The sequence below is a fragment of the Adiantum capillus-veneris genome, chromosome 6 (genome assembly GCF_014529385.1).
Source record: "Adiantum capillus-veneris isolate H3 chromosome 6, ASM1452938v2, whole genome shotgun sequence".
In the NCBI taxonomy this organism is placed as follows: Eukaryota; Viridiplantae; Streptophyta; class Polypodiopsida; order Polypodiales; family Pteridaceae; genus Adiantum; species Adiantum capillus-veneris.
Genome location: NC_140936.1, coordinates 18274819 through 18418997, shown reverse-complemented (window position 1 = coordinate 18418997; position 144179 = coordinate 18274819). Strand labels below are relative to the sequence as shown.

At 43.2% G+C, this 144179-nt stretch overlaps 1 protein-coding gene, 1 long non-coding RNA gene and 1 pseudogene across 10 annotated transcripts; all 3 read left to right on the top strand.

Moving 5' to 3' along the window:
- Positions 1-30425: 30425 nt before the first annotated feature.
- On the top strand, positions 30426-125782 carry FAAH (fatty acid amide hydrolase). 9 transcript variants are annotated; one of them, XM_086514040.1, is made up of 23 exons: positions 30427-30617; positions 56688-56749; positions 62131-62197; positions 63457-63566; positions 64132-64195; positions 64722-64829; positions 91816-91988; positions 92064-92193; positions 92272-92349; positions 100886-101033; positions 101144-101256; positions 101344-101419; positions 120269-120340; positions 121322-121373; positions 122781-122876; positions 122968-123051; positions 123186-123289; positions 123404-123496; positions 123575-123643; positions 123721-123785; positions 123886-123947; positions 125048-125143; positions 125246-125782. In XM_086514040.1, the coding sequence occupies exons 3-23, from the start codon at positions 62137-62139 to the stop codon at positions 125306-125308; spliced, it is 1917 nt and encodes a 638-aa protein (XP_086370166.1). In that variant the 5' UTR covers positions 30427-30617; positions 56688-56749; positions 62131-62136; the 3' UTR covers positions 125309-125782. The 9 variants fall into 9 exon arrangements, with proteins under 9 accessions (XP_086370165.1, XP_086370166.1, XP_086370164.1 ...); XM_086514038.1 differs by having other exon boundaries at positions 62093-62197; XM_086514036.1 differs by having other exon boundaries at positions 62084-62197.
- Positions 86749-88290, top strand: LOC147455209 (uncharacterized; annotated as a pseudogene).
- Positions 125783-138640: 12858 nt separating the features above from the next.
- On the top strand, positions 138641-140332 carry LOC147455207 (uncharacterized). Its single transcript, XR_015188478.1, has 2 exons — positions 138641-139976; positions 140092-140332. It is a non-coding gene; the product is annotated as an uncharacterized LOC147455207 (long non-coding RNA).
- Positions 140333-144179: the final 3847 nt, after the last annotated feature.

Genomic DNA, 144179 nt, shown 5'->3' with positions numbered 1-144179 from the left:
CCTACCCTCATTCCCTACTAGCTCTTGGTTGAGTGTGTGTGGGTGAGTATAACCCCTAAGCAACCCCCTTACTTGCTTGGGTCGACCCCCCCTTGTAGCTCATGCTTGAAGCTCATTGAACCTCTCCAGGCCTAGCCAATCACAAAACAAGCAGGAGGCATTACAAGCAGCAAGGGTAGCCTTGAGACAAGTGTCCCCCTTTCCCCTTTGAGGGAGAGGGCTAGATAAATGCTAAATCATTTAAATAAATATCCTAAATTATTATTGGACCCCTTGGGTGGCCAACCAATAGGCTTCAGGCACACCATGAGGGCAACATGAGGAGGAACTTGACAAGTGTCTCTTTTGCTTTCTTTGTACCATGCATGCCTTGTGTGAGTGTGTGGGTGTTCTCTCTCATCCCCCCTCATGTAGGGCTCGCCCCCTCCTTGTAGGGATTGAATCTTTGACTTTTTGACACCTCAAGCCCTCATGCATAGGCCCAGTTCCCACCACAATCTTGGCTCATAAGCACTTTAAGCTTGGGCTGGGTTCTCACCTCAAGTGCAACCCTAGCATCTCAAGCATGTCAAGCATCTCAATTATTAAGCACCTCAAGCATCTCAATCACCTCAATCATCAAGCACCTTAGTCATCAAGCATGACAAGCAGGACAAGCACCTCGAGCTGGGTCAGGTTCCCACGCCTCAAGCTCAGCCCTAGCTTACCTAAGGTCAAAGGCCTTTTACACACATTATTGGAGGTCTTCAATGAAGCTAAACCTAAGGTCTTATGCTCCATTTGTTAGCCTTGCTCTTTGATAGACCATCTCTTATTTGGGCCCCTTTACTATTGGCCCCGTGTTGAGATAGATCTATAAGCACATGTCTATATCTTAACACTTGTTCCCGTTTATTCTCCCACATTAAGTGATCAATTTAATATGAGAAAATAATTTGGGTTGGTTAGATATTAGATATTAGATTTTATGACCTGCATTTGGTAGGGATCCAATCAAGTATACCTAAAACACTATGGATGAGTGCACCAATCCATTATTGTTGGGTGGATCATGGACAGGATGTGCTCCATAGTTCATTATCTTGGAGTATCTAGGAGGGGAAATTTACTAAGGTTGTTATATAAGCAATCCCTTTCCTCCATTGTATACACATTCAACTATTCATTGCCAATGTTGATTGGTTCAAGAGACTCCCTCTCTCTCTCTCTCTCTCTCTCTCTCCTTGGTCTCTACACTTATGCATCGTCGACTTTGACAACGAGTCTTTTGGAGCAAGTAAGGCTCATGATCTTAACCCTACCACTCATGCGGAGGCCCGATGTGCCAAGTTTATGATAGAACTCACAAAGAAAGGCCAGGATTGGGCTATTATGGCTAAGTATATAATGGAAAACTCTAGAATATGTTCGCAAGGCGGTCAATGGAAAGGGCTCAAGGTGAACGACAATCTATTGGTCCCTCGATGTGTCGTCCTAAAACTTGGGGGTACGGCGAGCTCACTAAAAAATGCAAGAGAAAAACAATTTCCTTGAAATGGGGAGATCTGTCAAGGTACTTCCACAATCCTATAACTCATTGGTCCCCTTAGATATCCAAGGCTGGAGGCATCCTTTTGACCCCCTTTTGGAGGGAAGTTGCTAGAAAGGTTAATAACAAGGGTATTAGACAAATAGGCCAATTTTGGGACTATAACAAAAGCTACTGGAAAGGAACAAATCATTTGGCTTCTCAATTTAACCTCAATGGGACATAAATTTTATTGATCAGTGGAGCCCTAGAAGGGCTTAAAGGGTGGTATATGCCGAACTATGAAACCAAGTTTGAGGGGAAAGCTTGGATGTGGCCTTGGGATAGACATTCCTTGAAACCACAAACTAAGAATGCGTACCTCACCTTATGGAAAAGGAATTTCTCTCCCCGCTTAACAAGTGGTCAGTGTCAAGATGGGAGACAATTGTGAAGAACATATGGAGCCCTAAATGGTCACATAGGATGAAGGTTTTGTTATGGAAGGTGCTATGGGGAGCCATGCCAACTTGAGTGAAGGTGCTTCCCAAGGGAATTGTTCCTAAAAGATTCTTGCAATGCAAAACGGCTTGTGAAGACCTCTCTCACCTTTACAAGGAGTGCCCGATGATCTACGGTCTTGCAGGGAAGATTTGCAAATGGGTCCAAAAGACCTGGAAAATAGGATTCTTCAAGAATGTTCTCTTTTTGGGAGGGAAGGTGTTCAAGATTCATGCATTGTTCGTCGCACTCGGGGGGTTCACTATGTGTAAAACTACCATATCACGTGCGTTCAAGACATGTTTGTAAAACCCCTTATCTGTGAATTTTGTTAAGAATATAATGTAACCTTTTCTTTTAAAATCTGTAAGTTTTTTTTTAATTTGAAAAATAATGCCCTTCTGTATATATATTTCTGTAAGTTTCAAGAACTTTAAATACCCTTATGTTGAACTCACGTGATAGTTTACATTTTTATTAGGTGACCTCCCTGGGTCGTCGCAACACAAATCATGAGGTATTGCTACTCAAACACATTTCAAAAACAAGAAACTATCGAATCTTTGAGAACTCCATGGAAGTTTTTACGTTCATGGAGATAGTCGAAGAAAGCAGGGTAACGACCATCACCATTGGAAAACAAAGGAACTCTGAGGAGTGGAACGGGACCATGGGTGCTGCTAGGACATACTTGCATAGGTGAAAGTGTGGGCTCATCGGTTTTTGTGGGGTGGTTCCCCCCTTCGATCAATGTATCTATGATCCGTTGAAGATATCATGGCTCGACATGAGCATGGCAAGAATCTGTAATTTGTTGGATTTATCAATATAATCTACTCACCATTGTGAGTTTTACACACAAAAAAAGACCCCTCACAATCTTTTATCACAAGTCTCATTTGACCATTTTTGGCCTGCTAAAGACCTTTGTGCACTATGGGTGAAGGTCATTCAATTTTCATTAGCTTGACAGGTGTCTCAAGGGGCCTTAGAAGTCTTGTGAATAGAAAGAAATCGTAGTCTTTTAAATGCTATTTTCCAAAGTTGCATTCACCTTTTTAATTTAAAAAGCATATTCATAGGAGTTTGATTCCATGGTATGAGGTATTGATAAAAGATCCTTTTATTTAAAAACTTCATAAAAATTCATTTCACTAACTTGTTTTATTAATTTCTATGTTTATTAAATTTATATTTTCTTATGAAAAAAGCACTAAAATATTTTTTGTGTTTTACATTTAGATTATATTGTTTTTATTTTAATTCTTTCTCATTTTACAGAATGTTGATATGCAATGTATACCTTTCACATTATTTAAGTGGGGCTCTTTGTAATATATAAACCACTTGTGACTATATATGTATTATAATCCAATGCAACCCTACCAATCACTACCAAAGGAATATTAGCTGTTGTGAAGGGAATCATTGATGGTGTCGCTGGGGTTAGCATTGTAGCTAAAAATTGTTAGGAATCTATGGAAAGACCTCAACTTGGGATTACAAACATAGTGGTAAGGATGTCCAATAGGACCATTGTTAAACCTATTGGGATGCTAGAAGATCTCAAGATCAAGGTTCTTGGACACAAGGTAAGGCACACCTTCATTGTTATGGATTTTCCAAGCACACTATGTCATCTGAGATGATCTTAGGACGTCCTTTCATGAGAGAAGCAAAGATGGTCCATGACGACTGGTCCAAAAGCCATGTCTAATTACAATTCCAAGACTCTGCCATTCGAGTTGATCTTGTGATTGGTTGAGCACATCCTCTAGGGAACATATATATAATTGACCATCCATCTGACACCACAATTTACTCGACCCCATTGCAGTATTGTTAAAAAGGACAATGATGTTGGGGAAGATTCCCCTTATATGGATGTACTACGTGGAATGGCTGAGCCTGACAACGTAGATTGGGTCCACCAGCTAGCGGCAACCATAGACTTGGGTAACACATGAGGGGGACAAAGTGCCACAATTCGTACCTTTAAATATGATAGGAGCAATGCATATAGCTTCTGATGACCTACCAGATGATTGACTAAGATTGGAACCAGTATCATCTCAGAAGACTATAGCCCACACGATTCAAAGTTGGAATCATCAGTTGAAATTGACTCTCGAGATGAAGAATCTAAGTTAAATATTGGTGTAAATGTGGGGACAAACCATTCAAGGCTCACTGGTACCCTATATGACAATCTATGGTGGAGAGGAGAAGACACAAGTAGCGATTCATCTAGCAACTCTGCACTAGAGACCAGCAATAATAAAAAATTAGACAAGAGGAGTAGGCGATATAAGAGGCGACAATATCGAGCCAATGTACGTGCTAGGATACATGAAAAGAAATCTACCGCATAATGGCTTAGCTATATAAGTGCATGTGATGTTCATTGGAAGTTGGTAGATAAATGGGGTGAATACCTTGAAAGCGTCATGTGGTGCAATCCACAAGCCATTGACATTGCACAATTAGAACCCACAGAAACGCCAAAGTTGAGACATATTGTAAGGAGACGCCAAAACCGAGAGTTAGCTCAACAACTAAGGAAAGTGGAAGCAAAATCACAGTCCACAACACAACAAGATTCCACTTACACCTTGCACCTGATCATTTCAAATCCTACACCATGGAGGAGCATAAAGTTGTGTATACAAAGGCCCAAAGAACACCTACTAATGGAAGTAATGGAGTCTATAAAAATAGAGTTAACGGACCCAAGTGAGGAGTCCAAACTTGTTTTCATTTCCCAAGACGTGACAGAGACTCAAGAATATGTACTTACGGAGCTCCTCAAGGAATTCAAGGATAAATTTGCTTGGACATATCATGACATGAGGGGTGTTCCACCTTCCATAGTGCAACATAAAAGTCCAATTAGTAGCACTTCTAAACCAGTCCAACAAAGACCCTCGGCCAATGAATCCTAAGTATGCAAAGATTATCCAAGAAGAACTCAAAAACCTTATCAAAAATGTGGATTCATATACCCAATTGAGCAATCAGAATGGGTGTCTCTGATCGTTATTGTGCGAAAAAAGAATGGGCAATACATGGGTGGATCTCAAGTAGGTTAATGCTATTGGAATTAGGGTTGTAGGAAAACACACACAGCTTGGAGAAGATGAAGGAAGCTCAAGGCACACAATAGAGAGTGTATCACTTAGTGTGCAATGGAAAGATAGATAGCCCTAGAATGATGGCGTATATACAATGCATGGGGGGAAAACCTCCTAGTGAGGCAAAGAATGCCCCGGCGGTCCTAACTGTATTCACACACATCACTACCACATGAATATGGTAACAAATTCCCCTTGGAGTGATGCGATGAACAAGAGTTGCCACATAGATTAACTGGAAGTTCCATGCCCTGAGGACATGATTAGTCCACAAAGGGGAGTAAGCCCAAAGATTTGTGGAAAGCTTGAAACTTCTCATAAGACACTGCCTTTGTGAAAAAATCTGCAAGGTTGTCATATGTTGGCACATAAGCCAAGCTGACCTTTCCTGTTGAGAGCCTCTCCCTGACATAGTGGTAATGCACCTCAATGTGCTTTGTGAGAGCATGAAAAATTGGGTTCCTCTCAACTGCCAATGCGCTCTAACTGTCAGTGTAGATAGTGTTGACAGTGTCCTGTCCAACACCCAAATCAGCCATAAGGCATCTGAGCCATACACACTCAACCGTAGCTGTGAAGATTTCCATGTACTGAGCCTCACAACTAGAATTGGCCACAGTAGGTTTCTTTTGCTCAACCATGATACACATGAACTGCCAAGCATGAAACAAAAACCACTTGTGGACACTCGTGTGTCAAAACAACCTACCCAATATGAGTCCAAAAGAGCATGTAAGTCTGGCGGCAATGATCTCCCCTTGGGATAAAACAAGCCAAGATGTAAAGTGTCACTCAAGTAGTGGAAAATCCTCTTGACACCTTGCCAATGCTTAGACCCGAAGCTATGCATAAATCTACTGACCTGTGAGACTACAAATTGAATATCTGGCCTCGTGTTGTAGACATAAATGAGACATCCGGCCAACAGAAGTTTGGTAAAGAGTGACATCTACAGGATCACCAGCATCATGATGACTCAAATTCAAACCTGTTTCCATGGGAGTGGTAATAGGTTTGCAATCCTCAAGTCCAAACTTACACAACAATGTTTCTATGTAACTTTTCTAACACAAGGCAATACTGTTGGAATTAGGGTTGCAGAGAAACACACACAGCTTGGAGAAGACGAAGGAAGCTCAAGGCACACAATAGAGAGTGTATTCCTTAGTGTGCAATGGAAAGATAGATAGCCCTAGAGTGATGGGCGTATATACAATGCACGGGGGAAAAAACCTCCTAAAGAGGGAAAAAATGCCCCGGCGGTCCTAGTGTGTTCACACACATCACTACCACATGTATATGGTAACAAATCCCCCCTGGAGTGATGCGGTGAACGAGAGCTGGCACATGAGTAAAGGGAAGTGCCATGCCCTGAGGACAGGATCAGTCCACAAAGGGGAGTAAGCCCAAAGCTTTGCGGAAAGCTTCAAGCTTCTCACGAGACAATGCCTTTGTGAAAAGATCTGCAAGGTTGTCCTGTGTTGGCACATAAGCCAAGCTGATCTCTCCTGCTGAGAGCCTCTCCCTGACATAGTGGTAATGCACCTCAATGTGCTTTGTGCGAGCATGAAAAACTGGGTTCCTCGCAACTGCCAATGCGCTCTGACTGTCAGTGTAGATAGTGTTGGCAGTGTCCTGTCCAACACCCAAGTCAGCCATAAGGCGTCTGAGCCATACACACTCAACCGTAGCTGTGAAGACTGCCCTGTACTCAGCCTCACAACTCGAAGTGGCCACAGTAGGTTGCTTCTTGCTCAACCATGATATACATGAACTGCCAAGCATGAAACAAAAACCACTTGTGGACACTCGCGTGTCAAAACAACCAGCCCAATCTGAGTCCGAAAAAGCATGTAAGTCTGGCGGCAATGATCCCCCCTTGGGATAAAACAAGCCAAGATGTAAAGTGCCACTAAGGTAGCGGAAAATCCTCTTGACAGCCTGCCAATGCTTAGACCCTGGGCTATGCATAAATCTGCTGACCTGCGAGACTGCAAACTGAATATCTGGCCTCGTGTTGCATACATAAATGAGGCAGCCAACAGCAGTTTGGTAAAGAGTGACATCAGCAGGATCGCCAGCATCATGTAGACTCAACTTCAAACCTGTTTCCATGGGAGTGGCAATAGGTTTGCAATCCTCAAGTCCAAACTTACATAGCAATGTCTCTATGTAACTTTTCTGACACAAGGCAATACCACCATCACACTGCTTAAACTGTATACCCAAGTAATGATGCAACAGCCCCAAATCTTTCATCTTGAAAGTAGCATTCAAATCAGCCTTAAATTCAGCAATATGTCTCTCATTTGGTCCAGTGATCAGCAAATCATCAACATAAAGAACCACAATGAGAAATACATCATCCTCACGCTTTACATACAATGTGCTTTCTGTTGGACTGTTACGAAAGCCTCGTTTAACCAAATGAGTGTCAGCTTTCTCATACCAAGCACGAGGAGATTGCTTCAACCCATACAAAGCCTTCTTACATTTGCACACTTTGTCCTCTTGTCCTTTTATGACAAAACCGCGAGGCTGCGTTACATAAACTTCCTCAAATATGTCACCATTCAAGAAAGCAGTAACAATGTCTGATTGATGTACATCCCAACCAAAATGAGCTGCCAATGCACATAGAAAATGCACAGTAGTCATACGACAAGTGGGAGCAAAAGTCTCTTCATAATCTATGCCTTTTTGTTGTGCATAACCCTTTGCAACAAGTCGAGCCTTATGGCGATCGATCTCACCATCCGGCTTGCGTTTCAACTTGTAAACCCACTTCGTACCAATGGCCTTTTTGCCAGGAGGCAATTCACATAAAGTCCATGTGTCATTCTCTATAAGTGCATCATATTCTGATTTCATGGCAGCAATCCAATTTTCTGAATTCTGTGCTTCATCAAAAGACAGAGGCTCCTCAACATCATGTAAACTAGACACAGCCAAAGCATAACAATCTGATGCATAAGATGCATGGCGAGAGCCTGAACGAGTATGACTAGATAAAGGTGCATCCAATTTACTGTCACGCAAAGTGTGCACCAGCCATTTTGGCATACCTCTAGCCTGCTCATTTTCAGCCCTTTCCTCATCAAGTACATCATGTACATCTGCATCAGTAATAGGCTGTTCTAAAACATTTTCAGAAACCCCCATAGGCTGTACATTTACCTCATTGGAACTTACATTCGTATTTCCACCACTGAAAAGAGGCAACAAAGTGTCATAAATGTCCTGTGAGCTTACATTACTGTCTCTAGTACATGACAGCAAGGGTTGAACAGAATCTTCCACAAACACTACATTCCGTGAAACCAAAATACGTTTTGTTTGCGGGTGATACAACCTGTAACCTTTGCTTTCAGCACTATAACCGACAAAAATACATTTGACAGCCTTATCATCCAATTTTCTGCGCTGCACTTGTGGCACCAAAGCATATGCCAAACAGCCAAAAACACGCATGTGCTCAATAGAAGGTTTTCTATCATGCCATGCTTCATATGGAGTAATAGACTGCAAAGCTTTCGTAGGACACCTGTTAAGTACATAAGTGGCACACATGATGGCCTCAAGCCAAAAAGAATGCGGTAAAGCTTGACTTTTGACCATACATCGTGCCATTTCCGTTAGTGACCTGTTTTTCCTCTCAGCAACACCATTTTGCTGAGGTGTATAAGGCACTGTACATTGGTGTTTTATCCCACGACTAGCCAGAAATGCATTAAATTCATGAGACATATACTCCCCCCCTCGATCGGAACGGAGGGTGCCCATAGTACATTTTGAGACATTTTCAGCCATAGCCAAAAATTGTTTGAAGCACATAAAAACTTCGGACTTTGCTTTAAGCGGAAATACCCATGCATGCCTGGAGTAATCATCAATGAAAGTCACGAAGTACAGGTAATTGCCCAAGGACGGAGTTTGCATGGGCCCACAAACGTCACTATGCACAAGCTGCAACCTGCATGTGGCCCTAACTGAACCATCCTTTGGAAACTTAGAACGCTGCATTTTACCCAGAATACAGCCTTCACAAACATGTTTGATAGGTGCTTCAAGAGGCGGCAAAGAAGCAACCATATCAGATTTCTGCAAACGCAGCAAACTGGCAAAATTCAGATGACCAAAACGTGCATGCCAAAGTTTTGCATCTGAAATAGCCCTTGAATCTGCAACAGCATTTGCAAAATTTTGTCCACACTTGTCATACAAAGTGAGCTTATACAGCCCACGGCACAAAAGCCCAGATGCAACAATTTCATCACCAAAACTGAGATCATGAACTGTACATCTGTCATCCACAAATTTGACTACAAGTCCAAGTCTAGCAAGTGCGGATACAGACAAGAGATTCTTCTTGATCCCAGGTACATAAAGTGCATCAACAAGTGTGAAGGAACTGCCATTAGCAGCAGTGAGCACAATCTTTCCAACTCCCTGAACTGGATAAGAGGCGTTGTTGGCACAAGTGACTGAATTCCCATGAGGGACAGACTCGAGAGAGGTAAACAATTCACGATGTGAGGTAATGTGCTTTGTAGCACCACTGTCGAAATACCACACATGTGAATCTGCAGCAACTGACAAGCATGCATCATGGACAGCAGGATTGTAAGTGCACTCTGCGCTAAAAGCCCATTCTGCATCAACATCAGCATCACAATCTCCTTTCACAGAAGACTCAACAATGGCTGCATTTGTAGTGGAACCAGCATTTGCAGTGGAACCACCCTCTTTCTTCTTAGCCTCTTTGGCCTTCAACTTAGGACACGACTTGATCAAGTGATCATTGGCTTTACAATAATGGCAACGCATCTTCTTTTTGCCCTTATCACCAGAATTGCCAGACGAAGTGCTGCCAGCAGAAGCATTAGGAACAGAAATTTTGCCACTCGCAGCAGAACCATAAGAAGTGGCTGCATTACTGTTACCACCCTTTCTTTGAGAAGCAATAAAAGCCTGTTCAACTGCACGCTGCCTAGTCCTGTTTTTTCTAGAAAGTGACTCTTGCAACAGCAATGTGCATAATGCATCAAACTTGACAACTTCAGGATTTCCTTGGGTCATCAGTCTCCAAGTACTAGCAAAAGTCTGGTAGGAATCTGGTAAGGCATCAAGAACAGTCTGCACAAGGGAACTGTCAGAAATGACTTCACCTGCAGAAATGAGTTGCTCATTGATATCCTTGACACTAGCAAGGAAAGTGTCCATATCATCTTCCTCATGCATAATCTTCGACTCTAGCTCTTTACGCAGCAAAGCAATTTTAGCCTCATTGCGGCTTGCATAAAGACCTGCTAGAATATCCCAAGCCTGTTTTGCAGATTTTGCTGAACGGATGTGAGGAATAATGGTGCACTTCACAGACAACGCAATCAATGCATGAGCCTGCGCATCCTTAACATCCCAACGAGCTTGTTCTGCTGTAGGCAAAACAACTCTAACAGCTGCAATCCTTGCAGCAAGACCTGCAACATCCTCAATATCGCCTACATCTTTAGAACCAGGACGTACATCAATGCCCTGCACAATGTTCCAGACACCTTTTGACACAAGAACGTGTTGCATCATATAAGCCCACATAGGGTAGTTGTCCCCATCCAACCTGTCCTCAGCAGCAAACATCTTGAACACATCTGTGTTGTTGTTGTCAGCCATGGTAAATGCTGCACCTGATGTGAAAACTGCCCGAAAATAGGAGAAATGGAGCGGGAACAACTTGTGCTATATAGCACAAACCGTAGAAGACTATAAGGCACCTGTTATGCAGAAAACGGCACTGACAGAAAATCTGCACAAAATGACGAAATAACCTGTGCAGTACTGCCCGTAGTGAAAACAGAGGCCGAAATGAGCCCAAATCAAAATTCTGAGCAGACCGAGCTCTTCAAGCTCGCCCAAAATATTTGTCGACCTGCGAACGCTTGCCAAAGCTCACTGAAATCGGAGAAAGTGAGCAGGCGTGTGCTGGAGCAGCTGGTGACTAAGCCCGGGAGGACGTGACCTGCTCTGATACCAATTGTTGGAATTAGGGTTGCAGAGAAACACACACAGCTTGGAGAAGACGAAGGAAGCTCAAGGCACACAATAGAGAGTGTATTCCTTAGTGTGCAATGGAAAGATAGATAGCCCTAGAGTGATGGGCGTATATACAATGCACGGGGGAAAAAACCTCCTAAAGAGGGAAAAAATGCCCCGGCGGTCCTAGTGTGTTCACACACATCACTACCACATGTATATGGTAACAAATACCACCAACACACTTCTTAAATTGTATACCCAAGTAATGATGCAACAACCCCAAATCTCTCATCTTGAAAGTAGAATTCAAATTAGCTTTAAATTCAGCAATATGTCTCTCATGTGGTCCAGTGATCATCAAATCATACACATAAAGAACCACAATGAGAAGTAAATCACCCTCACACTTTACATACAATGTGCTTCCTATTGGACTATTACAAAAGCCTCATTTTACCAAATGAGTGTCAGCCTTCTTATACCAAGCATGACGAGATTTCTTTAACCCATACAAATCTTTCTTACATCTGTACACTTTATCCTCTTGTCCTTTCTTGACAAACCCATGAGGCTGCGTTACATAAACTTCCTCAAATATGTCACCATTTAATAAACCAGTAACAATGTCGGATTGATGTACATCCCAACAAAAATGAGCTACCAATGCACAGAGAAAATGCACAGTAGTCATGCGACAAGTGGGAGCAAGTCTCTTCATAATCTATGCCTTTTTGTTGTGCATAACCTTTTGCAACAAGTTGAGCCTTATGGTGATCAATCTCACCATCCGGCTTATGTTTCAACTTGTAAACCCACTTTTACCAATGGCCTTTTTGCTAGGATGCAAATCACATAAAGTCCATGTGTCATTTTCTATAAGTGTATCATATTCTGATTGCATGGCAACCATCCAATTTTTTGAATTTTGTGCTTCATCAAAAGACAGAGGTTCCTCAACATCATGAAAGCTAGACACAGCTAAAGCATAACAATCTGATGCATAAGATGCATGGAGAGAACCTGAACGAGTGCGACTAGACAAAGGTGCATCCAATTTATTGTCACGTGAAGTATGCACCAGCCATGGGCAGCCATTTAGGCATTTTCTAGCCTATTCTCAACCCTTTCCTCATCAAGTACAGTATGTACATTTGCATCAATAATAGGCTGATCTGTAACACTTTCAAAAACCCCCATAGGCTGTACAATTTCCTCATTGGAATTTACATTCAAACTTCAACCACTGAAAAGAGGCAACAAAGTGTCATAAACGTCCTGTAAGCTTACATTATTATCTCTAGTACATGACAACAAGGGTTGAACAAAATCTTCCACAAACACAACATCTTGTGAGACCAAGATGTTCTGAGAACAAGATACCTTTTTTTGCAGACGATACAACTTGTAACCTTTGCTTTCAGCACTATAACCAACAAAAGTACATTTGACAGCCTTATCATCCAAATTTCTAAAATGTGTTTGTGGCACCAAAGCATATGCTAAACAGCCAAAAACACGCATTTGCTCAATAGAAGGCTTTCTATGATGCCATATTTATATAGAGTAAAGACTACAAAGCTTTCGTAGGACACCTATTAAGTACATAAGTGGCACACATGATGGCCTCAAGCCAAAATGAATGTAGCAAAGCTTGACTTTTGACCATACATCATGCCATTTTTGTAAGTGGCCTATTTTTCCTCTCAGCAAAACCATTTTGTTGAGGCGTAAAAGGCACTATACATTAGTGTTTTTTCCCACGACTAACCATATGTGCATTAAATTCATGAGACATATACTCCCCCCCTCGATCGGAACGGAGGGTGTCCATAGTATATTTCAAGCCATTAGTGAGAAATTGTTTGAAGCACATAAATACTTTGGACTTCGCTTTAAGAAAAAATACCCATAGTAATCATCAATGAAAGTCACGAAGTAAAGGGAATAGCCCAAGGACGAAGTTTGCATGGGCCCACAAACATCACTATGCACAAGCTGCAAACTGCATGTGGCCCTAACTGAACCATCCTTTGGAAACTTTGAACATAGTATCTTACCCAAAATATAGCCTTCACAAAAATGTTTGATAGGTGATTCAAGAGGCGGCGAAGAAGAAACCATATCATAGTTTTGCAAACACAACAAACTGGCAAAATTCAGATGCCCAAAACATGCATGCCAAAGTTTTGCATCTAAAATACCCTTAGAATCTACAATTGCATTTGCAATATTTTGCCTACATTTTTCATACAAAGTGAGCTTATACAACCCACAGTATAAAATGCTAGATGCAACAATTTTATCACCAAAACTGAGATCATGTACTGTACATCTGTCATCCACAAATTTGACTACAAGACCAAGTTTAGCAAGTGCAGATACGGACAAAAGATTCTTCTTGATTTGAGGTACATAAAGTGCATCAACAAGTGTGAAAGAACTGCCATTTGCAGTGGTAAGCACAATCTTTCCAACTTCCTAAACCGGATAAGAGGCATTGTTGGCACAAGTAATTGAATTCCCATGAGGGACAAACTCAAGAGCACTGAACAAATCACGATGTGAGGTAATGTGCTTTGTAGCACCACTGTCAAAATACCACACATGTGAATCTGCATCAACTGACATGCACTCATCATGGACAATAGGATTATAGTAACACTTTGCACTAAAAGCCCATTCTGCATCAATATCAACATCACCATCTCCTTTCACAAAAGACTCAGCAATAGCTGCATTTGTAGTGGAACCAACATTTACAGTGGAACCACCCTCTTTCTTCTTAGCCTCTTTGGACTTCAACTTAGAACACTGCTTGATCAAGTGATCATTAGATTTACAATAATGGCAACGCATCTTCTTTGTACCCTTATCACCAGAATTCCTAGATGAATTGCTGCCAGCACAAGCATTTGGAACAGGTGATTTACCACTCACACAAGATCCATGAGAAGTGGCTACATAACTATTATCACCAGAATTCCTAGAAGAATTGCTGCCAGCACAAGCATTTGGAACAGGTGATTTACCACTCACACAAGATCCATGAGAAGTGGCTACATAACTATTACCAACTTTTCTTTGAGCAACAAAACAAAGGCATGTTCTACTACACATTGTCTAGTCCTCTTCTTTTTACCCTTATCACCAGAATTCCTAGACGAATTGCTGCCAACACAAGCATTTGGAACAGGTGATTTACCACTCACACAAGATCCATGAGAAGTGGATACATAACTATTACCAACTTTTCTTTGAGCAACAAAATAAAGGCATGTTCTACTACACATTGTCTAGTCCTGTTTTTTCTGGAAAGTGACACTTGCAATAGCAATGTGCACAATGCATCAAACTTGACAACTTTGAGATTTCCTTGGGTCATAAGTCTCCAAGTACTAGCAAAAATATGGTAAGAATATGGCAAGGCATCAAGAACAGTCTGCACAAGGGAACTATCTAAAATGACTTCACCTGTACAAATAAGTTGCTCATTGATATCCTTGACACCAGCAAGGAGAGTGTCCATATCATCTTCCTCATGCATAATCTTCGACTCTAGCTCTTTATGCAGCAGTGCAATTTTAGCCTCATTGCGACTTGCATAAAGACCATCCAAAATATCCCAAGCCTGTTTTAAAAATTTTATCGAATGAATGTGAGGATTAATAATGCGCTTCACAAACAACACAATCAATGCATGAGCCTCCGCATCTTTTACATCGCAACGAGCTTGTTCAGTCGTAGGCAAAACAACTCAAACAGCAGCAACATCCTCAACATCGTCTGTATCCTCAGAACCACGAGGTACATCAATGCCCTGCACAATGTTCTAAATGCCCTTTGACATAATAACATGTTGTATCATATAAGCCCACATAGGGTAATTGTCCCCATCCAATTTGTCCTCAGTAGCAAACATCTTGAACACATCTGTGTTGTTGTCAGCGCCATGGTATATGTTGCACCTGATGTGAAAACTGCCCAAAAAGAGGAGAAGGAATGCGGGAACAACACGTGCTATATAGAACAAAACGTAGAAGACCGTAAGGGTCTAGTTATGCAAAAAATGGCATTGATAAAAAATTGCACAAAATGACAAAATAGCCTGTGCAGTACTACCTGTAGTGGAAACAAAGGCCGAAATGAGTCCGAATCAAAAATCTGAGCAAGTGACCAGGCGCGTGCTGGAGCTCCTGGCAACTAAGCCTGAGAGGATGCAACTTGCTCTGATACCAATTGTTGGAATTAGGGTTGCAGAAAAACACACACAGCTTGGAAAAGATGAAGGAAGCTCAAGGCACACAACAGCCCTAGAATGATAGGCGTATATACAATGCACAGGGGAAAAAACCTCCTAGTGAGGGGAAAAATGCCCCGACGGTCCTAAGTGTTTTCACACACATCACTACCACAGTATATGGTAACAAATGCAGCCATTAGGAGAGATAACTATCCATTTCTATATTTAGAACATATGTTTGAGCAAGTTGTAGAAAAGAAATCTTATAGTTTTTTAGATGGGTACTCTCTTTACAATCAAATCACGGTTGCGCTAGAGGACCAAGCTAAAATCGCTTTTATAACTAAATTCAGAGTGTTCGCATTTTGTATTATGGCTTTTGGCTTTACCAATGTCCCTGCTACATTTCAAACATTTCAAACATTGCTTTTAGGGAATATTTAAGTGAGTTTTGTGAAGCTTTTATAAACGACCTTTGTGTTTATTCTTTGTGGAAAGAACATCTATCATGTTTACAAAAAGTGTTAGAAAGGTGAAAATTGTATCGCATCTCATTAAATCCTTTCAAAGGACAATTTTGGGTTAGACATGGAGTCATTTTAGGACATATAGTGTCCACGAATGGGATCTCCACAAATGAGAGAAAAATGAAAACTATTTCCAATTTGCCACCACCTAAAAACTATAAAGGAGCTCAAAGGTTCATAATCCATGTTGGTTATTATTAACGGTTTATTTTAAACTTTGCCAAGATAGCCCGCCCATTGTACAAGCTTCTTATTGAGTTTCATTGGACCGCAGAGTGTGACCATGCTTATGAGTTATTAAAAAGAGCCTTGACAAGTGTCTCAATCCTATGAGTGCCCGATTGGAATGTAATTTTTCATGTGCATATCGATGCATCAAAATTTGCTATTGGGTGTGTTTTAGCTCAACCAAGAGAACAGAAATTGGACTACCCCATTAGCTTTCCAAGTCACCAACTAAATGATGTTGAGAGGAACTACACCACTACAGAGCAGGAAAGTTTAACTAGGATTTATGCAGTAAAGAAATTTTGCTATTACCTTCTTGCCAACAAGTTTGTTTTTTATTGTGGATCATCAAGCGTTGTTGTATCTAGTAAACAAACCATGTTCCATGGGAACAATTACATGATGGTTATTAATTCTTCTTGAGTGTGATTTTACCGTCATGGTGAGACCCAGTAAAGGTCATGTCATGGATGATCATTTGTCTCACATACCCAATGGTGAAGCCCCTAATGGAATTGATGATGAATTGCCCAATATTTTCCTATTCCTAGTCGAGACCATGCCTGAATCGCTTGAGAAGATTGTAAACTATTTAGTTAATGGTTTTTCACCCAAGGAGCTTTGTAAGGATATAGATCAAAAGCCACTAAAGGAATGTGAACCTTATTCTCTAATTGCAGCTACTCTCTACAAGCTAGGGAAGAACAATATTCTTAGACGATGTGCTCATGAGAATGAGTATTTGTACATACTACAAGAAGCAGACAATGGGAATAGCCGGAGGACATTTTTCAAGAGAACTAATAATTGTTAGGAAGGTGTTGCAATCAAGCTATTGGTGGCCCACCTTATTTAAGGATGCATCAGTTTTTGCAAAAGGATGTGATGAATGCCAACATTACAAGACCACACAACAAAAGGATCGGATGCCCTTACATCCTATTAAAGTGTTTTAACCATTTGAATAATGGGGTTTAGACTTTGTAGGCCCAATTAGGCCGATAGCCTGTAACATCCAATCCTGATATATTATTTTTGTGACTGACTATGTGACAAAGTGGGCAGAAGCTAAGGAAACACGCAAGACTGGTGCAAGGTCAACCGCTAAGCTTCTCTTTGAGAACATTATTACGCGATTTGGTTGTCCCTTTGAAATTGTAAGTGATAATGACACTCATTTTATAAATGAAGTGATAAAGGAACTCACAACAAGCTTCTTGATATCCCACCATAAGTTGACACCTTATCATCCACAAGCAAATGGCCAAGCTAAGAGTACTAACAAGAATTTAATTTCTATCTTGACCAAGACGGTAGAGGCTCATCGTACAGATTGCGATTTGAAACTAACATCAGTTTTATGGGCTTTTTGTATTGTGTACAAAGCGACTATTGTCTTCAATTCAAGCATACAATTGGTGGGGTGTGTGTGTGTGTGTGTGTGTGAGAGAGAGAGAGAGAGAGAGAGAGAGAGAGAGAGAGAGAGATTTATGTGTCAAGAGGTTTCGATATGCATCACTTTAAAAAATGCAATAGACTAGGGACAATAATGGACCGGGGTCCAAAACAAGGCACCTTAACATTAAATGAAAAATATCACCAAAATGTATGGGAACCATGATTGGGATAGCATTGGGAATGGAAGAGTTTGATATGTTTATCTTTTGTATCAATTTTATTGAAAATTGTCAATCCTATCATTTAATCTAGATCTTTCAAATTGGATGTCCCTCTATTGACCCCCATGTTTTAAGTGACCCTATATTGGCTCCTTATACTATATACATGTAGGAAGAGAGTTTTGATAGTGTTCCACATGGAAGAGAAGATAGCCCTATGAGAATAGAGGTAATGTTTCTTTGGCCGCAACAACTCGTGGATCACATACTAGTAGCATAAGATTTGTATACCTAGAAAAAAAGGACATACAAACATATTAAGCCTTTTTATTGGGAAGGCAACAATTTTTTATTTCCATGGAGACAAAAAGTACAATTGGACCATTATGCAAGTAGAATACAAACCTTTCCTTTAGCAAGGATTTCCTTTCAAAAGAGATACGTAGTGGCATTCAAGTGGCATGACACAAACACAGAACTAATTGAGTGGGCAAAAGTATATGATTGGGATACTCTGTGAGCTTAAGTTTGCACATGACCATGAATTTCTTGTAGATACATAGCCACAAAATCCATACATATGGCATTCAAAGAATTTGATTCATGCACATCAACCTCATTGTAAATAGAAAGTGTTGGGTCAACAAAATCACCTATTGCTAGCCCATGGTCAAAGACTAAGTTGAGCAATATGCAATTACCTTAGGTACCTTGTTGATGTTGGAATTTCGGATGACACCACGAAGGATTCTCCAGGTTGGCCAAAAGCACATTCTACCACCATACGCGTAGAAGAGAGTCTTCTATTCTACACCTTTTGTATTAGCAATGAAAGATTTTGATAGGGTATATTCAACCATGGCAATTCATAGGAGCCTCCATCTCCAATTATGTACTCCCTTATGTTATAGCCACACGCCGTGAAACTGTGACCATTCAAAATTTTACAAGCTTGAGCTAAGTGAAAGAAGGCTGAGTTTTGCAAAACCCTCTTGTCATTTGCAGCCCCAAGAAATTCAACATATATATCATGAAAATGCATGGTGCTATCCACAATTCATTGAAGAGTCATGGAGTAGTGACCCTTTCTATCATACCAATCACTACTTAACTCATTAGCAGGGGCCTCCATTTGAATGTGCGTTCAATTGATTTCACCACAACAATTAGGAAAGCCTTGAGTTTTTTCTATCCCGACTTTGAATGCTTGCATTTGGCAATGGTAAATTGATTCATGTGTTGAAGAAGAGAATTGACAAAAGTATCCACTATCTTGCTAATCACCACTGATATTCCACATCCAAAATGCTTGGATATTTCTCTATGAGAGCCCCTGTACCAAGCTGCATCAATGCAATGGCAATTTTGCGATCAACATTGAAGGTTCATTAGCGTACATGCAACAATGGTGCCACGATATCACCTTGCACTAACAAACCATGGAAAATCTCTTCAAGTTGATCAAACAAGGATTGGGGTAATTAAAAGAATGCCCAAAATCATTTGTTTTCCTCCACACACCACAATTCATAATTTGGCCACCAATGCAATGATCATGGCTTGACATACCATATACCGTGTGTAAGATCCCACCAATTCACATTTGGAGAGTTTAATAAGCCTATCATTCATAATGAAAAAGGTGCCACTAAAAATTGCAAAAGCTAGGAAACTAGACATGGTCCTTAGTCAATTCAAAAAAGTTGTAGCTTGCACTTGCAATAGAAGAAGCATCAAAAATAAAATGAAAAAAAAACTTTCAACACCTGTGAGTCAGACATGGTAGTACAAATCTTTAATTGGAGTGAAAATGTTGTGGCTTGGGAGCTCTTAGTTGAGAGAGAGAGAGAGAGAGAGAGAGAGAGAGAGAGAGAAAGAGAGAGAGAGAGAGAGAGAGACTCCACCTCCTCACGCCCAAAAAGCTAGTCTTGTGATATGCTAATGGTTCCAATGCCAGTCAAATCTTCATCCTGTAGGTCATCAGAAGCTATATGCATTGCTTCTAGCATATATAAGGGTACGAGTGGTGGCATTTCGTCCCCCTCAGGTGTTACCCAGGTCATCCCCCTATTTCCCCAAGTGTCTATGGTTGCTGCTAAGTGGATCCAATCCACATTGTCCGACTCAATCATCCCAGTTAGTACATCCATATAAGGATAATCTTCCCCAACATCAGTGTCCATTTTACATGGGCAATAATACTGCAATGGGACCGAGTGAACTGTGTTGTCAGATCTATGATCAATTATAAACATGTTTCCTAGAGGATGTGCCCGACCAATTACAAGATCCACTCGAATGACAGAATCTTGGAACTACAAGTAGACATGGTTTTTAGACCAGTTATGCACCATTTTTGCTTCCCTCATGAAAGGACGTCCTAAGATCATCTTAGATTCCACAATGTGCTTGGAAAGATCCATAACAATGAAGGTATTTCTTATTTTATGTCCAAAGACCTTGATCTTGAGATCTTCTAGCATCCATTTAGGTTTAACAATAGACCCATTGGCCATATTTACTACTATGGTTGTGGTCCCATGGTGAGGTCTTCCCATACTTTCCCAAAAAAATTAGTCACCATGCTAACCCCAGTGCCACCATCAAGGATTCCATTCACAGTTAATTCCTTAGTAGTGATTGGTTGCATTGGATTCATCGCCCTTAAAGTATTGTCCCAACTTGTTAACAAGTATTTCTACAACAAGGTTCTCATCTAGGTTGGGTTGTGGATCTAAGTGTTTCTCCTCTATTGGCATCTCCCTAGCTCCATCCATCTGTGTAAATTGTGGTAGCCAGACCTTCAATTCTACATTGAGGAAAGCTCAAAGAGCTAAAAATAGTTCAGGGTCTCCATATAGTTTGGACACGATGGTGGTTCTAACTTCTGAAGCCATGAAATCTATCAATTTGGCAATGTTTAACGGCATCTTTTGGGCTTCAATCCCTTGACATGGGGAAGATGGGATCTCCATTTCTTTGATAGGGTCAGGTAGTCCCTCTGTAAACATTCTTTCCAACAAGAAGTGAGTACGCCCACTTTTCCATGACTTTAAGTCACTTTCTTCTTGGATGACACTAGGTATGGCTAAGGGTCTATGGACTTGCTGAGGTTGTTTTTGTGTAGGGAACAATGTGTCTGTAATCTAGATTTGCTTAGGTGTTGGTTCTAGATCCCTTTGGGTCTCTTCTACCAAACTCATTAATTGCTTGACCCGCTCAATCTCCTCTATAGGGCTTGGATAAGTTCCTATCTTCTTCTTGGATCCTGGCCATTGTGGCTCATGACGATCTTCCTTGTTGGTTTCTATGTTAGTGGTTGTTTTGATCTCCATGGTTTCACCTAAATCAGAATCCTCTTCAATGTCGCTCATATATACGGGGTCGTCACTAGTCCCTATGTTGGTCTTTGAACTGGGGTCTGACTTTGCTGCTTTTTGTGATCTCTTCCTTAGTGTTTTTCTTCTTCTGAGATTGGGCAATTGATGCCGTGTCTCTTTCTTTGAGAATATAATTTTGTTTTTGGAGCATCGATCGTGTGAGTACATTTACTAGTACCACAGTTGTACTTTGTGATGGCTCCTTGGTAATCTCAATCAAGTTTAATAGCGTGATCTTCGGTGCATTTGGATTATTCGGACATTGGGCAATCAAATGATCTATGCCACATTGATTACACATGAGTATCGGCATTGTAGACGTGCTCGCTTGATTGTTTTGCATTAGTGTGGAGTTCTTTTGTAGCCGAATAGGACACTCGGCCACACGATGTGGACCTCCACACTCGTAGCATTGAAGAGGTGGTCTCTTGGCAGTGTAATTGATATTTTGGACTCTTGCAGCAAGAGCAGCTACTTGATAGACAGGTTTGACTTGTTCCCAATAGTCCTCCATGTAGTATTGTGGACTTTCTTCAAGCGCATCAATCTCGTAGGCAATATTAGGGTCTATATCTTCCTCACAGACTTCCAAACAAGCAATAGATGATTCACAACCCACTTGATTCACAGACGTGATTCTCGGATGTGGTGGTTGTGGTCCTAGCAATGGAGGTGGTAAGGGTGTTGCTTGAACAAGATTTTGGGCCCTAGGGACCGTGTGTTGTGATGTTTGTTCAAGAGTGGGGCCGGCATTAATGCAGGCACTCAAGGTGTGTCTGTCCATGGTAAGGTTGGTCTATTGGCCATCGCGCACTTAAATACTATGCAATCCTTAGCTTGATGACCATACCTCCCATAGGCATTGCAATTCCCAATGAATTTCACTCTAAAAGTAGGGCATTCACTGGCACTATGCGGACCATAGCATAATGAGCACCATTGTTGCTCCCTTCTTGGATACATATGATTGTTTTGTGGAGCACGATTGTCTCTAAGCCTCTCTTGAATGGACTTGGTGAGATCTGCTAAAGTCATCTCAGATGTCTTTGGCTCCTTAGCAATCGGCTTTAGGGTCATTGGCTGATGCCTCGATGCTTGCAAGCTAATAGATTTAGGCTCAACAGACATTGTTTCTCCTTGAATCATTAAATTATCCTCCAATTGGATTGCATTAGTGGTGACTGCTTCCCAAGTGGTGATACCTTTAATGAATAGGCCATTGTAGATATCCTCATGTCGTAATCCCCTAATGAACTATCAAGCAATTGATTATTATTGAAGCGCTCATTTGGATAACAATAAGAATTCAAATGCTTCAAGCGACTAATAAATTCTCTCACCGACTCTCCTTCCTCTCGTTGGGCTTTCTGGATTTGAGAGGCTACACCCCAAAGCAATCCCTCTCGTATGTATTCTTTCAAGAACAGTCTCCTAAGAGTAGGGTTAATCGTTTTTTCTTCCACCCTTAGGGTTCTATACCAATTGTTGACAGGCACATCAGTATGACAATTTAGTGGTCAGTCAGATCTGTTTTGCTAGTCAGTCGGATTCTGGTCAGTCAGATGTTGGTCAATCGGATTCTGGTCAGTGTTGCTGCGTCGGATTCTGGATTACTGCTGAATCAGATACTGTTGAGTCTGATATTATCTGAAGTCGGATTTATACTGAGTCGGATTTCTTCTGAGTCGGATTTCTGCTTAGTCAAATATTTGGCCAAGAACTTCTTTTGGGCAGTTACAACTGTTTCGTGTTGGATAATTCATGGGCTTAGAGGATGACTTGGGGAGATGATCTCTCGAGCTATAAGCCTTTCTTGAAGATGAATACGAGTTATGAGTTTGCCCTAATCTCTCCTCCTTGCTCTGTCTGATCTTGTCTGTGTGTTATTCTGCTGAGTGTGATTCTTGTATTAAGCCTTATGAGGACTGTTTAGCTTGTTTTTCTTCATGTGTTGTCGAACCCCAACATACACAACATACATGATATGCAAGTCATTACTCTTATGCAAGTCATTGTGTTCTCCTAGAGAATTTCATATTTGTTCAAACACTTCAATATGCTTTCTCACATCCCCGTATGCAATTAATTTTTTTGTGAGCTTGGCTAATTTTGTACTGCCTTACTGCCGTATATTCTCAGCAATAAATCGACCGATAGCTTGAGCAAATATGCCAAGTCACCTAAGTGAGCAGGCACCGTGGGTGAAGACGCTCCAGAGACTACATGTGGAGTAGGTATTGGCATTGGGATTGGCACATAGGAATCCCTTGGGTTCCAAGTTTGGGACGGTGTTTTGTGCCATGTGGTGGCCCAAAGTTCATATGTGTGGCCCTAGTCATAGCAGACATCGGATGTGACATGCTAATAATAGCCGGTATGGTCCCATTGAAATAACAACTTGGGTGTTGTGGTTGTGGAACATAGGTTGTTGAAACAATGGGAGGGGTAGGAACTACATGAGTACTAGGACTTATAGGTGTATACGATTGGTACACACTTGTAGGTACTGTTGCAGGCATTGAGCTACCATGTAGCGGTGCTTTACTAACAAATGAGGTCCATGGCGTGTTTCTTTGCATGCCCATCATTGGGGTAGGCATGGTAGGCGTGGTGTCATCAAGGGAAAGATGAGCTAGACCTGGAAAGGTAAAGCTATCACTTGTAGGCTCAAATTGCACTGAGACCCCTGGTGAAATAACATATGGAGGATCCATCGGACTTATCGAGGGAGACTCTATTTGCGATAAGGTTGGTTGGTTAGCCTTCCCTGTATCCAAGAATATCATGAGACCCATTGAAGGCATGTGGATTCACTTGTTACGTCTCTCTAGCTCAATAACCCTATGGATGACCTCACAAACTCTTTGTTGTTGATCCTCTATACTAGTGGCACCCGTTGTGGATTGTAGGACATCTAATCAACCCACGTGATAGGTGTGACATGTGTATAGGTCGGTTAGAGTTTTCGTTTGTAGTTCGTACTCCCAGTTCTCATTTAGGAACGCTCCATCTAGGATTGAGGTGCTAGGGGTGTCTTTTGAACTAGATGCAATGTGGCTCTCTATGGGTTGACCCTTAGTCGTCTCTAATTCAGGAGCACTCGATTGCTCTCCTAGCAAGGATATTGACATAGGGGCTTTCGCTTTTAACTCTCTTCGTTGCTCCGTCTTGCGTAAGCTCTCGATTTCCTTTTCCCTAGCCGCAAGGATATACCGCTCAACCTCTTGCACTTCGACAAGGCTTCTACCATCAGGTAATATAACCTCGAAGGGGAATAGCTCTGAAGAGTCAGGGGGTGCAGTGAATGGAGTATTCACCTGCACACTCTCCAAGAGCATGGGGTCTAATTGGTCATGAATGGCGAATTTACTTCCCCACCCCCCTCATTTAATCGTTAGCTCCATGTTTGGAACGAGTGGCTCTACTAAAGGTTTCCTTCAAGCGGCTAAGCATGCTTGACCCGGACCGTGGGCCCATGGCATGCATGTCTTGGCTTGAGCTATCATGATTAAGCATTAGGTAATTCTCCATGATGTCGTAGTCAAAGGAAGAGTCATTAGATGCAATATGCGGGTTGTGAGTGGTACTACCTTGGGTCCCCGCCAAGGGCCCGGAACCTAAGGTAGGTGGGTATTGAGAACTCGCGTAAGTCGAAATGCTCGGTAGTTGCTCGACCTCTAGCACACGACCAGAGCACAGATGCATGTGCCTTTGGCACCCTACAAGCGTCGACGAATACCCTTGAAGGTTAACCGCTTGATTTTTTGGGCGTTTTGCACTCCGTTTTCACTCGTTTTTTGATGTTTTTTAATGTCTTTTTAACACAGTAATACAACAACTAATTAACTAACTGATCTACTTACTGTATCTTATACATCTAGCATTATAGATCTAATACCTTAAAACCGACACCTCATGAACAGAAAACACAATACATTGCAACACCTTATTAACAAAAACAGTACACTATAGCAAAAACAAAGGTCACAAATCCTTCTCAACAAGCCACACGCCTTCTTTCTCTACCTTTCCTACATTTCATAATGCACCACAAAGCAGCATAGAGTGCTATTTGAGCTTAATGCAGGGCATTTCCCCGACAACGGCGCCAAAAATATGCATGTCTATCGCACGTGTCAAAGCAAGGGACTTGCCGTACACTGTGTGCGAACCACAAATGGTTGCAAGCACATAACTAGACTAATCTAGCAAGCTCAAGAGAGCAAGGGTGTGTCACTCACCGCCCTATGCTCGCCTTCGTGGAGGATTCCTCGCCGCCGCGAAAAAGAGGGAGCTACCGCCGTGCCGTTCTCAACCGCCTCGCCGCCGTTGTGCCGTTGCAATGCTCGATCACACACACGCTCTCTCTCTCTCTCTCTCACGCATACACACACACACAAGGAGATGAAGAAGGAGATGGAGATGGAGCAAGAGCACTCTTCAATTGCACAAATGAGAGAGTGAGTTATTTTTAGGTTTTTATGAGCTCGCCCATTCACACTTGGGCGCCCATACTTAGCCAACTAACCCTTGAATGTTCCAATTAGAGCGTGCCTCTCATCGGCGAGATCACTCTTACCCTTTTCCTAGGACCGACAAGCCCGGCCCATGACTACTAGAAGTGGACGCTGGTGGTTAACAGAGGACGATTGTTGCACTACATGATATCGAAATCACTCCATGTCCGACTCAATGCTGCAATTCATGTTAGCAAATGAAGCGCTAGAAGCTGAGTAACCTTTCACCTCCTCACCTTGCAAGTAAACATTGGGTTCGTGGGCTGAAGAGTTGATCATGACTTGGCATCGTACCTTCACCTCACCTTAAAAAAAAGCTTCTTATAACCCCCCATCTTTATGATAGACAAATCATTTGCGCATTTGTTGTTCGCGGGTAAGAAGGTAAGGTCCTGCTAGGATCACACTCTCTCTCTCTCTATGCTTGAGTTGATTCAATTAGCAACAGTTACTTACGTAGTAAAAGATGCAAATTAGGGCATGCACTAAGGATTAGCTCATAAATTACACTCAGAATCATCATCCTCTCCCAAATTCCCATTGCCTAGCATATATTGCAGTATTGTTTAAGCCTTGGCCCCAAGCAATGTGCCACATAGTCCTCTTTTGAAAACAAATGCACCCGATCTCCTGTTAGGTAGCCCTATACATAGACATTCCTGATCAAAGCAACGTGCACATGTGCCGCTACACTCTTATCTATTTTGAATACATTGGTGAGCAACACATGCTCAAACAATTTGTCTATCATCAAGATTCGGCATGCCTTGGTCGTTTTCCCTTGCCTATCATCTCTTTAAAACCCCTCTATTTCTCTCACTATTTTTTACCATATTAAGAATCAGGTTTGCATTCATGCCACTGTGCGGCACGGGATAATAATGTATACATCCCAATGGATTGTCAATTTTTCTACACTCTCGAGCTTCACATCACATTGAAAATGAGGACATCCAAGCCCACTCTTCAATAACATTTGATGGTAAAAAGTTAATATAATACGCACTTGACTGTATAACCAATATTGAATACAACGTATTGTGGTAGCTATAAAGAAGCTTGGATGAGATGATGGATCTTCGTGTGTCGGGCTGTGGAAATACATGCAGAGGATGTAACCATTGAGGATTTCATTGGAGAGAATGTGATTCAAGGAAGCTGGGTACGGGAGAGCAAAGGAAAAGAGGACACAAATGGTAGGAACTTTTTGAACTTATCAGTGAGGATGAGGAATCATGATTAGTTATGGTGGTGGAGATTCTGGTCAAATATAGCACAAAGAGGATGGATATTTAGAGTGACATTGTGAGAGAAAATGTTAAGGAGGATTGGTTGCAAGAATAGAGGAAGTGCTGGAGCTAGAGTGCAATACTAAGTAGGGTTTCTGTCAGCTGGATGTATGGAAGGCAGGTTTTTTGTCAACTGGATGTATGCAAGGTGGGTTTGAGAGAGAGAGAGAGAGAGAGAGAGAGAGAGAGAGAGAGAGAGAGAGAGAGAGAGAGAGAGAGAGAGAGAGAGATCTGCACCAAAGAGAGAGAGGCAAAGATAAGGCTTTCAATTTCAAGCCGCCCGTCACCACGTGCTTTGCCTAAGCAGGCTTCAAAATCGAAGTGATGAGTAGGTTGTCTCTGCGCGCGCGCGCGTGTGTGTGTGTGTGTGTGTGTCACACACACACACACACACACACACACACACACACACAGAGAGAGAGAGAGAGAGAGAGAGAGAGAGAGAGAGAGAGAGAGAGAGAGAGAGAGAGAGAGAGAGAGAGAGAGAGAGAGAGAGAGAGAGAGAGAGAGAGAGAGAGAGAGAGAGAGAGAGGTGCTCTTGCAAGAAGGCAGAGGATGCTGTTGCTTTGCGATTGGGACATACACGACCCAAAAAGATGCTCATCAGTGTTCACCAAAAACTTTTTATGGAACGAATTAAAAAAAAGGAGAGCATTGAAAATCTATCGATTTTTAGAGAAAATTTTAGGGTTTTTATCGGTTTTAATGCTAAAATCTTTCAATTTCAATTTTCAACTAGTTTCCTTCAAGGCAACCCTAAAAACTAGCCGTGGTTTTTCAAATTTTGTCCTATGAAAATACACTAAAGGCCGGTTTTTTGTGAGCATTGATGCTCATTGAAAGAGTTGGGGGAGAGAGAGAGAGAGAGAGAGAGAGAGAGAGAGAGAGAGAGAGAGAGAGAGAGAGAGAGAGAGAGAGAGAGAGAGAGAGAGAATGCACTCATCACAAAATGCCAAGCGTGTGTGTCTTTTTGATGCATGGCATCAAAAATCTACATCTATACTATCTATAATGGGGGAAGGGCTTTCGACTCCCTCACCTGACACGTGTCGCAATTGCCTTCATACGATAGTCTCCTGCAACTCCAACAACTAAGCGGGAGTAGCTAGAGAGAGACAGAGAGAGACAAATGTCTCGGGAGGAGGAGAGAAAGAGAGAGGTAGCCTTCGACCGCCGGCCATACTAGTCTGTGTTAACATGGGCAACCATCAATCATGGGCCAAAGACAATTTTAACTCTTCTTTGATGTCTCCACATGGTGTTGGGAGAGTTCATTAAGCCACCCTCCCTAAGAGATTCTCCCCATCACCGCTGATGGAACATATGGAGGGCCATCGTGAAGCAAAGTTGCAACTTGATATTGCTTTTCATAGTTTGTAAGTGAATGTGTTGAAAGATTTGGGTGCCTTCCTTGCATTTTCGATGGGGACTGCTTCAAGCACCCCTAGCTCATACTATTGCTTTTTCATCGATCGTAACACGTTTCGAATATGCAAAACCATGTTACTTCAACAAGGAAACAAGGTAATTTACAGCCTGTTTGAAAGTCCAAATTCTGATGACTTGCGAGAATGGGGCTTGCGCTTCAAATCGGGAGGGTTCTAACTTCTCCACCTACAAGGATGTAAATTGATGCCTCTAGTGCTTGTTGAACACAGTAATTTTAGGGCGGCTTCACAAACGGGCGTGGACATTCTCGGATGATTGCATCCTTCCAATAGAAGGGCGCCACTTCATTGGACATTCTTCAAACAGCTTCACAAACAGAGCGGATGGCCGTTAGGTGGTAGCTGACTTGGCGGACAAGCTCTGGCAATTCTCGGGCGGCACCTCCCCCGTCGCCCATCCTGTGCAGCCTGCGGACATCCGTAAAGCCTTCAGCACGCGAAACTCAAACTCTGACAGCTACGTTATTAGGCTTTTGCTGAGCCAATATTGTGAAGACACGATGTCGATTACGCTTCAAAAAAGGCTGTTAAATTTTTTAGGGTCCGCGGCCCTTTTGTGAAAGGTGTGGCGGACGTCCGCTTAAGATCTTGTAAATTTGAGCGGACGAGTGCTTTGGGAATCACAAACGTCCACGGAAGTTTGTGAAGGACCCTTAATAGGCTCCAATGTTAAGGGGTGCCTCTAGTGTGTTTGTTGAAGATTATAATTTTAATAACTAAAATTGAAAAATTTTGGCTAGATTTCGAACTTGCCTTGAAGAAAATTTTAAAGGTGAAGAACTTGCCTTTTCTCCGTGGTTAGAAACAAGGTGAAAAGTCACAATGGCCTACACGACAAAATGGAAAAGATTGTGCATGACCGTCTTCGCCTTCGAGAGTCTTAAGTGTATCCTTTTTCTCTATGTTTATTTTTATAGCAGAACGCACTTTCCCGTGTACATCGATACAATGGGTGTCCATGAGCACTACCAGGGTTGCTTGGTCGCATGCAGACCCACGACCAAGGTAATGGAGGACGAATGCTCGACCAACCAAGCTGGCTCCTTTGGATGTCCTCTCTCTCTAAGTGAAAACAAGAAAAGATTCCGCCTAGAATCTGAGCTGACCTTGAAGAAAACCTAATTTGTTTTGCAAGTTTTGGTGTAAATATTGGCAAATGCTTCAAATTTGGCCTAAATATGGAAGAATTATAAGTGTGCCCTTATTTCCTTCGGAGAGGAAAACTGTTTTCAGCAAGCCCTTATCCAGCCGCAGCATTGGACTGCCTCCACCTATGGTGGTTGGGTGTGTGTGTTGTAATTTCAAAGTTGTGGGTAGCTCCTAAAGAAAAAAAGCTTTTTCCAACGGTCCTCAATTGCTGCATGTTTTTGTGAGCCTTAAAGTCTCCTTTTTTATTTCTTCCACGACCATGTGCCTGAGGGATCTATGGTGGGATGAATGAGCAGCTAGGTTTTCTAGCAAAGTAATCTCGGGTACTTGAGATTGCATCGCTCTCTTATAACTAAACCACCCCCGCGCCACTCACCCCCCTCTCCCCCCACAACACCATCCAAAAAAAAGAGAGGATTGAACCCACAACTGTGGCATTGCAGATACATGTGCCCTAACCACGTCGCATTTGCATGTCTTCATGAAATGTATGCGTCCATGCCAATTTTTGACGTGTGAAAGTGTTGTGAGACAAAAATAATCTCGGGTAACTAACAATACGCAAAATTAAATTTTTTAAAAGTACCCGATGATACCAAGGTCCAAAGCTACTTTCATTTAAAAGTAACCGGTATTACAAAAATCTATGGTTGCCTGATTTAAATGGATGGGGACCCTTGAATCAGGGCCTTGATCCCATCTCCCCATGCCCGCGTGAATCAAAGCTGAGGCTCAAGGAGCAAGGTTTCAGCGTGTGATCCTATGTTACCTTGGACATGGAAAATCAACATTGGGAAAGGAAAGGAGACTTTGTACATGGGACTTTCAGCCAGTTGTTATTTATGACAACAAACTTCGCGACATTTTAGCGCCTGGTTTCTCTCGCTCTCCACTACTCCAGACGCCAGTCTCTCTCTCTCTCTCTCTCTCTCTCTCTCTCTCTCTACGGTCCACCTACACACGTACACAGCCGAGCGCCACCACTCACGCAGACTGCATTTCCAAGCCCAGCAAGTTCTATAGCTGAAGCAAATCCGAAGCTGTACAGGTAATTAGTATCTATTGCTTGGCAGTTTTGGTTGTGTCGGATTAGGCTGGTGCCGACTGCTAATGGGTGTACTTGATCAGCGTTTCAAGTCCGATAAGCATTTGCATCTTTGTGCATCAGATTTTTCTTGAATGTTCAGCTCATGACGTGCGTGTAGCAGAGGTCCATACTTTGTGTATAAACTCATTCCTTCATTTTCTGTGCATGCTATCTCATTAATGCGTGTACACATGGATTACGCACACCAGCTGGTACGCTTCCTTTCTGGCGTTGCAATCTCATCCACATGATTTGATAGTTTTATTCTTAGTCCAGATCAAGTAGCATGTCATGCTTGCAATGAGATGGAGAAATCAACACCAATTTTCACAGAAACAATGTTTGCGCACTTCCAGCTAGGGCATGCATTTCAGAGGCCTTGGAAATGGGGGGAGACGCTGTTTGAACCGAGGGATTTTCCCCATTAAAAATCAAGGCTGTCAGGTCCTTTAAAAAACACCATCTGAAATGCGGACCTGTGCATAATATTATAGAGATCAGACCAAGTAGAGAGCAAACTAAGAGCAAGTGATTCTCTACGTGAGCATGATCTAGACTAAGGGACTATTTAAGCTTAAAAGGGCACTTACAAGTTTCGCCTGCAGCATGCAACTCAAGAAGGGAAGGAGCTCGTCCTCCTGCATCAATGTTGACGGGCAAAAAGCTTTTGAATTAGAGTCTTACAAACTCTTACATAGCTTGTACCATCTTGTTGAGTAGCTAGTGTCGCATCCACTAATTGATCATACGCTTGCCTAACCTGCATTGGGTATACCCGTTGTCTTCCCTAGTAAGAGATATTGCGGTTTCAACGTGAGTGGTGCAGGTTTCTGTTTCCGTTACGTGCAATTCAGCCTCCATGGGGCTATTCTCACAATTTGTTACCGGGCTGTATGGACTGCAATGCTCTACAGGCCGTACACTATTTTAAGTGTAGGGGGTTTTGATCACCTCGAGCATTGGTGGTCACCTCATGCCAAATGGTGTAGAACAGCACTTATCTACAGAAATAAGTTTACATGATACTAGCAAAGGAAATTTGTTCTCCTAGCTTCAGCAGGTAGATTGTTTGCCATCACTAGATGTACTGCTTTCCTCCTTGTTGGATGCATTGGTTTGGTTGAGGCTATTCGATCAAAGGATGAGCTAGTATGTACCAACTGTTTGTCTCAGTGTTATGAGGGCATGGTTTTGATGGCTGAACACTCTCCTCTCTCATTAGTTGGTTGAGCCCTATGGACAAATTGGAACTTGGGAATATTCCTGTTGGAGCCCCTTCCCCCTCCATTTGTGATGTACTTGTTTGTGGACAGACTGAATGGGATTGTATGCGCCTATGGTACAATGATGTAATGTTATGACTGAGGCTATACTATTGTAATGAGGAATCGATGGAGAATTTTTTTTGCAACATGATGACTCACCAAGTTGTAGGACCAACCGCTCAGTGGCGTGTCACTCTTCTTTCCAAGGAAAAGGGCATGTCTCTTCATTGAAGGATTGCTATGAGAATGTACAAAAAAAGCTATGGTTTGTGAGGTTAATGAAGACTGAATCTCTATTTCTGCCCGCCCTGCCACGATACTGAAAAGTATAGAAGTCTCGCCCCAGTATCTGAGAAAAGCAAAGCGACTCTCCTTGAAAGGAAGCAGTCGGTAGAGTCCCATTAGCTGTGGGAAAGCTAACCAGATCCAACCGAATGGAGGTGAGTGTGTTGATCGTGGATGAAGGCTGGTAGCAGCAATGGGCCTTCCAACTGCACCATAGGGTAATGCTGGAGATAGTCGAGAAATAGGCGGAAGGACGTATGCTCCAATGCAGAAGAATCTACTTAAAACCATAATCACCCACTTGGTTCCCATGAAACCTGAATCAATGGTCTTTCCTTCTCAAATCAGAATCGGGACACCTGCTGATCCTGGCGCATAGGATGGTCGCTGTTGCCTTCCTTGGGACCTCACAACGCAGATATCTATGGGCAATGGCATCCAAGAAGGACTGCTGTGAAAAACCCATAAGTAATTTCCATCTGTCAGAATATAAAAAGCATGGAGCAATAGCAGGCCAGAACATTTCAGCCTGCCCATCAAAGTGTCACCAAGCCAGTAGCTAGGCTCAATTATCTGCAGCGCAAAAATGGAGCCAAATTGACCACGCGGGAGGGATGGGAACAATCAAACTCAATGACAATGCTCATACATGCCAGGGTTGACGTCACGTGCAATATCAACTTTCTGAGCAATAAAGTATGCATTCAAGCATCAGCATATGGTCCATTGTAGCATAGATAAAGCAAACCATTATCCCACCGAACCTAATCAATTTGTGACCGCAGGTCAAGCTGCCTGTCCTGAGGATCCAAAACATAACTTTTTGAAGCAAAGGTTGATGCTCAGTCTCCCATAGCAACAAGCTCATTGAAAGGGAATGAAACAGAATGAAAGGAGCTTCCTTGAAAAGTTAGTGGGAAGAGGTCTACTAGTTCCATTCCCATGGCAAGGCCAGCATTCAGTAGCAGCAGTGTGCAATAAAGCATTCCAAGTCTGATCCCCTTGGAAAATGCCACGGACTATGAGCTTGAAAAGCAAGGCTCTGCTCTGCATCTCCAGCTTGATAATGCCTGATCCTCCCTGCAATTGAGGAATGAGAGCGGTATGCCAAGAGAAACACGAGCTCCATTATCATGAGTACCATCACCATTTGAACTGTCCCATTCCACACCAAACTCTGCAAAATGAGGTGAAATTCAGGAATGCAACACCCATCACAATGCAGTGTACGGGAGGTGGCCAATAACAGCTACTTCTACAACAGGAGCTATCCCAGAAAAATATAAAATCCGAAGCTGAACAATGACATGTTTTACCGAATGGCATCTAAGTAAAATTGTATGAAATTCCCTTCCCCAAGATCCCCATGAGCAATGCTTCTTAACAACAAAGAAGTAGTCAAATGACTTATGCCAATTGATGTGAACACCACGGTACAAAAGCTGCTTGTATAGCATCAAGGTGTCATAGTCGACGAAGCGGAAGCGTAGAGCAATGGGGAGAATACACGAGAGAGAGAGAGAGAGAGAGAGAGAGAGAGAGAGAGAGAGAGAGAGAGCTGAACCAACCTTGGCAATGAATTGATGATAATAAATGGGGGCAAGGGGTCACATTATACATATATACCCACCTCAGTAAATTGCCCTACCCAGACTTTGATAAATAAGTAAAATAAATACCTAAAAGCAAAAATAAATAATGGGATCACTTTGGGCAGTTCACTTGAGATGCCGAAACTCAACACCCTCTCTGCTGCTCATAGTGGACATAAATTGTCATATGCACACTTCACTTGCGCCATGTGGACATGCTTCAGCCATAGTCTAGCGTGAGTCTTAGCATAGGACCTAGCCTGGCACCATTATGAGCCTCTAATAGGACGTGCATGTCTAGGCCGGTCATAATTGCATACCCTCTCTTGCACAGTACAATGCATTTCAGCATGAGCATTTTCCAAAGCATAGAACCCTTTTTGCCAAAGTACACATTTTTCACTTATTTATTAATAAGTGACTTTTGTTGGAAAAGTAGGTAGGGCAAATTGCTAAGAAACTATAAAAGAAACACATTGCGCACTCAGTACAGGTAGAGGAGGCAACAGAAGGTGTTGCACCAAGTGTTGCACCTGGCCGGTGGTCTTTCTCTCAGCAGTACCCCAACAACACTAGTGTTTTTGGAGCAGATTTTAGCCATCAGCGTTTTTGCAACAGTACCATCCCTTTGGCCTCGTCGCATCCCCGATTCCATTTCTGGCAACAGATCCTCGCCGAAAAGCCATCCATCATGACAGATTTCAGTTTTCAGCCTTAACGTTTTTCAGCCTCGACGTCGTCGTCGTCGACATCGTCATCGTCATCGCAGGTCCCGGACTTCACAACGAATTATCGTTGTAATCGTCATAGTCGCATCGTCGTCATCATCATCGCCACGACATAGTATCACATTTTCAGCCCTTACATCAGTGTCAATTCTCAGCCTTACAGATCAGCCAATGTTTTTAGTTTTCAGCCCTTAGAACAACAGTCGTCGTCGACATCGTCGTCATCGTGCTCGTCGTCGGCTCAGTACCCAATTGCAGCAGATTCCTAGCGATCTCAGTTTTCAGCCCTAGCGTTTTCAGATTTCAGCCCTAGCCTCGCATCATCGTCATCGTCACGACGACACCATCGTGTCTGTGTGACGGTCGCCGTCATTGTCAGCATCGTGGTCATCGTCGACATCATCGTCTTCGACATAGACCAGCAGTAGCCGTCGTTGACATCATCGTCTTCGACATAGACCAGCAGTACCTGTCGTCGACATCATTGTCGTCGACATAGACCATCAGCACCTCGTCGTCGACATCATCTGTCATGTGACACATCCAACCCTATGTGTCTGTGGACAAGCTACAACATGACCAGGGTTCAGTTCAGTCAAGTCAGTCTAGAATAGGAAGTGATCTGGCACTTTGGTGAGTCTGTTCGCAGACCGTGCATGTCCAGACACTTAGATTCGATGCATATCCTCTGGTTGCACACAGCATGATCATTAGATTACAGTCAGAACCCATCAGAAGCATTTTTACAGTGCATAGACCTATTTTTCCTATTTTTGACATTTTTTACTTATTATTTTTAAGTAACTTTTGTTGGAAACTGGGTAGGGCAAATTCACTAAGCAAGTATATATAGAAACTTAGCGCTAGCACTTTCTGGCAAAAGAGGCAGCAGGAACTTCGGTTGAACAGGCACCTTCTTAGCAGGACCCCCAAGACCTAGCGTTTTCAGTCATCTGCAAAGCTAGCGTTTCTGGACAAGACCAATCCCTATCGTTTTCAGCATTGCACATACTTCAGTGTTTGCATTGCAGATCAGCCTCCGTGATAGCAGTACAACAGATCAGCCCTAGCGTTAGCAGATTCTCCCTGCATGACACCAAATTAGCCTACCGTTTTTGGAGCAGCATAACAGCCAGGGTTTTTGCAGTTCCATCGTGACAAGATCCACAGGTAGGACCAACGTTTTCAGTTTTCAGCAGTCAGACATCGCAGAAGAAGTCCCGAACCTCGCAGATCTCACCTTTCTGTAGAGCAGATCCTCGCTGTACGGTCAAATCTCGCGGAGTTTGCAGTTTCAGCCCGGAAAACACAGATTTCAGCATCTGCATTTATAGCGTGTTGTGTTGGGTGTGCAAGCCCGGATTCCATAATGTCTACGCCCGTGAAAACAAGTCTCAAGGCATGCAGGCCACTTACAGTTTGCATGGCATATTTTTACTTTATAAGGCTTTACAATCAATCAAAAACATATAGCGTTATTTCTTTAGGCCTAGTGTCGAATCTCCGCTCTCTCTCTCTCTCTCTCCCTCTCGCTCTCTCGCCTTCTGCTGCTCTCCCTCCAAGCCATGGATTGCCTCTGGCATCACCTGCCCTAGCTCAGGTTACAACAACTGGTATCAGAGCGCGGTAGCTCCTCGGCAGTTCGGTGCTCTTGAGACGCTGCAGAGCCCAAGGGAGGTGGCAAGTTGTGGCGGTTTCGTGGTGGTTGTTATTAGGCGCCCACAAGCAAGGCGAGCAACAGGCGGTGCTTCTCCAGACGCTCCAATTACTGCAAGTGTGTGGCGGCTGCATCTTGGAACGTTGCCTGCATGCGGGCCTGTAACGCGTTCCCAATACTGTAACCTTTTGAAACGTTGCAGGTGCTGGTGCAAGCCCAAGTGGCGAAGCTTCAAGGCACAGATAGAGCAGTTCAGAAGCTCGCTGCAAGCACCCTTTTCCATTGATGCCGCTGCCGAGTTCGACTGCTACAGAACTTGGTTTATTTTTTTTAAAAATTTTCTACCTTATTGAGTCATTAGGCCTCTAATCAAGAGGTCATTCTCACCCAAAAGCTCTGGCAATACCAATAATCGACCATGGATCAACCACATGTACCAACTTCCTACGACTCGACTTTTATTTTGCAATTTTACAGAGATGTCCAGGTATCCAGTCACCATCTTTGCAATTACATGTATTATTTCAAGCGTGTTTTTGGCATTTTTATGCGACAAAGCGGAGTTGAGACTACATATGAAATGGGTATCCAAATTCAATTTTTTGAGGTTATACTGGTCTTGTGCACATTTATCTTGGTACGTATGCAAATATTTATCATGTTCAAGGATTATGACATGTTTGAACACATCAACAATTGCAAGAACGAAGAAGAATCTGCTTCGAGCAAATCTACATCGACATCATCTCTGTTTTGTCTTATTTCTATGACAATTGTTTTTCAATTAGTTGTTGTCTTGTCACACTCAATAAAATTCTTGTACGGGTTCAGACACTGCCACACAGATAAGTGGTAAGACCTCCCAAACACATTTGTTCTCAGCCCATTTTTGTTATCACTTATCATGAGGTTACTGGGTACACCTTAAACCCAAGGTTTGGCAGTGAACCAAAAACTCCATTTTTGGTAGCTAAATATTTTGGCCTACACCCTATTTGTTCAAGGGGGGGTTACTGATCTAGCACCAGGTTATGGATACACCAGAAATCCTTGGTTGTGAGAGAACCTAAAACTCACGGTGGACGAGTACACCAAAAACTCAAGGTATCATGAGTTGCTTATCCAGTTCGGGCTTGAGGGGGGGATTGTTGGGTGTGCAAGCCCGGATTCCATAATGTCTACGCCCGTGAGAACAAGTCTCAAGGATGTAGGCCACTTACAGTTTGCATGGCATATTTTTACTTTATAAGGCTTTACAATCAATCAAAAACATATAGCGTTATTTCTTTCTGCCTGGTGTCGAATCTTCGCTCTCTCTCTCTCTCTCTCTCTCTCTCTCTCTCTCTCTCTCTCGCCTTCTGCTGCTCTCCCTCCAAGCCATGGATTGCCTCCGGCATCACCCGCCCTAGCTCAGGTTACAACACGTTTTCGTCGCATCGTCATCATTGACACAGAGTCAGAATTCAGCAGATAAAGATTTGCAGATTTCAGCCATTAGCATTTTTAGATTTCAGTCCGTCTCGTCGTCGTCGACATCGTCGGCAAGACCAAAGCATTGTAGAGAGCTGTGCAATCATAAGTAGACCGCTCTCACCATAGAGAGTGGGGCCTTCGAAGGCGGGTTTGACAACATTCTGGTGTCGTATTCTTCTCTGTCTATCTCTCAGTTTCATGCACCTTCATTCACAATGTCATTCACTTTGTTTGTGATCATTTGCACTCTCTCACTAAAGGAAAGGAAGGCTCTTCCTTTCGTAAGTAAAAGGAACCCTTGAGCACAGTTCGAGCACTCATTGTCAGGTGCACATCTAATTGTATATGTACGTGGACAAGCTACTTCATGATATGGGTTCAGTTCAGTTCAGTCAGTCTAGAATAGGAAGTGATCCGGCACTTTTGTGAGTCTATTCGCAGACCGTGTATGTCCAGGCACTTAGAGTAGATGCAGATCCTCTGGTTGCACACAGCATGATCATCAGAATCCATCAGGAGCATTTTCCAGTGCATCAAACCTATTTTCCCTATTTTTGACATTTTTCACTTATTATATTAAGTGACTTTTGTTGGAAATTGGGTAGGGCAATTTTGCTAATGAAATATATAAGCAAACCAGAGCTAGCACTCTAGGAGAGTAGCAGGCACCCAGTGCAGCAGACCCTCTGGAGAACCTTCTCAGCAAGACAACCCCCCCCTTCATGCTGGTGTTTTCAGCCTGGCTTTTTCAGCAAGGAAAATCAGCCACTTCAGCCTGCCCTTGGCGAAATTCAGTAGCGGTTTCCTTCAACAATTCAGCCCTGCACTAGGCACTTCCCTTAGCAAAGTTATGCAGCAGCGTTTTTGGTATTTCTGCCAGCATTTTACATGCACCAATTCCAGCATTTTTCAGCAGGGTATTTCAGCCAGCAAGGGGACATCAGAGAAGCATTTCGGCAGCGACAAAAAAGAACAGCCACTCAGCGTTTCTAAACAACAGCAAAACAGGGACAAAACTGCCAGCAGATCAGCGTTTTCCTGCAACAGCCATTAGCGTTTTTGGATCTAGCCAGTCGTCAAGATTTTCCGCCTTCAAAGCCACAACAACAGATAGAAGTTCGTCGTTTCGTCACCGTCATTTTCGAAGCATTCAGTTCAGCCATAGTCTTGTCATCTTCGGCACCACCGTCGGCCTCGACATAGCACCACTTAGATTTGCATGAGCATCTTGTACCAGATTGTGCAATCAATAGTAGACCACTCTTGCCATCGAGAGTGGGGTTTTACAACGTCTTTGGTGTCGTATTTCTCTTCTCTCTCTATCTCTCAGTCTCATGTACCTTCATTCAAAGTGTTCATCCACTTTGTTTGTGATCACTTGCACTCTCTCATCAAAGCAAGGAAGGCTCTCCCTTCCCTAAGAAAAAGGAACCTTGAGCACAGTTCGGAGCACTCATCTTGAGCAAAGTTCAACATTCATTCCACTGCACCTTACACTCATTTTGAGCAAAGTTCAACATCACTTCCGCTGCACCTTATATTGGTATTAGAGCTTTGGCAGTGTTCTGTATCACTCAAGGAAAGAACCACAGAATCTTTTTTGCTTGTTGCGGTTGCACGTAACCCAAGACCTCTTGGGCGTGTCGATTGCTAATAGTGTTTTTGAAGAGTGACAGGAGCCAAGAAAGAAGGGCTTGTCAAGCCTCCCCTTGTTTCTCTTTTCACTCATTGAGAGCGGACCGTGCACTTAACGGCCGACCAATCGACGTGAGGTGGGAAAAACAAACCTTGGTGTCAACGCAAGGTCGCCAAGGGGTGCGCCCGCGGAAAAAGAAGAGCTCGGGTGAAGGGAAGATCCTTCTCTAACACAAATTGCAAGCTAAAGAAGAACCTCAAGACCCTCAAGAAGCCAAGAACTACAAGAATCCAAGTTCCACGTGAACTTAAGAACCCAAGACTTCAGTGGATGGTCATCGTTCGAAGCAGAATGGATACTTCGCATGAAGGTGGTGAGCATGGGAGTGGCGAAGAAGAGTTGTCCCCACCAGGAGGTTTTTCCGACCCTCCCCCTTCCCCATATACACAAAGGATTGCACTAACTCCTATGGAGGCTCTCGACAAGATGATGATGGACGCGAAGTTAGAGCGCGAAGCAAGGAAGTTAGAACGCGAAGCATGAACAGCAGAAAGAATGACAGAAATTGATCATAAGTACCAAGAAAGAATGGCAGCCATAGCGCGTGAGAGCGAGCAAGCACGCTTGGAAGCCAAAGAAAGACAAGCCGAATTGGATCGTGAGGGCAAAGTAAGAGAAGCAGCATTTGATCGCGAGAACAAAGCAACAAAAGCAATGAACGACCGACACATGAAAGAGATGTTGCGACTATTTTCTCAAGTGCAAGCACAGATGCAAGAGATTCGGGAAAATAAGACTCTCTCCGTCTCTTCTTCTCCCAAGCATGACACACATGATTTGCATGCTTATCATTTGCATGATTATGATAAGCATGATGATTTGAATGACAATGATAAGCATGATAAATTGCATGATAATGACAAGCATGATGATTTGCATGATCAAGATGTGATTTCTCACAAGCATGATGATTTGCAGGAAAATGATGTGATTGTTCACAAGGATGATGGTTTAGTTGATACTTTTTCTAGTGAACCTAACCTCATTGCAGATTCGATCAATCCCGAAGAACCGATCTTGGCTTTCGAGTCGAGGTCCACAAAAACCCCATAGGAAGATTCGATCAATGAGAAAGAACCGATCTTGGCTCTCGAGTCGAGGTCCAAAGAACCATCTTAGGAAGTATTATGTGTGTGCATGATTAGTCAACACGCATTCTTCGAGTGTTTCATTCGTGATGCTTTCCTGTATTTTAGTCAGCGTTTTTATGTGATCCCTTTTCATAGGCATGCCATATTGTACTTGAACACGATTCACTCATGGATGAGCACGGATGTATGCGGCTTTCTTATGAATAGCTGAAAAGTATGCATTCAAGGAAGTCACATTCCATGTCTCTTCCTTGGCATGACACAGTTTCCGAAAGAGCACAAGAAGGATTGAGCATCAAGCATCGGCATTTCCATTGTGATTTGCCACAGTTGATTGATTTAGATATGAAACACAAGCTTCGATCTCATTGTTTGCGTGTGTGTGGTGAACGGGTTGGCACTCCGTCTATTTGTTCATCTACATTGCATGCATATTCTTTAGAGAAGACGAGATTTTTTCTAGTCACTTTACATGGAATGGGTATGTTCATGTTTTTTTGTTGGAAGTGGTTTCAAGAATTTTTAGCCGCGGAGATTCTTGAAGAAGGTAGGTTCATGACTAGACGAAGTGAAAGCATTGAAGATGACTTCGTGTCGCTTTCAGCGCGGCCCAGAGAAGAAGGCATTGCAGACCTTTATGAAGTTCAAGTATCGCACGATCCACACATCAGAGTGGGCCGACAAAGAGTCCTTTCCAGGATTCTAGACGCTGTTGGCCATCTGCCTCGACGCCATACAGTTCGGGACCAGTACCTCACTTTGAAAAGGAGGGGTTGTCACGTGACACATCCAACCCTATGTAACCGTGGACAAGCTACAGCATGATGAGGGTTCAGTTCAATCAAGTCAGTTTAGAATAGGAAGTGATCTGGCACTTTTGTGAGTCTGTTCGTAGACCGTGCCTGTCCAGACACGTAGATTAGATGCATATCCTCTGGTTGCACACAACATGATCATCAGATTACAGTTAGAACCCATCAGGAGCATTTTTACAGTGCATAGACCTATTTTTTCTATTTTTGACATTTTTCACTTATTATTTTTAAGTGACTTTTGTTGGAAACTGGGTAGGGCAAATTCACTAAGCAAGTATATATAGAAACCTAGCGTTAGCACTTTCTGGCAGAAGAGGCAGCAGGAACTTCGGTTCAACAGGCACCATCTCAGCAGGACTCCCAAGACCTAGCGTTTTCAGCCATCTACAAAGCTACCGTTTTTGGACAAGACCAGCCCCTCGCGTATTCAACATTGTAGATACTTCGGCGTTTGCATTGCAGATCAGCCTCGGCGACAGCAGTACAACAGATCAGCCCTAGCGTTAGCAGATTCTCCCTGCATGACACCAAATCAGCCTAGCGTTTTTGGAGCAGCATAACAACCAGCGGTTTTGTAGTCCCATCGCGACAAGATCCACAGGTAGGACCAGCGTTTTCAGTTTTCAGCAGTCAGACATCGTAGAAGAACTCCCGAACCTCGTAGATCTTACGTTTCTGTAGCAGATCCTCGTCGCACGGTCAGATCTCGCGGAGTTTGCAGTTTCAGCCCGGAAAACGCAGATTTCAGCATCTGTGTTTTTAGCGCGTTGTCGTCGTATCGTCGTCATCGATATTGTCATCGACATAGAGTCAGAATTCAACAGATAAAGATTTTGCAGATTTCAGCCCGTCTCGTCGTCGTCGTCCTCATCGTCGTCGACATCATCGGCAAGACCAAAGCATTGTAGAGATTTGTGCGATCATAAGTAGAGATTTGTGCCATAGAGAGTGGGGCCTTCGGAGGAGTGTTTGACAACATTCTGGTGTCTTATTCTTCTCTCTCTATCTCTCAGTCTCATGCACCTTCATTCACAGTGTCATTCACTTTGTTTGTGATCATTTGCACTCTCTCACTAAAGGAACGGAATCCTCTCCCTTTCGTAAGTAAAAGGAACTTTTGAGCACAATTTTAAGCACTCATCTTGAGCAAAGCTCAACATCACTTCCGCTACAGGCTACATTGGTATTAGAGCTTTGGCAGTGTTCTGTATCACTCAAGGAAAGAACCACATAAATTTTTTTGCTTGTTGTGGTCGCACGTAACTCGAGTCGAGGTCCACGGAACCCCCACAGGAAGATTCGATCAATCGGGAAGAACCGATCTTGGCTCTCAAGTCGAGGTCCAAAGAACCCTCTCAGGAAGTATTATGTGTGCGTATGATTAGTCAGTACGCATTCTTCGAGTTTTTCATTCGTGATGCTTTCTTGTATTTTAATCAGCGTTTTTATGTGATCCCTTTTCATAGGCATACCATATTGTACGTCGAGCACGATTCACTCATGAATGAGCACGGATGTATGCGGCTTTCTCATGAAAAGCTGAAAAGTATGCATTCAAGGAAGTCACATTCCATGCCTCTTCCTTGGTATGACACAGTTTCCGAAAGAGCACAAGAAGGATTGAGCATCAAGCATCGGCATTTCCATTGTGATATGCTACAGTTGATTGATTTAGATCAGAAACACAAGCTTCGATCTCATTGTTTGCATGTATGTGGTGAACGGGCTGGCACTCCGTCTATTTGTTCATCTACATTGCATGCATAGTCTTTAGAGAAGACGAGATTTTTCCCAGTCACTTTACATGGAACGGGTATGTTCATGTTTTTGTGTTGGAAGTGGTTTCAAGGATTTTCAGTCTCGGAGATTCTTGAAGAAGGTAAACGCATGACTATAGACGAAGTAGAAGCATTGAAGATGACTTTGTGTTGCTTTCGGCGCGGCCACAGAGAAGAAGGCATTGCAGACCTTTATGAAGTTCAAGTATTGCACGACCCACACATCAGAATGGGCCGACGAAGAGTCCTTTCCAGGATTCCAGACGCTGTTGGCGATCTCCCTCGACGCCATACAGTTCGGTACCAGTACCTCACTTTGAAAAAGGGGATGTCACATGAGACATCCAACCCTATGTGTCCGTGGACAAGCTACAACATGACCAGGGTTCAGTCCAGTCAAGTCAGTCTAGAATAGGAAGTGATCTGGCACTTTTGTGAGTGTTCGCAGACGGTTCGTGTCCAGACACTTAGATTAGATGCATATCCTCTGGTTGCACACAGCATGATCATCAGATTACAGTCAGAACCCATCAGGAGCATTTTTACAGTGCATAGACCTATTTTTTCTATTTTTGACATTTTTCTACCTATTATTTTTAAGTGACTTTTGTTGGAAATTGGGTAGGGCAAATTCACTAAGCAAGTATATATAGAAACCTAGCGCTAGCACTTTCTGGCAGAAGAGGCAGCAGGAACTTTGGTTCAACAGGCACCTTCTCAGCAGGACTCCCAAGACCTAGCATTTTTAGCCATCTGCAAAGCTAGTGTTTTTGGACATGACAAGCCCGTGGCGTTTTCAGCATTGCAGATACTTCAGTGTTTGCATTGCAGATCAGCCTCGGCGATAGCAGTATAGAAGATGAGCCCTAGCGTTGTATATTCTCCCCCCATGACATCAAATCAGCTTAGCGTTTTTGGAGCAGCATAAGAGCCATCGTTTTTGCAGTTCCGTCGTGACAAGATCCACAGTAGGACCAGCGTTTTCAGTTTTCAGCAGTTAGACATCGTAGAAGAAGTCCTGAACCTCGCAGATCTCACCTTCCTGCAGCAGATCCTCGTCGCACGGTCAGATCTCGCGGAGTTTGCAGTTTCAGCCCGAAAAGCAGATAAAGATTTTCAGATTTCAGCCATTAGCATTTTCAGATTTCAGCCCGTCTCGTCGTCATCCTCATCGTCGTCGACATCGTCGGCAAGACCAAAGCATTGTAGAGATTTGTGCAATCATAAGTAGACCGCTCTCACCATAGAGAGTGGGGCCTTTGGAGGAGGGTTTGACAACATTCTAGTGTCGTATTCTTCTCTCTATCTCTTAGTCTCATGCACCTTCATTCATAGGGTCATTCACTTTTTTTTAATCATTTGCACCCTCTCACTAAAGGAACGGAAGGCTCTCCCTTCCGCAAGTAAAAGGAACCCTTGAGCACAATTTGGAGCACTCATCTTGAGCAAAGTTCAACATCACTTCCGCTGCACCTTACATCATCGTCTTGGACATAGAACCTCAGTACCCCTTCAGTACCTCAGTACCTAGTACCCAGAATGAGTAGCATCAATATCCATTAGCAGGAGCATCTCAGCACTTGGTCATTGTAGTAGCATTTGTGCAAGAATAAAGAAAGTGGGCCCTTGAGGGTTGGGACGGGACATTCCTGTGTCGTCTCTTTTCTCTCTCGTCTCTCTCTTTTTTTCAGTTCAGTTCAATTCTTTCAAGTGAAGTAAAGTGTCCCTTGTGTTTGTGTGCGGAGTACTAGATTCAAGCAAAATCCTTATTCTCTTCCGTTGCACCTTATATAAAATAGTGAGACCAAGTCGATGAAGAAGCTACCATGGGCACCCCAAAAGCGGCCGACTACTGGATACACCTCAGTTATGCTACCCTCAACTTTTTACCTTAGAAGAATGCCATCTTGAGCATCTGTTGTCTTTATAGATAATTGAACTGCAGACCACACTACATCCAAGAATCCCCATTCGTGAACTGTGAACAAATCCTGTCCAAATACTCCTAGATAATGAACTTTGAAACACATCTTGTCCATAATCCAACCAACAATAATGGTTTGGTGTACTCATCCATGGTGTTTTAGATACGTTTGATTGGTTCCTTGCCAGATGATGCATGTGCATTGAACTCCGACCCATGGGTTCAAATACCGATAACTTGAACTCCAACACAAGAGTCCAAATTAATTATATGGAGCACTTCTTGCCTCTCTCTACCACTCACAAGTCTCTCTCTGGTTGAAGCTAGTGGTGGTAACTGACTTTTGACTAGAAATCTAGTGTCGTGGCCACTATGGTCGCCACCACATGTGCCATGCCGATCTCCTTTGTCAAATCTTTATTACTGTTATCCTTGTCCAACTTGCCTTTTTCTTTGTCTTCCTGTGAGTTCCTGCTTTTGTCTTTGGCTTCAAACTCCCGAGTCAAACAAAGCGTCGTGTCTCCTTCATAACATTGGTTTTTGGACCTCATGGGTACCGAGGCAGCTAACCGAGTACTGAGTACTGGTACTGCCGTCCTTGTCAAGCTTGCCTTTGCCTTTGAGCTCTAGCGAACTCGTCCATTTGCTTTTGGCTTCATAATCTTGAGCCAAACACAACAATGGTTTCCTTGAGAATTTTTCCCATGCATAGGCCGCTAGCTGGATGGTGGTCTATGAACTTTCCATAGCCGATGATTGGTCTTGGTCATTGGTACTCGAGCAAGGGTGGGCCATATCACAAGTACAAGCCATAGCAAGCCGGGTTTGATCCTCAACAAGCCTGCACTTCTGCCTCGCACTCCAAAGGCCTCCAATGGTCGTCCTAAAGCTGCTCCAAAAACTCCTTCCGAGGACCTTGAGCACCTCGATCCCCACTTCCAAAGACTCTAAGCTGCTGGCATTTCAAAACGCTACCTCTTGCAAGCCGTTGGACCTTTGCTTTGCAGTGATAGCTTATCAAAACGCTGCCCCTTGGAGGCCGTCAGACCCTTCCCTTGCAGTGTAGCTTCTCAAAACGCTGCCAAAATCTACAGGCTGTTGACTCCTATGCCCAACATTTCAAAACGCTTAAGCAATGGTGCCTACTGGGTCCGGCACCATCTGACTAGCATATCAAAACGCCCTCCAAAAATGCAAGTTTCTTACTACTTGGATGTCACCACTAGCGCCTCTACTGGGAGCATATCAAATTGATGTTGTCCATTGCTGTCAATGCCCAATGTCGCCAAGAGAGCCTAAAGTGGCTGCGGTCAAAAACTCCACAAAAAACGCTGCCTCTTGAAATGCCACAAACAATGCCAGCGTTTTTGAAGACAATTCACTCCTGGCCTGCTTCTCCATAAGCTTCTCTTCTTCGCGCTGATTCCCTCCCATGATCAAGGAGCACGAGGTTCTGATACCATGTCAAAGTCGACGATGCGGAAGCGTAGAGCAACGGGGAGAATACATGAGAAAATGAAATGAAATGTTATATTAACGTCTTCAAAATGCCAGAGTGACCTATGAGACCAAACTGATACAAAAGTGGTGAATCTGGTACAATGTCTGAAAAGTGTGAAAGTGTGAAAATAAATGCGAAAAACTAAATACAAAGTATTATATAAACTTCTTAGGAGCATTCTGGGTGTCTGGCTAGAATGCTTCTAATCCTTTGTTGTAGTCTCCTCCGGTGAAGTGTGCTTCTGCCTCTCGGTTGTGGTCGTCTCGATTTCCTAAGCTCAATCGCCCTGTCAATGAGGGTGCCTTTGGTATGAATGTGGGTACTCCTTTGTGCTCGCTGCTGGCCTCTTGCTTCTCCTTCCATTCCTGCTTCTCTCGATCCGAAGAAATCTGTGATCTGCCTCTAAGGCTGTAGTGCTCTTTGTCTTCTCATTAGATTATCCCTATGCCGATGTAGTTCCAGTAGGTACAGGCCTAAGCACCTTTGATCTTGGTATTGCATGACTCTATCTAGAGGTCCAAAGCCTTCTTTAAATGAGAGAGAGAGAGAGAGAGAGAGAGAGAGAGAGAGAGAGAGAGATGAAATGAAATGATTTAACGTCTTCAAAAGGCCAAAATAACCTATGAGACTATCAGATAAAAAGTGGTGAATCTAATACAATGTCTGAAGTACAAGTACAAAAAGTATTGAATGTTAAATGTGAAAAATGAAGTGTGAAATGTGAAATGTAGAATAGGCCCTCAATGACACTCTGGGTGTCGTGCTACAATGCCTCTGATCCTCTGCTGGAGTCTCCGTCGATGGAGTGTGCTTCTGTGTCTCGGTCGTGGTTGTCTCGATCTCCCGAGCTCAGTTGCCCTGTCAATGAGGGTGCCTCTGGTATGAATGTGGGTACAACTCTGTGCTGGTGGTTGGTCTCCTGGCTCCCTCAATCCAAAGAAATCTGTGATCTGTCTCTGTGACTGTCGTACTCCATGTCTCCTCAACAAACTATCTCTATGTCGATGTAGCTCAAGTAGATATAAGCCAAGGCATCTCTGATCCTTATACCTCATGACTCTATCTAGGGGTCCAAAACCCTTCCTGAATAAGCAGTGGAAGCGCCCTCGTATCTCATAATACACAGTGCAGTGGCATATGTAGTGTAGCTCTGTCTCTGGCTCTCTATCGCATAGTTGGCATATCCTATACTCCGGTGGTATCCCTCTGAATCTACCCATTTCAATCTCCAACTGATGTGAGGATGTGCGAATCTGACCAATAGCACATCGCAGACCATGAGACAAATGAGTGTCCATGTAGCTCGGACGAATCAAAAACCCATCTCCCGAAAGTTGGAGAAGATGCTCTTTGTAGAAAGCCATCTTCGTGCCCAACTCCTGCATCGACTCTACCCATGTCCTCCTGGTGTCCAACTGTATAAGATCCTGACGAATGAGTCTAGTGATCTCCGTCCGTGTGACTGGCAGTGAGGGTGCATCCAGGGAATACTGAAAAGGAGGCAGTCTATCCATGCTGAAACCATGCCTCTGAAACCATGAGGTCATCTGCAGATACCAACATGATGCGTCTCCCTGCATCGCTAACTGTCTAGAGGACTCAAGAGCCAATCTAGTATATCTGCCTCTATGTGTATCCCATAGACTGTGCATAAAGGACACTGATCTGTTAAGAGCCTCAATCTCTATAGGAGGGGACTCTGCTCGAATAATCGCATGTGGTACAGAGGCCTTGGCTCTAATCATCCGGGATATCATAAATACCAAGGGTCTCTCCATGCTCCTCCAACTGTCATGATTCACAGATGGTCCCCAAACCTGGACCCCATACAGCATAGCTGAAGCAACCAAGGTATCAAAGAGCCATAGCTTTGTTTGTGGTTCTTGAAACTGAACCTGCGACGAACACATCCTCTCTAGCCCTCCCAATGCCGCATAGGCTCTGGAGAGTCTAGTCTCTGCTGCTCTCCTCAAAGTAAACCTCGGTCCCGTGAATACCACCCCCAGATATGTATATGCATCTGTGTACTCCACAGTGTCCTGACCATATACGAGTGTAGGTGCCGATCTTTTGACCCACTGTGGTGTGGTGTTAAACACCATAACCTTGGTTTTACCAAGGTTCACAGACAATCCACTATCCTCTGCAAAGCTGTGCAATGCATCCAACTGTCTCTGCATGCCCTTTGGTGACTCTGATATCAACACAATATCATCAGCATATAATAACAAAGGGATTCATGTCCTGCTAGCTGAGCGCCTTTGTCGCCCTCTCTGTCAATGTAGTCAGAAACCTCATCTACATACATACCAAATAGTGTAGGGGACAAAGGACACCCCTGTTTCACTCCAATAGTGGAATGAACAATGTCAGAAATCCCCTCAAGAGTGCGTACATGGCCAGTCACACTGAGCCGTATAAAGCCATGATCCCCCATATGATCTCTGTGGGTACTCCCAACTTCAGTAGCCTGCACATCAATCTGGCCCTCGGCACTGTGTCAAATGCTTTGCGAAAGTCCACAAATCAACAATACATTCGTCTCCCATGTGCCCGACCCTCCTCAATAATGGCTCCGAGTGTAAGTATATGGTCTAAAGTGGAGAAACCCCTCCTGAATCCAGCCTATCCTGCTGCTCGTATGCCCTCATTTTCTGCCCATTTACTCGGTTGCTGTTCAAAAATGGATGCATACAACCGTGCCAATGTGTGTCCTATCATAATAGTACGGTAGTTCCCTGGCACCGTGGGGTCCCATGCCTTGAAGAGAGGTACAATAGTAGATAATCTCCAAGACTCGGGTAGTCCCTCACAGATGACACGGTTAAACAACCGCGCAAGAACCTCTGACAGTAAATCTCTAGCATGTATCAAGTGCTCTACCACCAAACCATCATGATCATATGCTCTCCTAGTCCTCATCCTGTCAATGGCGTTCTTCACCATCTCAGTGGTAAAGAAGGTACTAGTGGCTGGACATGGCTCTAGAGGGTCTGGTAATGGTGGCTGCCCAAGTACTGTATATAATGATGCTGCATACTGACCCCAAATCTCGGGAGAAGTAATCACTGGAGGACGTGAGTGCTCATGGAAGAGATGCCAGGACTCACCTGAATCTCGACTCAAAAAGAGCTGATACAAATCACGTTCCATCTGGGCTAAAAAGGCCCGCTTCTTCCGTTGCACTAAACGCCGAAGGGCAATCCGAGACTGTCTATATGTAATGACTCCAAGTATAAGCTCGCTCTGAATTTGAACTCTCATCTCTCTGCACTCCTCATCATACCAACTATTCTGAGGCATGTTCCCAGAACATCTTCTCTGATCTGGTTGAGTGTGTGGGTATGCCTCTGGTGCTGCCCCATGCAAGATCTCCGTCAATAGAGTGGTGATCTCCTCCAAGGTATGTACAGGCTCGGCTGCCCACATCCGACTGTAAATCTCCTCCACATAAACTGAGTCCGTCTCTGGTGTAAAAGTATACCGTGTGTGTGCAATCGTCCGTGGTGTCTGAGGGGCAATGTACTGGAAAGAGACTGAAAAAGTCAAGAGAGCATGGTCCATTGCTACTCCAATAGGTCTAGGTCCCACACTGAGATCTTGAATACTAGAGATGAAGCTCGGTGAAGTCATGACATAGTCCACTGTGCTGGCCCCATGTCTGTGTGGAAAGCATGTGAATCCCCCAGACGAAGGAAAAATCTCTAAACCATTAAGTATGGCCAAACCATGCGTAGTCGTCATCTCCATGAGATATCTCCCATACTTTGTGTGCTCTCTATCCTGTGAGTGTCTGTCAAGCCCCATCTCCGATATATCCATCTCTCTAAGCATCTCCTCCGAGGTATCATAAAATACTGTTTGGGAGTTGGCCGTCCTGGCATTAAAGTCTCCCAAGAGGATGATATCTCCATCTCTAGAGAACTCCGATATGTCATCATCAAGTATAGACCAAGGGGACTTCCCTCTAGGTGAGGTATAGACTGATGTGCTAGGGGGAAAGTAACATATAGCAATGTATAAGAATCTGCCTGTCTCAGCTCTCAGTCTCACCCCCATGTATCTCGCCTGGTCATCTCTCCGGACAATCTGTAATAGCGGCTGCAACTCCTCTCTGAATAAGACTGCTATCCCTCCTGAACCTCAACTCCCATGCTGGGATCTAGTGTCTGGCCGACAGGCTGTCTCCCATGAATAACCAATCACACGTAGCATCAACTGTCCATATTTTTGATGTGTCTCTGAGTAAAAGACAATGTCTCTATCTCTGAAGCTATCCTCAAAGGCACCCACATCCAGCCTATATGATCCATTACAATTCCATGCCGCCATCCGGAGTGTGGTCCCATATGTCTCGCACCGTCATGCTGTGCGTCTTTCCAAAACCACTACTTTCCCTCCTCTATAAAAGGCAATTTTTCCCTTCTCCCTTGCTGCCTTGATCTCTGGCATCAACTCTTGCATATGTGCTATTTGTGCTAAAATAAGGTCATCCCCCATAAATATCCCAGTTTTCTTAAGTGTTGGTCTCTTCTTCAGGAATTCCTTCCTTGTTTCCAAAGTCGGGAAACGCAAAATAAGTGCTCTCTCTTTGACGTTTCCCTTCTCATCCACTCCCTTCTTTCCTATTCTCCAAGCACCTGTGTGCATAGGTTCCGGGATGCCCATGCGCCGCAAGAGTTCCTTCACTTCTTCTTCTACATTTTCGGTGTCTTTGATACCTGTAATACGCACATGGAGAGAGAGAGAGAGAGAGAGAGAGAGAGAGAGAGAGAGAGAGAGAGAGAGAGAGAGTGCTGAATCAACCAACCTTGGCAATGAATTGATGTCAATACAATGGGGGCAAGGGGTCACATATATACCCACCTCAATAAATTGCCCTACCCAGACTTTGACAAATAAGTAAAATAAATACCTAAAAGCAAAAATAAATAATGGGATCACTTTGGATAGTTCATTTGAGATGTCGAAACTCTTAACACAAGGACCGCGGCTAAAATTGATGCATGAATTAAAGTTATCATCTGTGAAAGTGCAGTGGAAGATGCATTGGGATGACACAAACCTGGGGCAACATGGTGCCACACCTCTTTCATGAACTGGACAGCTTGCCTTCCTCTTCCAACAAGCACATACATAGGGCAGTGGAAGATGCATTGGGATGACACAAACCTGGGGCAACATGGTGCCACACCTTTTTCATGAACTGGACAGCCTGCCTTCCTCTTCCAACAAGCACATACATAGGGCCATCCCTAGTGATGGACAGCCACACCTGATCACACAAAAGATAACCTCTCTTTCGTGGGAGGGTTTTGGAGGGTCATGTCCTGGGTTTATGTCTAGATCTAGGGAGTAAGGGTTTCTTTGTGGTTGTGCCTAGCCTTGTGAGGCTAATCTCTCTTGTTAGGATGTAGGGAATGTTCGTAGATTATGTCCCGTTTTGGTATAGTATCATGGGTGTCCAACTTTTGGTCCGGTGGCTTCATAATTCCACTTTATGGGGGCATAGGTGGCTTTTGGGGAGTTGAGGAGCCAGGTTCCTATATATAGGGGTTTTGGTTCTCCCTCAAGAGTACCAATTCAGATCACTCGGCCTAGGTACAGCTCAGGTCAGGTTCACTCGTACCATTATCTCGGTTGCATAGAGTTTCCCATTAATGCTTGTCCACTTTCTCGCTCTTCCTGTCTTCCATTCCCCTCATCCATCATCCCCCCCCCCCCCCCCCCCCCCCCCCCCCCCCCCCCCACCCAACACACACACACACACACACACCCGAGGGACACATACTACATAGGCCACACACTAGCCAAGATTTAAGCTTCCGTGCTTGATATGAGCAGAGGTGTTTGGCAATGTCCAAGCACGGGTACATGGCGGATTAGGAAGAGGATTCTCTACACTTGATGATATATTTATTCTTCGAGCTATCATTGAGGAGGGTCGAGCACATGGATCTATTTCTGTGTACTGGCTCTACACTAGCAACAATCAATGGACAGAACTAAAAACTTTAACACTTGAACTTCAAAAACTCACAGTAGTCGTGACATGAACTGGTGGGGTTCCACTCTCAGATGCACTAGCCGCAAAGTATGGCACCCCTTTTGGTACTTTTTTTATATTAAATTTTCCACAGAGCACAATTGGCGGGAAGGCGCTCTCCCGATGTGCAACCATTTGTGACCAACAACGCATCCAATTACAAGGGTGCAGGCTTGGTCATTCAAGAGAAGTATCCTGTGTGTAAGGTGCAGTGGAAGTGAATGTTGAACTTTGCTCAAGATGAGTGCTCCAAACTGTGCTCAAGGGTTCCTTTTACTTATAAAAGGGAGAGCCTTTTGTTCCTTTAGTGAGAGAGTGCAATGGACACAAACAAAGTGATGAACACTGTGAAAGAAGGTGCTGAGACTGAGAGATAGAGAGAGAAGAATACGATACCAGAATGTTGTCAAACCCTCCTCCGAAGGCCCCACTCTCTATGGCGAGAGCGGTCTACTATTGGTTGCACAAATCTCTACAATGCTATGGACTTGCCGACGATGTCGACGACGACGAGACGGGCTGAAATCTGAAAACGCTAAGGCAGTAATGTGTAAATCTTTATCTGCTGAATTTTGACTCTATGTCGGTGACGACAATGCAACGACGACGCGCTGAAAACGCAGATGCTGAAATCTATGTTTTCCGGGCTGAATCTGCAAACTACGTTGGATCTGACCATGCGGCGAGGATCTGCTGCGGAAAGGTGAGATCTGCGAGGTTTGGGGGTTGCGGTGTCTATCTGCTGAAATTGCAAAACGCTGATACAAAGGCCGTCTTTGTCGCGATTAATTTGCAAAACGTTGGGAGTCCTGCTGATCCAAAAACGCTAGGCTGATTTGGGGTCCTACGGGGAGAATCTGCTAACGCTAGGGCTGGTCTGCTGTACTGCTATCGCCAGGGATGATTTGCAATGCAAAAACATTGGAGGCTTTGCAATGCTGAAAAACGCTAGGCTTGGTCCTTGGCTGAAAACGCTAGGTTTACCGCCGGTGGGGGGTCTTGCTGAGAAGGTGCTTGTTGAACGCGAAGTTCCTGCTGCCTCTTCTGCCAGAAAGTGCTAGCGCTAGGTTTCTTTATGTACTTGCTTCCTAAAATTGCACTACCTAGTTCCCAACAAAAGTCACTTAAAACTAATAAGTGAAAATTGTTAAAAATAGGGAAAATAGGTCTATGCTCTATAAAAATGCTATTGATGGGTTCTGATGGAAATCTGATGATCATGCTGTGTGCAACCAGAGGATATGCATCTAATTTAAGTGTCTGGACATGCACGGTCTGCGAACAGACTAACAAAAGTGCTAGATCACTTCCTATTCAATATTGACTGAATTGAACTGAACCCATGTCATGAAGTAACTTGTCCACGCACACATAGGTTAGATGTGCACGTAACATTGGACTAGCGTGGGTACCGTATGCGGTCCATACATTGAATCTACTCTCTAAAGATGTTGGAAAAATGTCATTCGTAAAGTAGGTTTTGCTAGATGCCAATCATGTGGTGAAATTTATCAAGGAGCATCATGTCACGTGACACATCCAACCCTATGTGCCCGTGGACAAGCTACAGCATGACAAGGGTTCAGTCGGTCCAGTCAGTCTAGCTTAGGAAGTGTTCTGGCACTTTTGTGAGTCTGTTCGCAGACCGTGCATGCCCAGGCACTTAGAGTAGATGCATATCCTCTGGTTGCACACAGCATGATCATCAGCATTACCATCAGAATCCAGCAGAATCCATCAGAAGCATTTTCCAGTGCATTAAACCTATTTTCCCTATTTTTGACATTTTTCACTTATTATTTTAAGTGACTTTTGTTGGGAACTGAGTAGGGCAATTTGGGTAAGATAATATATAAGCAAACCTAGGCTAGCACTATTTGGCAGAAGAAACCAAGAGAGCACAAGGCAATCCTGCACAGCAGGCTCTCAAGGTGCAGCAGGTCCTCAATGTGACTCCTCAACAAGAACCCCAGCGTTTTATTCAACCAAAAACGCCAACACACCATCAATGTTTTTCAGCCTAGCCTAGTGTTTTTCATCATCGTTTTCAGCCAAGGACTGCAGTGACAAAGACTCAGCAGATAGCGCTTGGATTTCCCCCCTGCTGCCTAGCGTTTTTGAGGCACCTAAACCAGCGTTTTGAGCTGCAGTTTTCAGCCTTTAAGGAGCAGCAGATTGCAGCCTTATAGCGTTTTTGGACAGCACCAGCTAAAGGAAGCAGACGTACCTACCGATTCAAGTTGGATTTTAAATGATTCAGTAGGTGTGATTCCTGTTTTAAAGTTCTTGAATTCTTCAAGAATCCTTAAGGAGAAATCTTCTTCTTTATGTCTCCAAACTTTTGACTTTACAACGCTATACACGAAGCTAAATTTGGAGGACCTTAAATTTAGAGTCAAGTCTCTTATTTCAAAAGTTTTTGCGTACAAGCTTGAGAAGGATAGGTACAAGGCATTGCTAGTAGAAAAGTCAGCCTTGAACTTTGACTTCTTATGGCTGAAAAATAAGAATGTAGATGTAGACAAAGGAAGAAAGAGATTTACCAGGATTGTAGATGACATTGACATCATATCTTGGTTAGATTTTCTTTTGGACAATTTATATATAACCATCGGCGACTCTCTTTTCAAGCAAACAATTGGTATCCCTATAGGCATCAATTGTGCTGTGTTTTCTTGCTAATTTCTATCTTTTCACCTATGAGTTTGATTTTATGGAGCGTCTTGTCCTTGCTAACACTTGCCCAATATTTTTGCACAAGTTATGCAATGTAAGACGCTTTGTAGATGATCTTTTTGTCCCTGGCGTTCCTTCTTTTCAAGATTTTATGTACTTGAATTCGAGTTTCGTAGGTGGAGGAATTTATCCCAAGGAGTTTTGTGAACTTAAATGTACCACAAATAGTGATTGTTGTGCTTTTTTAGACCTTAAGATTTTTCAGACTCCCTTGGGATTAGAAGTAGATATCTATGATAAGCGCCTTGAACCAAAATATGCCAATCTAAAAATCATCCGTATGCCTCACATTTCTTCGAACATTTCTCTTTTAGCTAAGTACGGTGTCATTTTCTCTCAACTATTTAGATTTTCTCGTCTTTGTTCTAGTAAATCTACTTTTGTTGTTCAATCTTGCCATTTTATTTCTTTACTAGTTGAAAAAGGATACTCATTCAAAAGAATCATGAAAAACGTTCGTTCATTTTTGCATCGTAGTAAGTTTATTTTTAATGTTTCTTCCTTTGGAATGTTCAAGATAATAAGTAGTGAATTCAATAGAAGTGGGGAGCTAAAAAGCCCACTTATTGTTTGACTTATTAACACCTTATGTTGTTGTTTTGATCTTTAGCGCTTCTAGTATTTTTACTATAGCTTGACAAATGCTAGCTTTTATCATGGCTAAGTATGCCCATTACCTCTAGAGGGTGATAGAAACTCAGCTCGTTGGTTTTGTAGAGTACGTTCAAAGCATGAATGACTTCTATATAAACTTGTATCTACTCTTGGGCACTGACGACGTGAGTAGGGATGTCATAGCTGTTGTCCAAGCTATGCATGATAAAGGTGATAATCTTATTCTTCCTGTTTGGACAAGCAGCGAAGTTGAGATCACATATTGTCAAGTTTGGTTCTTTGCTCTTCGTAGGTTTGTAGTAGTATTCATTTTTCAATTTCGTATTCAACTTACCTGAGGACTTAAGAATGTGTTTCGTTAGAAGTTGTTGTGTGAAGTTTGGTTTCTAGGATTAAGTTTTTAAAATGTCTTATCCTTTTTTTGCTTAAAGTTGAGTACTTGTTTTAAGCCAAGTAAGTTGCGTCATCTTATTTTACACATGCCTTCTCTAAAAACATTTTTTAAGTTAATAATGTTTTGTTTTATCTAGTTTTGTTTCGTAGCAAACAAAGTGATTTAGTTTGTTTGTTTGTTGTTTTTTGTTTTTGTTTTTCTTTTCTTGTGTCCCTTGCTTTTATAGTTTTATGAGTGCTTTATTCCCACTTATAATTCGTGAGTTCAGACTATTCTGAACTTATGAAGGTCTATGTGATTGCTATGTCTTGGGACTACCATCACTGCCACAGAACACTGTCTGCCGAGGCTTGTATTGACTACTTAAGCGCTTATAGACCATGTTGGACTCGGCTACGACCTTATGACAAAAATCTAACCCTAATTTTGGTGCAGGTTTCAAAATGGAAAGCTAGTCATCTTTTCAAGCTCGACTATTGTCGAGACTGCTTTTTAAGGTTAAATTTTATTTGAGAACTTGCTTGGTGGTCCTGTTTGGAATTTGTTTGAAATGGATGGTATCTGTTTTAAACCTGTCTTGGTGCCGATTTGAATAGTTTGACTTCTGTTTCAATATTGGTTTCATTGATTGGTGATTTTACTCCTGTGTGGAGTAGTGAGAAATGCTATTTTGGTATTGTTTGAACCTCAGAACGACGCAGACGGGATGTCTGGGGAGCGTTCTGTTGTATGGTGGAAAACCTCGAAATGATGCAGACGAGATGTCTGGGGAGCGTTTGGTTGTATGCTTGAACCTTCAAATGACGTAGATTGCGTTCTGCGGGGCGTTTGGTCGTAAAAGGCCTCTATATCTCCCAGCCCGGACCTTTTTAGGTTATACGGGAGGAGTGATGAGAGAGTCGTTGAATAGCTCATGGCCCAGACCTGGATGGTTATTTACGGGGGGAGTGTTCATCGACGACTTTATGTGGATAGTCTTGTAACATGCATATGTGAGCATTTGTGTTGCATTGTGATGTGCCAACCACTGAATATTCCTTATTGGATGAGATCTTTTTGGAAAGCCAACGACTAGGATATCAAGAGCTCCAATCTGGAATGAGACTCCTTATTGGATGAGATTCTTATGAGAAGCCAACGACCCAGGAAATGAAGAGCTCCAATTTGAAATGAGACTCCTTATCGAATGAGATTCTTCTGGGAGCTCCGATTTGGAATGAGAACTGATTCTCCCACGGAATGTCCCTTGAAATGACCCTCGAATTTTTGTTTGAGCTAGCTTGAGTTTTTTTGCAGATATGCTGTAATCGTGGACGATTACTTCAAGCCACTGAAGAACAGAGCCAGCCTGCAGATCCCGACCGAGGGGCCTAAACCCTAAGGAGAAGTAGATGAAGTCGAAGCAGCAGAAGAAGTTTTACCGACTTACAAAGTCGTGCAGAGTGGTCTATTTTAATAGAAGAGTTCCCACCAACTTATGGGACCTTTTTCGATGGAGCCCAAGTGACATAAAGGCATTAAAATAAAGCAAGCCCACACACACACACACAGACACATGGAAAACTGATGATGTGGTAGCTGTACGGATTCTCGAAATTCGCGCTGACATGATGACTTGGCAGTTGTACGCATTTCCGTAATTCGTACTGACATGATGATGTGGCAGGTGTACGGATTTCCGTGATTTATGCTGGCTGATTTTCAGCGCGAGCTTTTGGGCCATATGATTTTGAGTTTAAAGCTTTTCATGTAACTACTCTCCATAGACCAAGGTCCTTTTAAATATGTGCAAAGGGCTCAGTCTCTGGCACTCTTCCGGGTGAATGAAAGGGGCTAAGGTTTGGGACGAGTGCTCTCTCGGGGTGGAACTCTACCACTCCCTGTCTCGTGTCGTGCATCTCTTTCCGTTCAGTTGTTATGTAAAGTGCTTAAAGTTGTTCAATTTGTTCTTTTCCTTTGGCACGTGGTGCCCATTGCATGACAACAATTGTCCACCTAACTGAGACACACGGTTAGCATACGATATCATGAGTTTTCCTTGTTGAGACAAAGCCCAAAAATCCTCTTTCAATTGCTTCAGGTACGGTGGAGGTAAGAAGCAAGTCTTTAGATCCTCCTCGATCTTTCTCAACTAAGCTCGAGAGAGGGAACGAGGACAGACTCGGAGTGGGTAGCCTTGTGGGCTTCCTCCTTTGTCTCCATCCACTCATCCTTCCAAGTGATGGCATTACCCGTGAGATGCATGTAAGCCAAGAGAACCTTGTTATTATCAGACTTTTTAACAACCGCAAAATACGATGTAGATTGAAATTTGATGCAACCAAGAATAAATGACAATAGCATCCATCTTACTGTCATACTTACCTGAACGTGATCTTCTCGAGAATTGGTTCATTGGTCGTCTGTGTAACCTTGGTTGCCTCTGAGATTTTCTTGGCAAGCTTTTCATTATCAGAATCCAAAGAAGGGGTATCGGATTGCATCACCAAGGTGGAGATGAGATCATGCATGGTTTCCCTTTCTTGCCCATGCGCCTCGGGGTCTCTCTTGCGGTCCTGTCTACGAGCCTTGGTTTCGGCCGCAAATCGATGTTCTTCTCGCTCCGCCGCTTCCACACACTCTTGTCGGCGTAACTCCTCTTGCTGCATCATCATCTCCATCATCATCAGCATCATAGAATCCATGGGATTTGGTGGCAAAGAGGGAGGGGTAGGAGGAGGGCTCATGGGAGGATCCGTAGGTGGAACTTGCTTGCCTTCTTGATTGGTGGAGGTCTCCATACCCCTATGAGTCTTGAACATGCAAGGATTTCCGCTTTTGGTTGAAGGAAGATTGCAGACTAATCTTCGGGAGATATCTACCTCCTCATTGGTGTACCTCGCATGCAACACCCATATACAATTGGTTGCTATTTCTGACGCTCAAGGTGTACGGTCCTACATGCAATAGTAGGCCTGCTGTTCCAAGAGAGGGAGGAGTATACACCGAAGGGCTGCCAACACAACCAAAAACATGAGAGATTTTATTTTTTTTGGAGACTAGCAGATTGGTTCAAAATTTTTAAAAGCTCTGATACCAATGTAGGTGCAGTGGAATTGAAATGGTGACGATCTACGATTTACATTGCCACAAATCCTTTTCTTTCTTTCCTTGCGTTAGTGATTCCTTTTAGCTTGAATGATGCTTCCTTTTACCTTTCCCTGAAGAGAGGGAGTGAGAGAGTGTGGTAGAGATGCGTAGAGGGAGAGAGAAAGAGAGAGAAGAGGAGAGTGACACCCGATGGGATCCCAACCAACCCTCTCGAGGGCCCCCCACACCGTTGTGAATGTGATGTAGTGTAAGACTTTGGGGAACAACACATGCAACTCTCCGCCCAACCTTGCTATATATAACCTCGTAACCATCTAAATATAGCACCCCTTGACCGCATATGAGTTCTTGCCCTTGGCCCTGGCCCTTGGCTTGACATTACTCCTCCCTTGGAGAAGCGTTTTCGTGCTGAAAAACACAAGTGGTGATATCTTTGTAAGAACACTAATGTTTTCCACAGTGGCATCCTTCATGGATCCAGTTGTGCATTTGACCGGAAATGGTTCAATGAAGGTTCAATGAAATCAAGAAGAGCATCTAGATTTTCATATTGTTGTCCCTTTGCAACCGTCTTGTGTAACCAACCCATATCCAACATAGCGTATAGACTCCATTTAGACTCACTTGAGTATGCTTAATGAGTTATCACAACTAAGAGGTGTAAAACAATATCTCTTCTCACTTTCCATGAAAGTAACTGGTTGACGTGATTCTTCAATAAAGGATAAGTCCTTGACTTGTTATCATTCTTTCATCACCAGACAACCCCACCATAACTGTTGATCGAGGTTGAGAGCCTGATTTAAACATGGAGGGACTAAACTTAGTTGCAACATGATTTGCCTCAGGTTCAACAAACTCCAACTAGAGAGATAAGCTTGTGCTATTTGCTTGTGGTTGTGTAAATGGAATGTTTACACATGCAATACCACAAGTGCAGACTCTACTGACTTGAATGATGACCATCGTCACGATAACTCCTCCAGGGCTGATTTGATGCACCTTTGAATCCTTCTCAATGTGGGATTGCGGATGGACACCAAGGGGAAAATCTGGGGCTGAATTGCGCTCCCAATGTGAAAGGAATGAAGGGCTGAAAGCTGCTACAAAAAACACAGATCTGCGACATAAAACACAATTTTCAATTGGCCGCAACCCTGCTGTGAGCGATAATCCATGGCCTATCCGCTTTAAGCCGCCCAAGTTTTCCAAGAGATTATGTGCATCTTTGCGATCCCTTATAGTTGGGATTAAGACCAACTCCAGGCGTTGCTTGTACGTAGACACCCACTGGCGATAATTAGCGTCTTCATCCTCGGGGCACGTAGTTTAGAAACTCGAGTATATATTTCACCAATGCATATGTATCTTGTGATTTGGTGAAAACTGGTGGGTTTGTAGATATGCATTCAAGTGCAATTCACCAGTATCGCCTTGTCCAATCCTCACATGTGGACGGCAACAAATTTGGCAAAGTTGGAAAATCCTTTTCAGTGGGATAGAGAGTAGCTTGCCTCCAATCGCACAAGCCCACATAGATGCCATGCTATCCAACATGAAGCATGATATTACTTCCATGGAAGTCATTATGGGTGCAATTGTGTGCATGCAAAAGGGTGATGGTGTGCAACAATCAAGCATCTACCGCCAGTACCCCTCAGAACCTACCGCAAAACTCATTAGCATCTGAGTATCTAGGATCATTGTAACAACATTTGTACAAGAAATAGAGCAAGTACTTGCTTTGGCAATAAAGCAAGGGGGCCCTTGAGGGTGGTTCGGATCCGACATGCCGTGTTGCCTCTATTTTCTCTCTTTGTCTCTCTCATTCATTGTGTTGCGTTCAGTTTCTCTTTTTAAGTGAAGTAAAGTAAGCTTGTGTTTGTGCGGAGTACTAGATCCGAGCTAAATCCTTAAACACTTCCGCTGCACCTGACAATAACTATTCACGAATGGACATGAATTTGCTTGTAAAATTTTGCCTCTTATTGAAGGAAGCCTTGTGTGACACATTGACCCCTCCATTCAACCAATCTTGTATGAGTTTTAAGTAATGTCACGTGCACCTTGGAACAAAGCACTAGTAGCTTGGTCCGAGAAAGCATACGATACCATGTCACTCGATATATTGAGAGGAAATCTTGTGCAAAAACACAAGAAACACAACAATCAGCCCGCTTGCATTCTTTAGAAACAAATCTTTATCTGAGCTTTGAGTACCATTGTGTTGTGCCTTAGTGTTATTCTTTATTTCATGGTTATCTGGACAGTTGTTTATGTAACTCTTTGAGAGTGAGACTTCCTGTGCAGTGCACTGAGAGGTCCCCACAAAGAGCACACAACACGTCACACTTTCCTCCTCCATTTTCACTGCACTCACAAGAGTAAAAGTGTATATTGTAGTTTATGCAAGCTAGTTGAAGGGGCTTATATGTATAGTACTGAGAAAGAAGTTATAATTCTGGGGTGTTACATCATACAACAAGGCCTTTCACGTTCTCTCAAGGTTTTGATAGAATATAATTAGGTATCTGTGGATGCAATAAGTTTGATTGCAGTAAACTTTGAGATCATCTTTAATACACTCCCAAAGCCCAAGTCAAAGTATTAGAGTCTATGTTTCAAGTAGTTTAGTCTAATTTGATTTCTCCTTTAGCTGTCGACTCTTTATTATGACTGATGATTTTATATCTTTGATTTTGCTCGGGTTAAACTGATGGGAAAGTTAAATTGTCTAAAAGTTGTTTCAGTCTACGCAAATAAATTGGTTTCCTGCGAAATGGGGCAGAAATCCATGCTTCCTGTGGAGGATGTGATCATGGATGCTGTCAAATACCAACGTCAAAAGATAGAAGGTGAGTCTCGATGTGGAAGTTATGAAAACAATGATTCGGTAAGTTGAAGGGACCCTATTGAGTAGATTGAGAGATGCATGCAGCATTCTTTATCAAACCATCTAGTCACACTATTTAGCAATCTATTAATTCAGTGTCATCTGTTTCTTGATTCAATTTCATTATTGATGGTTATTGGTTTAGAAGCTTGTCTTTTCCATGGCACCTTTTTGTTGTATTGAGGATTGCTTGGTTGATGTATCGAGAGAGAAGGTTCTTAAATACAATACTTGAGCTGACTATAACTTTAGTATGCAAATTAGTAGGGTGTCCAATTTGGGGTGAATAGTGTACAAGCTCAGACAGAACAAGCCCCAATGGATAAAGAAGACGTGAAAGTTATTGTCAAAGAATAGAAGAGATGCAAAAGTTTGGACTAACTATTTGGAGTTCCTGACCAATCATAGCAGTATGGTAGCTATCGGCGATCATGCAATCGTCTCACTTTGTAAGGTCCTTGGTATTGGTACTTCAAAGAATCCCACACAAAAATGAGGTCAAACCTTCTGTTTTACGAGCTTTTAAGACTGTGAGTTTTGTGCTGCACATTAGAGAGCTAATTGATGATTCGATATGACACCGGAAATGCTAGTCGTGCTTATCCCAGACTACGTGATCGTTTCTGACTGCATTTGATGCCGATAAAAGTTTTACAATGCCCAACCATGCTCTTTACATCCTTTATTGAAAATATGGAATTTCTGATGTGGGAAACTGACCTAATGGATGTGCCTGGGCATGCAAGTTTTGCAAACAGGCTCACAAGGGTGCCAGACAAGAATTTCCCAGGCTCCCCTAATTACCTTGGCTCTTGAATTAGGTTTGGAGTTTCCACACGGCACACCGAGCCAGCTTGCATGGGACACGTAGGTGTCAATGAAATCTGGATTTCTTTCTCTGCTACGTGTTTGGAAGCAAGTAAATCAGCCTGAGCCATGTGCTTTCTTCAGCCGTCTACTGCCGTGCTTAGTGGAGCCACAGAGTGCACCCTTGACCTTAGCCATTTTTGTTTTAGCTTAGGAAGACTCCGGCCCAGTTTAAAAGGTGGTTGCACAGATAGCCCAAGTTGTTGGCTCAATGGCCCTAGTATGTGCTTGGTCATTGTATGTGTTGTTTGAAATGTCTTTTTCATACTGAAAAACAGGAGTTTTTTCAGCCAATATCAGACAGGTAGCTGTAATGCGACTTTAGAAAATAATATTTTATGTGGTTGTGTGTAGCTCCACACCTTACTGGCTACAGTCTCAAGCTCTCTACTTGGTTGCTGGAAAGTTATCTTCTCAGTGGCCCAATTATTGCATACACATTACGTGCAAATAAGTACACAGAGGTCTGTTTTTGTAAGATCCTTTCAGTAGCATCAAGAATTTCGCTGTTATCTATGTCTAAATTCTTCACATACAGTCTTTACAAAAAAAACCATGCCATAATTGTTATACCATCTGTATACAATAATCTATTTTGCAAGAATAACAAGATTTTTTTTCATGAAGTTTCTGACAGTTCTTCTTGTTTTCAGAATTTAAGAACCCTACAAGTCATTCAACAATTGAGCCTTACATTTTGAGTGTATAATGTTCTAAAGAAGGACCTTATCTTTTATATGCACAAATATTCTAAACTAAAGGCACATCATATGGGAGTTGTTCAACCTAGTTACAAATGAGTTCTTTGATTCTGAATATCGTTATAATGTCAAGATAGGTTAGGAACTCAGATGCCAATTCTTAGAGAGGTCTTGTTGGTGTATGAGTGGACACTATAATCGGTACACAATAATATTTATTATAACTATTGAATATTCTATGCTATAAGATTTGTTATAAGTATTGAAACTTTTATGTTTGAACTGCACAGGGTTGTTTTCTTGAATGTTGTTTTTCTGCTACTTACAGAAACTATCTCAAACAGTGATACCAGATGCACCATTGTTTGCACCTCAATTTCCGGAACAAGCTGGTAATTTTTGAATTAGATGGCATAAATGACTAGTTTTTAAAAGCTTATTTTTTTCATAGTTCAGCTTTATGTTTAAGCCAATCAAATGTGTTGTAGCTCATGTTCTTTTGTAAACGGTTGTGGTAGTTTGTAAATGAGAAGCACATTTTGGACAATCAAGGGCATTTAATCAAGTAGTCATTTTCTCTCAACTATTTAGATTTTCTCGTCTTTGTTCTAGTAAATCTGCTTTTGTTGTTCAATCAAAGGATACCCATTCAAAAGAATCATGAAAAACGTTCATTCATTTTTGCATGGTAGTATTTTAAACGTTTCTTCCTTTGGAATGTTCAAGATAATCAATAGTAGATTTAATAAAAGTGGGGAGCTTAAAAGCCCATTGATTTTTTGACTTAGTAACGCACTATTTTGTTGTTTTGATCTCTAGCGCTTTTTACTCTAGCCTGATAAATGCTAGCCTTTATTATGGCTGAGTATGCCCATCACCTCCGGAGGGTGATAGAAACTCAGCTCGTTGGTTTTGTAGAGTACGTTCAAAGCATGAATGACCTCTATACAAACCTGCACCTACTCTTGAGCACTAACGGCGTGAGTAGGGATGTCATAGCTGTTGTCCAAGCTATGCATGATAAAGGTGATAATCTTATTCTTCCTGTTTAGAAAAGTAGCGAAGTTGAGGTCACATATTGTCAAGTTTGGATCTTTGTACTTCTCTGGTTATTTGTAGCCTCTTCGTTGTAGGTTTGTAGTAGTATTCATTTTTCAATTTCATATTTAGCTTACATTTGGACTTAAGAATTTGTTTCTTTAGAAGTCTTGTGTGAAGTTTGATTTCTAGGATTAAGTTTTTAACATATCTTATCCTTTTTCATTTAAAGTTGAGTACTTGTTTTAAGTTTTAGCGAAGTAAGCTATGTCAACTTACTTATTTTGCGCATGCCTTTTCTAAAAACATTTTTAAGTTCATAATGTTTTGTTTTATCTAGTTTTGTTTCGTAGCAAATAAAATGATTTAGCCTTGTTTTTTTCTTGCTTTTTTAGTTTTATGAGTGCTTATTCCCTATTATAATTCGTGAGTTTAGACTATTCTTAACTTATGAAGGTATATTTAATCAAGTACGAGTCAAGCGTATTACTCTTTCTTGCCTCTCAATCCTCAAAGCAACTTGAAACCTACCATCTATTGATCAACTGAAAAACTTGTTCCATGTGCACAGTGCCTTGGCAAGAGAGCCTGTAATAACGGGAGGGCACCACGTGCCAATGGAAAAGAACAGAGTGAACAACTTTTAGAACTACAATTAACATTGAACTGAAAGAGATGCACAAGACACGAGACGAGGAGTGGCGGAGTTCCACCCCAAGAGAGTAGTGGCCCAAACGATGGTGCCCCTTTCGGTATTTCTTTATATTGCTTCAACAGGTACAAGCCGGTACTCCGTTGCTTTGCACTCTACTCAGGGAATTGTGCGAGAGAATGAGCCCATTACTATATTTAAAGGCCCTTGGCCTTGGAAAAGCAGTACATGAAAAGCATCTGGTTTTAAAAGCACTGGCTCCCAAAAGCTAGCACGAATATATAGGGATATCCGCACTTTCTGCCATGTCATCAGCTGCTAGTGCATTTTGCAAAAGTTCGTACAGCCAGCCACGTCATCAACGTTAATCACGGGTGTCTGTATAGCTACCATTTCATCACGTTTTTCACGCAAGGTTGTTGTTGTGTATGTGTTGTGTTTATTGGTCCTATTTTATTTTATCGTCTTGAGTCGTGACAAAACTCTTCCAAGCCCAGAGCCTCCAATGTCCAGTCTCAAGATCTAGTAAACTGCAATCAATCTCCCAGGGTGCAGGCAAGACCCTCTTCCATCATGGGACCCCATGAGACATGGGGTCTACTGCCAACCATGTGACCTCGTTGTGTACCGACCAAAGGGTTCCATGTAAGAGGTTGTCTCAAGCGCTCCTCAATGCATGCGGGCTAGTGGTGCTCCCAAGACCGAAGTAAGCTCAAGTCCCTCCCTCAGCTGCTCCCAAGACCGAAGTAAGCTCAATGAGAAATGGTCCTCTCATCTCTCGCTCAGGCCCATTCTGTGCATCTCTGTGAAAATCCAACGAGTACAGGTCTCCAAGGGACTCCTGTCTATGGAACTCTGCCTCTTAATCTATGTAACAAGAGCTCTTTCCAGGGCTCCTCCCTTGGAAGAAGGCCCCTGACAATGAGCTTCTGAAGGAGGGCTCTACTCTCTCGTGATGGATCGATGATACCCAGTCCCCCCTGAGAGCAAGTTAAGGTGATGACCTACCAGGAGATTTAGGCGCGAGCCCACTATGTGTCTCTCCTTGTCCACAAAAATATCATGATCAAGCTCTCTAGCTGGTTGATACAAGAACTCGAGAAGATCCAAGAAGATGCGATGTACCACTTGGTAGCCAAAAGCACTTGGTTGGCCACAACCACCCTGCTAGCAAGACGCGGCGCTCCAATGTAACAGCTTCCTCTTGATGGCTAGGAGGGGGGCAGTCTTCTGCTCCGGTGACAAGTCCAAGCCAACCTGGCAGTTCAAGTAAGGAACGGGCATCCCTGGAGGGATCCAACAAAATCCTTCTCTACGCATCCAGTCAGGTGTGGGAGCATCACAAACCCAAAAAGCAGATTTCTTTTGCTAGTTGGTCAATGCTCCCAATGCACAACAAAATACCTCTAGAGCCTGCTTACACCTATTAAAATTGGCCTCACAACCCTCCAAAAACATGCATGAGTCATCAACAAGTTCAACGTCCAAAAGCTCCTCTCCCCGGATGGGTAACTGTAGGCAACACAAACCAACCTCCTGTGAGGCCAGAAATCTGCTCATCGCTTCTGCTTAGAAATGAAATAAGGAGGGGGCAAGAGGGCAGCCCTGTAGTATTGAGCGTGTAAGCATGAAGCCTTCCCTTTGACCTCCTGCTTGCAAAACCTGACTGTGAGCACACTTGTAGAGAGGTCTCACCCCTCTGATCCATGGATATGAAGAACCTATCCTGCACAAAGTGCCCTTCAAGAAGTCCGAGTCAACTTTGTCATAGGCCTTCTCAAAGTAGAGAAGGAGCACCACAAGGTCTTCTCCTCGCAAGCCCGCGGGGGCAGTTGCCTCCCAAAAGGTGAAGATGTGTCAGGGATACTATGCTCCTTGACAAAGCCCGTCTGAGTCTAATTTATGATGCTCTCAAGTAGTGGCTTAGTTCTCAAACTCAAATCCTTCGCCAGAATTTTGTAGGCCGAGTTGAGAATGGTGATGGGCTGCCACTGTCGAATCTCATGTGGGGAACCCTCGTCCTTGGGGATGAGTTAGATCAAACCCTCGCTCATGCTATCAGGCATCTCCCCAGTGCGCAAAATGTGCCTGTATGCACTACATAGGTCCTGTCCAAGCACCTCCCAATACTCCAAGAAAAAGCTGGGAGTCAGACCATCCTCTCCTGAGAAATTACTACGAGAGAGTGGCCTGAGAGCCTCCTGAAGCTCCTCTGGCAGGAAAGGCCTCTCAAGCATCTGCTGCATCTCCTCTGTGACGAGGCAATGCATATGTGCCCACACCTTCTCTCTACATGCATCCTTGGGCTTTGACTGCGGCTCAGCGAGAGCATCTCTCGTAAGAAGTCAGTAGCTACTGCGTGTATGTCCTCAAGCTCTGTGGAAACCATCCCATCCTGTCTCCTGAACTGGCAAACACTGGTTTGTGCATGGCGAGGACCCACCATCTCAAAAAACTCTCCAATAACTCTGTCGGACGCTTGGGTCCAATGAGATGCCTATTGGTGGTAGGCAAACTCATGGCGCTGCTCCTTGATGGTGATCAGCTTCTGTTGAGCCTGCTGCATCTGGTCCTCCATCCAGGGACTACCTGGGTGCCGCTCTTGTATCCTCTTCAAGGAGGCAATGCCCCGACCTAGTCACTTCTCCTCCTCTCAGAGTTGTGCTGTCAACTCTTGGAGAAAGAAACGACTAAGCTCCTTGAGGCCATTGGCCACTCTAACAACTACATTCCCCTGTGTATCCAAACTCTCAGTCGAGAACATAACCACCTGCTATCTGAGCTCTGTATCTAGCAAAATCCTCTTAGGGATGCATAACATGACACTGCCACTCTTGCGCCTATTAGCTAGAGTAAGGATCATTGGCGCATGATCAGAGAAGGTAGTCCCTACCAAAATGCAAACTGAACCACCCAAGTCACAAAAGTGCTCACTAGCATAGAAGCGATCTATACTGGATAGATTCACTCCGCCTACTTTGTGGTCGGATCTAGAAAAAAAGAGGTTGTCTAAGGGCCAAGCAAAGCCAGCATGCTGCCAAACATCCGCAATCCTCAAGGTCATGCATAGATGTTCCCAAGTAGCCAACTCAGCTCCATGTACAGTAGCATGACTGCCCCCAAGCTTGTCTGAGGGGTCCTCAAGCATGTTGAAATCCCCTCCAATGCCCCACTACTGTGCATGGGGTAGGGACTTCACCAAATGTGGCCAAAACTCAGCCTGTGCACTCTCATGGTTGGGTGCATAAATGATCAGAAAACCCACAAGGTAGTTATGTATGCGCATAGTGACCTGGTGGGCCCTGCTTGGCACAATGATGCCTCTGCCCACAATGGCCTACTGCCATGAATCCGCAATAGTCATACATACCCCTCTTTGAATGCCACCAAGTCCAAAAGCAGCTGACCAAAAGGTCTCAAATCGACCATGAAAAATCTATCCACAGCGCCTTATACGGATCTCACACAAGTGATGCGCGCGGAGCATAAGCATATCAATCTCTCCACCCACAAGGCATCTCGGAAGCTCCTGTCTAAGTCGACCTCTATGGCGTACAAACTGAGGTTCACCTAGCCTCTGCACATTCCATTAGAATATCCTCATGAGGTGACTGAGAGAAGGACGATGCTGCCATTGTAGCCAGTCTCATAATCTTTGATGTAGGCTTGGATGGGGAGTAATCCGCATCCGAGCGACCTCAAGAAAGTCGTGTTTGGAGTGTTTTCCGGACCTGTACCCAGGCTAGGTTTGCAGTTCGTAGTGCTACATCCTCTATCTAGGAGTTCTCATGAACATATACATAGCAGGGTGCACTCTGCGCTTCGGCAAAAAGTGTACCACAATGTGCCTGATGGTGTCACAAAGAACTTGCTGTATCTGATGGTCTCACAGAGAACTTGGCCAACGGCCACAGAGTCTGTATAAAATTTGTCATCCCTTAGTCTCCCGTGTGATGAGAGAACTCAGGAGCCTGAACCTGAAGCCAATCCATCGTTGTATCCATAGTCCATTCAGTCTGATCACTGCTAGACAGTGGGAAGGAGAAACCAACCATTGTGTCCAGGGCCTCTTCTCCTCTAGCTGCTAGAAACAATACATGGACTCTGAACCAAGCCGCATCAAGGTCGGGTGAGAGTCGACGAGGAATTCGTGTGAAGTTGTAGTCGAAGAGCTCCCAACGGCAAGGGATGTCAAAACTGGTTAGCCCACAAGGGACTGCCGCAAAATGCGACGCATGTGCCAACAAGGACGTCCACAGGTATGGTTGTTCCTCTCGCGCAAAGCAGCTCGCGGCAAATGCACTACCAAGAGACCTCCGAGCTACTGAAAGACTTGTCTCTTGGGCCAACAACGGGGTGTGGATGGGAGCAGACGGCGGAGTGGAGGGACTAGCAGGAGGGATGGGGGGAGGTGGTGGTGATGGCGGCAAAGGGGTGGGGGCGGTAGGTAGAGGGGGAGGAGGGGCTGTCGGTGGTGAAGTTGAGGTGGAAGGGGTATCCGCTGGCTCATCCTGCTGTAGAGGGTCGAAACAGTTCCGTGTAGAAACCCACTGATGCTGGCATGGTGCGGGCTGACCACCAGAGGCGTCGAACTGGCATGGTGGTCCCTGGCGGTGTCGTCCACGAACCTACTACCAACCCTTCTATGTACCCTTCTCTGTTTGGGCACGTGTTTTAGAGGAGATACCTCCTTATGCTCCTTGTGTCTCTACCTTCTGAGCCTAGCCAGCCTTAGTAGGCTGGGGCTGTGTCGTAGGTCGGGACCTCCTCCGTGGACAGGCCTTCGCAAGATGGCCCATCTGTCTACAAATGAAGCCCTGATTCGGGAGCCCCGAATGCTCCACGTTCTGATGAAGCCAACCACCACTCACCCGAGGTAGTAAAATGACTAGAAAAATGACCTTCGGGAGGGTGTGGGTGTTTTGAACCAGAACACGTACTGAAGGTATGTTTGCTACCTTGGCAGCAACGAAAGCTGCCGTGCAGAGTATCTCCAAGACACTCCCAATCTCGGAACCTATCTTGGAAAGTAGAGGGAGATACTCTCTCCTCAGGCTAGGGATCAAACCGAAATGGGCAGGCCTGCCTCCTCGACAAGAGCATCAATAGCCGGATCAAAGCCATGGCGGTCTCAAACTCTATCTGATAGTAGAGCGAGATACTCTCTCCTCAGGCTAGGGATCAGATCGAAATGGGTAGGTCTGTCTCCTCGAGACAAGAGCATCAGTCGCCGGATCAAAGCCATGGCGGTCTCAAACTCTATCTGATAGTAGCCGCGCCCAAGAAGCTGAACGTTGATGATCTTTCCCACCTCTGCTAAAAGGCGGACCAGGAGGAGGTCATGCACCTTCCCTCTGCTAAGTCGGGTGTCGATGATCTTGTAGATAGCAGAGGTGGCCTGAAGGCGCGTCACCTCTATCTCTAAGCTCGCTTGGTCTGTCGGCGAAAGAGCAAGTTGGATGGTGTGTTATACGGAGTCGGACGAGGGGACTTTAGTCGAGTCCCTCTCTGGCAGAGCAGAATCCTCCATTTGTGTGTACTGTTGTGACGACGAACAAGGACGGGAAGAAAGCAAAGGATGTTGGAATTAGGGTTGCAAGAAAACACAGCTTGGAGAAGACGAAGGAAGCTTAAGGCACACAAGAGAGAGTGAATTACTTATTGTGAAATGGAAAGAGAAGATAGCCCTAGAGTGATGGGGGTATATACAATGCATGGGAGAAAAATCCTCCTAGTGAGGGAAAAAATGCCCCGGTGGTCCGAAGTGTGTTCACACATATCACTACCACATGTATATGGTAAGAAACCCCCCCTGGAAGTGATTCGCTGAACGAGAGCTAGCACATAGAGTATAGGGAAGTGCCATTCCCTGAGAACATGATTAGTCCACAAAGGGAAGTAATCCCAAAGCTTTGCGGAAAGCTTCGAACTTCTCACGATACAATGCTTTTGTGAAAAGATCTGCAAGGTTGTCGTGTGTTGGCACATAAGCCAAGATGATCTCTCCTGCTGAGAGCCTCTCCGTGACATAGTGGTAATACACCTCAATGTGCTTTGTGTGAGAATAAAAAAGTGGGTTTCTCGCAACTGCCAATGCGCTCTGACTGTCAGTGTAGATAGTGTTGGCAGTGTCTTGTCCAACACTCAAATCAGCCATAAGGCGTCTAAGCCATACACACTCAACCGTAGCTATGAAGAGTGCCCTGTACTCAGCCTCACAACTGGAAGTGGCCATAGTAGGTTGCTTCTTGCTCAACCATGATATGCATGGATTGCCGAGCATGAACAAAAACCACTTGTGGACACTTGTGTGTCATAACACCCAACCCAATCTGAGTCCGAAAAAGCATGAAAATCTGGCGGCAATGATTCTCCTTGGGATAAAACAAGCCAAGATGTAAAGTGCCACTCAAGTAGCGAAAACTCCGTTGCTATTATATGCTGATGATATTGTGTTGATCTCAGATTCTCTAGAGGGGATGCAGCGTCATTTGGATGCATTGCATGTATTTGCACGGGACAGTGGATTGTCTGTGAACCTTGGTAAGACCAAGGTAATGGTGTTTAACACCACGGCGCAGTGGGTAAGGAGGTACCCCCCCCCCACTTTTACATATGGTCGAGAGACTGTAGAGTATGCAGATACATACACTTATCTTGGGGCGGTTTTCAGTGCGATTGACCAGAGCCTATGCAGCATTGGGGAGACTTGAGAGGATACGTTCGTAGGTTCAGTTCTAGGAACCTCGGACAAAGCTTTGGCTCTTTGACACTTTGGTCACTTCAGCCATGCTGTACGCAGTGGACATATGGGGCTCCTCACTTGATCATCATAGCAAAGCTGGTAGTACTGAGGGATGGAGATGTATGGAGAAGCCCTTGGTGTCTATGATTTTTTGGATGATTAGAGCCAAGGCCTCAGTACCACATGATATTGTTAGGGCGGAGCTCGCTGCTCCTCTGTCGGTAGTGGAGGCACTCACTCAATCAATTTCATTTATGCATAGAACTTGGGCTCTCCCTAGAGACAGATATGCTCGATTAGCACTAGAGTCTTCGTGACAGTTGGCATTGCAGGGAGATAGATTATGTTGGTGTATAGAGATGGCATCTTGGTTTCGATTACATGGCTTTAGTATGGATCAGCTACCCCCATTTCAGTACTCTCAGGATGCACCCTCCATCTCCCTCACCAGGGCAGAGATTACCAGGCTCATCAGACAGGACTTGACTCAGTTGGATATGAAGAGGACATGGATACAACCTACACATGAGCTAGGTACGAAGGTGACTTTCTATAGAGAGCATCTTCTCCAACTCACGGAGGATGGTTTTGTGATCAGACCAGGATACATAGATACTCATCTATCCCACGGGATACGATGTGCTATTGGTCAGATACGCACATCCTCACATCAGCTAGAGATTGAGACACACATATTTAGAGGAGTACCCGCTGAGTCCAGGATTTGTCAGGTGTGCCAGATAGAGCCAGAGACAGAGCTACATTACATATGTCACTGCCCAGTATACTATGAGATACGAGGCCGCTTCACTGTCTATTCAGAGAGGGTTTTGGGCCACTTTCTAGAGTCATGAGATACCTGGATCAGAGATGCCTCGGATTATACTTGAGATTCGCAAACACGGAGAGGACCACTTGAAGAGGGGCACAATGAGAGAGATCCAGCGACAGCGGAAGATTACAGATTTCTTTCAGTCACAGACAAAGGAGTTCCAATAGTCCCCACAGCATAACAACACCAGAGGCACCAGAGGCATACTGCTTGATCGGGCGACAGATTTGGGGCGGTCCCGTCACCCATGGATGAGGGGGCCCTCTCGACATTGACGCAGATTGCGACAGAGGATCCATACCATACTGGCGAGACATAGGAGCCGTCCCGACAGAGTGCCTACCTTGGAGGACATTGAATCTCTATAGCCTTTTGGATATTGATGTATATGTATATGACGCCTCCACTGTTAGAGAGGTCCATTGTATCAGCTCACCCTTTGTATTCCCTTTGTATCAGATTTCATCCCACCCCTACCCACTATTTTCTTTTTAGCTCTTTGTACTTTTTGTACCTAGACCTGGTATTAGATTCACCACATGTAACCTTTTGGTCTCATAGGTCATTTTGTCCTTTTGAAGACGTTAATATTACATTTCATTTCATTACATTTCTCTCTCTCTCTCTCTCTCTCTCTCTCCTGTTGTTTTTATGGTTTTGCATTTTTTTTCCTGTTTTCAGGGTTTCGAAAATGTTTTTTGGCTATTTTTTAGGGTTTCGTCATTGTTTTTTGCTGTTTTAAAGGGTTTCGAAACTGGTTTTTGCTGTTTTTTAGGGTTTTGAAACTGTTTTGTAGGGTTTCATAACTGTTTTCTGCTGTTTTTTTAGGGTTTTAAATATGTGTTTTTCTGTTTTTTAAAGGTTCGAAGTTGATTTTCTCTGTTTTTAAGGATTTCACAAGCGTTTCTTGCTATTTTTTAGAGTTTCAGCATTTTTTTGGTTATTTTACTCTCTCTCTCTCTCTCATGGTCTCCCTCCATTGGACTACCCATTGACCCTCTTTCACATGGCATCTCCAGTGGCTATAGCCTGCCTCCCTCTCAACATGAAGTTCTCGATTACCAACAAGCGGATATCAACACTTGAAGTTGAAGTGAAGGAGTGGAGGAAAGAGATGGAGGCAACCTTTCTTCAAAAGATGGAAGAATGGAAAGAGGAAAAGAAAACCTATGCGAAAGGATTTCTCGTGTCGAAGAGCAAGCGGCTTCACAAGAAGCCACAATTTGAACTGTCCAAGTTGAACTTCTTGCAGCAAAAAGTGGGCGGCTCAAAGAAGGCGAAATTCATCCATCCATGATGGAAGAATTGAATACCATGAGAGAAGAAATACGGGTTATCAAGGAAGATGAGGAGAAGAAGTCATGGGCCGCGGTTATCTCCGCAACACAAAAGAAAGTAGAAGAGGCCGAAAAATGGATTGAGGTCACCAAGAAAGGGAAAGGTAGGGAAGCTCCTTGTACACCCACTCTTATAAACATGACCCTCGAAGAGGAACAAAGGAGGAGGATGCGGGCTCTACATGTGAGGGTAACCGGCCTCAAGGACATAAACAATGTGGAAAAAGAGGTCACAATCCTCACATCCATGGTGGGGATGGACAAGCCTTCACACACAAAGGCATGGAGAGTGGGCAAGAAGAGTGGTGGCTCGGGAGAATCTTCAAAAGAGAGAGCTCTCATACTACGCTTCCCCTCCTTGGAAGAGAAGAAGAAATTTTTGAAAAAGAGGCCTACTCTCAAGAAGACAGGTATTTTCCTTGGTGATGATCTCACTCTCTCACAGCTTGCGCATATGAGAGAGGTAATGCCAGAGATTACGACGGCAAGGGAGAAGGGAAAGACGGCCTTTTACAGACATGGTCGGGTGGTGATTGTAGAGCGGCACTCTACATGACGGTGTGAGACCTATGGGACCACATTGAACATGGCTACTTGGAATTGTAATGGATCTATGAGGTTGGATGTTGGTGCCTTTGAGGACAGTTTCAGAGAGAGGAACATTGTTTTCTTCTCAGAGACTCATCAGGCCCCTGGACAGCTTATGCCACATGTGGTGGGATACTAATGAGAGACGGCCCACAGAACAGTCGCGAGATCTGAGCATGGGAGTAGAGCTTCAGGAGGAGTAGCAGTGCTATTTAGGGAGGAGTTACAGCCACTACTACATATTATACGCAGAGATGATCATGCTAGATACATGTGGGTGAGGTTGGGAGCTGACACATGCCGATTTCTATACATTGTCATATGTTACTTCCCCCCTAGTACGTCAGTATATGCTGCACCCAGAGGACAATCGCCTTTCTCTATACTAGATGATGATATATGGGAGTTTTCTAGGGATGGTGCTATCATCCTCCTAGGGGACTTCAATGCCCGAACGCGCAACTCTCAGACAGTCTTCTACGATACTTCAGATGAGATGCTTAGAGAGCTGGATGTGGATGACTTGGGGCTTGACAGATGCTAACATGATAGAGAGCAGACGGAGTATGGGAGATACCTCACGGAGATGACAACCACACATGGGTTAGCCATACTTAATGTCTTACAGCGATTTCCTGGAGCAGCCGGCTTCACATGCTTTCAACACAGGCACAGAGCTAGTATAGTGGACTATGTTATGGCAGAGCCAAGCTTTATTCCTTGTATTCAGGATTTCATAGTGGGAGCCAGACTAGTGGGTGTAGCAGTGGATCATGCTCTTTTGACATTGTCCGTTTCATTTCATTATAGTACAGCCCAGACCTCAGGAGGCAGGTCACATACCCGTTATACATTTACACTAGAGACTGACTCGGTTTATACAAAGGAGATCTATAGCCGTCTATGCACAGCTAGTCCTGGTCTCTCAGTAGAGGAGTGCACCACTTTATTGACTGAGACACTGCATGGTGCAGCATCAGAGGCATACCCACACACTCAGCTAGATCGGAGGCAACATTCTGGGAGCATGCCCCAGAATAATTGGTATGATGAGGAGTGCAGAGAGATGAGAGCCCAGCTCCAGAGAGATCTTCTTTTAGGTTATAGACAGTCTCGGATTGCTTCCGGATACTTGTGCGACGGAAGAAACGAGCTTATTTGGCCCAGATGGAGCGAGACTTGTATCAGCTGTTCTTGAGTAGAGACTCAGGAGAGGCATGGCGATTCTTTCATGAGCACTCCCCTCCCCCAGTGATTACTTCTCCTGATGTGTGGGGCGAGTATGCGACATCGTTATATACAGTTCCTGGATAGGACCCCCTTCCAGATCCTACAGAGCTATGCCCACCTACCAGCACCTTCTTTACCACTGAGATGGTAAAGACAACCATTGACAAGATGAGGACTAGCAAGGCATATGATCATGATGGTCTAGTAGCAGAGCACTTTATACATGCTAGAGATATGCTCGTAGAAGTTCTTGCAGTGTTGTTCAATCGTTCCATGTGTGAGGGGTTACCTGAGACTTGGAGGTTGTCTACTATTGTGCCTATCTTCAAGGCAGGTGATCCTACAGAGCCTCGGAATTACCGCACTATTATGGTTGGGCACACATTGGCACGGTTGTATGCATCCATTCTTGAGCAGCTGTTGAGTAATTGGGCAGAGGGTGAGCGTGTACGAGCAAAGGGCCAGGCCGGTTTTAGGAGGGGTTTCTCCACTCTTGATCATATTCTGACACTGAGAGCCATCATTGAGAGGGGTAGGTCACATGGGAGACGGATTTATTGTACCTTTGTGGATTTCCCCAAAGCATTTGACATGGTACCGAGAGCTCGATTGATGCGCAGACTGCAAGAGATGGGGGTGCCCATAGTGTTTATTTGGGGGATTATGGCTCTATATAGATCAGTGATGGGACATGTACACACCCCGGAGGGGATATCTGATTTAGTTCACTCCACCATTGGGGTGAAACAGGGTTGCCCATTGTCTCCTACTCTATTTGGTATGTATGTTGATGAGGTGTCTGATTACATTGACAGAGAGGGTGATAGAGGTGCCTAACTGGCAGGGGCGTGGATCCCATTGTTGTTATATGCTGATGATATTGTGTTGATCTCTGACTCATCAGAGGGTATGCAGCGACAATTGGATGCATTACACAGTTTTGCAAAGGATAGTGGATTGTCTATAAACCTTGGTTTTAAGGTTATGTTGTTTAACACCACACCACAGTGGATCAAGAGATCAGCACTGACTTTCACATATGGTCAGGAGATTGTAGAGTATACAGATGCATACACTTACCTTGGGGTTGTCTTCACGGGGCCAAGGTTTTCTTTGGGGAGAATAGCAGAGACTAGACTGACTAGAGCTTATACGGCCTTGGGAGGCTTGGAGAGGATGTGTTCGCAGGTTCAGTTCCAGGAACCTCAGACAAAGTTATGGCTCTTTGATACTTTAGTAGCCTCAGCGATGTTGTATGCGGTGCAGATATGGGGACCTTCTCTAGGCCAAGATGGTTGGAGACGTATGGAGAGGCCCTTGATATCTATGATCTCTCGACTAATCAAAGCCAAGGCCTCCGTACCCCACGCTATCATTCGAGCAGAGCTAGCTGCCCCTCCTATGGAGATTGAGGCGCTTACCAGATCTGTCTCCTTTGTGCACAGCTTGTGGGACACTACTAGAGACAGATATGCTAGACTGGCCCTTGAGTCTTCTCGACAGTTAGCTCTTTAGGGGGACACTTCATGCTGGTATGCACAGATGACATCATGGTTTCAGACGCATGGTTTCACCATGGACAGGCTGCCCCCTTTCCAGTACTCTCTTCAGGCACCCTCGATGTCTCTTAGACGGTGGAGATTACCAGACTCATTCGTCAAGACCTGATCCAGTTGAATACCGGGAGGACATGGACACCTCACAGGAGATGGGTTTGTGATTCGACCCCAGCTACATGGATACACATATGTCTCATGGTTTGCGGTGTGCCATTGGTTAGATACGCACATCCTCACATCAGCTGGAGATTGAGACTAGTAGATTCAGAGGGATACCAGCAGACAACAGGTTATGCCGTTTATGCCAGCTAGAGCCAGAGACAGAGCTACATTACATATGTCATTGCACAATATACTATGAGATTCGGGGCCGTTTCCACTGCTTATTCAGAGAGGGTTTTGGTCCTTTCTCTAGGGTCATGAGTTATGAGGATCAGAGATGTCTTGGGCTATATCTACTTGAGTTACACAGATATAGAGACACTTTAATGGGGAGAGCTAGAGAAAGACAGTCCCAGAGACGGATTACAGATTTCTTTTCACTAGATATGGGACAGTCAGAGGAGCAGCCATCACTGCAGAGCTCCGCCCACACTCATTCGACCACTACTGGCACTCTCATCGACTGAGCACTGGAGCTACCGAGATCCAGACGGCCACGATTGAGGAGAGGGGCTACACAGCATCGATAGAGACTACAGCAGAGGATTCGAGCCATACTCTCTCGACATCTAGAGTGCAGATGAGGATGGATTCTAGTAGTAGTAGTAGTATTTTTGTTCTAGTCTTTTGTATCCAGACATGGTATCAGATTCACAATTTTGTAACAGTTTGGTCTCATAGGTCATTTTGGCCTTTTGAAGACATTCATATAACATTTCATTTCATCTCTCTCTCTCTCTCTCTCTAGATATACTAACTGTCCCTCGAATCCTCTCGACAATTAGCAATGAAAGGGGATACATCATGCTGGTATGCGCAACTGTCCTCGTGGTTTCAGAGACACGGGTTCAGTATGGAAAGATTACCCCCCTTCCAATACTCTCTTGAGGCTCCATCACTGGCAATTACACGAACGGAGATTAATAAAATCATCCGTCAAGATCTTATACAGTTGGATACTAAGAGGACATGGGTAGACCCTACACAAGAATTGGGCACGAAGATGGCCGACTACAAAGAAAACTTCCTACAATTATCTGAAGATGGATTTGTGATTCGCCCGAGCTACATGGATACCCACCTGTCTCATGGTTTGAGATGTGCTATTGGTCAGATTCGTACATCCTCACACCACCTGGAAATTGAATTTGGCAGATTTAGGGGAATCCCACCTGAGAGCAGAATTTGCAAGTTATGCGGAATGGAGCCAGAGACAGAATTACACTATATTTGCCATTGCACCGTATACTATGAGATACGTGGGCGTTTCCATTGCCTATTTAAAGAAGGCTTTGGACGTCTAGATAGAGTCATGCAATACCAAGATCAAAGATGCTTAGGCTTGTACCTAGTGGAACTACATCGGCACAGGGATAATCTAATGAGAAGACAAAGAGCACTACAGCCTCAGAGGCAGATCACAGATTTCTTTGGATCGAGAAAAGTAGGAGTGGAAGGAGAAGCAAGAGGCCAGCAGCCAGCACAAAGGAGTACCCACATTCATACCAAAGGCACCCTCATTGATAGGGCGATTGAGCTTAGGAAATCGAGACGACCACGACCGAGATGCAGAAGCACACTTCACCGGAGAAGACTACAACAAAGGATTAGAAGCATTCTAGCCAGACACCCAGAATGCTGCTAAGAAGTTTATTTAATACTTTGTATTTAGTTTTTCACATTTATTTTCACACTTTCACACTTTTCACACTTAGTACTTTAGTACTAAGGTACCTAGACATTGTAACAGATTCACCACTTTTGGATCAATTTGTTCTCATAGGTCATTCTGGCCTTTTGAAGACTAGCAGGGGGAGAGGGGAGCGACTTGGCAGGTACTCCGGTCCACATCATGTTATATGCTGATGATATTGTGTTGATTTCAGAGTCACCCGAGGGCTTGCAACGCCATCTTGAGGCCTTGGACGAATTCAGCACACACAGGGGGTTGACTGTGAACCTTGGCAAAACCGAGGTTATGATCTTTCACACATCCAGTGCAGTGAGGAGCGCTGCCACCTTCACAGCAGCAGGAGGACAAGTTGATGTAGTCACCTCCTATGTCTACCTTGGCATCACATTACCAGGACCCTTCCCTATGAGACAGGCTACTGCTGACAGGCTCACCCGAGGATATGCAGCTCTGACCATGCTAGAGCGGAGATGCCACCAGGCACACTTTCAGGAGCCTCGCACGAAGAGGTGGCTTTTCGACACCTTAGTCACCCCGGCCTTGATGTACTCGGCGGCAGTATGGGCACCAGGATTGACAGCTGACCAGTGGACACAGCTTGAGAGGCCACAGGTATGTATGATCTCACGCTTGCTCCGCAGCAAGAAGACAGTGCCACATGACATTATTAGAGCCGAGCTCGCCACACCACCTATGGTTGTAGAGGCACTATTCCAGACAGTCTGCTTCATCCAGAGGATGAGAGAGCTACCTCCTGACAGACTTACTCGTAGAGCATTTGAGGCAGCTATACAGCTATCAGAGAGTGGGCATGAGAGAGCATGGTACTCACAGGTCAGAGCATGGTTTGAGGGACACGGTCTTGACATGGAGAGCCTACCACCATTCCAGTACGACCCCCACTCACCATATGTTCACCGCTCTCGCAGTGAGAGGAACTTGGTATTGAGACAGGATCTGTGGCAGCTTTACACTAGGAGAGTTTGGGAGTCACCTGGCTTGGGGACGAGGATGTCAGATTATAGAGACCAGTTTCTCACCATATTGTCTGGGGGGTTCATACAGAGACCACGCTATATGGACACATACATGCCACATAGCTCACGGGTGGCGATTGGTCAGCTGAGAGTGGCTTCACACAGGTTAGAGATTGAGATCGGGAGACATACTGGTGTTCCCAGGGAGGAGCGAGTCTGCAGAGCCTGCACAGAGGAGGTGGAGAGTGAGGAGCACTTTGTATGTAGATGCAGAGCATACACTGAGATCAGAGGCAGGTATGAGGCCTTATTCAGAGGACAGCCCACTCTCCGAGAGATCATGGACTCTCGAGATCAGAGACAGCTCGGACGTTTCTTACTAGGGATACAGAGCCATCGGGACACACTACTACAGCCACACACAGCTACACAGACAGAGGGGAGACAGTCGCAGCTCACAGACTTCTTTCAGAGGATTGCCGCCCCTCCCTCACCAGACACTCAGAGGGGAGTGACACTCCCACAGGTGGAGGTAGCCGAGCTAGACGACGACCACGAGTCACAGGCTACAGGGGCGCGAGCTCCCACCACCGACAGATCGAGGAGATCCGAGCCCGGGAGCGCTGTGCCACTGAGGAGCGAGTGGCTCAGATGAGGGCCGACCCGACAGCTTTCATCCGGGTAGCCTTGGCACCAGACCCGCCCATGTACCACATCTTACATCCCCCCATTAGTACAGGATGGAGCTAGATAGCTTGATGCATTCTCATGATTGTACTACCTTGAGCATATAGACATGCATATACCCCTAGAGATAGAGCTCCATCCCTCCTCAGATACTCCACTACCTACATTCAGTTCAGTTTTGTATCAGTTTTGTTTCATTTGTCTTTCCGATAGACGGATGACATACACACCATGTACATTTGATTTGTCTCATAGGCCGATTTCGGCCTGACATATACGTTAAAAATCTTTCTTTCTTTCTTTCTCTCTCTCTCTCTCTCTCTCTCGATGAACTGATTCTCTCTCTCTCTCTCTCATCACGCCATCTCTCTCTCTCTTTACCATGCTTTCGTTTAGGGTTTGCTGCTGTATTTTAGGGTTCGCGACCTGTTTTTAGGGCTCGCGACCTGTATTTTAGGGTTCGCGATTTTTTTTTATTTTTTTATATTTTTTTTGGGGTTGTTGGACAGATCTTCGTTTTAGGGTTTGCTGCATTTTCTGCACTTTAGAAACATCAATCCTCTCTTCTCTCTCTCTCTCTCTCTCTCTCTCTCATGTCATCCCCGACCTCACCTATGGCAACAAGCAAACTCAAATATATGCTTCACTCCAAACGAATTTCCATCATTGAATTGGAAATGAAAGCATGGAGAAAAGAGATGGAAGATTGGAGGAACGCGAAGACCGTTTTCCTCCGAGAAAATGAAGAAAAGGAGAAGAGGTGGAAGGATGAGAAGGATCATCTTCTCAACAAGATCGCCACGTTGGAGAATAGCATTTTGGACCTCCACAAAGAAGTGTTGGAAACACGGTCAAAAAATGGGCTTGAAGAGGGGGAATTTCAGCCCTCTTTGAGGGAAGAAATTGACAACATCAATGAGGAGAAGAAGTCATGGGCCGCGGTCATATCCGAAACGCAAAAGAAAGTAGAGGAGGCCGAAAAATGGATTGAGGTTGCCAAGAAAGGGAAAGGTAAGGAAGCTCCTTGTACACCCACTCTTATCAACATGACCCTTGAAGAGGAACAAAGGAGGAGGGTGATGGCTCTACATGTGAGGGTAACCGGCCTCAAGGACATAAACAATGTGGAAAAAGAGGTCACAAGCCTCACATCAATGATGGGGGTGAAGAAGCCTTCACACACAAAGGCATGGAGAGTGGGCAAGAAGAGTGAGGGCCCCGGAGAATCTTCAAAGGAAAGAGCTCTCATACTACGCTTCCCTTCATTGGAAGAGAAGAAGGAATTCTTGAGGAAGAGACCTACTCTCAAGAAGACAGGTATTTTCTTAGGCGATGACCTCACTCTCTCACAACTTGCGCATATGAGAGAAGTAATGCCCGAGATTCAAGCGGCAAGGGAGAAGGGGAAGATGGCCTTTTACAGAGATGGTCGGGTGGTGATTGTAGAGCGGCGCTCTACATGACGGTGCGAGACCTATGGGACCACATTGAGGATGGCGACTTGGAATTGTAATGGGTCTATGAGGTTGGATGTTGGTGCCTTTGAGGACAGTTTCAGAGACAAGGACATTGTTTTCTTTTCAGAGACTCACCAGGCCCCTGGCCAACTGTTGCCACATGTGGTGGGATACAAATGGGAGACAGCCCACAGAACAGTCACGAGATCTGAGCATGGGAGTAGAGGTTCAGGAGGAGTAGCGGTGTTGTTTAGGGAGGAGCTACAGCCACTACTACATATTGTACGGAGAGATGATCAGGCTAGATACATGTGGGTGAGGCTGAGAGCTGACACAGGTCGATTTCTATATATTGCTATATGTTACTTCCCCCCCAGTACGTCAGTATATGCTATATCCAGAGGGCAGTCGCCTTTCTCAATTCTAGATGATGATATATGGGAGTTTTCTAGGGATGGTGATATCATCCTCCTAGGAGACTTCAATGCTCGAACGGGCAACTGTCAGACAGTCTTCTACGACACCTCAGATGAGATGCTTAGAGAGTTGGATGTGGGTGAGCTGGGGTTTGACAGATGCTCACATGACAGAGAGCAGACTGAGTATGGGAGATACCTCACGGAGATGACGAATATACATGGGCTAGCCATACTTAATGGCTTACAGCGGTTTCCTGGAGCAGCAGGCTTCACATGCTTTCCACACAGACATGGGGCCAGTACAGTGGACTATGTTATGACACAGCCGAGCTTTATTCCTTGTATTCAGGATTTCACAGTGGGAGCCAGACCAGTGGGCGTAGCAGTGGATCATGCTCTCTTGACACTGTCCGTATCTTTTCAGTTTAGTACAACCCAGAAATCAGGAGGCAGGTCACACACCCGTTATACATTTACACCAGAGACTGACTCGGTTTATACAGAGGCGATCTGGGATCGTCTATGCACAGTTGCTCCAGGCCTCTCAGTAGAGGAGTGCACTACTTTATTGACTGAGACACTACATGATGCAGCATCAGAGGCATACCCACACACTCAACCGGATCGGAGGCGACATTCTGGGAGCATGCCCCAGAATAGTTGGTATGATGAGGAGTGCAGAGAGATGAGAGCCCAGCTTCAGAGGGATCTTCATTTAGGAGTCATCACCTACAGACAGTCGCGGATTGCTTTCCGGCGCCTTGTGCGAAAGAAGAAACGAGCTTACCTGGCCCAGATGGAGCGAGACTTGTATCAGTTGTTCTTGAGTAGAGACTCAGGCGAGGCATGGCGACTCTTCCATGAGCACTCCCCTCCCCCAGTGATTACTTCTCCTGATGTGTGGGGCCAGTATGCGACATCGTTATATACGGTTCCTGGGCAGGATCCCCTTCCAGATCCTACAGAGCCATGTCCACCTACGAGCACCTTCTTTACCACTGAGATGGTAAAGAGAGCCATTGACAGGATGAGGACCAGGAGGGCTTACGATCATGACGGTCTAGTAGCGGAGCACTTTATACATGCTAGGGATATGCTGATGGAGGTTCTTGCAGTGTTGTTCAATCGTGCCATGTGTGAGGGATTACCTGAGACTTGGAGGTTGTCTACTATTGTGCCTATATTCAAGGCAGGTGATCCTACAGAGCCTGGAAATTACCGCACTATTATGGTTGGACACACACTGGCACGATTGTATGCATCCATTATTCAGCAGCAGTTGAGTAACTGGGCAGAGGGTGAGGGTGTACGGGCAAAGGGACAGGCAGGTTTCAGGAGGGGTTTCTCCACTCTTGACCATATTCTGACACTCAGAGCTATCATTGAGGAGGGCAGGTCACATGGGAGACGGATTTATTGTAGCTTTGTGGATTTCCGCAAAGCATTTGACATGGTACCGAGAGCTCGACTGATGCGCAGACTGCAGGAGATGGGGGTGCCCACAGTGTTGATTTGGGGGATTATGGCTTTATACAGATCAGTGATGGGACATGTACGCACCCCAGAGGGGATATCTGACTTAGTTCACTCCACTATCGGGGTGAAACAGGGTTGCCCATTGTCTCCTACTCTATTTGGTATGTATGTTGATGAGGTGTCTGATTACATTGACAGAGAGGGTGATAGAGGTGCCCAGCTGGCAGGGACGTGGATCCCATTGTTGTTATATGCTGATGATATTGTCTTGATCTCTGACTCACCAGAGGGTATGCAGCGACAATTGGATGCATTACACAGTTTTGCAGAGGATAGTGGATTGTCTGTAAACCTTGGTAAAACCAAGGTCATGGTGTTTAACACCACACTGCAGTGGATCAGGAGATCGGCACCGACCTTCACGTATGGTCAAGAGATTGTGGAGTATACAAATGCATACACTTACCTTGGGATAGTCTTCACTGGGCCGAGGTTTTCTTTGGGGAGAGCAGCAAAGACTAGACTGACCAGAGCTTATGCGGCCTTGGGAGGCTTGGAGAGGATGTGTTCGCAGGTTCAGTTCCAGGAACCTCGGACAAAGTTATGGCTCTTTGATACTTTAGTAGCCTCAGCTATGATGTATGGGGTACAGGTATGGGGACCTTCTGTAGGCCAGGATGGTTGGAGACGTATGGAGAGGCCCTTGGTATCTATGATCTCCCGATTGATTAGAGCCAAGGCCTCCGTACCTCACGCGATCATTCGAGCAGAGCTAGCTGCCCCCCCCATGGAGATTGAGGCGCTTACCAGATCAGTGTCCTTTGTGCATAGCCTATGGGATACTACTAGAGACAGATATGCTAGATTGGCCCTTGAGTCTTCCAGACAGTTAGCTCTACAGGGGGACACTTCATGCTGGTATGCACAGATGACTTCATGGTTTCAGACGCATGGCTTCACCATGGACAGGTTGCCCCCTTTCCAGTATTCTCTTCAGGCACCCTCGCTGTCTCTTACACGGGTGGAGATCACTAGACTCATTCGTCAGGACCTGATCCAGCTCGACACCAGGAGGACATGGATAGAGCCGCCTCAGGAGTTGAGCACGAAGATGGCTTTCTATAGAGAGCATCTTCTCCACCTCACAAGAGATGGGTTTGTGATTCGACCCAGCTACATGGACACACTTATGTCTCATGGTTTGCGTTGTGCCATTGGTCAGATACGCACATCCTCACATCAGCTCGAGATTGAGACTGGTAGATTCAGAGGGATACCAGCAGACAACAGGATATGCCGATTATGCCAGAGAGAGCCAGAGACAGAGTTGCACTACATATGTCATTGCACAGTGTTCTATGAGATACGGGGGCGTTTCCACTGCTTATTCAGAGAGGGTTTTGGTCCTCTATCTAGGGTCATGAGTTATGAGGATCAGAGATGTCTTGGACTATATCTACTTTAGTTACACAGGTATAGAGACACTTTACTGGGGAGAGCTAGAGAGAGGCAGTCCCAGAGACACATTACAGATTTCTTTTCACTAGATATGGGACAGCCAGAGGAGCAGCCACCACTGCAGAGCTCGTCCCACACTCATTCGACCACTACTGGCACTCTCATTGACCGTGCATTGGAGCTACAGAGATACAGACGACCGCGACTGAGGAGAGGAGCTACACAGCATCGACGGAGACTACAACAGAAGATTCGAGCCATACTCTCTCGACATCCAGAGTGCAGATGAGGATGGATCCTCACCATTTCTTCCATCTTTGTTTCACACACTGTTACATCCAGTTTACCGGGTACCTATTGTATCAGCTACTACACCCACGTAGTTTTAGATTGTAGTAGTAGTAGTAGTATTTTGTTCCACTTCTAGTTCTTTTCTAGTTCTTTTGTACCCAGACATGGTATTAGATTCACTATTTTGTAACTGATTGGTCTCATAGGTCATTTTGGCCTTTTGAAGACGTTAATATAACATTTCATTTCATTTCATTTCTCTATCTCTCTCCTCCCCTGGTCCTGCTTGCGCACCTCTCTCTCCTACGCGCTTGCGCGCCTCCTCCCGCTTTCAGCCCAGGGTACTTCAGCCTGCTGGTTTTCAGGCCACGGCAGTAGGGCAGCTCCCCTGAGGGGGGGAGAGGGGACCCACGTAGGGGGCCACCCCCATGACAGCCTCCCCTTTCTCCAGACAGCAGCCGAAGAAGACGATGGAGAAGAAGAAGACATTCGCCGTAGCCTTAACGCAATCAATACCATCAGCCAAGCCATCGGCATGGGAGTCGTATCTCCTGCAAGAGTTGGACAAACTTCAAGCAGAAATGGCAGACATGAAGAAGGAAATTATCAAGAAGGATGAACATATCAATGAGCTGCAAACACAAACATTGACCATGAAGACACACCAACAGGAGCAGGAGAAGCCCCCATGACAGAGACATTACAAAGAGATAACAAATCATGTGATAAAGGTAAATTCATCAGACTGAGCATATTGGTCATGTTGACAATCAAAGAAAAGGAAAGGGTCGAGGGCATACAAAATCAAATCAGAATAGGTGGGCTCTTCTTAGGCTGGGATAGGGAAAACATTGCCCAAGAGCTTGAAGATGATTAAGTATTAGAAACAGATCTTCTTAAAGCACAGCTGAGGAAAGTCGCACCTTTCATGGACTTAGGGGAACCCACTTTCATTCTAGTCAAAGGCACACAGGCAAAGGTCTCATATTGGGACAAATCTGAGAAAATAGCAGTCATGAAGCAGACAAGGTCCCTCCAAGGGACAAAGGTGTGCACAGCTGATGTACTAACCTCACTGCAGCTTAAGAATATGCTAGCCGAGTTGGCCAAAGTCAGAGAAGCAAGGAAGAATGGAAAATGGGCAGTATACAGAGCTGGGAAACCAATCATCAGAGACTTCCATACCCCAGTCCCGAAATAGGTGAATCCACATCCTACTTAGATTTATAACTATTTTTACCCCCATGTAATGAATCCCATTGTAATGTAAACTCTTATGATTCATAAGAGTCTCAAAGAAGATACTCCCACCGCCCTCTTTTGATTTTTGATTTTTTTTTAATCGACAACTGAAGTGGAATGTAATGAAATAGTTTTGTCCCATAAATCGAGTTCGGCCTCCCGTGGACGTTAATAAGGTGCCCAGCTGGTAGGGACGTGGATCTCATTGTTGTTATATGCTGATGATATTGTGTTGATCTCTAACTCACCAGAGGGTATGCAGCGACAGTTGGATGCATTACATAGTTTTGCAGAGGATAGTGGATTGTCTGTAAACCTTGGTAAAACCAAGGTTATGGTGTTTAACACCACACCACAGTGGGTCAGGAGATCAACACCGACTTTCACATATGGTAGGAGATTGTAGAGTATACACATGCATACACTTACCCCTTGGGGTTGTCGTCATTGGGCCGAGGTTTTCTTTGAGGCCTTGGGAGGCTTGTAGAGGATGTGTTCGCAGGTTCAGTTCCAGGAACCTCGGACAAAGTTATGGCTCTTTGATACTTTAGTAGCCTCAGCTATGTTGTATGCGGTGCAGATATGGGGACCTTTTTTGTAGGTCAGAATGGTTGGAGACGTATGGAGAGGCCCTTGGTATCTATGATCTCTTGACTGATTAGAGCCAAGGCCTCCGTATGCCACGCTATCATTGGAGCATAGCTAGCTGTCCCTCCTATGGAGATTGAGGCGCTTACCAGATCAGTATCCTTTGTGCACAGCTTGTGGGATACTACTAGAGACAGATATGCTAGACTGCCCCTTGAGTCTTCTAGACACTTAGCTCGTCAAGGGGACACTTCATGCTGGTATGCACAGATGACATCATGGTTTCAGATGCATGGCTTCACCATGAGCAGGGTGCCCCCTTTCCAGTACTCTCTTCAGACACAGTCGATGTTTCTTACACGGGTGGAGATTAGTAGACTCATTCGTCAGGACCTGATCCAACTGGATACCAGGAGGACATGGATAGAGCCGCCACAGGATTTGGGCACGAAGATGGCTTTCTATAGAGAGCATCTTCTCCACCTCACACGAGATGGGTTAGTGATTTGACCCAGCTACATGGATACACACATGTCTCATGGTTTGCGGTGTGCCATTGGTCAGATACGCACATCCTCACATCAGCTGGAGATTGAGACCGGTAGATTCAGAGGGATACCAGCAGACAACAGGATATGCCGCTTATGCCAGCTAGAGCCAGAGATAGAGCTACATTACATATGTCATTGCATAGTGTACTATGAGATTCGGGGCCGTTTCCGTTGCTTTTTTAGAGAGGGTTTTGGTCCTTTCTCTAGGGTCATGCGTTATGAGGATCAGAGATGTCTTGGGCTATATCTATTTGAGTTACACAGATATAGAGATAGTTTACTGGGGAGAGCTAGAGAGAGACAGTCCCAAAGACGGATTACAGATTTCTTTTCACTAGATATGGGACAGCCAAAGGAGCAGCCATCACTGCAGAGCTCGGACTACACTCATTCAACCACTACGGGCACTGTCATCGACTGAGCATTGGAGTCTGGAGCTATGGAGATCGAGACGGCCACGATTGAGGAGAGGGGCTACACAGCATCGACGGAGACTACAGTAGAGGATTCGAGCCATACTCTCTCAACATCCAAAGTGCAGATGAGGATGGATTCTAGTACTAGTAGTATTTTTGTTCTAGTCTTTTTATACCCAGACATGGTATCAAGTTCACAATTTTGATTTTACTCCTCCCCATATGTTTTGAGGTGATGTATTGTGATGAGGATGTTGATGATGAGGATGTAGGCTAAGCTTGCATACCTACCCATTCTAGGCACCCTCATTTATTTTTATCTTTATGTTCCCTTGACACTGTACTAGAGTCACACATGGATGTAACCTTTTGGTCTCATAGGTTATTTTGGCCTTTTGAAGATGTTAATAGAACATTTCATCTCCCCCCCCCCCCCACCCCCCATAAAACAATCTCATGGCTCATGGACTGCCGCCCTACAACATGGCTAAAATTCCCAGCTATCAACACTGGCTCTATCAAATCAAAATCTTGACCTTAATTCTAAAAGGAGGTTCCCACTTAAGCCATGACCCCTAGCTCAATTGTGTATGTCTCCATGTGCCCATACTCTAGGATATATCACATTCCTTCCCTTTTTTTAAAAAAATTCTTCCTCGAATTTTCATTGGTAGGAATAGTCCTAAAGTAGAAAATCTTTTGTGAATAATGTTTACATGTTCCCATGTAGAATCTTCAAAAGAATCTTTCCACTTGACCAAACACTCTTTGTATATTGCATGTTTGGTTCTCTTTCTTAGAATGTTGAGTATTTTTTAAGCCTATGACTATGAGACCGAGTGTCATTAAGTTCTAAATGTGATCATCTTGGACCAAATTATCGGAATCTCCGAGTCTTTTCTTAAGCCTATTAACATGATAAACTCACTTGTTTCTGGTAGTTGGAGTTTGTAAGCTTTATCTCCTACCTTATTTAGGAGCATAATACCTAAGAGATAAATAACTTTGGACATAGTCCACTTTTCATAGTCTTTGATTTTGTAGGCACCTTGAGATAACTTCTTCTCTTTTATCAAAGGTAAGAGGGCTCCTGTGAGGATCAGCATAGGCTCTAGCTCTAGATTGATCTTTCCTAATGTTGTTTTGAGAAAGTTTAAGCATTTGTTTTGTATGCTCTAAGAACTCTTTTGTTGCTTGAATTTTCTTCTTTTGCAATCCTATTGCACAGGGAGCTCTTGATTGAAATCCATACATTAGCATGAATGGACCATATCTCGTATAGTACTTGGCACTATTACATGGAAACTTTGCTATAGGTAAGACTTAAGTACTCTTTCCAATTGTTTGCTTTTTATTTGAGATATGCTCTTAGCATACCTTCTAGGATTGGTTAACCCTTTAGTCTGACCATCTATTCGTGGATGATCAGTTATACTCATGCTAAACCAAGGTATTGCTCATACTTGACTATAGCTAGGCTCCAATCACCATGTGATTTTTGTCAACATTGGCCACCACATACGAGAATCCACGGGAACAAGTAAAGAAAAAATGTGCCATGCTCTCCAACCACTAGCTTGTATGTGTTCCCTCTTTTTGCTTCTCTTGCTAGTAGCAATCCATACCACTCACCCTGGTCAGAAATGGAGGAGACACAACTCATCATGGTTCCATGAGCTCCCTAGTGGTTTTGTGCATGTCTCCGTGCAGCATGTAAGAGAGCAAGTTAATGCTCTCATAACAATGTCAATGCTCCCCTAGGACTAGTCCCTCATGAACACATTTTGTGACAATCCAAACACTCACAAACACCGAAATTCTGTGTATCCATGGCTTCTTGTGTGCTGCGTTTTAGTCACACGAAATATTTATTTTAGGCCTCAGAAACACATTTTCTTGTTTCAACATTCCATGCATCACCATAGTTAGATCTCAGTTTCCTACTCAGTTTCTAACAAGAGTGGCTGTTTCCAAGCGTTTTAACTTATTTGCATGTTTTAAGGATATTGCCCTCAAGCTATCTGAAAAGCGACCCGTGTCTGGTATAAACTAAATGTCATACTGACGGAATGCTAACCAGCTGCTAAATTAGTTGGCCTATGTTGAAACACATCCAGCTTGTATTTATCAAATGCATAGCATTGGTGTTTTGGGCTCATTACTTTATCAATGAGCTTTCCTCTATATCACTAGGGATAGGAGAGTAAATATTTTTGTGATTGCTCGTCTACTTGTTGGACTTTTATGCTCAAACGGGTGCTCATTAGTAACTTTCTTACTGACTCACATCTTAATTAACCTCCAGCTGGCTGTAATCTCGAAAAATCTGATTGCCTCTATATTAGTGATTTAGTTTAACTTCTTGTGCCTGTTATCAACTTAGTAAAAATGCTTATCTTCATGCAAGTATTACAACAAGCTTTACGAAGTTTTTTATGTAGCCAGGCTCTTAGTTACAAGATTTTATGAAAAGACTAGAACATTTACTGTGGAAAAATCCATTTTGTAAACATGCAAGTGTTTCTCATTTCCTTCAATAAGTGGACCTTTCATTGAAGGTGCTCTATATGTTGTACTATTTTCCACCAAAAGTCTGAATTGTTTTCTAGAACAGATCTTGAAAGTGCCGTTGAAGTGTGTGAAGAGACAACTTCTCCCCAAGAACGAGTTGAAGTTGCTCTGAAATGCCTCCCCTCTAGCTTCAGTAGTTCTGATGTACCTTTTCAATATTGGCGCATCCGAGATTATGCTCGTGCATATCGCACTGGATCTACCACGCCCTCAGATGTACTCTTTCAAGCTTCCCTGCCATTGTTTAAAATGTCAAAGTATTGGAATGAGTTCAGTTTGTTTGTGTTTCAGGTTGCAGGTCGTCTCATTGAAGCCATAGAAGATTCCCAAGCAAGAGATCCTCCTTTGGGTTTGTTTATATCCTACGATTCCAAAGACATTCGAAAGCAAGCTGCTGAATCTACTCGCCGCTTCTCAGAGGGTTTGTAAGCTAACGTAATTAGTTCTGAACATTCATTATACTACTTCAAAATTAATGTCTGACCTTTTTGGTTAACAGGGACTCCTCTTTCTATCTTGGATGGCATTTTTATGGCAGTTAAAGATGAGGTTGATTGTCTTCCATATTCCACACGAGGTTTCCTCCTACCATGTTTATAGATTGAAAGAGAGAGGCTTATTTGAATGGGATTACCTTGTTTGGGTCTTGCTTAGTCCTAATGGACTTTGGCATTTACGTAGTATGCTAACTCAGAGCCACAAGGCATCCCCGCCCCACACACACACACACCCCGGCCTGCGCCCTGTCACAGCCCCCACCTTCCCTATGCCTAAAAAGACATTTTTGTTTCGCTCCCAAGGAGTCCACCTTAAAATATGTTAAGTGTAACCAAAGGGGTTTTTTATATTTCAAAGAGTTACAAAATTACATGTACAAGAGGGGTTAAAAGATGAAAATTGGAAAAATTTATAGGTTTATGAGGAAGAAGGGGTCTTTTAATTTTGGTCCAATGTGTGTCTATAGGGGTTCTAGAAATACCTCTCGAACGCACATGCTATAGGTGTTTTTGAAAGGTGGAGTCCTTGGGCCTCTGCTTCAGCCCACTTAAATCTGATAATCTATGGCTACAATGATATATTGATCTTATCTCTTGATGAGCATGTGTTTCAAAAGAACAAAATTTGAGAACTGAACTGATGATGTGCTGGAGAAGTTTGTTGTAAACTTGTAGTCAACCATATATGCACAAGCGAAGGTTTTTATGTGTGTGTACCCTTTCCAATATGGGGCTAGACATGGCAATGTGGCAGATTTGCTGATATAGCAGTTAAATTTTCTGACATGGCAAATAAGGTGACTTGGCTGCACCTGCATCCCCAGGCAAAGTAGACTGCACTTCCCTTCCCAATGTACAGTTTTTATCGAGTATTACTGAAATCACAGATGCTGTTGCAATAGTTGTTTTTCAATAGCTATGAAAGAGAGCCCTGTACTCGATTGTAAACACGCAAAATTTGTAGTCGAATCTCTCTCATCTGAGAGAGTTGGAAACTATTGAAGTTTCATTATAAAGATACAATGCCTCCTTAGGGATAAGTCCTCTCTAGAAAGGAATTCCGTCCTTCATGCAGGTGATTATGTCTCTTTGCTTTTCTTTTTCACAAAATAGATCCTTCCGTTGGTTAATAAAATGCTGATAGGCTACATCTCCCAACAAGAGAGGGTCTATGTAGAACAAGGGGAGACTCTTTCAAAATAAACCAGCATATATACAATGGCTATATCATCAAATGGCCTTTAGGGGGGGCGGGGGTTGTTTTTGTGTGTGTGGGCAGCCCCGGGGGGGGGGGGGGGGGGGGGGGGGGGGGGCAAACAATTCAAGGAAGTACATTTGGGGGGATTGGCAAATTTGAGAATTGGTAATTAGGGAAATTGAAAGACTTTTTTCTTTTGTCCACATAAAAAATCCAATCCTTCTCTTAGTTTTTAAATCTGCCCAGGAGCTACATCTCCCCCATCAAGCGGGGACATTGTACGAAGGAAAAAGGAGCTTCTCTCATCAGCAGGTGTAGAATGCCTAAGTCATAAAATGGAAGGGGGGGAAGAGCCACGCAGGTGGCCTGTCATGCCAGTGAATGCCAAAGTCCATGATGAAGTAGGGTCCAGGCTGCCACGTTTGAATAAATGACTGGCATCATCTTTCAGCCTTTAATGTCCGAGCTGGCTCAAGTCCTATCATGGTTGAGGCTACTAGTGACTCGCTCTTGTAATCACTTTGGTATCCAAATTGTTGCTGAGAAATCAGGCACCATGCATTGCACAACCATCTTTGTTGAAGCCGGTGCCCTACTTTGTGTTGTAGCCTTGTGCTTGCCTTCAGCAAACTGACCATCCTCCAGCCTCCCGCGAGTACCTTATGCATGAGAGAATGGATGCCATCACATGAAAGTTTGGTATCCATATTTGTTGTACTGGACATTTGGATCATATGACAATGATGTAGTTTTCAGGTCTTTTTGGCCTTTTGGAGACAGAGATATACATTTCATTTCTACGATTGCACGCGCACACTTCTTTTTTTGTTGTAATGTCCGATTGAATTACCAATGGGAAACCTCAAAACGAGGAAAACCCATAGAAAATATTAAAAACAGTAAATAAAAAACAGTCAAAGTAGAGCTCGTAATAGGAGCTCATCCAAGTCATAGGCAACTTGAAGAGACTGTAGAAGAGATATCTTGAAGAAGGAAACATACTCCACTTGAATTTGCTGAAACATGAGGGAATTCCGTGCTCTCCCCATTGTCCATAGCACCTAGAATCTAATCCAGCCGAAAAAGTATGCATACGGACGAAGTAATGGCAAAAGCACTCCAAAGATCCAAAAAAACCTTCCAAAATGTATGCCAGGGAAACGCGTGCGAAGAGCTATAGAGATGCAATTCACAAATTGTTGCGTACGAGAACAAGAACACAGTAAATGTGGAATATTCTCAATGGATGCACCACAACGAACACATCGCGAAGAGGCCAATCTTTTGGAGCGTAGAAATTTTCCAGTCGGGAGAACCCCAACAATGCATCTCCTCATAAACAATCGCTCCTTCAGAGGTAGCTTACCATGTGCCACTTTCATAACTTTACTCCGCCGCCATGCAACACTCTTATTCATATTCCATACCTTATTATAGTGTTCTTGGATCTAGGACGATGACCGCAAATGAAATTTTCCTGGATCTTTGGAGTGTTTCCGCCTTTGCTTGGGTCGTATGTATACTTTTTCGGCTGGGTTAGATTCTGGGTGCTATGGACAGTGTGGAGAGCACGTAATTCTCTCATGTTTCAACAGATTCAAGTGGAGTATGTTTCTTTCTTCAAGATATCTCTTAGACAGTCTCTTCAAGTTGCCTATGACCAGGACAAGCTCTCTGTTACCCATTACCAGCTCTACTTTGACTGTTTCTAAGTTACAGTTTGTAATACTTTCTATGGGTTTCCCTCGCCTTGAGGTTTCCCATTTGTAATTCAATCTGTGTGAGAGAGAACTTTGCAGCCGAACGTGTCTGTTGCCTTGCATGCCCAGCAGCCCCTTCACGATTTGTTGCCTTGCACGTGTGGCTACCTTGCCCCTGTGACTGTGCGGCCAGCTTGCTCACGACACCAGCTATTGCCCCAGTCACGTCTTACGAGTGAGTCAGGCTGTCAACCACTTCTGGCCATCTTTGTGTATGCATGTGGGAGTGTGTATGTGTGTGTGTGTGTGTGTGTGTGTGTGATGCCACTATCTTGGAAAGAAGGTTTACTTAAATTGTTGCCTAAGCAAGCACGTTGCGAGAAATTCTCTCATTGGTGCCTGATTACATTGATGGCGGTGATTTACAAGATATTGGCTAAGATGCTGGTACACCGCATTAAGGACCATCTTTTTGCAGGACTCCATCAGGCTCAATATGGTTTCATTCCGCGTCGCCAGATTATGGACAATTTGGCTAATGTTATGATTGGGATAGAGTATGCTAAGTACACTCATCAGGGTGCTGGTTATGCAACTTGACACTGTACAGTGGGATCTCATTGCTACCACGATGAGGTGCCTAGGGTTTGGTCCTAAATTCGCAAATGTGGTTTATTTCTTGTATGCATGTAGCACGTCTTCGGGGATCTTGGAAGGTGAATTGACAGAATCCTGCCTCTTGGTTGTTCGGTCAGGCAGGGTTGCCCCCTTAGTGCTCTGCTGTATGCTATAGCCACTCACCTGTTGTTGACTTATCTTGATTACTTGACTTTTGTTGAGCATCTTCATGGTTTGCGGTTACCTTCGGGTCGTACCTTTGTTGGCCAGGCATACGCAGATGATTCGCTGTTTATGCTTCGTAATCAGAAGGCTGATGTCGAAGTGATCATAGAAGCTTTGGAACTTTTTGGCATTGCGGCTAGGCTTAAAGTCAACTTTTGTAAATCGAAGCTTCTGCCTCTTTGTTCTTGATTGGCACAGTCTGTTGTGGCCAGGTGAGATTGTTTCTCCGAATATGATTACTAGGCACTTGGGTTATCCAATTGGATGGAATGTCTCACATTCTCAGAAAGTAGATTGGGTTATCCAGCGTTTGAATGTCAAGCTACAATACTGGAAGTTATCCACGTGGCCATTACATGTTCGTCTGAGAATTATTCAGAGTATTGCTTATGTTCAGTTCTTTTTGCCGTTGATGCATTGGCCTCGTTGTTGTCTTGATTCTCTTATGTCGGACATCATGTCCCATGTGTGGCGGACTCATGCTAAGAAGAAAGGCTTGCGTTTGATGTCTATGGAGAAGCTTTGCACTCCTAAACGCATGGGTGGCCTTAACATTTTGGATTTGCGCAGGCATGTTCTTGCTCGGAAAGCTATGTTGTTGCCGACACTTGCACAACAAATTCAGTCTTGGACTCTTATGTTTGCGCACCTTGGTCAGCATGTTGTTACTTCCTCTTTTGGCCATTGGCAACCATCTATCTGGGAGGTGGTTTTCGGCAAGATGGAAGGGTACATTCCTGGATGCCCTCTTGCTTCCACTTTAGTGTCTGCCTGGAAAGAGGTTACGATTCATCTTTCATGGAATCCTCCGCGGGAAGGTGATTCAATTCGTTTGGAGAGCCTCCACTGGAGTCGTACATTTTCTCTTACTTTGGTCAATCGCTCCCCTCGCTAGGCTTACTTTCTCTCTGGCCGTGGTGTTCGTGTGGTTGAGGATGTAGTCGATGAGGCTGGATATACTTTTGAGTTGCCCCTCGCCACTCGCCGTTTTGGATTGGGTACGCATTACCGTCAGTTTTGGAGAGAACTTCAATGTATGCTGCTTGACTTTTTAATAGTTTCGCCCTTACCTAATGTGATCTCATGTCTGATTGGGATGTTCGGGAAACGCCTTTTCGAGATATTTTTGCAGGTTGCATTTATGCTCTCCTTCTACCACAATCATGGCTTGCTGATCATTGTAACGATCTTTGGCGCATGCATAAAACTGATCTCTGGTGGAGGAAGCTTCTCTCTGCCTTGTGGAAAAGCCATTTGCCGTTGAAAGAGCGACTGTTTCTTTGGCTCTATTTGCTTGGAGTGCTTCCTGTTGGCACTTTTCTTAGGGCACGTCATATTCGCCTTTCCTCTTGCGTCCGTTGCTCCAATGCAGAAGAGGATATTTGCCACTTGTTGTGGGATTGCTGCACTACTAGAGATTTCCTTCGCCGTGTATCGGCCTGTATGCGGCTCTGCTTTCCTGGGGTTGTTTTTCACAAACGGTTCTGGGTATTTGGCATTTTCTCATCGACACTACAACGGTTTGCGCTCTTCTTTATGTGGGTCAGATACTCAGCTTATTGGACCCTGTGGAGTCAGCGTAATGCCTGCATGTTTCGTCATACTCATGCAGACCCGTTCCCACTCTTCAAGCTTTCCCTGAGGCAATCGTTACAATTTGCTTTGGAAGTTGGTGATATCACTGCAGAGATACATTGGCTTTCCTATGACTATTTCTAGCTACTCTGTATAGCTGAGTAGTTCTGTGTTCTTCTCATTGTATATTACCCTTTTGGTGGGTTTTCCTCGCTTTGAGGTTTCTCACTGGTAAATTAATCAAATAGATTTACAAAAAAAAAAAGTGTGTGTGTGTGTGTGTGAGGGTGCGAGTGTGTGTGTGTGTACTCTTAGGTATAATAGCTAGCTCTAGGTGTAGCAAGTATTTTCTAGCATAGATAGCCCTTGACGTTTTCTGCCCATGATCATCTTCAAAACACCACAGAATCTGTAGTTTCCACAGCCAAAGGGTGCACGATCATCTTCAAAACGTCACAAAATCTGCGCACAACTGAGTTTCATGATAGATAACCCCTGCATCTACAAAAGACGCAAAGCGATGGACTCTTCATCGGCTTATGCGATGTCCCTCATCAAGGAATGCTTACATGAAGATTTTCAAGATCCTTGTAGGACCTGGGAGCGTCTGGAACTTGAGAAAGAAGTCATCATTCCTGTCTAGCAGTTGATGGATCTTGTCGCCCAAGATGCGCTTAATACAATTATACTTTTCTTTCCTGGCAAAATGCTTATGGCACAGGATGTGGGACAATGGGTGGATTCCATGCTTAAACTCCAAGTGGTTCGAGTACTTTATTTTGGAGCCCGAGGATTTTACGAGGTTTTGTTGGCAGATAGTGAGGCCCTGCTTGAAATTTCGCCATTGTTTTTCAACACGCAAATGACACATGTATTTCCATGGGCTCTTACTAAGATTATTAGAGTCTCATTCGACATAAATGCCCAGTATGGGTGGAGGTGGTAGACTTTCCTCATACATGGCATCACCTTCTTCCGCTCTCCTTCCGCTGCCCGCTGCTCAGTTGGGAAAAGTGGTTTGTCCTCCCAGGTTGGATGCGAATACTAATAGATTCTTCATCTTGTGGGATATAGATGTTCCAATGCCAGTAGGTATAACGATAAATTCAAGTGACCATTTGGTAGGGAATGCCCCTTATACTTGTTGGCATAGGGACATCTGTATCCCACAAGATGTAGAATCTATTAGTATTTGCACCCAACTTGGGAGGGAAAACCACTTTTCTTAGCTGGGCAGCCAACAACTCAAGAAAGTGATGCCATGTATGTGGAAAATCCACACCTCCACCCATACTAGGCATTTACGTCGAATGAGACTCTGATAATCCTTAGTAAGATCCCATGGCAATAATACATGTGTCATTTGCGTGTTAAAAAATAGCAGCAACATTTCAAGCAGAGCATCCTTAGCCTCACTGTCTGCCAACAAAATCCTTGGGCTCCAAAATAAACTTCTCGAACCACTTGACGTTTAAGCATATAATCCACCCTTTGTCCTAGGTCGTGTGTCAGAGGCATTTTTCCAGGAAATAAAAGTACTTCTTCAGGTTTGTTGGGTGGTTCTTTCACAAATGCTTGGGCTCTAGGGAATTCTGTCAGACAAGGGTGTCCTCTTAGTGCTTTGCTTTATGCAATTGCTTCGCACCCTTTGCTGTTGCATCTTGAGGCCCTCACTTCCTCACACTGTTTGCATGGTCTGGCTCTACCTTTTGAGAAACAATTTGTAGGACAAGCCTATGCTAATGATTCTCTTTTCATGCCCAGAAATATTAAGGAGGATGTACAACAGATCATGTATGCTCTACATTTATTTGGCTTGGCGCTTGGATTGCATATTATTTTTCCTAAATCCAAGATGTTGCCTCTTAATGAATTCGATTGGCACAAACTTTTATGGCCAGGTGAGGTTGTTCCCCCTCAAGCCATAGTACGCCACCTCGGATATCCAATCGGTTGGAATGTGTTTGCGACGCAGAAACTTGATTGGTTGCTCCAAAGATTGCACTTAAAGCTCAGCTATTGGAAATTATTGACCTCGCCATTGCGTGTGCCTCTCAAAATTGTTCAATGTATTATGATGGCTTATGTGCAGTTCTATTACCGCTTTTATCTTGGCCTCAACGGTGCCTTGGGTCTCTTACGTCTGGTATATTGGAGAATTTCTGGCACACATCCTCCCACAAGAACGGATTGCGATTTTTGTCCATTGATAAGTTATGCACACCTAAACGATTGGGACGAATTGATATTTTGGATTTCCGTTGGCATGTTTTGGCCCGGAAAGCTATGCTCTTGCGTGTTTTGGTAGATCAGCAACAACCTTGAATGATCATGGTTTCACATTTATGCAATGGTATTGTTACGCCGTCTTTTGGGCACTGGCACCCTTTGTATTGGGACGTCATCGTTGGGCAACTTGATGGCCATATTCCATAATGTCCCTTCACTTCGTCTCTTGTTGCAAACTGGAAGGTTGTTACCTCGCACTTACCTTGGCATGGTTGCCAATCCCCTCAAGGTAACTCACCGTTGTTGGAGAGTGTCAAATTGAGTAGAGCGTTCTCTCTTACTTTGGTCCAATGCTCTCCTAGACAAGCATACTTTCTGTCGCAAAAAGGGATTTTCCAGGTTGATCAAGTGATGGAGGATGCGGGACAGGTTCTTTATTTTCAGCTATCTAAATTCTTCTGCTACAAGACTTCTCATTATGTATAATATGATCCATGCCACCTACTAGATCATTCCTTGAGGTGGTGCTCCTTTTCTGTTTTATTTGTGTTTGTGGGTGGTTCCAAGATTTGTGATTGCTCCCCCATCTCAATGAGAAATGCAAGAGCTGAGAAGGTCGTAGAGGCCCATCTCCTTGTCCCCAGCCATCTTATGGCATCCATGCTATTGGTTAAAGGCCCAACTGCTCTTCAATAATTTAGTTTGTAGTCAGTATACGATTTTTTTCTGATGCGGTGACCATACTAAGTAGTAGGCAGAGTCGTTGCTCAATGATCCAGCTACTAGACACTCCACAAGTTTCCTTCAATAACTGAAAATGGCAGACGATTGTTGACGACTCGGCAAAGGGCACTGGAGCTAGTAAAATTCTATTAGCAGATGAGCTGGCTTGAGGCATCATGGTATAGGTGGGTTTTTACTTGTTACAAATGAAATGGTCCTTGTGACATTGTTAGTGTTTGTTTTGAACAAATAATACTTCCAAATGTGGTTTGTCAACATTGTCATATGAAAATTCTCTCAGATTTTAGGAGAGGGCTGTCAAATCAAAATGCTTGTAATCTTTTCCAGGTGGCACGACATGGTTCCACAAGGTGAGGGATGTTAAAAAGGATGCTGTTTGTGTGGCAAGGCTGCGTGAATGTGGTATAATTTTTGTCGGCAAGACAAACCAGCACGAGCTTGGTTCAGGAACAACAGGCATTAATCCTCATTACGGGTATGTTATGGTACTTCTAAAGATTGTGCCAGCTGTTAGATCTTGTTCTGGGAACAATAGTCATGAGACAGTGACAAACACTGTAATTGCTTTCTGTGGGCTTGCTACAGGTCAGCTAGAAATCCTCATGATCCAAATAGATATACAGGTGGCTCTTCTGCTGGATCAGCAGCATTAGTTGCATGTGGGCTGTGTCCAGCAGCTCTAGGAACAGATGGTGGAGGTATTAATTTGATTGCAAATTTTCTGAAGTGGCAATCCAATTTGGCATGCACACCTTCAATGAAGGTTTTTGCTATGTGTTGCTCAGGTTCTGTGCGCATTCCCTCAGCCCTGTGTGGCATTGTCGGTTTGAAAGCAACACATGGGCGAATCTCCACTGAAGGGTAAGTTCGATCACATGGACAGATTTGCAGTTTTATAAAGCAATCCCCCTCCCCCCCCCCCCCCTATGAAACCTATGAAACCAAACTGATTACAATGGTGAGTCTAGTACAAAGTCTAGGTACAAACAAAGAAAACTACAAACTAGAAACGGAGATAGGAGTGCTACCGACTCCTATGGGTGGCTGGTAAGGTGAGCAATGGTATCATGCCACAAAGGTACAAAGTGGGGATAAGTGTCACCATGATACAATATAGCAATATCATGAAGCCTATCCTGATCGACACTCTGGGTGTCGTGCTAGAATCCTGTGGATCCTCTGCCGCAATCTCCGTCGATGCTGCGTGGCTCCCCTCCTCAGTCGTGTTCGTCTCGATCTCCCCAACTCCATAGCTCGGTCAATGAGAGTACCACTGGTGTGTGTATGGGTGGGAATCGAGCTCTGTGATGGTGGTGTCCCCTCTGCCTCTGTGGTACTCGGACTGAAGAAATCTGAGATGCGTCTCTGGGACTGTCTCTGTCTATCCCCTCTCAATAGAGAGTCTCTATGTCTCTGTATCTCAAGTAGAAATAATCCGAGACATCTCTGACCCTGATATCTCATGACTCTATCTAACGAGTCAAAACCATCTCTGAATAAACAGTGAAAGCGTCCCCGTATCTCATAGTAGATTGTGCAGTGACATATGTAGTGAAACTCTGTCTCTGGCTCTGCATGGCATAACTGACATATCCTACTGTCTGTTGGTATGCCTCTGAATCTACGTGTCTCAATCCCAAGCTGGTGTGAAGATGTGCGAATCTGGCCTATGGCACATCGTAACCCATGAGATAGATGTGTGTCCATGTAGCTGGGCCGTGTGACAAATCCGTCTGTCGTGAGTTGGAGAAGATACTCTCTACAGAAAGCCCTCTTCGTACCCAACTGCCGTGATGGCTCTATCCATGTCCTCCTGGTATCAAGCTGGATAAGATCCTGCCGAATGAGTCTAGTAATCTTCATCCTTGTAAGAGCCACAGATGGTGCATCAAGAGAATACTGGAAAGGGGGCAGCGTGTCCATGTTGAAACCATGAGCTCATCTGTGCATACCAACATGATGTATCTCCCTGTAACGCCAGTTGTCTGGATGACTCAAGAGCAAGCCTACCATATCTGTCCCTGGTGGTGTCCCATAAGCTGTGTACAAATGATACTGATCTGGTAAGTGCCTCAATCTCCATAGGTGGGGCAGCCAGCTCAGCTCGTATGATGTCATGTGGAACTGAGGCCTTAGCTCTAATCATCCTAGAAATCATAGATACCAAGGGTCTCTCCATATTACTCCATCCAGCACTATCAACAGACGGTCCCCAAACCTGAACCCCGTAGTACATAATTGAAGCAACCAAAGTGTCGAAGAGCCAGAGCTTTGTTCGAGGTTCCTGGAACTGAACCTGCGAACAAATCCTCTCTAAACCGCCTAGGGCTGCATAGGCACGAGTCAATCTAGTGTCTGCTGCCACTTTCAGTGTGAACCTCGGTCCACTAAAGACCACCCCAAGATATGTGTATGCATCAGTGTACTCCATACTGTCCTGACCATACGTGAATGTATATGTGAATGTAGGTGCTGATCTCCTGACCCACTGTGGCGTGGTATTAAATACCATGACCTTGGTTTTACCAAGGTTGACAGACAAGCCACTATCCCCTGCAAAACTATGCAATGCGTCCAAATGTCTCTGCATACCCTCTGGTGAGTCTAATATCAACACGATATCGTCAGCATACAATAAAAGAGGGATCCATGTCCCAGCAAGCTGAGCACCTCTATCTCCTCCTTTGTCAATATAATCAGAGACCTCATCAACATACATACCAAATAAAGTAGAGGACAATGGCCATCCCTGTTTCACTCTGATAGCGGAGTGAACTATGTCAGATATCCCCTTTGGTGTGCGTACATGACCCATCACTGAACTGTACAATGCCATAATCCCCCATATCAGCTCTGTGGGTACCCCCAATTCCATAAGTCGGTGCATCAATCTGGCCCTCGATAATGTGTCAAAAGCTTTGCGGAAGTCCACAAAGCTGCAATATATCCGTCTACCATGTTCCTCAATGATAGCTCTGAATATAAAGACATGATCCAGTGTGGAGAAACCCCTCTTGAAACCGGCCTGTCTAGGTGCCCGTATGCCCATAATCTTTGCCCAACTGCTCAGCCTATGCTCAAGGATGGATGCATACAACCGTGCCAATGTGTGTCCTACCATGATAGTATGATAATTCCCTGGCGCTGTGGGGTCTCTTGTCTTGAAGATAGGTACAATAGTAGATAATCTCCAAGATTCAGGAAAGCCCTCACACATGACACAGTTGAACAACCGTGCAAGCATCTCTGCCAACAAGTCCCCGACATGTATAATGTGCTCTGCTACCAAACCCTCATGATCCTGTGCCCATCTGGTCTTCATCCTGTCAATGGCCTCCTTTACCATCTCAGTGGTAAAGAAGGTGCTCGTAGCCGGACATGGCTGTGGTGGATCTGGTAGTGGTGGCTGTCCAGGTACAGTGTATAAAGATGTTGCATACTGCCCCCATATCTCTGTAAAAGTAATCATTGATGGGGAAGACTGCTCATGGAATAGACGCCAAGCCTCTCCTGAATCTCTACTAAGGAAGAGCTGATATAAATCCTGCTCCATTTGGAGCAAGAAAGCTCGCTTCTTCTGTCGTACTAGTCTTCGTGTAGCAATACGAGACTGTCTATAGGTGATCACTCCCAATGCAAGCTCCCGCTGGATCTGAGCTCTCCTCTGTCAACACTCCTCATCATACCAGCTGTTCTCAGGCATGTGCCCAGAACGACGTCTCTAACCATGCTGAGTGTGTGGGTATGCCTATGTCGTTGCCCCATGTTATGTCACTGTCAGCATAGATGTGATCTCCTCTGCTGTGTATACTGGCTCTGATGTGCATAAAAGCCTACGTATCTCCACTACATAGACTGAGTCAGTCTCTGGTGTAAAAGTATAGTGTGGATGTCTACCACCCGTGAGGCCTGAGATGTATTGTACTCAAAAGAGACTGATAATGTCAAAAGTGCATGATCTACTGCTATCCTAACAGGCCTTGGTCCCATTGTAAAATCCTGAATGTGAGAGATAAAGCTCGGATATATCAAAACAGAGTCTACAGTACTGGACCCATGTCGGTATGTTAGAGACTCTAGTGAAAAATCTTGGGAGCTGGCCGAGAAAAATGTCCTAGTCGTGTGGGAGGCGATTGGAACATGTCCCAGTGTAGGATGGCTAAGTGGCTAGAGTCTAAGTGTCCCAAGTATCAAATCCTTCAGTGTGGTGGCTACCCTCTCACGTATCACTCCCCCCGTGGTAAGGGAAGATCGGACATCGATTTTTTTATAGTCAACTGTCTGGCCTTGTCCTCTGTTCGTAAATCCTATGTCCTGTGGAGCACGGGCATTTCGGATCATTGGCCGGTGTCCTGCAAGATCTTAGGCACCGCACCGGGCGTAGGGCTGAAACCCGTAGTTGAAAGGCGACCGAGGATCGACGCGATAAAGTCGATGGGGCTGGGGGTCTCTTTTTGCATAGCAATAAGTGGGAGCCCCTCCTTCAGTTTAACAACTTCGAGGGCCCGGATACAATAACCCATCAATTGATCCAGGGTTTCGAGGCTAGCGTTAAAGCCATAGCGAAGGAGGCCGGAGTCTTTGGGAGACGACATCCCGAGTCGTTGAACAAGTGAACTAGGTAAGATTCAAGGCTAGGCGCGCGATTAATAACAAATGTAAGGCATTCCTTAAGGTTAGAGACCTGGACCCAAAGTCGACCCAAGGCAGGGATGCATGGAATGCGTACGTGCAGGCTCGAGGACTGGCTCGGACCGCAGAAAAGGACTCTCAGCGCCTAGTCCAGGAACAACTAGCAAAGAAAGGCTGAGAGAGAGAGAGAGAGAGAGAGAGAGAGAGAGAGAGAGAGAGAGAGAGAGAGAGAGAGAGAGAGAGAGAGAGAGAAATGAAATGTTATATTAACGTCTTCAAAAGGCCAAAATGACCTATGAGACCAATCAGTTACAAAATAGTGAATCTAATACCATGTCTGGGTACAAAAGAACTAGAAAAGAACTAGAAGTGGAACAAAATACTACTACTACTACTACAATCTAAAACTACGTGGGTGTAGCAGCTGATACAATAGGTACCCGGTAAACTGGATGTAACAGTGTGTGAAACAAAGATGTAGAGAGAGAGAGAGAGAGAGAGAGAGAGAGAGAGAGAGAGAGAGAGAGAGAGAGAGAGAGAGAGAGAGAGAATTTGTAGAATTGGTGGTAATTGGCTTTTTTCTTTTGACTTTTTAATCTAGCCAAGGCTGATCAATGAGTAAGGCAAGGAGCACATGAAAAGAATGGCAGTAATGGGCTTTTTTCCTTTGACTTTCCAATCTTGCCAAGGCTGATCAATGAGTAAGGCTAGGAGCAAATACCTCGATATCCACGAGGGATATGATCATTATGCACTCTAGGACAAGAGAGAAGTTGGCGAAGTAATTATTCTAGAGGTGGCAAGCATCTCAGATTGTAGAGACTTTGCTGCCTCTCTACAAGAGGGTAGCTTCCAATGAGCAAACTTCCATACTTCTTGCCATCAAAGCACCAAGGCCATGAGTAAAAGCACCAAGCCCATGAGTACTGCTTACACTTGAATGGATGATTTTCATATACAATATGCCACCATGGTGCTTGCCACGAGGCTGTGACAACCACTAACTTTAGTTGTTGGTTTCTTTCCCTTGATCTTTATTTTATTTTTGGGACCCTCTTTTGAAGTCACAAATGACCGGACATTGCATGGCCTGTGTGAAATGGCCGATGGTCGAGATTTTCACCCGCAAGAATGAAGGCCAGGTCGCCACAAGTTGTTCGGGCCAATCGGCACTGAATCCGAGTAGCAAAAGGGTGGCTTGGATCAATCAAAAGTCATTTAGGCCCAACGCGACACTTTATAAATTGGTGGGTACTACGAAATTAACTCAAATGGGCATAAGGGGCACTTGGCAACTTCTGAGCAATTTGAAAGATATTTTTGCTGACGGGGGCACCCAAAATTGAGAGAGGAAGCTGATTTTGATCATTGTGAAGCCTATAGTATGTGTGAGTAGTGGGTGTAGGTTTATAGCTTCAATGGAAAGCTTGCCTTCTCCCTTGTTCTATGTAGCACGATGATTCCCCTCTCTCCCCTTTTAAATACAGAATCGTGATTCCCTGCTCAAGGGCTACTCTTTTGAATGTACAGTTTTGTGGGCTCATGCGCGATTGTCGAGGCAAGAGCCTCTTGTATAGGTACCAGATTAGCTAGTTGCTAATCCCATGCATGTACAGGTTGATTTGGAGAGATTTCTCGAGCGAGAAGTCTCGTCCAAATCAAAGGGAAAGTAGCCCTACAAGTGCAGGCACTCGAGGGCTTGCTACGGATGTGACCGGCACGCAAAACGGAGTCCAAAACAGGGAACTACAGGCGTTTTAGAGGCCGAAAACAGAGCATCATTTTATGAAGTCGTGGGGCTCAATTTGACACTGCTCGACCCAAACTTTTGCACCTAGATAGTAGGCCCTAGGGGTCACCTCTCTAGACATCCAATACCCGCAGCACAAGGATCTTCAACGTTTTTCAGCCATCAGCCCATTGCCAGCATTAGGAGCAGAACCAGCCCAGCGTTTTGAGATTTCAGCCCTAGCCCATCGTTAGATCGCAGTTACAAGCCATATCAGCCCAAGCGTCCCTTAGCCTCGCAAATCCAAGCATTTACTACAAGATCCCATCAGCATCTCAGTATCTAGGACCATTGTATCAACATTTGTGCAATCTAAAGAAAATACCTCTCTAACGATAGAGAGGATGGTCTTTGGAGGGGAGTTTGGGAGCTCAACTGGTGTTAGTCTCCTCAGGAGGTCAGCACTCACTTTTACATATAGCCAGGAGACGATGGAGCATACACCTATCTTGGGGTAGCCTTCAGTGGACCGGTGTTTTCATTGAGGAGAGCAACAGAAACTAGATTGACGAGAGCTTTTGCAGCCTTGGGGTGGTTGGAGAAGATATGTTTGCAGGTCCAGTTTCAGGAACCCTCGAACAAAGTTGTGGCTTTTTGATACTCTAGTGGCTTCAGCTATGCTTTGTGGGGTTCAGATTTGGGGACCCTCAATGGACCACCATGGCAGACCATCCATAGAAAGTTCTCTATTGTATGGGCAGAACGCAGTACCCCCGGAATGGGGCAGTAGGCGTTTGGGGCAAAAAAGGTAGGCATTTGGGAGCAGATTTGGAGTTGTTTGGGAGATATTTGGGGTAGTTTGAGGGCAGGTTTGGGGTTTTTTAGGAGTTGATTTGCAACTAAGCTAAATGGAGGTAATTCAAGCCTTACTTTAGTCTACCGTTCCGGCCCCGTTCCCGTTCCCGTTCCGGCCCCCCTTCCTCCTCCCCATTCCCGTCTCGTTCTAGACCCTCCCGTTCCCGTTCCGTTCCCCGTTCTGGTTCCGGGTAATTATGGTGGTAGTACTGATGGATGGAGAGGCCTCTAGTCTCTATGATCTCTTGGCTGATTCCGGCTAAGGCCTCAGTGCCACATGAGATTATTCCAGCCAAGCTAGTTGTCCCCCCTCTCGTAGTTGAGGCCCTTACTAGATGAGTTTCCTTCATGCATAATTTACAGGACCTCCCCAGAGACAGATATGCTCGGCTAGCCCTTAAGTCATCCCGACAGCTAGCGCTATAGGGGGACAAATCATGATGGTATGGGTAGATGATATCATGGTTTCAATCACATGGCTTCAGCATGGATAGACTGCCTCCATTCCAGTACTCCTTGAATGCACCCTCCCTTTCTCTCACACGGACAGAGATCACTAGACTTATCCGTCAGGATTTGATTCAACTAGATGTTAGAAGCACATGGATAGAGCCGATACAAGAGTTGGGCACGAAGATGGCTTTCTATAGAGAACATCTTTTCCAACTAATAGAGGATGGATATGTGATCAGACCGGCCTATATGGACACTCATTTATCTTATGGGATACGATGTGCTATTGGTCAAATGCGCACATCGTCACATCAACTAGAGATTGAGAGTGGAAGATTTAGGAGAGTACCAACAGAGGCCAGGATATGTGAGTTGTGCCATATAGCCAGAGACACAGTTACATCACATTTGTCATGGTCCGGTATACTATGAGATAGGAGGCCACTTTCACACTCTATTTAGAGAGGGCTTGGATTGTTGGCTAGAGTCATGAGATATCAAGATCAGAGTTGCCTCGGGTTTTTAATTGCTAGAGTTGTCGAAACATAGGGAGAGTCTCTTGAGGAGACCAGGCAGTGGGAGACATTCATAGAGGGAGATCACTGACTTCTTTAGAGCAGGGACTCAACAGCGAGATGAGTATGCTTCACAGTAGACTTCAAAACCCACTTATACCAGAGGTATATAAGTGGACAGAGCCAGTGAGCTCGGGAGAGCTAGACACCCACGTCTACGAGGGCGACCACAACATCGACAGAGGCTTCATGAGAGGATCAGGACTATTCTAGCACGATATGGGAGACGCCTAGTACGACTATTTATAGAGGTCAACATTGACGAAGCTCCTCAGCAACCAATGCAATACTTTCCTCGACAATGCCCGATGTCGGACATCCTCAAGCATTGATGATGATGATGATGATGATGACTTCAGTATGACGATTTTAGTTTTAGTTTATAAAGTCTCACTTTATAAATTAAAAGACATTTTGTACCCAGACATTGGATTAGATCCACAAGGATTGTATTAGTTTGGTCTCATAGGTCATTTTGGCCTTTATCATTTGATTGAATGTGGCAAGAGCATTGGTCAAGCCGAAAGGCATTACCAAAAAATCATAAAGTCCAAGATTGTGCGAAAGGCAGCCTTATGGACATCCTCAAGGGCTTTGTGTATCTAATGATACCCGCTCTTTAAGTCAATGCGACTTAAGATTCTTGCACCCTGAAACTTATCGAAAATATCATCAATCCGAGGAATCGAATAGCGATTCTTGACAGTGATCTTGTTTAAAGATCGGTAGTCTATGCACATTCAAAACGTGTCGTCTTTCTTGTGCACCAGTAAGATTGGAGAGCAGTAAGGAAAAGTACTTGGTCGTACTAGACCCTTTTCCAGAAGCTCGTTGACTTGCTTCAAAATTTCCTCTTGCTGAGCAAGACTTACCCTATAAGGGGGTTGGTTTGGGGGAGAGCTACCCGGTACGAGATCAATACGATCATCTTCCGGACGTTCCGTAGCTTATCTGGCAGAGTGTCTGTAAAACAATCTTTATACTTTTCACGAAATTGAAAACGCTTAATTTCCAAACTAGAGAGAAAACCCTCATTAGCTTTATCTTTTTCTCGTGCGAAAATCAAGTAAAGCAGAAACGAACTTCTTTATTTCCTTTTTAATGGAGATATGGCTTACCATAGGGAATAGCCAATCCTCTGCATCGGCAAAAATTTTAATGTTCTTGCCCTCATGCTTAAAGGTAAGGGTCTTTTCTACATAATCTGGGACCGGTTGCATATGATAGGGCCATGGCATACTCAAGATGATATCGCATCCCTCGATGGGTGCCAACAAAAATGATTCGTGGTCCTTGTACTCGCCAATCCGAAGATTGAGTTTTCCTTGCACTGGAGTTGCACTAGTGGTCAACCCCTCAAATTTCAATCCCAGAAGTGACTAGATTCCCAAGCTGAGCCGGTGTGAGGCCCAAGCGTTCTGCAGTTTTCAGTGAGATGAAGTTCTTCGTCGATCCAGGGTCGTAGAGGATCAACACTCGCTGGTTGTTCACAAATCCCTAGCCTTCAAGGAGCCGATGCTTCCTTTTTTTGTTTCCATATTCCCCTGCACTTCAGGAATTGAATTCGAGCTCAGTGGAGCAGGTTCCTTCTTCGATTGTTTCTTCTTCGAAGATGCTTGGTCCTGCCGACTCCATTATCCGCTTAAGGTGGTCGTACGGGTACACCTTCATTCTCTTCCGAAGCAGTGGTTGAAGGCTTGCTTCAAAATTCCGCATCTTTGCCTCATAGGAAACCATCATGAAAGGCGTAACTTTCAGAAGAACTGACCAATACTTGTCAACATAAGCCGTGAATTTCTCATGTTTCTTCTGGGCGAGCCAGTCCCATTCCTTCCCGATGTCCTTCTCAAAGTCAGGCGGAAGAAAGTGTTCATAAATTTCAGTTTTGAATTGAGGCCGCTTTCTGGCTTGTGTACCTTCCATGATCTTGGCTAACCACCAATTGCTTGTCGTCTTCTTGAGATGCATCCCAACATGATGCAACTTGGATTTTTTGGTGAAATTCCCGTTGGCAAAAGCAACCTCAAACTACCTGATGAAAGAAAGTACCTTGGAGATGTCTCTTTTTCCTGCGGGTCCTCCTGCGGGTTGTTACCACCGGCAGGATTTTCTTGATGCCCATTAGAATCTGTTCTTTGCGGCTTCTTGATTCCGTCCAAAACCTTTTGGACAGCCGGCAACGAGATAAGTTGTTGCAATTCCACGTGTTGAACTCGTATTTGCTGAAGTTCACATTTATTATATGTGCTGCGATGTGCTAGTGGTCAGATACGCACATCCTCACACCAGAGACAGAGCTGCATTACATATGTCATTGCTCCACATACTACGAGATTTGCGAGCGCTTCCATTCCTTATTCACGGAGGGTTTTGGACCACTTTCCAGAGATATGGGATTCCAGGTTCAGAGATGCTTGGGTCTATTCTTGCTTGAGTTGAGGCGATTAGAGAGACAGACTCAACAGTAGGTTACGGACTATTTCAGGCCAGCCATTACCACTAGACATAGAGATTGCTTGTTGAGGCGATTAGAGAGACAGACTCAACAGTAGGTTACGAACTATTTTAGGCCAGCCATTACCACTAGACAGCTAGAAAAACAGGTTCTACAGCACAGTTCGGATCCCACCTCCATGGCACACTGATTGACCATGCAATGGACCTAGGGAGATCCAGCAATCCATAATTACAAAGGAGGGCATCCTAGCATCGATCCGACATCGACCGATGCTGGATTTACTTTGAGCTGGAGGATTATCTTCTTAGCAGCTTCTTGCATCCCTCATTATTTTGTACCTTTGTATTGACTAGAGTGTCACAAACTGATGACGTGGCAGGCTTCCAGACACACACACACACAGTGTGGTAGATGGCCACATGGCACCAGTACGGACCCCCGCATAATGCGTTGACAGGCTAACGTGGCTATCCGTACGGAATTCCGGATTTGCAGCAGAAAAAGTGCTGACATGACACATGCAGTTGTACGGATTTCGGTAAACTGCGCTGGCTGATTTTTTCAACTTTTGGGACAGTTGCTTTTAAGATTATAAGCTTTTGAGTTCAAGTGCTTTTGGGGCTCTGCTTTTGGGCATCCCTTGTATCTTTAAATAAGTGGGCAAGGCCTCACTTCTCAGAGCATCTGGACGTAGAGTCTGAGATTGAGCACCTACCCGCTCTCTTGTACTTTGAACACAGAAATTACAAAAAGAAATACCGAAAGGGGCGCCTGTCTTTGGGGCCAATACCTCTTGGCACGGAACTACGTTGGGCTGTGTCAACCTAATTGTGAATTGTGAATTGTTTTGAAGTAAATCTCTGCTGGGTCGCGGTAGAATCTTGACTTGGGGTGTCCAAGTTTGTTGCAGTGGTATCAGAGCGCGGCCGATTTCTCTTCTACCGGGAAATCCGATCCTTTTCTCGCGGCACTTATGGATTCCAACAAAAACCAGTCGACTTCTTTTGCATCTGCGAATGTGGGAGGGGATCACGGAGAAGATTCTCATGAGCAATCAGAGGAAGAGTATGGCCCACCTCGGCCTACTCAGTTCGAGATTGAAGAGATGGAACGTCGACAATTAGTTGACAAGGCAACAAGGCAGATGATCAAAATTGCAAAGGATCCAAAATTTGCAAAATTTTTGACTTAGCAATCCCTCGTTGAAGTACACACCTAGTGGCAGAAGGCCACAGAACCATCCATCAAACCGGCAATCAAGAAACCTCATGACTTCCTCGAAGATAAAAGCAAGAAAGTAAGAGAATTCAAAGAAGGTGGACAATCAATTAAGGTTGACTCTTTTTCTGGATTGCGAGATGCTGCAAGGGCTTTGGCCTTCATACAGCAGTTTGACATAGCTTTCTCTGGAGGGCATTACTCAGAGCACTCCAAGATTCGGAGGGCTACATCTTTCTTCAAGGGAAATGCTCGAACATGGTGGTCCACCCTTCTACTGAGAAAGGAAGCTCCGGTTAAATGGCTTAAATTCAAAAGGCTTTTTATTTCTTCTTGGCTGACTCGGGAGTATAAACGAGATATACGAACTTCTTGGAATCATCTATGGATGACCAAGGGAGATTCTTTGGACGCTTATTGCGAGAGATTTCTACTAGCCTCTTCATTTAAGGTCTCGTTTAAAGAACAAATTGAGCGATTTTGTTGCGGACTTCCTACAGAGATCCAAGACTACTGTTTGGGAGAAAAGTCAAATTCTATTCAAGAATTGATGGGCCATGCGAAACAGGGTTTTGCGATAAATTCGGGCAATTTGACTTACCCCACAGATGAGATCTTGACTCAGAGAACCCAACAGACTTCTAATAATGAAAGTAGAAAGAGAAAGAGTTCCCAAGAAAAGAAAGACAAGGATTCACGACCCCTGCTCACTCTTCGAGAGAGGGCCAACTACATCAAAGAGGGGAAGTGTTCTGGATGCGGGGAACATAGCCACGTCTCCGCGAAGTGCCCTAAAAAGGCACAGCAAGAACAGAATGAAGACAGGCCAAAGAGTTCAAGAGAAACTGAGGAACGTGGCAGAAAAGGCAAGATGAAAGCAAAGCTGGTTCCAGATTGCATGGGTATTGACCCAAGCACGATTGATGAAAGTACAAAACTTTGTCGAGCTGGGGCAAAGTGAAAGATCAAGAAGCCCTGATTTTCTTTGATGGAGGAGCCAAGGCCAACTTCATTTCACGTGAATTGGTGGCACGGCTCGAGATTACACCCGATCGGATGGGACCACAAGCAGAGGCAGTTCTAGCGGCTCCCGGATGGGACAGCCATTACACCTGTCATTGGCAAACTTTGGTTGCATTGTCAAGGGGACCTGGGGCACGAGGAATTTTATATAATGCCCTTGGAAGGTTATGATGTCCTCCTTGGAGTCCCTTGGTACCATAAGAACAACGCCGTGGTCGATTATCGGGCGAAGAAAGCGACATTGTCAAATGAAAAGGGCTGAAAATTTGTACTTGATGTGAAATTGAAGGGCGAGTCTTTCCTTATTCTATCGGCTTCAGCCGTTTCGAAATTAATGAAATCCAGTCTGTTTGTTTACTTGATCTATTTGAAAGAGTTAAATGATGAACACAGGACAAGTATGTCTGAACTTGATAAAGAACGTCAAGATTTTCTCCACACTCATGCCGATTGCTTTTCTGAGGGCCGGCCAGACAAGTTGCCACCATCTCGTCCTGAGGATCATCCTATTTTATTGATCTGATACCTGGAAGCACACCACCGAACCGGCCACCTTACCGAGTGAGCCGAGCCGAGAATGAAGAGATTATGAACCAAGTGAAAGACCTCTTGGAAAAGGGTCTTATCCGGCCGAGTACTTCACCCTACTGCTCTCCTATGTTGTTGGTTTTAAAGAAAGATGGATCTTGGAGAATGTACATTGATTATAGAGCTCTCAATAAAATCACCATCAAGAATAGATTTCCGATTCCGAGGATCGATGATATTCTTGACAAATTACCGGGATCCTCTTGTTTCAGTAGGATCAATTTGAAACGCGGATATCATCAGATCCGAATCGTGCCAGGAGATGTCTACAAGACATCTTTTCGGACGAATTCGGTTTATATGAATTTTTGGTGATGCCTTTTGGCCTTACCAATGTTGCAGTGACTTTTAACTGGATGATGGACAGGATTTTCAGAGAGTACAGATCTTTTGTTGGCACTTTCTTTGATGGCATTATAGTCTTCTCCAAGGATGAGGTAGAACATAGACATCATCTGCTACGGGTCTTTCAGGCATTACGAGATCACAAGTTGGTGATCAATGCCAAGAAGAGTGAAATTTTCTTACTAGAGATATACTTCTTGGGACACATTGTCTTAGCAGCAGAAGTAGAGATGGGCCCGGCCAAGATTGAGACTATACGTGATCGGCCCGATTTGAAGAATGTTCATGAAGTAAGGAGCTTTTTGGGCTTATGTTCTTACTACCGGCGGTTCATTAGAAAGTTTGCAGAGGTTGATTTTCCTTTGCATATCTTGACACAGAAAGGAGTCCCTTTCTCATGGGGACCCACAGAGGTGATTGCCTTTCAGACGTTGAAAGAGAAATTGACTACGGGACAAGTTTTGACTTGGCCGGATTTGCAAAAGTCATTCGAAGTATATTGTGATGCTTGTGGTTGTAGTCTAGGTGTGGTCTTAATGCAAGAAGGCCATGTCATTGCCTATGGGAGCCAATTGTTTTCAAGGCCGAATTGACAACACAGATTTATGAGAAAGAGCTTTTGGCGGTTATCTATGCTCTTACTCAGTGGCGACATTACCTACTCGGAGCTGAATTTACGGTCTTCATTGATCATTAGAGTTTACGCTACTTCTTGTAGCTTTCGGAAAAGCAGATGCGGTGGGCCAACATCTTGTCACAGTTTCACTTCCAGATTGTCTATGTGCAAGGACAAAAGAACTTGGTGGCAGATGCTTTGTCCCGGAAGCCGTTAGTCTTAGCTATTTCCGCAATTCATCATAGAAGCTTCGAGGACATGGTCGATCAGTACGCCACAGATCCAAATTTTTCATATGTATTCAATCGAATACAGAATGGGGAGGTAGTAGCAAGATATTCCATTCGGAATGGCTACTTAATGAAGAAAACAATGTTGTGCGTTACACAGCCGTTGAGGGAAAAGGTTCTAACCGAATTCCACTGTCCACCATTTATGGGTCACCGCGGCACTGATACCACCTTGAAAGGTGTGGAGCGTTACTTCTTTTGGCCGAGACTCCATAGTTACCAGGAACGGGAAACTGGAACGGGAACGGGGAACGGGAACACGGAACAAAATTCCATTCCCTGTTACGGGTACTCACGTTTGAAACACGGAACGGGGATTCGGAATGGAAACTTGGAATGGGAATGGGGAACGGAGACCTGAAAACGGCCATTCCCTGTTACTATTGAAGACTCAAGAAGGATGTGGAAGACTTTGTACGTAGTTGCTTCGTATGCCAGAAGGTCAAGTTTGACAGGCATAAAGCATAGGGATTGTTACAGCCTTTACCCATTCCCACCCGCCCCTGGGAAAGTATTGCTATGGATTTCATTTTTGATCTCCCGAAGACACAGAGTGGGCACGATGGTATCTGGACTGTTATTGACAGATTTAGCAAGCAGACTCATTTCATTCCAGTGAAGAAAACAGTCAAGGTGGATCATTTAGCGAGACTGTTCATTGCCCAGATATTCAGATTACATGGCATGCTTGAGACAATCGTCTCTGATAGAGATCCCCAATTCACGAGTTTGTTTTGGAAGGCTATTTGGGAGAACATTGGTACATGGTTGCAGTTCTCGTCATCTTTCCACCCGTAGACTGATGGGCAATCTAAGATTGCAAATTTAGTCGTACTGGATTTATTGAAGTCTTACAATTTTGATCAGAAGACTCAATGGGAAAAAAATTTACCCTTGGTGGAATTTGCCTACAATAACACGATCCACTCTTCGACGGGGAAGGCGTCATTTGAGATTATTGAAGGTGCTATGAAGGTTCCACCCTTCCTAAGCATGAAAGATAAGATTTTTGAAGCCGACCAGTACACGAGGGACTTGGATACTGCTTTTGCCAAGGTCCGGGAGGCTTTAGCAGAATCTCAGGAAAGACACAAGAAGGCAGCTAATCGACACCGTCGCGACTTGAAATTAAAGGAAGACGATTGGATGCTCTTACGTTTTGAGAAGGCATGCCTGAGAAAGAAAAAGGGAAAGGAGTGGCTTTTTCCAAAGCTTAGCATGAGATACTATGGACCTTTCTAGATAAAAGAAAAGATAAATGATGTCTCCTTTAAAGTGAAGCTGCCTGATACTTGGAAGATTCACAATGCTTTTTATGTGAGTCTCTTGAAACCTTGTAAAGGCGATGTGCTCGATGATGGGGAGCCAGATGAGCAAACCGGAGTGGAGAGATACTCGTTCCAAAACAGATATTGGCACATAAAGATAGAAAGATTAAAGGTAAAGTGATTAGGTGGTTCTTGGTAAAATTCAAGAACTATCCTGCATTGGATGCGAAGTGGATGGAGGAGTGCTCGAAGATGATGCGGTGGCCAATGCAATGATGGTAGGAAAAACTACATATATGCCACTAAGATGGACTACACTATTCTGAGTCTTACATGCAGCGGCCAAGTAGATAGTTTCCAATAGTGCAATTTAGACCTAAGTTTATTCTCAACCCAAGCCAGCGGGTATCCAAGATGCGTCACAATTTGATCAGGTTTCACTAACTCACCTGGCCATAATAAAGAGTGCCAATCCATTTGGTGCAACGACAACAGTTTAGATTTTTTGGAAGTTAACGTGCAGACGTGCAGCCAATCCATAAACATGTAGAGCTTCCATGATACATCAAACATCCTCTAGTTGATTTCTAGGCCTAAACATGGAGTCATCTGCATACGCTTGCGCCACAAAATGATTACGAGACGATAATTCCAATCCATGTAATTGGCCAGATGCTGTCAAGGAGTCTAGATACAAGAATAGAAGATGTGTAGCGATAGCATACAACGTAACACTTAAAGGGCATCCTTGCGTGACCGATCGACCAAAATCCCATAATTGAGTCAGCTCACCATCAATTATTCTGGAAGATTGACTATGCTCATAAAGAAAATAGACCACACCACGCATTTTGGACCCAAATCCCAAGGCCGCCATTATCTGTGCAATGAAGTCCCAATGAGCATTGTCAAACACTTTCTCTATATCAACCTGCATGATAAGTACATATTGTCCAGTATAGCTTGCATACTCAAATTCCGATGAAAGCAATATTATCCATAATCTCTCGGTGAGGAATGAATCCATACTAAGCCGGATATATGCCAGAGAACAAATGATCTTCAATACGTGTAGTGATCATTTTCGGCATCACTTTGTAAATGACCAGCATAAGCATGATAGGACGCCAATGTGAGAAGGATTCATTTTCGCAAAGCATTTGACACAGTCCCTAGAGCGCGACTGATGTGCAAGTTATAGAAGATGGGTGTACCCACAGAGCTGATTTGGGGGATCATGGCCCTGTACAAGATAGTTGTGGGTCAGGATCGCACTCCCGAGGCGGTGTCTGAGCTTTTTCACTTCACTATTGGGGTGAAACAGGGTAGTCCACTCTCCCCTACTTTATTTGGTATTTATGTGGATGAGGTTTCAGATTACATTGAGAGGGGAGGCGACAAAGAAGCACAGTCAGCAGGGACTTGGATCTCATTGCTACTAAATGAAGATGATATTTTGTTGATCTCAGATTCACCAGAGGGAATGCAACGACATTTGGATACATTGCACACATTTGCTAGTGATAGCGACTTATCGGTGAACCTTGGCAAGATCAAGGTTATGGTGTTCAACACCACACCATAGTGGGTCAGGCGATCTACACCTACCTTTGCATATGGTCGGGAGACGGTGGAGTATACAGACGCATACACTTACCTTGGTGTGGTCTTTAGTGGCCCAATGTTTTCTTTGAGGAGAGCAGCAAAGACTAGGCTAAAGAGAGCATATGCGACCTTATGGAAGATAAAGAGGATGTGTTCGCAGGTTCGGTTTCAGGAACCTCGAACAAAACTATGGCTTTTCGACCCTTTGGTCACATCAGTTGTGCTTTATGGGGTATATATATGAGGGCCATCGGTGGACCACCATAGCCCTGGCTGGCAGTACTGATGGATGGAAGTGCATGGAGAGGCCTCTCGTCTCTATGATTTCTCGGATGATTAGGGCCAAGGCCTCTGTACCGCATGAGATTATCCGTGCAGAGGTCGCTGCTCCCCCATTGGTCATCGAGGCACTTATGAGATCCATTTCTTTCATGCACAGTATCTGGGATCTCCCCAGAGACAGATATGCCCATCTAGCTTTGGAATCTTCTCGATAGCTTGCCTCACAGGGAGACACCTCTTGTTGGTATGTACAGATGACAGCTTGGTGCATGGTTTTGACATGGATAGATTACCCCCTTTCCAGTATTCGTTGGACGCACCCTCCTTGTCTCTCACACGGACCGAGAGATCACTCAGCTCCTCAGACGAGTTGATTCAGTTAGACACTAGGAGGACATGGATACAACCTATGCGTGTGCTTGGCATGAAGATGGCTTTCTACAGAGAGCATTACCTTGAGCTTACAGAGGATGGTTTTGTGACCAGACTCGCCTACATGGACACTCATCTATCCCATGAATTACGATGTGTTATTGGACAGATGCTCACATCATCACATTAGTTAGAGATTGAGGATGGAAAATTTAGAGGAGTACTAGCAGAGGCTAGGATTTGTCAATTATGCCATATAGAGCCAGAGACAGAGTTACATCACATATGTCACTGCCCAGTCTACTATGAGATACGAGGCTGTTTCCATTGCCTATTCAGAGAGGGTTTTGACCGCTGGCCAAAGTTATGAGATATCAGGATCAGAGATGCCTTGGTCTATTTTTATTGGAGCTGCACAGACATAGGGAGAGCCTCTTGAGGAGACCAGACAGTAGGAGACACTCACAGAGGGAGATCACTGAGTTATTCAGATTACATACGCGACATTCAGATGAACAGGCATCACAACAGACTTCAGAGTCCACGTGTACCAGGGGTACACTGATTGACAAGGCCACTGAGCTTGGGAGATCCAGACACCCACGACTGCAAGGGTCATCGAGACATCGGTGGAAGCTACATCAGAGGGTCCGGACTGTTCTGGCACGACATGGGAGACGCCCAGTCACAGTACTCATTGAGGAGGACATTGATGAGCTTTGCCAATGACCAATGCTGGATATCTTAGGATAGGATCTTGATTCCAGCATTTCAGCCTTTCATTTCATTTCACTTCAGATCAATTCAGTTTCAGTCTTTTACACAGACATTGGATCAGATTTACCATTTGTAAACTCTTCTGTCTCATAGGTCACTTTGGCCTTTTTGAAGGTGTTTTTATATCATTTCATTTCATCTCTCTCTCTCTCTCTCTCTCTCTCTCTCTCTCTCTCTCTCTCTCTCTCTCTCAAACACACACACACACACACACACACATTGTTTTGATGAGTACATCTTTATTAATTACAATCATGTACAAGACATAAAAGCTTAAAATGGGTGGATCCAAGGCTAGAAACAGTCATAGAGGACCTCAAATTGCGGAAGTGAAATGCCTCCCAAGTAAAGACAATTGCACGCAATTTGCAATTGTCTTTACTTGGGAGTGTCCACGCATGTGCGCACACGTGTGTGTGTGTGTGTGTGTGTGTGTGTGCGCGCAATGTGCGCACGTGCACACACACACACACACACACACACCCATACCCACACACATACAGACATACGGGTCTTATAAGAATATTACAGCTCACCCCAAAGAATATTTTTAATCCCAAGACCTGACCCCCTAAGTAATTTGTGCCTGGTCAGTATCATTTTAAACACTTGTAATTTCTGCAGAGTCTTGGAGCTTGGTTGGACAGTTGAGGTCGTAACACCCATGGCAAGCACTGTTGAAGACTTACTACTTGTGTAAGGAGGTTTGATACTATTCTTTGTTTTGCGGCATTGCCAAGCTGTTTGTGGTCTTTCATTGCCGTTTGTTAAAGAAAGCGTGTCTTGATAAACAAACTTGTCATTGGAAGGAAAAACCTGTGCATGTCACAGTTCAGTGAAGCAAGAATTCTACAAAAAAATGGAACCTCTGCACAAGTTTGCAAAAGGGTGTTACAACTGTTTGAAACTAGCCTTGTTAGATAGTCCACACAACTTGAGACTACTCTCATTAATTACAAGAAGACAAAAGGGTCCTATCATATCCATGCTTAAAGGCACTAAAATGAAAGGATTTTATGAGAGTTTCTTAGGATTGTTAGATAGAGGCTTCAAGGCTACCCGTGTAGGTGCATAACATCTTAATCTGATAAAAGATACTGTGTGCTAACAAAGTTTCTTGGACATACTTCTTACCTCTTCCTGCTGTCATTGAGTCACTAGGTAGTTTCACTTTCCTCTCAATGAGCAGGGATAATTGCTTCATCATCTCAGAAATGTGCCCATAGCTTCTAGACCACTCTCTGAGTAAAGAAATTACGCTTGCACAGTGAATGCACCCTTGAATAAGACTATGCTAAATATTCAGTATATTCAACATTTTTAATGTCAGGCTTTTTAGCCATGTTGTTCAAGTTAGAAACCAAATTCATTGAATGCTTATGTCTAGCCTTGGATGTAAAGAGCCAGGGTCAAAAGCCAGAAAAATGCTCATCCAGGAGACAAAATGATGTCTCAATTGGAAGACTTGACGTTATATTATGTTTCTTTCTTTCTTGTTTTAGTCAGAGAGGACCAAAGAATCAAGCTGTTTTACAACCTCCAAGCCTAAAAGTTCTCAAGAGCGCTTACCTTCTTCATGATCATTTGATTGCTATTAGTGTCTATCGGTTTACTTGATATTATTTTGTTTAATAGCATGTTTACTTTTGGCTATTGAACATTAACCCTATCTTGCAGTTATGCTGCCATGCTTGGATCGAGGCCAAATGATGTTACAGTTTCCAAGCCAGTAATTATCTTCTTTCTCAATCTGATTGAACCAATCTTGATTCTCCAAGAATGTTGTGAATGGTAGAGAAGTTGAAGTTCGAGAAAGTCAAAGAATGTAACTTGAAAAATACTTTATTGTATACCTTTTGGTTACTTTTCTCATTAGCAATTGCTACTGTTTGAGAGAGGTTGTTGTGTAATAAAAACTCCAGCCAACTAAATAATGCTAGTTTAATTCATGACAGCCAAAACATGCGCTTACTTCTGATAAAGTTTCATAAGGACATATCATATGTACCATTAGAAAAAGCAATTCATGTTTTGGTTTCATCCTTAACCTTTTTCATGTTCTGGTTTCATGCTTAAACCTTTTTCATGATATTCACAGCTAAGTTTGAAAAGCACTTCACTCTAATAGAGTTTTCACACCTACCTCTTTGTAGAAAATCATATATTCTGAAAAAATATTGCGTTTTATACATCCACCTCTTTTATAATAAGAACTATATGCATAATACATATTATATACTGCCGCATATGCCGTACCATCCTGTACTTGGCTGCTATGGTTTTATTTTTATCATATCAAGAACAAGCTGTAAAGGCACATATTTAATTTTTCTTTTTATACTCTGAGAAATGAAATGAAATGTCTTTTTAATTATATTACCTGCAAAAGTCCACCCATGAGACAAGAAAAATTACATCATTGTCATATGATGCAAAGGTACTAGACAATAAATATGAGAGACTAAGTTAGCATATGCTAAAAATGTAATCAAACAAGTGAACCAATCGAGCTCGCTGGTAGCAGATCTGCAAAAGCCTGATGTCCTAAGTGGGCGGCCACTGTAGGTCCCATCACATAAACTCTTTCATGGGCTGCTTTTCATGGCATCAAACTCCTCTTCTGTGAAGAACCTGGTAGGAGCTGATCTATGCCTCTCAATAATGGCCTGGAAGCGAGGATGGTAATTATATTGGTGACATGATCTGCGAGAGGGATGAGGGTGTCAAGATTGACTAATTTATGGAGCTCTATCGAGGAAAGTTGCATGAACAAATAGTGCAGTATCCTGGGATCCTGCTGAGAGCTACTGCTCTGGAACAATTTGTCACCTTCCTCTGAATGTGTCGTCTGCTAGAGCATGGCAAACTCTGTGAAATCATTTCAAAGACTCTCAAGATGTAATTTTTTTGAGATTATTGCAAACATAATCAGAACACTTGCGTGCATCTTGCATGCTAAATGCATCAGCCACTAATAAAGCTGGTGTGCAAAGGAATGAAGTGCATCTTGTGGCTGTTATTGGCAATTCATCATTCATTTTGATTGGAACTCCTTTGTTTGTTGATACCTTAAGAAACGTTTGGTCATTTTGTGGTACTTAAAAGTGCTTAAAAACAGTACTATAACCTCTTGCAGAGTTTGCCATGTTTTCCCATTTTGGAAGGCTCAGAGCATGGCAAAATTGATGTTGCCAAAGCTATAGGCTCAATCACTTTTGGGAAATACAAAGAGGTGAGAGTTTAAATGATGTATCCAATTTTAAAAGAAAGGAACCAGATGTTTCAAGAGCGTACTAATGCATTCGGTGAAGCAAAAATTACAGTGGTTTGAAGATGTATCTAACCCAGAAATATTGAAAGCATGCGAAAGGGTTTTGGAGCAGCTCAAAGAGAAATATGGAGTTCAGGTATGAATTGAAATTACAAATTTTCTAGTTTTCCAGATTATCAGCTATGTTATCACTACCTTGCAGGTATAGGTTATTTTCAACCTTTGCAAATGAAATTTTGAAGTTAATGAATAACTTATGGTGGTGTGCAGATAAATGATGTGAAATTGCCAGAACTGGATGAGATGCGAATGGCCCATGTCGTAACCATTGGGTCAGAGATTGCTGCTGCTACCAATACCCACTATTCAAGCGGGTGAGTAGTGGATTGTGTAATGCTCTACTTTTAATTGAAGAAATAAGGTCAATCTACGCAACTTGTAAATGAGGCTAGTAAAAACGTTTATGAGGGTGCTATACATGCCTGCAGAAGACGGTGTGACATCTCCTATGAAATCAGAAATACGCTAGCTTTGATGCGGTCTTTTACATCTCGTGATTATGTTGCTGCTCAACGATTACGGTAACAGTTTGTTTGCTCTGAATTGAAGCAGAGCCTTCTTTTGTTTGCATCTAAAATTCCTTTAAGCTCAATCTTCAGAAGACGAGCCATGTTTTATCATATGGAAGCATTCAAGACTGTGGATGTCATAGTGACACCAACAACACCGTAAGCATCTTTGTCTATCAGCATCAGTATCCACATAAGTCAAGAGGGCTTTTGTCTTATCTGTATTGATTTTACAGGATGACTGCACCTGTTATTCCCAAAAGTGCAGCCAAAATTGGTGAAAGCAATCTTGTTCTAGGGGGTAAGGCACTCTCTTAGCTGCTTGTTTTCAATAGGTATTTGGTGAAATTTTAAGAAGCTTCTAACTCAGCTTTTCTCGCTCTCCCATTCTTTGTTTGTAGGAGATTTGATGCGATTTGTTGTGGCACCAAATTTTCTGGGGTTTCCAGCCATTTCAGTTCCTGTAAGCATCCCCTTCTCTCATTGGTTAATCAAAGTTTGAGCTGGCACGCTTAAACAAGGCTTAATTTTTTTGGAATGACTGTCATGGCTTGTAGATGTTGAAGCCACATAGAGAGTTATTCAGCTAAATTTGAAGCTTTAGGTCAATTGGCATCTGTAATGCAATAGTGGCTTTGGGTGTTTTCTGGCTGGCTCGTGCCCATGTGCATTGAGTGAGATGCAAAGGCTCCTATTTCTCTCCCACATGTTACTCCTTGTCTGTAAAAGCTTGTGAAATGAACTTGAATCAAATATGTAAGGTGCTTTTGAAACTGAAAGCTTTAAGAAAAGAAGTGAGTTAAAGGATTGGGTATTATGGTGATTTCACTCATGCAAATTTCAACCAAACATCTTTATCAAAAGACGGAGCCTAATCCTTGGATTTCTGAACATTGCAACACATTATGGAACATGATTAAACCAACACGTTGGTGGCGGAAAAGGCCACAGGATGAGTGGCCTTTCCTTGAGAGAGAGGTTATTCTTATGGAGATGTCTTATAGGGATATTGTCTCTTGGATATTACCTAGAGTCTCGTCGCATTGCATCGGCTCGATATGTAAGATGCTCTTGTGAAGATGAGACTCTTGCTCATTTGCATTGGAATTGTCAGCATACTTGAAATTTGGTTCGCAAAGTTTCTGGATCCTTGAGATTACACTTTCCCTCACGATATTTTGGAAAACACTTTTGGCTGTTCGGAGTTCTTCTTGCTCCTCTTAGATCTCATAAGATCTTCTTCACTTGGGTATCTAGAACTTAAGACATCAGTGGATGTTTTGTCAGCCTCCATCAGGTATCTTTGCTATATTCAGGATCTCCTTAAGACAGACAGTGACATGAGGGCTAATGAGGTGTGCAATTGAGAAAGTATACAATCATAATCATCCCATGAACTCTCATGGGTCTCTGCGCGCGCGCACACACACACACAGAAGAAGAAGATGAAGAAGAGAATTTTTACGTCGTAAAAAACTACCCAAGAGACCTTAGAGAGAGAGAGAGAGAGAGAGAGAGAGAGAGAGAGAGAGAGCTTCTCGTGCCATTGGATCAACTATACAGGTGGGTTATGATAAGCATGGCCTTCCAATCGGCTTACAACTTATTGGAGGACCATGGTCAGAAGCAACCTTGATGCGCTTGGCAGCTGCAATTGAGGTTTGTGGTTTTGTAGCTGTTTTGATTGTATGGAAATTTTGATTTGAGTTTGCTTTGCCAATTTCCTGAGCAAGTAAATCAATCATCTTTCTGCTTCCTCAGAATATGTGTGCCTCGGAAAAGAAACAGCCAGCTGTGTTTTATGACCTTCTTCAAGCCTCATAATAAACAGAGAGAATGCTCAGAGAGCTGAATCGATGGATTGGAATGATACTTGCAGTCGATTGTGTTCAGGGCTCCTTCTGACCTTCAATTATTTCTTCTTCTTCATGATGGACTAATAAAGGTAGTGAGTGATAGTATAAAAAATGCCATCTGGGTTGGCAACTTGGCATGCATCAGACCTTTTAATCATGCCTTGTAAAAACTATGAAACTCAAAATTTGGACATCAATAAAGTTTTCTAATGCATATGCACAAAACCTTGAAGCATCCTTAAATGAAGCTAGTGTTTACTTCATAGCCGCATGGAACGGGGACTTCGAGTGAAGGAACGCCCATTAAGGATTGGGGTGCGCATTCCCTCGTGAGAACAGACAGGGAACATGCTTTTTTCTCTCTTGTGAGATTTTATTAATGACTATCAATTGTAAGACTATCAGAAAATCTTGCATTGATTAACCATGTTGGTGTTGGTTATGTATCGTCTACATGGAGCATTGTCTACCTAGCATTGCAATGCAATGTAGCCAATTTGAGTCTTTTTGGATGAGGTTAGTGGCCATTAAAGGTCTTTAACCCATCATGGGGAGCACGATCAGATTAATAGTAATTGGGCATTGTTTACTTGACACATATAAGCTCCATATTTATGTAAATACCATCAATTCAAGTGAGAAAAATATTATGTTGTGCGTTATGAGAAAAGGCAAACCTGGAAAGCATAGGCATAAGTGTCCCCCAATGGTCATATGCATGTTTAAGTAAATATAAACATTAGCATTTGTGAGCCATGCAAATAATTATCAACAAGAGCAAGGGTTACTAAAGTTACTAGCCAAAAAAGCATTAATCTTCCTGCATGACTCGAGAACTCCACGATTGCAATGATGGGAAAATTGGGAAGCGTATATACTAGAAAAGTTGTAAACTTCTCCCTCAATGAGATGTTGCACACCATTTGATTCTCATGAGGATCATTATAAGAAGCTGATTTGTGACAACTTGCTGTATATCAAGATAGAGAGGTACCTCTCTGACTAGGAAAATATATTGACTATACTTTAGAAGGCACACTACCTGGTTTTGCATTTTATTTACATGACACCAAAAGAAGCACCATCTCCAAGGATCACACATAGCTTAGAGATACATGGACATAGGTTCAACATTTCGTTTGCATAGGAACTTGGTTTCCTATGTCACCATGTAACTACTTAGGCTCACCATGCACAATAGAAGCATTTGCAAAATTTAGCAAAAGATTTATAAGCAAATAACCTCTTTAACCTGCACACATACCAATTCTTTCTACACTTGAAATAGAATTGGGTTAGCTAGCATTAGAGAAGGTTACGGCTAAGCAAGAAATGTTAACAATCCCTTCATAATAGGGATAATGAGTCTATCTCTATGTGTATACTCTATTTTTATAGACTAAATGGGTGTACAAGTTGAAAGAAGAAGAAAACGAAAAATAGAGAGACAAGTTTAGGGTTGTGGTAAAGGGGTTTTCTCGAAAGAAAGGTGTTGGTTTTAATGAAATATTTTCTTCAATTGTCAGAATGAATTCCATTAGACTTGTTTTAAGCCTTGTGGTTACTCAAGATTTGGATCTTGAACAAATGGATGTAAACATGGTATTCACATTCTCTCATGGCGACTTGGAGCAGGAGATTTGCATGCTAATTCAACCAAAGGGGTACAAAGAAAAGGGCAAGGAAAAAATGGTGTGCAGGTTGAGGAAGAGTTTGTATAGCATCAAAACAATGGTACCTAAAATTCGACGAATACTAAATCATGGATTTAACCGATGCAACTCATATCATTGTGTATACACCAAGAATTTGAGGGATGAAAGTACATTATCCTAATGTTGTAGCTTGATGACATGCTAATTGCAAGTGCTAGCATATAGGATATGAGAGAACTAGACGAAAAGATATTCAAGTCTTTTTCAATGAAATAATTAGATACTGTAAAATGGATACTTGGTATAGAAATATCAACGGATATAGGTTAAAGAACACATTCACACTATCTCAAGAGGATTATATCATGAAGGTAAACGAAAGGTTTGCAATAAAAAATGCAAAACCAGTTTCTACTTTTTTGGCTAGTCACTTAAAACACATCAAGGATATGCGTCCAAAGACACAAGAGGAGATAGTTTATATGTTTAAAGTTCTATATGCTGCGGCAGTAGGTTCTCTAATATATGACATAGTACGGACAAGGCCAGATGTTTCATTTACAAAGAGAGTTTTGAGCAGTTTCATGGAGAATTCAAGTAAAGAACATTGGCGCTATGGTATGGACATGACCAGATATTGCACATACAAAGGGAATTTTGAGTAGTTTCATGGAAAATCCAGGTAAAGAACATTGGTTACCATTAAAAAGGATACTTAGGTATTTAAACGAGACAAGCACAGATGCTTTATGTTTTGGAGGTACTGACATTTGTTTACAAGATATAATCATGTACATGTGGCAGGTGAAAAAGATACGCATAGAAGCACTATAGGCTATGTCTTCACCATTAGAGGTTCAACAGTAAGCTAAGTTTCAATGTTATAGAAAGTGGTCTTGCTACCTATCATAGAAGTAGAATATGTAGCTCTTATAAATGCTAATAAAGAAATTTTAAGGCTTCTCAGATTTTAGAGGAGCTTAAATATAAGTAAGACAATTATGTCTTATACAATGTCAATGAGAGTGTCATTCGCCTTCCAAAGAATTTAATCATTCACTCACGAAAAAAGCATATAGAAGTGAGATATCACTTCGTGCGTACTCTTTTGGAAGAGGGAAAACTAACTCTTGGCAAAGTGCACACAAGCTAGAGTCCTACAAACATGTTGACAAAAGTGGTATTCAAGGATAAGAAGCCACAACGAAAATTAGTCATGGGTTTTCCAATAGCGATCAATTTTCAAGTGGGAGATTGTTAAGTATGGAAGTTGGTCAGTATGGACGTTGGTCAATGGACACATCTATACATAGACAACTGTCTCTTATGTGAGAGGGCATCCCATAGAGACTCCTTGGCATCTATTAAACGAGGCCTCTTCTATACATGATATGAAAATTGGAACTGCAAGCTAGAGAGAGATTCAAACAATAGGACCATTGAGGGCTTCTAGGCTCTTTGTAAATTACTTCAAATTTAAATTATAAAGCTAGTGAGTGGCTCCTTTTTCGTGGATGTAGCCCACACTTTGGTGAACCACCACATATATATTGTGCATGCTCTTTGTATCGCCTTCTCTCTCTCTCTCTCTCTCTCTCTCTCTCTCTCTCTCTCTCTCTCTCTCTCATGTGTAATATCTCTCTCCAATAAGTGCATCACTCTACTTGCTACTTAGTAAACCCTATATTTTGTGCATGCTCTCTATATCGCCTTTACTCTCTCTCTCTCTCTCTCTCTCTCTCTCTCTCTTTCTCTTTTGTGTAATATCTCTCTCCAATAAGTGCATCACTCTACATGCTACTTAGAAAATCCTCAACTGGTCTTAGAGCAAGATTTAATAATAGCTAATATATATATAAAGGAAAGTATACCTTGAATCTAGTTGGAGTGATGGCGGAGAGGGGTAAGTTGAAGATTGAAAAAACCAATGACAAAAAATCTGAACATTGGAAGATACATATCGAATATTATCACTATCAGAAAGATCTCTACTTGCCGATGGGAGGCCTTGCAAAGGAGACTGCAATAGACAGATGACGTTTGGAACTTTCTTGATCGGAAGACCCCACAAAAATTGGTTTTGCCTGGCATCAATGGTGTCATTCAATGTTTTAGAGATAAAGACCATTGAGGACTTGACAAAGTTGCTTGACGTCCTTTATGAGAAACCATTTATATCAAACAAGGTATTTCTCATGAAGCGATTGTTCATTTGAAAAATAATAGAGAATGGTTGGTTACAAAACATTTAAATAAGTTCAACACCAATATAAGTCAGATTTGATCGGTGACATCCATCTTTTAGGATGAAGTCCAAGCTCTCTTAATATTATCCTCTTTGTTGGATAGTTGAGATAGCCTTGTGATGGCCATAAGTAATTTCATTTTTGGTACAAACACTTTCAAGTTTGATGATGTTGTGGGTGTTCTCTTAAGAGAGGAAATGCAAAGCATGAGCATAGGAGAAACATCAAATGATGCATTGTTAGTAGGAACTAGAGGAAGAATAAGGGAGATATACATAAACCAAATAAATTGTGATCTCTCAAGGTTGCTACATGAAAAAGTCATTTTCTAGAGTTTTGGAATTGCGACAATAAGAGAAACGTCAAAAAAGATTGGTAGTCTAAAAAGAAGAAGGTGTCTGAATCTCAAGACAACAAGTCTATATCCAAAGCCAATGTGGAAGACAAAGTAGTGGAAGATGCTCTAATTCTTTTTATTGGATAATATGTCAATTTTTTAAGTAGTAGACTCTAGAGCTTCATTTCATGCAACACTTATACAACATTTGTTTTCAAAATTACACATGAAGTAATTTTGAGTATGTGTATTTGGGGGATGATGAAGCTTGTGTAATTTTTAGTAAAGAGACAATTTTTGTTAAAATTAAAAATGAAAATGAATGGATGCTTAAAGATGTTATGTATATTCCCTCTCTTCACAGAAACCTAATCTGTATAGGTCAGTTGTATGATAAAGGTTGTACCATTCCATTCAAAAATAAAAATGTCTTGAAAGGATCTTTGGTTGTTGCAAAGAGAGACAAGGTAGGTATACTCTATTTGTGTGCGGTTAGCACACAATCTTTCATTTGTGCAACATCTACAGAAGTTGATGTTGCGGTATGGCACTATCGGCTTATACACATGATTGTCAAAGGAATGAAAATCGTGCAATCAAAGAAACTTCTATCAAGTAGACTTGGAGTTCCATGAAGATTGTGTTTTTGGAGATCAAAGGAGTGTAAAATTTCTTAAAATAGGAAATGAAAGGAAAAGAAAAATACTTAAATTGGTTCATTTTGATGTATGGGGTCCTGCTAGTACACCTTCCCTTGGTGTTCCTTGTATTATGCGACATTCATAGATGATGCGATTAGGAAGGTATGGGTTTATCGGATGAAAATAAATCCAATGTATTTTTCATATTTCAAAGGTGAAAAACCTTTGTGAAAAATGAAACAAGTACTTAAGTTGAAATGTGTCAAATCCGATAATGGAGGAGAATATTGCAACAAAACATTTGAAAGTTTTTGTGCTAGCAATGGAATTCAAAGGCAAAAGACAACACCAAGGACATCTCAAAAAAATGGAGTTTCAAAAAGTATGAATATGGCAATCATGGAGTGTGCAAGAAGCATGAGACTATATGCAGGTTTGATGTAAGTACATCCGTTTACTTGAGAAACCGATCATCTTCAACAAAATTGAACAAAGGAATTTCAAAAGAGGTGCATGGATAGATAAGAAGGTGAACTATGCATTTTTAAAAGTATTTGAATGTGAGACCTTCATGCACATAGGCATGTTTGATGTAAGTACATCCATTTACTTGAGAAACCGATCATCTTCAACAAAATTGAACAAAGGAATTTCAAAAGAGGTGCATGGATAGATAAGAAGGTGAACTATGCATTTTTAAAAGTATTTGAATGTGAGACCTTCATGCACATAGGCAGAAATCTAAGGCCTAAATTAGATGTAAAGTCTGTTTTTGCATTGGTTATGGAAAAGTGAACTTTGGATATCACCTATGGGATCCAAAGATGATAAAATTTTCAGGATTAGAGATGTTATTTCCAATGAAAATAATGTGTAGAAAGACTACTTGGAAAGAAAACAAACAAAGAATGGAGGTGATGAGTACTTAGAGCTTTAGGATAAGACTCAAAGAGTGCAAGTGGTGAAAACTTGCAACAATGCCAACAAGATGAGAAATTTCAATGTATACTCCAAATATCTACAAGAGTTAGTAGACCTCTAGAGAGATTCATTCCTTCCTTCAACCATCTCTTGGTTAGAGGTTCTTAAGAGCCGGGGTCATATAAAGAAGTCATGCAACATGAATCCCAAGAGAAGTGGACAAAGAGTATGCAAGCAAAGATGGACTTGTTGCAACAAAATCAAACCTTAGAATCGGTTGATTTGCCTAAAGGTAAACGAGCATTATAAAATAATTGGGAATACAAATTGAAAGAGGAAAAAGATGAAAAAAGGAGTTACAAGTCTAGCTTGTGGTAAGGAGGTTTTCTAAAAAGAAAGTTGTGTACTTTAATGAAATATTTTCTCATGTTATCAAAATAAATTCATTTAGACTTATTTTAAGTCTTATGGCTACTCAAAACTTGAATCTTGAATAAATGGATGTAAATACGACATTCCTCATGGTGACTTGGAGAGGAGGGGATTCACATGCTTCAACCAAAGGGGTATGAAGAAAAGGATAAGTGTGTAGGTTCAGAAAGAGTTTATATGGTTTAAAGCAAGCATCAAGACAATGGTACCTAAAACTTGACCAATGGATACTCGATCATGGATTCAAACGATGCAACTCAAATCACTGTGTATACACAAGATAATAAAAAAGAGAGCTGTCTAAATATTTTTCAATGAAATATTTAGGTGCTGCAAAATGGATACTTGATGTGAAAATATTGAGGTACAGGTTGAAGAAATTATTAACACTATCTCAAGAGGATTACATCAAGAAGATACAAGTTGAAGAAAACATTATCTCAAGAGGATTACTTCAATAAGGTGCAAGAAAGGTTTGCAATGCAAAATGTAAAATCAATTTCTACACTTTAGCTAGTCACTTTAAACTGAATAAAGATATTCATCCAAAGATATTGCACATGCAATGAGAGTTGTAGTAGGTTCATGGGGAGAATCTAAGTAAAGAACATTGGTGAGTTATCAAATGGATACTTAGGTATTTAAAAGGGACAACCATAAACACTTTATGTTTTGGAGGCACTGACATATGTAGATACGATAGTAGGTGACAAAGATACTCATAGAAGCACTATAAGCTACATCTTTTCCATTGAAGACACAACAATAAGTTGGGACTCAAAGTTGTAGAAAGTGATCTCACTATCTACCACGGAAGCAAAATATGTAGCTCTTGTAAGGGCTAGCAAAGAAATTATATGGCCTCACAAGTTTTTGGAGGAGCTTTGATATAAGAAAGACAATTGTGTCTTGTACAATGACAGAAAAAGTTCCATTCACCTCACAAATAATTCAACCTTTTACTAAGAACAAAGCATATAGAGGTGAGGTATAGCCTCATGTATACTCTTTTGGGAAAGGGACAACTAAAGCTTGGAAAAGAGGTTAACAAGGAGAAGTTAAGCTTTTGCTCAAATTTATTTTTTATTTAAGGATAAGAAGCTAGAACGGAAAGCAATGATAAGTTTGTTAGCAAACAGTCTCCAAGCAGAGGATTGTTAAGTATGGAGCTTAATCTACCCTTGTAATTCTTATTTTAAAAAACACATTTGTAAGGCCCCCATTATGCAGATAAGCCAATGTGCATGAGAAAAATCACTCAGAAAAAATCACAAAATCAAGCCCCTGTCTCGCTAGAATACTTTTGTTTCTTCAAAGTATCTTGGCCGAGTAGTGGCTCAAAAGTGAACGGATACTTGGTCAGTGATCCATGATCGGTGGGTGGTGGTTTGGGTGGTGGTCAATGACCAGTGATGACCGGTGGATGTGTCTACATATGGATGACTACCCCTCATCTCAGAGGACATCCCATAGATGCTCCTTGGCATCTATAATAGGCTTCTTGGGCCAAAGCATGTATTGGTGGTCCAAAAAGTGGTGTCTTGGACACTACTTTGATAGTAGCTTAAGGATCCCAATTTCATGTGTCCCACATAAACATATTAAACATGTTGTATATCATTGGAAAGCTTTTGACAAGGAGAATCCAAAATTTCAATGTGCACAAAACTTTGATAAGATTTGCAAATTTTTATCATGTCCTACTTTTTGCTAAACAAACCACCAAAAAGTGGAATAGTGGTACCACTAATACATGCTTTCACCAATATGATGGTAGAAACTGGAAGTGCAATCTAGAGAGAGAATCAATCAAGATGACCATTGAGGGATTCTAAGGTCTATGCAAATTAATTCAAGTTTGAAATATAAATCTAGTGAGTGGCTACTTTTCCCTAGACATAGCCCACACTTGGGTGAACCACGTATATATCGTGTATGCTCTCTCTCTCTCTCTCTCTAATCTCTCTCTCTCTCTCTCTCTCTCTCTCTCTCTCTCTCTCTCTCTCTCTCTCGTGTATATATTTCTTCAGTAAGTACATCATGCTAATTGCTACTTAGTACTAACACCCTAATTATATCAATTGGTATCAAAATAAGGTTTATTAGTAGGTACTACATATAAAATAAAGTATCTCTTGAATCAAGTGAAAGTGATGAAAGAGCATGGTAAGTTCAAGATTGAAAAATTCAATAGCAAGAATTACTTACATTGAAAGATTCAGATCAAAGATTAAGTCTACTTGTGCTCCCAGCAATGGCAGATAAAGCTTAGAACGTCCTTGATTGAAAGACATTGGGAACAATTTGGCTTTGCTTGGAATCAATGGTGGCATTCAATGTTTCGAAGATGAAGACCACGAAGGAATTGATAAAGTCACTTAATACCACTCTACGATAAACCATCTGCATCAAACAAGGTATTTGTCATGAAGCAATTGTTTAAAACAAAATGACAGAGAATGGTTTGGTTGCAAGATATTTAAATTCATTTCACACCAATATAAGTCAGGTTCAATCAGTGAAAGTCATCTTTTATAAAGAAGTTCAAGATCTCCTAATACTATCCTCTTTGTCGAATGATTGGGATAGTGTAAATGGCTGTAAGTAATTCCATTTGTGGTACGAACACTTTGAAGTTCTCTTAAGTGAGAAAATGCAAAGGAGGAGCACAGGAGAAACATCAAGTGTTGCATTGTCAGTAGAAACTAGAGGAAGACAAAGCGAGAGCTACAGGAACCGAATAGGTCATGATCGCTCAAGACATAGCAGGTCACATATCAATTCTTCTATGATATAATACATCTGTAATTACCAAACATTATTTGATCCTAATGGAAAATTTCCGTTTTTGGTCCACCTTTAATTTTGGAGCCCTTCCTTCTCTTAGGAAAGCTAACATTTGATCATACCAGCGATTCATATGAACTTTTTGAGCAAAACAAAATTCAACATCTAGGTGTGTATTTGAAACCCCTTATATAATTTATAACTACATGAAGCTTTTCAATTGTATACAGAATGGTAAAATTAAAATCCTAGAGTAGTAACATCCATCTAGCTAGCCTACTTTGATGCTAAGAGAACTTGGAAGCCTTTCTCACTAATTATAGCAAGGCTTGATTATCAACATGGAAGATAACCTGATTTCCCAACAAATAATGCCAAAATTTTTGTAACGCATATACCATTTGAGAGATTCTTGTTCATTGAATGTATAATTCAATTTGAAAATTGTTGGAATCTTACTAGCATAATATATATTCCTAAACCAATTCTTTTGTTTCTTGTGCATTAGAACAACCCCTACATCTAAATTCAATGCATTCACAAAAACATGAAAAGGTAGTTTCCAATTGGTGATTGTAGAATAGGATCTACAACCATCATTTTCTTTAATGCATCAAAGGCATTCTGTTGTGATTTTTCCAAAGAATAATCAACATCCTCTTTTTTTGAATGTGAAAAAGGTGCACATACAAGTGCAAGGTACCTTAGAAACTTGTTATTGCCTGTTGTGATTTTTCCAAAGAATAATCAACATCCTCTTTTTTTGAATGTGACAAAGGTGCACATACAAGTGCAAGGTACCTTAAAAACTTGTTATTGCCTTTGATTTGGCCAACAATCCTCATTGTTTGAAGAAATAATATATCCCAAGGGCTTACATCTTTTCACTAAAATAACACATTGTAAATGGATTAAGGTGCTGAGATGTCAAGCTCAACATTTACTAGTATTGGATGACTATCAATGACATGCATCATCACCGCCACACCTTGGTGGATACCTATATCTTTGTCACTGATGATAATACTACAACTGGACTACACCATCTTGATCTACCTTATAGAGTGATGATACATTTATCCATCTAACTCACTCATTAGCTGTTCACTCTAAACTTTTGTACTAGTTTCCTCTTATGTTGTATTTTTCCTTTTATACATTGTACACTTCTTCTCTTGAGTTAGTGAAGAATAAGAATAAGTTTTTGCCTCTTTCTGTGTGTGCTTGTAAGAGCTCAAGCTCTCTTCTTTTCTATCTCATAACATGGTATCAAATCTTGGTTGTGTTTGAGGAGCTATGAGCAGCAAGCGAGAGTAACAAAAGAAGCGATCTTGAATTTCTGAAGAGCCATTTCCAAATAATATTTGATTGAGGTGCTTCTTTTTGGAGATTTTGCATGTTTTGACCCCCATTTTGGAGTGAGAGTGCGTTTGCATGCAAAAATTCTAAGGTTCAAGATTTTGCAGATCTATCCTTTGGTGGTGCAGAAAGTTTCATTTTGGTTGCTCATAGGTACTGTTTAGCATTGTAGAATAGGTGTATGAGTGCATACAGTGGTTACACATGGTAACTCACTATTTTTGACAAGTTGCTTAAAGTAGTTTAAAGTGCTAAAGTTTTGCAAGTATGTCATCGAGCAATGGAGGACTTAATCCGAGTGTCATATTGAGAAGCTGGACACAAAAAACCTCCATGCTTGGAAGTTAAGAATGACCATTTTTCTTATGGGTTAAGGTTATTGGAAGTATATTGATGGAGAGCATGAGACAACACCAACGTTACCAAAGCAAGGTGCGATTGCTGCACAAAAAAGGAGTTTAATCATTGGAGTTGATAGGAAGCTCGAGAGTTCATGTATTGGATTTTTGTGAGTGTGCAAGACACTATGATTGGGTGCATACAAGATTCTTACACCCCTCAGGAGGCTTGGACACCTTTATTGTTGTTGGATCTGAAAAACATAAAAGCAACCATCAACTACAACTGAATATTGTGCAGACGAAAAATATGTTTATTAATGACTATTTGTTGAAGATAAAGAACATATGTGAGTCCCTTGCATCAATCAATGTTACACTTGATGATGATGATAAGGTGGAAGTATGTCTATGAGGCTTATATCTAGAATACAAACAATTTAAAAATGGTGTCCATCCTTGAGAGAATATTCTCTTATTTACAAGTTTAGTGTCCTTGTTGATTGTGGAAGATAAGTAACTTGAGGAAGAGTTATCTATGAAGTGAAAAAATAAATATGAACATGTCCTATTTAACAAAAGAGAAAGAGGGAGAGGAGATGATATAGGTTATGCAGGTGGTTGTGGAAGGGGCAACTATCAAGCGCAATAGCAGAATAATTTTGAGAGAGAACACAAGTGGTCAAGGAAATTTTAGAGGTAGGGGGAGGCTGAGAGTCCGTGGAAATGTGCAACGTACAATGCATGTCAAATTGGTAATGTTGTATGCTAGGGTTGTGGGAGGCATGGTTATTTGTGGTGTAGCACATGTTAGATAGTATGTGTGCAAATGTGAAAAAATATGGTGATATTGTCTGAGATATGGATTCATGTGCTCAAATCACATGACTAGTCATAGGGAGTGGTTTAAGGAAACGACAAGCTTTGCAAAGTCTTGACTATGTAGAGACTCGAGATGATATTGTACATATCATTATGCATACAAGAAATATATCATTGTCTATGGTAGATGGTAAAGTAAAGTACTTGGCTGATGTGTTGCATGTACCTAAAATCACAAATAATTTGGTTTTCGTTGGGCTTAGGGGTCACTTTAAAGAAATAAATTATATCACATGTGCTCAAAGGGTATTAAAAAAAACCTATACTTATATGCTTTGAGGTAATAAAACAACCCCTTTTTCTTATGAAACTTACATAATTTTTTTCAAATGTAGTAAAACCTCCCTTTTGTAAATGTAATCTTGTTAATGTTTTTTTTTTAATTCCAATTTAAAATCCCTTATTTTGAACTCATGTGCTATACTTACATTTTTGGAGGTGACCCCTCGAGCTATTGGGTAGAAGGTGTCGAGCAAGATTTGCAAGTCGGGTTTAACTCTTCTAGTCTTTTTGTTAAAGAGCATGAGAATAATGGAAGGTTGGTTGTGCATGCAAAGAAAGTGGGAAAAATACTTTAAATGTAAATGTATCCGAGGTGAATGTTGCCATGTTTATAGAAGGTGCAAGAGTTATTTTGCAAATATTGAGATTGGTACAAATGTATTGGTAATGTAAATTTGCAAAGGTTGAAGATGATGAAAACTAAAGAGATGGTTATATATATGCCAACTTTTAAAGTTAAAATACAAAAAGAAAAACGTGAAGCTTGTTAGTTTGAAAAGCAGACAAAGCAATGTTTCCTCATGACAAGGATGTAAGGAGAAATGTGTTGAAATTAGTACATACAATTGTATGGGATCCAACAAAGATTGCAAGTATGGGTGGATGCAAATACTATGTGAGCTTCATTGATGAACATAGGAGGAAGGTATGGATCTATTTCGTGAAGCAAAAAGGTGAGGTGTTTATTCACTTTCAAAATTTCAAGTCTATTGGTGAAAAGAAAATTTTCTATGCACAGTTGATTCAGCAACAACAAAACACCAAGACCTTTGGGTCCTACCACCACAAAATCACACGCTCGCAGAAAAACAATCAAAGTAAAGTTCTGCCAAAAGCTTTCCACAGTCAAACTTAGCACCTTGCGAATGAAGATACTTGCAAAATCTGAGACACACACATACTCAACATATTTGCAACCTGGAAAAGCCTAGATGTGACATCACAAACATGCAGAACATCACACAACCAAGGAACCCACTTACACACAACTCTTCTTCACATTCCTCGGGACAATCGCACGGACAACATCGCTACCATGTGCCTCCTTAAATAAAAATAATAACCTGGTGCCAGCGCTACAGAGGGAAATCTCACCTCCTGCGATGCGTCTGACTTGACACACATTGTGCGTCTTGCCACGCTATGTCCTGATTCCTTTTATTTTTCTTCTCGAGCTCCCCCTAAATCGAATGCGTCTCCTCACATTCTCCATAATTAGAGCAGCTTCAAAAATTTGAATGACATACTCACCCTAGACAATTTTCTTTCCCAAAGGCTGGCCGCACAATTCCCAAACAATTTTCAAAACTCTCCACAAGAAGGAGGTGACTCCAAAAAAGTCGCTCTCCAAAACACCTAGACAGTTGGCCATAGGGGTACCTCCAATGCCCAAACCCTCAAATTGCAGTGTTTTAAAACGCAAAGGGAAGGTGGGGAAACCTTTGAGTTGTCGGCAAGATGCTGACTTTGTCGCTATAGAGAGAAAAAAATGGGGTGCTGATGGGTGGGTTTTTAAACGCCATCGAAGGCGCTGCCTCAGCAACCTCCAATGCCCTAGTGTGCCCTCACGCTCCTAATTGAGGTAACAAAGGGTTGGAGCAATGCATTCCAAATTATCAACCCACAATGAGGAGTTCACCAAAAGAATGGCAAAGATCGCTAAACGTACAAAGTCCTCCAAGTCTGTTCGTGGCTTCTGATAGCCGCAACGCTGTCTCGCGGGTTGGGGCGCCCATTGGATAAGTGGATGTGGAATGGCGGCTTCTTCAGGCTTTGGGTGGGCGTGGTTGCGGCGCCTCCTGTTGTGGCAAGGGCGAAAATGCGTCTGCGGGTCAAGGGTTTCCTTGGGAGTGAGGCACTTGACTGGCCCGACCCTTCCCAATGGTGGATGGAAGTGTAGATTATGGCACCTTTTTTGAATCAAGGCATGGCGGTTGCCTGGTTTCCTTTGTGAAACCCTACTCTTGCCGTCAAGGGGTTCCGGCCTCAGTTTGGAAGACGTTGGCTGCAGAGGCTTGGATGTTGTATGTTGGATGCAAAAGCAGTCCTGGTGGGTACTCTCGCGGTGTCTTGTTCTGCTAGCTTGGCAGCTGTTGGTCCTCCCTCCGACAAAAAATCGCTTGCCCTAATAGGTTGTGGACGGTCTCTGATGGAGGATTTGGATCTTGTGGGCTCTTGGTTGTGTGCTCTCGGGGATGCTTGGTGGGTCTTGCCATGAATGGGGGCTCGTGAGGTGTGCTTCTGACGGGGTGGGCTCCCTCATATGCCTGGATGGCGAGGTGATGGAGCTTGCTGCTCCTCTTTATGTGGCTCTACTTGGCGGCTTGGTCTTCTTCTGTTACGGATTCTCAGGCTGGTTAGATTCTTTTGCTGCTTGGGCATAGTGGTCTATTGGTGGCAGAGGTTGGCATCATGGTGGCATCCCTAGTGGTTTGGTTTCCTTCTCGGGTCTCTCTAGTTGCTATTATGTGGGGTTGGCCTCCCTTGTTCAAGCCAGTACCTTGTGGATATTGTCATGCTATCTTTAGTTTACTATGCTGTTTTTGGTGTTGTTAGCTTGCTGGGAAGCTTGGATGTTGTATGGTGGATGCAGAAGCAGTTTTGGTGGGTACTCTCGCGGTGTCTTGTTCTTCTAGCTTGGCGGTTGCCGGTCCTCCCTTGCAGGACAAATCGCTCGCCATGATAGGTTGTGGATGATCTCTGGTGGCGGCTTTGGATCTTATGGCCTCTTGGTTGTGTGCTCTTGGGGATGCTTGGTGAGTTGTGGTAGGTCTTGCCATGGATGGGGGCTCATGAGGTGCTTCTAACGGGTTGGGCTCCCTTATATGCTTGATGGCAAGGTGATGGATCTTGTTTCTCCTCTTTATGCAGCTCTACTTGGCGGCTTGGTCTTCTTCTGTTGTGGATTCTCCGACTGGTTCGGTTCTTTCTTGCTCGGGGCATGGTGGTCTATTGGTGGCAGAGGTTGGCATCATGGTGGCACCCCTAGTGGTTTGGTTTCCTTCTTGGATCTCTCTAGTTGTTATTTTGTGGGGTTTGGCCTCTCTTGTTCTGGCCAGTACCTGTGGATCTTGTCATGCTATCTTTAGTTTACTATGCTGTTTTTAGTGTTGTCAGGGCATCAATGGCTCGGGAGGAGCTGGGCTTGTGATTGTTTTTTTGGGATATCCTTAATATATTCCACTCACATTTGTGAGTTTTGCAAAAATAAAATAAAAATTTGCTAAGATAGAAAATAATATCCCTTGAAAAACATTGCAATATCTTCATAAGTGTGGTAATAGACCCACCTTTTGGGCATATAAGGTGACACTTTCCCAAATAAGACCTATCGTCTTTTGTAATAGCAATACAAAAGAGGTGCCACAAGATATACAACACATCACTAATTCCTTCTACGAAAATGGGCTAGAAATGTAGATGTTGGAGGTCGAAAATGGAATAGTCTTTTTATTTTTTATTTTGGCAAAACTAACAATTGTGAGTGATTGTTTTATAATGTCACCAAGAAAAATACATATCAACCTCAAGCTTATGCCAAGCCTCGAGGGACGGAAAATTACATCAGAGCTTAGTCAAAAGTACCTAGTATCGTAATGTTATCAAAAGCCCAATAGCACGGCTTGACCGCATGGTGAGGGTTGCCTTAATCCAATCATTGGTGTTATATCTTTTACCTACCACATATATTATCTCCGTACTTTTTTGTACAATCTCTGAGAAGCTAGCCATAGATAGGTTGCTATTAAAGACTCGGTAGCTCCTGGCCTTCTAGATATTATTGAAGAAACAATACTTTACAATTTGAATACATATTAGAAGTGCACTACTTCAAAATTTTTTCCCCCCAAGGCACAGATCCTTCTTGAAAAACCCTATCTTCCACGTTCTTTGTATCCATTTGCACATCTTTCTTGCTAGGCCTCTAATAGCTCAACATTCCATGAAAGGTCAGCGAGGTTTTCGCTAGCCAAAAGATCTATCAAGAAAGGTTGGCCCTTGGCCCCTCTTCTATTTGCCATTGGGTCGCATCCTCTAATAACGATGCTCAAAGTTTCTGCTGTTCAAGGGGAAATTCAAGGTTTAACTTTGCATGATAACGACCAACTTCTAGCCAAGATGTTTGTAGATAGCTCCCTCCTCTTTTTGAAAGCCATTTTGGCTACGACACATGTATAGTGAGCTATTATTAGTAATCTCTAGAATACACGTGATATAGGGAGTTTGTGATGAGTGACGGCCCAAAGATTCATCTTTAGTCAATATCATAATTAATAATTAATTTTATGTATTTTTATTATACTAATAAACGTTAGTGTTATCACTATTATTGTATTATTATTATTTTATAATATTTTAAGCATTATTATATACTATAATTACTATAATAGATATGTATATGTGTGTGTGTGTGTGTGTGTGTATATATATATCCAGGGGGGAATATATAGAGAGAGAGATGAAGGGAGGGGGGGGGGGGGGGGGGGGGGTATAGAGTACGAGAGGCCAAAGTGAGGGAGGGAAAAAATAAGAGAGAACACAAGAGAGGGAGAACAAGAAAGAGAATGCAAGAGCGAGAGATGAAGTTTTTTAGAGAGGGAGATACAAGCTACACAACTTAAATGTGTTAAGTGAGAGATAATGAAAGTTATATAGAAAAGGAAAGAGGAAAAGTATATGGAGAGATGGAGAGAGAGAGAGAGAGAGAGAGAGAGAGAGAGAGAGGTGAGGAGGGAGAGAGCATATGTGCAAGTCATCGAAAAAATATGCTAGTATGTAGGGACACCTTTTGGAGAGGAAGTATGTTACATTTTCATAGCCAAGGAAGGAAGTAGAGGAAGATGGCATAAGGACGGTCTTACCAAAAATGGCAGTGTCTAGAACCTATACAAGTGGAGCTTTTTGACCATAAAAAAGATGCTAACTAAAAACTAAACTAATGACGTTTTATTGAAAACTAACTGTACTGCATTTTGTTCTGTTGAGAGTCATTTGCCACCATCCAATCTCCATCTTTTGAATGGAGAAAATTTTGAAATGTTGCCACGTTAACGTGTCTACATTAATAGCAAACTAGATTTCCAACTTGAGTTTCTAGAGCTGTGTATCCAGTTTCTCTTGTGGTTCCTTGTATTCTTGAAAAATAATAGCTACCAAACTAATCAAAGTTTAGATCAATGCTTATCACTTGCAAAATCCTTACTAGCTCTCAATTTCTAGGCTCCAAATTTCCAAGAAATATGGCCTTCTTGCCCTTGTCTACAATAACTACATTAATTGAGAAACCTAATACTTTGTAGAGGCTTGTTGAGGACTATCTATATTTATATACGATATTAAAAAGACAGGGGTGGGGTTTACATGTGGCTACAAATGCATATGCCTGCAATTGTGAGGCCTTCGACCTTCTCCTGTAATCGCTTGCTCCCTTGGAATATTTCGGTTGACGCTCCACTCAACAGGCGGGCAAGTGCGAACTTCTCTCTCTCTCTCTCTCTCTCTCTCTCTTGTTACCATATACATGTGGTAGTGATGTGTGTGAACACACTAGGACCGCCGGGGCATTTTTTCCCTCTTTAGGAGGTTTTTTCCCCCGTGCATTGTATATACGCCCATCACTCTAGGGCTATCTATCTTTCCATTGCACACTAAGGAATACACTCTCTATTGTGTACCTTGAGCTTCCTTCGTCTTCTCCAAGCTGTGTGTGTTTCTCTGCAACCCTAATTCCAACAATTGGTATCAGAGCAGGTCACGTCCTCCCGGGCTTAGTCGCCAGCTGCTCCAGCACACGCCTGCTCACTTTCTCCGATTTCAGTGAGCTTTGGCGAGCGTTCACAGGTCGACAAATATTTTGGGAGGGCTCGAAGAGCTTGGTCTGCTCAGAATTTTGATTTGGGCTCATTTCGGCCTCCGTTTCCACTACGGGCAGTACTGCACAGGCTATTTCGTCATTTTGTGTAGATTTTCTGTCAGTGCCGTTTTCTGCATAACAGGTGCCTTATAGTCTTCTACGGTTTGTGCTATATAGCACAAGTTGTTCCCGCTCCATTTCTCCTATTTTCGGGCAGTTTTCACATCAGGTGCAGCATTTACCATGGCTGACAACAACAACACAGATGTGTTCAAGATGTTTGCTGCTGAAGACAGGTTGGATGGGGACAACTACCCTATGTGGGCTTATATGATGCAACACGTTCTTGTGTCAAAAGGTGTCTGGAACATTGTGCAGGGCATTGATGTACGTCCTGGTTCTGAAGATGTAGGCGATATTGAGGATGTTGCAGGTCTTGCTGCAAGGATTGCAGCTGTTAGAGTTGTTTTGCCTACAGCAGAACAAGCTCGTTGGGATGTTAAGGATGCGCAGGCTCATGCATTGATTGCGTTGTCTGTGAAGCGCACCATTATTCCTCACATCCGTTCAGCAAAATCTGCAAAACAGGCTTGGGATATTCTAGCAGGTCTTTATGCAAGCCGCAATGAGGCTAAAATTGCTTTGCTGCGTAAAGAGCTAGAGTCGAAGATTATGCATGAGGAAGATGATATGGACACTTTCCTTGCTAGTGTCAAGGATATCAATGAGCAACTCATTTCTGCAGGTGAAGTCATTTCTGACAGTTCCCTTGTGCAGACTGTTCTTGATGCCTTACCAGATTCCTACCAGACTTTTGCTAGTACTTGGAGACTGATGACCCAAGGAAATCCTGAAGTTGTCAAGTTTGATGCATTATGCACATTGCTGTTGCAAGAGTCACTTTCTAGAAAAAACAGGACTAGGCAGCGTGCAGTTGAACAGGCTTATATTGCTTCTCAAAGAAAGGGTGGTAACAGTAATGCAGCCACTTCTTATGGTTCTGCTGCGAGTGGCAAAATTTCTGTTCCTAATGCTTCTGCTGGCAGCAGTTCGTCTGGCAATTCTGGTGATAAGGGCAAAAAGAAGATGCGTTGCCATTATTGTA

Bases quoted from the DNA above. Each gene is read 5' to 3' on its own strand.
- FAAH (XM_086514037.1), top strand. From the start codon at position 62,122: ATGGGGCAGAAATCCATGCTTCCTGTGGAGGATGTGATCATGGATGCT. The intron at 101,420-120,268 runs GTAAGTTCGATC...TAATTTCTGCAG, and splicing joins GGGCGAATCTCCACTGAAGG to AGTCTTGGAGCTTGGTTGGA. The intron at 122,877-122,967 runs GTGAGAGTTTAA...CAAAAATTACAG, and splicing joins CTTTTGGGAAATACAAAGAG to TGGTTTGAAGATGTATCTAA.